We start from the raw sequence: 144,179 nt of genomic DNA, 5'->3' as shown, positions 1-144,179 counted from the left end.
TTGTGCTCATTTAGTGAACACTTTCTTCAGAGTTGGTGAGGTGATTAGCAGACACGTGTACGGAAGGAATGGAAACAATGACACAGCTGTCTCCCTTCAATGACTTAAAATGAGCCTCACAGGCAAAATATAGGTTTCGTCACCAAATGTGTATGGGCAAGCAATTTTATTAGATACTTCAGCACTTAACACTTCAACACTAAGTCAAGCACAGTAGCACAATGTTTAAACTACTGGATCAGTATCCAGAGGCCAAGGCTGTTGATTCAGAGGCTTTTCAATTCCTACCAAGACTGGGGAATTAAATTCAAGCAATCAAATAAATTGGGAGTAAAAGGCTAACATCAAGAAAGTGACCATTCACAAATATGAAACAAAATCTGCCATCCTCACTTAAACTGACCAAAAAATGTGGCTCCAGCCCACTTATTTGGTTGCCTTTTACCTGCCTGCTTCCGTGTCACATCTGGTAGATCCACTGCCTCACAGTTTCAGAGACATTGGTTCGATCCCAACCTACAGTGCTGTCTGTGTGAAGTTTGCATGTGCTCCCTGTGACCACGTGGATTTCCCAATACAATTAAATAAACTTCTTCTAAAAAGATATTCCATCCAGCACATTCAAGATTATAGTTCCCTCAGCCAGCTAATACGAACTTGATTGAGTGCTTTATTTGTGTGATGCAAAAGAGGTTCAAAGACATTGCTGGCCATGCATCCAGTTCTACTAATTTCTGACGAGAAAAATGTTGTTATTCCTCAGGATTTGTTAACCCAATGTCTCCTCAGATTAAGTATTGATCCCCTGGATGATGGTGCAAGCAACAAGGGAAGAAAAAAAAATCAAAGGGACAATTGGAGAAAATGCTTGTGATTTTCTTTTTCTTTTCACTGGACTTGTATGGTTAGGAAAGGATTAGAGACAGAATGGTTTGCTAACAGACAAAGTGTCCTCCAATCAGATAACTAAATGCCTATTTCCTTTCCAACTGGTTTATGACGGTGGGGTGGTGTGTGGATAGACAAGTCAGGTGACCAATAATGAGAAAGCAGGAAGGTTGGTCAAGGCTGGAGGTTGGAGTGTTGGAGGTCAGATGATGATACCTCAGAGGTGGAAAGCTTACACCAGACACAGGAAATCAAGTACAATCAGAAGTGGGAACTTTGATAGAATCTCTGGCAGCAGGCAAGGCTTCTTTTGGTGGAGATGACCCTCAGCCAACTTGAAGCCTGAGCACTGGAGCTCAGTCCATGCATGGACTGGCTCGGTGGTTGTTGCTGGGGGAAGGTGGCTAGGAAGGACACTGGTTACTGTGCCTCATTAAAGGAGGAAAAAGGAAGTTGATAAGCAACATTCTTGGCAACTTGATGACATTTATATGAAATGTGGGCTGGGTAATCAATCTCAAAGATCCAACCCGTTGGCTCCTGTTGGTTAATGTACAGCGAATACAACAATTTGTCTGCTTTCTTGCTTTTCCCCCTTCTTTTCCTTCTGGAACCCCTTTAGTCCCATCCTCTACCACCTGCATTCATTAAGGATTCATGCCTGTTACCTTTTGGGCAATGGGAAGGTTGACATCTATTCCTCAGTACCCCTGAGAAGGTGCTGATGACAACTGTGTGGCTTGTCTGGGTGAATTTAAGAGTTAACCACATTATGTGCATCTATAGGCCCTGGTAAAGAAAAAGAAGGAGAGGCATATCAGGTATAGGCAGTTAGGATCAAATGAGGATTAAGTGGGATCAAATAGGATCAAATTGCTCTGTAGACAAGGTGAAAGAGAATCCAAAGGGTTTCTACAGCTATATTAAGAGCAAAAGGATAGCAAGGGACAAAATTGGTCCTCTTGAAGATCAGTGTGGTCATCTATGCATGGAGCCAAAAGAGATGGGGAAGATTATAAATGGATTTTTTGCATCTGTGCTTACTTGGGAGATAGACACAGAGTCTATAGATCTGAGGAAAAAGAGTAGTGAGGTCATGGACTGTATCTGGATTATGGAAGAGGAGGTGCTGGCTGTCTTGAGGTGAATTAGGGTGGATAAATCCCCAGGGCCTGACGAGGTGTCCCCTCTGTCCTTGTTGGAGGCTAGTGCAGAAATTGCAGGGACCCTGGCAGAGATATTTAAAATGCCCTTAGCCACGGGTGATGTGCTGGATGATTGGAGGATAGCTAATGTTGTTCCGTTGTTCAAGAAAGGCTCGAAGAATAAGCCAGGTTCCACACACACACCACCCTCTGAGTGAAGTACTTCCCCCTCAGATTCCCCTTAAATATTTCACCTTTCACCCTAAACCTAGAACAGCCACATATAGGCTGGTGAGCCTGATGTCAGTTGTGGGTAAATTATTGGAAGGTATTCTAAGGGACAGGATATACAAGTATTTGGATAGGCAAGGCCTGATTAAGGATAGTCAACATAGCTTTGTGCATGGTAGGTCACGTCTGACCAATCTTATAGAGTTTTCCAAGGAGATTACCAAGAAGTTGATGAAGGGAAGGCAATGGACGTTGTCTGCATGGACTTTAGCGAGACCTTTGACAAAGTCCTGCATGGGAGGGGGAGGCTGTTCCAGAAGGTTAAGTCGCTTGGCATTTAGGATGAAGTAGCCAATTGGATTCAACTTTGGCTTAATGGGAGAAGCCAGAGAGTGGTAGTAGATGGTTGTCTCTCTGATTGGAGGCCTATGAATAGTGGTGTGCCGCTGGGCTCAGGGCTGGGTCCGTTGTTGTTTATCATCTATATTAACAATTTAGATGATAATGTGGTAAACTGGATCAGCAAATTTGCAGATGACATCAAGATTGGGGGTGTAGTGGACAGCGAGGAAGGCTATCAAAGCTTGCAGAGTGATCCAGACCAGCTGGGAAAATGGGCTGAAAAATGGCAGATGCAATTTAATGCAGACAAGTGTGGGGTGTTGCACTTTGGGAGGACAAACCAGGGTAGGACTTACACAGTGCATGGTAGGGCTCTGAGGTGTGAAGTAGAACAAAGAGACCTGAGAATACAGGTCCATAATTCCTTGAAAGTGGCATCACAGGCAGTTAGTGTCGTAAAGAGAGCTCTTGGCACTTTGGCCTTCATAAATCAGGACGTTGAGTACAGGAGTTGGGATGTCATGTTGAAGTTGTACAAGATATTGGTGAGGCCAAATTTGGAGTATTGTGAGCAGTTCAGGTCACCTACCTACAGGAAAGATATCAATAAGCTTGAAAGAGTGCAGAGAAAATTTACAAGGATGTTGCTGAGACTTGACGACCTGAGTTACAGGGATAGGTTGAATAGATTAGGACTTCATTCCCTGGAGCGCAGGAGAATGAGGGGAGATCTTATAGAGGTATACAAAATTATGAGGAGTATAGATCGGGTGAATGCATGCAGGCTTTTTCCCCTCAGGTTGGGTGAGACGACACTAGAGGTCATAGATTTAGGGTGAAAGGCGAAATATTTAAGGGGAATCTGAGGGGGAAGTACTTCACTCAGAGGGTGGTGCATGTGTGGAATGACCTGCCAGCAGAAGTGGTGGATGTGGGTTCAATTGTAACATTTAAGAGAAGTTTGGAATAGGTACATGGATGAAGGAGGTATGGAGGGCTATGGTCTGGGTGCAGGTAGATGGGACTAGGCAGCAAACCAGGTCAGCATGGACTAGATGGGCCGAAGGGCTTATTTCTGAGCTGTATTGCTCTATGACTCTATCGACCAGATCTGGTAAGGAGGAAAACTTGTTCCCACCAAAGGGACTTCAATGAACCAAATGGTATTGTAATGGTTTCGTGGTCACTTTTACTCATTTTTGTTTCATTTGTTTAGACTGAATGCAACATTTCAATCTGCCAGGATGGAATCTGACGAGTTCCAACAAGACAGACACTGTGCTTCTATATCACTTTACTGAGCCAGCCCTGTTGGAGCATGCATTCCTGACTGTGTCTGTCTCTGTCCTCAGGCTTTGGAAAAGAGAGGGAGAAAACACTGGGTCATGGAAGATGTTTAGATGTGTAATCGATAAGGAATCAGCCTTGTGATATTGCCCACATGTTCAGGCCCGGAAGCTGCATCCCACAGTGACCAGGTCAGTACATGCAGAGGTTATGAAGTACTTCAGTAAACTGTGCTAAGATCTTTGAGTACAGGACAGATCAGTAGCTGTCCAGGTGACCCATTGTCAAGTTATTTTATACTACTGGGGCCTTCAGCATGACCCAGTGGGTAGAATTCAATGCGCAGTCATGGGCTTGGGTCCCAAACCAGACACAAAGTTCAAGGCGTTCAGAAAATCACAGAGAAGAAATTAATTTGCTTCTCTGAGCATTGGTGGAGGCACTACTTTGGAAGGAGATGTTGAAGAGAGACCATTAGAAGATGATCACTCGGTGTCCTCCAACTGACATCACTAAAAGCAAATTATCCGGCCACTGTCTGTTCCTCTCTGGTTAAATCTTGCTGTGTACAAATGGGTGTTGTGTATCCTACCTTACACTGGTGATGCACTTTGAAAATGATCTCATTGAGTGCAAAGCGCATTGGACCTGCCCTCAAATTTTACTGTATTTTATTTTCCCAGGTAATCACAGTAAGTAATTGACAGACAGTCTGACTTGTAGTTGAAGCTACACTGTGCAGGCAACCACTTCACTTTGGCCGAGCATGAAAATGTGCTCAGGCTGAGCTGGGATTACGTTATGGATGATTCTTGGGAGGAGGTTTACAATATGAGGACAAGGCTGTTGCAGGAAGCTTAGAGATCTGATGGCACTTAATGGTAGGACACCATGAGGGAATAAAACCTGACAATCAACATGAATTTGGATGGGTGCAAAGCTGTGGCCGGTATACGCTCAGAGGACTGTTTAGTATTTTTGATATCTTTATTAGTCACATGTACATCGAAACACACGGTGAAATGCATCTTTTGCATAGAATGTTCTGGAGGCAGCCCACAAGCGTCGCCACTCTTCCGGCGCCAACATAGCATACCCACAACTTCCTAACCCGTACATCTTCGGAATGTAGGAGGAAACCAGAGAACCCAGAGGAAACCCACGCAGTCATGGGGAGAACGTACAAACTCCTTACAGACGGTGGCCGGAATTGAACCTGGGTCGCTGGCGCTGTAATAGCGTAACGCTAACCACTACACTACCGTGCCTACCCCTTCAGCCTTGGCTCCTGTGACCTCTTCCAGGACTAGACTGAAATAAATACTTGCAGGGTCTTGATGGAGCTTGGTGGTCTTGTTATGGGGAGATGCCATAGGACATTTTGAGGGAAAGGGACAATGTCCAACAGAGCATAGCACCAAGCAGGAATTAGAAGTGAATCTCCAGAACCAATCAGAAGCAGCCTGTGATAGACAGTAGTTTAAGGCCAGTGTTTAATCCCAGCCTGGCCCCCACAAATGATTGTTCTGCACAAACCCAGGGGCAAAAATCCAAGCTTATGGCACAACATAAATGGAAATCTGCCTACTGTTCACCCAACGATGTTTTGTGAAGGTCTGTGATCAGTAGGAAAGGACGAAAGGAAGAGGCACTTTCGGAAGGGAGATTAAAGTAGAATAATTAAAGGGCTGCAGATATATACACACACACAGCAGGAGAGGGAAAACTTCAAGATACCTTTGTAAACAGATGTGAAATTATGGCCACTGAACTCAGGAATGTACTGTTGAAAGGGGACTAGGTAAATGATCCTCTCTGAATGTGAGGACAGTAGATAGTCACAGGTGTCAGCTACAGATGACTTTGTAGATCAACTACTTTTGATTCTAAAGGCTGTAGGTTCAAAGCCAACTCAATAAACCCAATACTTCACAACAGTACTGAAGGAGTGCTGCGCTGTCAGATGTATCATCTCTCAGATGAGACTTTAAGTCAGGGCCCATCTGCCATCTCAGACACACATAAAGAAATCCAATGATATTACGTTGAAGAGCAGCAGGAGAGATATTCCTTGTATTCAGGCCAATATTTAAGAAAATAACAAGAGAACATCAAGACATTATCATATCAATGATTGTGAGATCTTGCTGTGTGTGGCAGCTGTATTGTAGGCCACCAGGAGCTTTTAAGTTTGTTGAGGTGATTCATGCCAAACAGGCAGACAGCTGTACTAAACTGAGCACTCATTCTGAGGGTCCACGTATACAGGACAATACGGCAGAGGAAAAGTAATGGACACCAGATGCTAAGTTTCTCTCTCTCTCTCTCTCTCTCTCTCTCTCTCTCTCTCTCTCTCTCTCTCTCCTCTCTCTGTCTCACGTCTCACTCTCTCTCTTTCTCTCTCTCTCTCTCTTTCTCTCACACACTCTCTCTCTTGTTCTCTCACTCTCCCTTCCCAACTCTAACTCTCTCTTTTCTCACTCCCTAACTCTAACTCTCACGTTCTCTCCTTCCTTCTCCCTCTCTCTGTCCTGCTCCCCCTTCTTCCTTGCTCTCCCTCTCCCCTGCTTTCTCTTTAACTTTCTCTCCTTCCTTCTTCTTCCTCCCTCTGCTATCCACTCTCCTTGCTCTCCCTCACTCTCTCTGTTTCTCTCTCTCCCTTCCTCTCCTTCCCCTGCTCCTTCTCCTTCCTCTCCCTCCCTCTGTTCCCTCCTCCCCCTGCTCTAACTCCCTCTCTCTTCCCATCTTCTCCCACTCCTGCCTCACTCTTCTGTTCTTTACCCCCCAATCTCTCCCCTCTTTTCCTCCTTTCTCTCTCTCTTTCTCTTTTCTCCTCCCTCTCTCTCTCTTTTTCTGTTCTCAATCTCATTCTTGTATGTACCACATCTGGTTTACGTCAAAGACAGGAGGGGCAGTGAGATGAAGGTTTCATGAGGGAGGTGATAATGATTGGTTTGTTTCTGGAGGTCCTTGCTGGTTAAAATAGCAGGTTCATTAATCCTACACAAAGTGTTGGAATGTTATGTGTAGGCAAAGGTTTGTCTTTTATTTAGCCCTGAGAGGTGCTTTGATAGACCAGAACTGTTGCCAGTGAGAAACACAATTCAATTGTGTCACAGATGGCCAATCCCACTTCCCCCTGCTAGCTCTTCTCCCTCCACTCCTGCCATGGTCTCTACAACATCCCAATCTGTGTGCAGAGCTCACAACTTCATTGTGCTCTCACCAAACACATCTGTGAGTATAAACGCAAAATGCCACAGTGACAGGAAACACTCAGCAGGTCAGGCAGCATCTGTGGAGAGAGAAATGGAGAGAACGTTTCAGGTCCTTTCATCAGAATAAGCCCATTGAAAGGCTGTTGAAACATTAATTATAATTCTGACTGAGATTGCTTGATAATTATAGTAATTCAGGGGCCTAATTTTAAAACAAAAAGGACATTAAAACTTTGCATTTATATAGTGCCTATGCACTTTTCACAATGTTGACAGATCCCATGGTGTTTTACAGCCTTTTGGAAGTGTACATACAATTGTATTGTAAGAGAGTCAACACATATAAACAAATGTCCATAAAGGGTAATGCATTAATGATCAGGCAATCTTCTTTTGGGTGTTTGTTGGAGATAACTATAGATCAGGATCCTCCTGTGCTACTTTGTGTAGTGCCATGGGTTGGTTTACATTCAGTTTAGACAGGTTCAATGTCTCTGTGGGATCTATCAGGGCTGTACTCCTGCTATGTATGCAATCTGGATGATGCACTTCAGAGACAAGAGTGCGAGTGGGAGAATAGTCAAAAAGAACTTCAGATGCTGGACATGTGATAGAAAAAACAGAAAATGATAGAAACTCTCAGCAAGTCAGGCAGCATCTGTGGAGAGAGAAGCAGAGTTAATGTTTCAGATCTAAGACCATTTGTCAAAAACCCGAAAGAGATAAAATGGGGATTTTAAGTTGCAGAGAAGGTGGTAGGAGGAATGGATAGGATGAAGGGAATATCTGTGATAGGGTGAACCCTGTTTAAATGGGTTAATGGGGCATTTAGAAGCACATTATGCTTCTGTGTCTGTGTTATGTGTTGGTAAGAGCAGGGCTGTGGGACGTGTCCCACAGGTCAGGCTGTACTAATAGAGAGAGGAAAATGGAGCCGATATCTAGAAGATACGGTAGGCACGGTAGTGTAGCGGTTAGTGTAATGCTATTACAGCACCAACGACCCGGGTTCAATTCCCGCTGCTGTCTGTAAGGAGTTTGTACGTTCTCCCCGTGTCTGTGTGGGTTTCCTGTGGGTGCTCCGGATTCCTCCCACATTCCAAAAAATGTATGGGTTAGGAAGTTGTGGGCATGCTAGGTTGGCACCGGAAGCATGGCGACACTTGCAGGCTGCCCCCAGAGCACTCTACGCAGAAGATTTATTTCACTGTGTCTTTCAATGTTCATGTGACTAATAAGGATATCTTATCTTATCAATATGGAGCCTGTCTAGCTTGGAGCATAAGAGACTGAGGGGTGATCTCATAGAGGTATGTAAAATCATGAGGGGCATAGATATGGAGTGCGGTCTTTTTTTCAGAGTTGGGGGAATCGAAAACCAGAGGACATAGTTTTAAGGTTAGAGGTGAAAGGTTTAATAATAACCTGACAGACAACATTTTACAGCAGGTGGGAGATATATGGAACCATCTGCCAGAGGAAGTGGTTGAGGCAGGTACATTAGATGCATTTAAGAAGTATGTGGACAGGTGTATGGATGACAAGAGTTTAGAGAGATATGGGCCAAGTGCTGGGAAAGGGATTAGCTTGAATATACATTTTGGTTGGCATCAGGAAGGATGGGCCGAAGGGCCATACTTGCCGATGCCAGCCAAGATGTATACAACTCTATGACTCTATACTACAGACCGATGACACAGCAAAAGCAGTCATGCTGATACAGATGGAGAAAATAAATTACCTAAATTTGGAGAATTTGATATTGAGAGCAGAAAGCTGCAACTCACCCAAACAAAAGATGAGGTGTTGTTCCCCAAGCATGCATTGTTCCTCATTGTAACAGTGCAGGAGACCGGAGTGGGAGTGGGAGTGGGAGTGGGAGTGGGAGTGGGCGTGGGAGTGGGAGTGGGAGTGGGAGTGGGCGTGGGAGTGGGAGTGGGAGTGGGAGTGGGAGTGGGAGTGGGAGTGGGCGTGGGAGTGGGAGTGGGAGTGGGCGTGGGAGTGGGAGTGGGAGTGGGAGTGGGCGTGGGAGTGGGAGTGGGAGTGGGAGTGGGAGTGGGAGTGGGAGTGGGCGTGGGAGTGGGAGTGGGAGTGGGAGTGGGAGTGGGCGTGGGAGTGGGAGTGGGAGTGGGAGTGGGAGTGGGCGTGGGAGTGGGAGTGGGAGTGGGAGTGGGAGTGGGAGTGGGAGTGGGAGTGGGAGTGGGAGTGGGAGTGGGAGTGGGCGTGGGAGTGGGAGTGGGAGTGGGCGTGGGAGTGGGGAGTGGGCGTGGGAGTGGGAGTGGGAGTGGGAGTGGGAGTGGGCGTGGGAGTGGGCGTGGGAGTGGGAGTGGGAGTGGGAGTGGGAGTGGGCGTGGGAGTGGGAGTGGGAGTGGGAGTGGGAGTGGGCGTGGGAGTGGGCGTGGGAGTGGGAGTGGGAGTGGGAGTGGGAGTGGGAGTGGGAGTGGGCGTGGGAGTGGGAGTGGGAGTGGGAGTGGGAGTGGGCGTGGGAGTGGGAGTGGGAGTGGGAGTGGGCGTGGGAGTGGGCGTGGGAGTGGGAGTGGGAGTGGGAGTGGGAGTGGGCGTGGGAGTGGGAGTGGGCGTGGGAGTGGGAGTGGGAGTGGGAGTGGGAGTGGGAGTGGGAGTGGGAGTGGGAGTGGGCGTGGGAGTGGGAGTGGGAGTGGGAGTGGGAGTGGGCGTGGGAGTGGGAGTGGGAGTGGGAGTGGGCGTGGGAGTGGGCGTGGGAGTGGGAGTGGGAGTGGGAGTGGGAGTGGGCGTGGGAGTGGGAGTGGGCGTGGGAGTGGGAGTGGGAGTGGGAGTGGGCGTGGGAGTGGGAGTGGGAGTGGGAGTGGGCGTGGGAGTGGGCGTGGGAGTGGGAGTGGGAGTGGGATGGAGAATTAAAGTGACAGGCAACAGGAAGCTCAGCATACAGGTGTTAACATAGAACATAGAACAGTACAGCACAGGAACAGGCCTTTTGGCCCACAAGATCTATTCCGAGCGTGATACCAAATTAAACTAATCTCATTTGCCTGCACGTGATCCATATCCCTCCATTCCCTCCATATTCATGTGCCTATCTAAAAGCCTCTTAATCACCACTATCGTATCTGCCTCCACCACCACTCCTGGCAGCCCATTCCAGGCACCTACCACACTCTGTGCAAAAAACTTACTCTGCACATCTCCTTTAAGCTTTCCCCCTCTCATCTTAAAGCTATGTCCTCTAGTATTCGACATTTCTACCCTGGGAAAAAGATTCTGGCTGTCTACCCTAACTATGCCTCTCACAACTTTGTAAACTTCTGCAAAATCTGCAAAGTTGTTCCACAAAATGGTCACCCAACCTGCATTTGGTTTCTCCGGTGCAGAGGAGACCACATTGTGAGCACTGAGTGCAGTACACTAGACTGGAAAAGGTGCAAGTGAATCACTGCTTTATGTGCAGATAAATTTTATTCCTTACCACTGATGGGCAATCACTGATGGTGTTATCTGTGTAACATGAATAAATATTGTTTTTAAAAAAGATGACAGTGATAAGCTTGGTACATATGCCTTTTTTTCTGTCATTTTGTGTTCTTCATGACTGTCCATGTAAATGAGTGACCACAGGGTTTATTTACTGATGCCAGAACAAAATAGCAATTCCCACTGAGATAGATTTTTTTTAATTAACCAACAATTTGCATTTCCATATTGCTTTTGGCAGGGTAAAATGTTCCAGTGCACTTTGCAGGAGCGTTATCAGGGAAAATTTGACTCTGGGCTACATATAGTCATGTTTGTCTCACTTTCCAAAAGATTGGTCAAAGCATCAGATTCTAAAGAGTGTCTTGAAGGTGTAGAGAGAGGGGTGGAGTGTTTGACCAAGCATGAAACATGGACAACCATTGATGTGATGCCAACAAAATCAGGAGTCAGGGCCAGAGTTGGAGAAGGCCAAGGTTTTGGATTGTGACAGAGGTGTGGAGGATGGCAGGTGTGGAGGGACTGGAAATGGCATCAGGCAATTGTGAGCTGTGTGATTGAACTTCAGTAGATAAATTCAATCACAAAGAGAAATTGTGAGCTTACTGTGAGCTTTCCAAAGTTAGCGATCTTCATTGCACATCAATTGTGTATCCAAAGCACTAATGCAAAGAGGCACACGGACAAAACGAGTGGTATCCGATGGCAACACGGTTGGAAAGTCCTCCTGTGATTTTGCCATGTGGAAGGCTTGAAGCAGTCCTTCACAAGGCTTCTGAGCTGCCTTAGTGTTACTTAGTTAATAGGCACCATTTATGTGTGGACACTTTTTATTGTAAAATGCTTACCTGTCATGGAGATTCTCCCTTGGGCTAACTACCATCCTGATCAATTTCCCCACCAGATTTTCCTCGACAATCTCTCCCCTGACACGACCACTGCCACCAATCTGTCCCTTTCTGCCAGATCTCCCATCCAAACCTGCATCCCAATGATCCTTAGCAGTTGATGATAACCCTCCTTCCATCACTCCCATTAATGGTCTTCCTCCGTGTTCGATGGACTGGTCTTCCTCCATCCCAGGCTTCTCTAACCCTGCCCCACCCCAGTGAACAGGACCTTGGAGAGTATGAGGCCCATTTGGAGTCATTAGAGTACTTGAGACTTGTGCCTTGTGGCAGCAGCCTACAATGAAGTTCATACTCTTTCCCATTGACCTACCGTGCTTGACAAACCTTTTAGAGTTTTTTGAAGAGGTAACCAAAAAGGGTAGATGAGGGTAGGGCAGTGGATGCTGTCTATTTGGACTTTAGCAAGGCCTTCAACAAGGTCCCACATGGTAGGCTGGTCTGCAAGGTTAGGTCCCATGGAATCCAGGGAGAGCTAGTTAGGTGGATTCAAAATTGGCTCAAAGGTAGGAAGGAGAGGGTAGTGGATGAAGGCTGTTTCTCTGAACGGAGGCTAGTGACTAATGGTGAGCTGCAGGAGTCATTGTTGGGATCCTTGTTATTTGTTATTTATATAAATGATTGGATGCGAACGCACAAGGTTTTATCAGGGAGTTTGACACAAAATTAGGAGGTGTTGTTGATAGCAAAGAAGGTTATCATAGATTACAGGGGGATCTTGGTCAGTTAGGGAAGTGGGTCGAGGAGTGGTAATGGATTTCAATGCAGATAAATGTGAGGTGATGCATTTTGGGAAGTCAAACCAGCATAGGACTTGTACTATGAATGGTAGGGCACTAGGGAGTGTAATGGAACACAGGGACCAAGGAGAACAAGTGCCCAGTTCATTGAAAGCGGCGTCACAGGTAGACACGGTGGTGAAAAAGGCGTTTAGCATGCTGGCCTTCATCTGTCAGGGCATTGAGCATAGGAGTTGGGACACAATGTTGCAGTTGTGTAAGTCATTGGTGAGGCCGCACTTGGAGTACTGTGTACAGTTTTGGTCACCCTGTTATAGGACAGACATGGTTAAACTGGAAAGAGTGCAGAAAAGATTTACGAGGATGTTGCCAGGACTAGAGGGCCTGAGTTATAGTGAGAGGTTGGCCAGGCCAGGTCTTTATTCCTTGGAACATAGGAGAATGAGAGGTGACCTTACAGAAATGTTTAAAATTATGGGAGACATGGATAAGGTGGACAGTAACAGTCTTTTCCCCAGGGTAGGGGAGTCCAAAACTAGGGGGCATTGATTTAGGGTGAGAGGGGAAAGATTTAAAAGGGACGAGGGGCAACTTTTTCAGGCAGAGGGTGGTGAGTATATGGAACAAGCTGCCAGAGGAAGTGGTTGAGGCAGGCACAAGAGCATCATTTAAGAAGCGCTTGGATAAGTACATGGAGGGGCGGGGCTTAGAGGGATATGGGCCGAACGCTGGAAATTGGGACTAGCTGGGTGGGCACCGTGGTTGGCATGGACTCGTTGGGCTGAAGGGCCTGTATCCGTGTTGTATTGTTCTATGACTCTGTGACTCTACCAAGATAAGCAGTATGCCGTATAGAATCATAGAATCATACCAGTCCTTGAGCCCACCATGTCCCTGTCAACTGTCAAGTTCTATCTATACTAATCCCATTTATCAGCACTTCATAGAGTTAGCATAGAGTCATACAGCAGGGAAACAGGCCCTTTGGCCCAACTGGTCCATGCCATCCAAGGTGCCCATCTAAGCTAGTCCCATTTGCCTGTATTTGGCCCATATCCCTCTAAACCTTTCCTATCCATGTACCTGTCCAAGTACCTTTTAAATGTTGTTAATGTACCTGTCTCAATCACTTCCTCTGGCAGTTCGTTCCATGTACTGACCACTTTCTGGGTGAAAAAGTTGCCTCTCAGGCTCCTATTAAATCTCTCCCCTCTCACCTTAAAACTATGCCCTCTAGTTCTTGATTCCCCAATCCTGAGAAAAAGACTACACATTCACCCTATGTATGCCCTCTATACACTTCTATAATATCACCCCTCATTCTCCTACACTCCAATGAAAAAAGTCCCAACCTGCTCAACCTCTCTCCATAACTCAGTCCTTCGAGTCCCGGCAACATCCTTATAGATCTCCTCTGCATTCTTTCCAGTTTAATGGCATCTTTCCTATAGCAGGATGACCAAACCGGAACACAATTTTCCAAATGCAGCTTTTCACATCTCAACTTAATTTATAAGCAAAACCATCTGTGATGGTCTTGATTCTTCTTCACCTGATGACAGTGACAGAAGCAATAAAGTTAACAAGGGCATCAGCACATCACAAGTAAAAATGATGTAAGTACAAGTCACAAACTCCCACTCATGATCCACAATCTTGGTGACTCATCTAAATATTTCTTAAATGTTCTGAGAGTACCTGCCTCTGTCATCCACTCATACAGTGTGTTCCAGATTACTACATCCCTCTGGGTGAGAATGTTTTTCAGATCCCCTCTAAACTTACTCCTCACCCTAAATCGTCTGGTTTTAGACACCTCTGCCATGGGGAAACAATTCTTATTATCTATCCTATATATGCCTCTCAGAACTTTGTCTGTTTCACTTAGGTCTCCCCTCAGCCTTTTCTGCTCCAGGGAAAACAAACCCAGCCTATCCAGTCCCTCTCCATGACACTCCGGTGCCTCCAGTACCTTCTGAGAAGGTCAAGGCATTGGATCCAAGGTGCGTTGGTGAACTGGATCCAAGGTAGGCTGTGTGATAGGAGGTAGAGGGTAGTGGTGGATGAGTGTTTTTCTGACTGGAAATCTGTAACAAGTGGTGTAGCACAGGAATTGATGCTGAGACCTTTGTGGTTTGTAATATAAATGAATGACCTGAATGAGAATGCATGGGGTATGATTAGTAAACTTGCAGACAACACAAAAATTAGTGGGGTCATAGATAGTGGAGAAGGTTGTTTAAAGACACAGTGAGACATAGGTTAGCTGAAAAGTTGGGTGGAGCGGTGACAGATAGAATTTAGATCAGACAAGTGTAAGGTAATACACTTTTGGAGGTCAAATGCTGTTCGCACATATAGAGTAAATGGCAGGGACCTCAGGAACGTGAACATACAGAGAGGCCTTGGGATTAGAGTTGAAGTTCAAGTCTATAGCTCCATATAAGTGGTGACACAGGTGGATGAGGTAGTGAAAAAGGCATTTGGTACTTAATGGAACATAGGCTGAGGCATTAAGTATAAGAGTTGGGATGTCATGTTGCAGTTGTACAAAAGTTTGGTAAGACCGCACTTAGAGTATTGTGTACAGTTCTGATCACCACGCTGCAGGAAGGATGTGGTAGCAATATAGAGATTCACCAAGATGTTGCCTGGAATGGAGGGATGCAGATATAAGGAAAGATTGGACAGGCTGGGTTTACTCTCACTGGAATGTAGGAGGCTGAGGGGTGCCCTTATAGAGGTTTACAAGATCATTTGAGGGGCAGAGATAACACAGGTAGAATCATTTTCCCAGAGCAGGGGAGTCTAAAGTTGGATGGCACAGGATTAAAGTGAAAGGGGAGAAGTTTAAAGGGGATCTGACAGGTAATTTTTTCACACAGAGGATGGAGAGTATGTGGAATGAGCTGCAAGAGGTGGTGGAGGCAGGTACAATTACAACGTTTAAAAGGCATTGGACGGGTACTTGGATAGGAAAGGGAGAGAGGGATACATTTGTCTATGCAGGTAAATAGGATTAGTGGAGATAGGCATAATGGTTAGCACGGATGAGGTGGGCTGTAAGGGCCCATTTCTATGGTTCTATGTTTCTATGAACTGAAACTTTCCATCCCAGACTAGATCCTGGTGAATTTCCTCTGCATTGTCTCCGGTGCAATCACCTCGTTTCTATTGTATGGTGACCAGAACTGCACTCAGTGCTCCAAATGTGGCCTGACCACTGTTTTATAAAGTTGTCCCAAGACCTCCCTGATCTTATACTCTGTACCCCATCTAATGAAGGCAATCATCTCATATGCCTTCCTTACAACGCTATCTACCTGTGCTGCCACCTTCAAGGATTTTTGGACTTGTCCATCAAGGCCCCTCTGTTCCTCAATACTCCTTAGAGCTCTACCATTCATGATGTATGTCCTGGCCTTATTAGACAACCCAAAATGCATCATCTCACACTTATCCATCTCCCATTGCCCTGCCCAGCATATGATTATGTAGCCTAACCTACCCTCCTCACTATCATCAACAGGACTTGAACTCTGAGCAGAAATTTAGTGTGGGCCAGGCTGGAACTAGACCACCGAGCACAGGGGGTGATGGGATCAGGGCGCTGGGGTCTAGCAGAGGGTGGGAGATGGCCAGCAGCCCAGGTTTGTTCCCTACGTTGGGCACAAACAGAAGGAGATTGGGCCTTGCGCATTGTGTTGCTAGGCAACACAGATAAGACCCCCCCCCAACAACACCCAGGCCAGAGTAGCAGGAGAGGGTCCTCAACCTTGGTTTCCACGGAGATCTGTTGGCTCCAGCTTGCTTCCCGCTGATGCTCCTCTGGAAGATGGATCTCTGATCCTCCGGTGGGGAGGTCACCAGGTTTAGGGGCTAGGCTCTCTCTGCTTGGGTTGGCCTGTGGCCTTTTGGTGCGGACCAGGCAGCCTCGGGAAAGTATCTCAGCAACGGGTGGAGTGAATAAACTATCAGCCACTGGAATTTCCCTCCACCGCCTGGGCAATAGCCACAACTGTTGTGAAACTACACACAGCATGCAGGGAACTGAACAATTTTGGAAAGTCCGAGGTACGCCAGCCAATGTAACCAGCTTGCCAATCTACACACATCAGTCACCTCTAGGAAGGCCAAGCAGAAAACTTTAAGTGGAATTGTTCCCTTAAGTACAAGCTCAATTTTGAAATGATTTTGTCTAATTATTCTGTCACTATCACAAAGGTTTAGAAGTGAATATGTTAGCAAGCATATTCTATTTCCCCTCAGCACTAACCTTGACCTTGGCCAATGCTCATCCCCTGTTGAGCTGTGGGTGTAAACTCAGCATTCATTCCCCAAATACTCTTCAGCTGCACACCCAGCACTCACTCCCTGACAATTGCAACATGGCCATACAGGAGCCAAACATGTGTTGCCATGTTGTAGTAAGGGAAAAGGGTCAACAAGTTAAAGGGAAAGGTACAAGTGGTCAAAAGTGGACTTGCTAAACTGACATGACTGGTTTTGCTCTGCTCTCTCTTGGAACTATCACTGAGGAATCAACTTCCCTCAAATTCTACCATTCACCCATACCAGGGATAATTTACAGTGGCCAGTTACCCTACCAAACTGTGGTAGGAAAACCACGCAGTCACAGGGAGAATGTGCAAACTCCACACAGACAGCACCCAATATCAGGATTGAACCAGGGAAGGTGGCCCCATGAGGCAGCAGCTCTACTAGCTGCGCCCATGAAGGATCTACGTGGGATTAGCTCTAGAAAGCTTCTCATTCTTCCTCGTCCTTTGGTGCCCTCAACTCAGTGAGAGTTGTGACTTTTTGTGGGGTTGGCTTTACTCCTTCTTGGTGTGAACAACTACCATTCCTTCTTACTGAGGACCAATCTGTCAGCCTTTCTACCTCCTTCCATGGAGATGACAGTCAGGGGCTCCATAAAACTAGACGTCATCTGCCGTACTTCCTGTGCTGTGCCTCCTCTAAGTCTTGACACAAGAGACTGCAGATGCTGGAATCTGGAGCAACACACTGGAGGAACACAGCAGGTCAGACAGCTTCTATGGAGGGAAATGAATAGTCGACATTTCGGGTCAAAACCCTTCATCTGGATTCAAACTTCATCAGACTTCGTCTGGTTCAGATGAAAGGCCTCGATCTGACACATCGACTGTCCATTTTTCTCCACAGATGCTGCCTGACCAACTGAGTTCTTCCAGCATTTTGTGTGTTGCTCCTCTGAATGTTGCCCAGTTTCTGCTTCAGAGAGATTGGGTCAATTAGGCTTATGTTCACCAGAATTTAATATAATGAGAGGGAATCTTAAAGAAACCAACAAAATTCTAACAGGACTGGGTGATTCAGATACAGGAAGGATGTTCTCAATGACCAGGGAGTTCAGGATCAGGGGTCAGGGGTAAGCCATTTGAGACTGAGGTGCAGAGAAATTTCTTCTCCCTGTGAATGGTGAATCAGTGCAATTTTCTACCACAGAAAAGAAGTTGACCCCAAATCATTAAAAGTATTCAGAAAGGAATTAAACATTGTTTTTATGGCTAGAAGGATCAAAAGATGTTGAGGAGAAAGCTGGAACAGGGAATGAATTTGAATGATCAGCCACGATAATATTGAATGTTGGAACACGCTTGAAGAGCCGAATGGCTGACTAATGTTTTGCAATGAAATGCATCCTGGTTTACTCAAAGGACAAATGGTAGTTGTTGGGACTTGTACGATCCAAATGGTGGGTTAAATGTTAACAACACAAGATTCCTCAACAAGCTTCCCATTGCAAGTACCCATTTCTACTGTTAAGTTTGCTGAAAATATTGACCTTTGATCATGCTAACGTGATTTCATCAAGAGCTGGGGTTGACTCTTTTGCCTGGTTCTTGGATCTGGGCATGTCCCCAGCTGTCTACTTGGCTTCTCTCTCACACAGCTGGTAGGTTTACTGACAATGTTCTTACTCCTTCCTGCTTCATCTCCTGGTGTTCCAGTTCAAGCCTTCAATTCAATGAATAAGTTACCTGGAAATGGATTACTGGTTTTACTCAGGGGTCATTGGTGATGTGACATTCAAAATCATCAAAGCATCCAATCATTTCATTAAAATGTTCTGGGACAATTGGATTAAGTTTGTTTTGTTTCTTGAGAAACAAAGGACTGCAGATGCTGGAATCTAGATGAAAAATACAATGGTACTGGAGGAACTCAGCAGGCCAGGAAACATCCATGGAGAAAAGAAGGCGGTCAACGTTTCGGGTCAGGACCCTTCTTAAGGTTTTGTTTCTTGTTGGAGGTTGCTGCACAGTCAGCTTGTTGTCCTCAATTTTTCCTGTTGTCTCCCCCATCTCCTAGCTTACTGAAATCCACTGTAGTTCCTCAGAACTCCTCAGACCCAAGATGACAGATCTTCCTCTGTCTATGATGAGAAAACATGCAGATAACTTCTTTCCCTTTGTAACTCCTTCTGGTTTGGACCTTTCCAAGCAGTGTTATCTTACATTGCGTTGCTTCAGGGCATTTTCCTTCAGATCCCCATCTTCCTCAGGGTTGGCGACTTGGTATAGCAACTGCTCTGCCCAAGACCGCAAGAAACTATGGAGAGTTGTGGACACAGCTCAGCACATTACAGAAGCCAGATTCCCCTCCACGGACTGTCTACATTTCTCACTGCCTCAGAAAATCAGCCAACATAACCAGAGACCCCTCCCACCCCGGACATTCTTTCTTCTCCCCCTTCCCATCAGGCAGAAGATACCAAATCCTGAAAGCACATACCACCAGGCTCAAGGATAGTTTCTATCCCGTTGTTATAAGACTATTGAACGGTCCCCTAGTACGATAAAATGGACTCTTGACCTCACAATCTACCTCGTTATGGCTTTGCACATTATTGTCTGCCTGCACTGCACGTTCTCTGTAACTGTATCACTATATTCTGCATTCTGTTATTGCTTTCCCTTGTATTACCTCAATGTACTGATGTGATGAAATGATCTGTATGGATGGCACACAAAGCAAAATTTTTCACTGTACCTCAGTACATGTGACAATAATAAACCAATTTACCAATTTTATCAACAAACTGTGTGAGGTTAATTTGTACATTAGCATTCAGTTTGATCTTGAGGTTGAGTGTTACGGATGATCTGGACAGTAGTGTAGATTTCACTCCAATGCAGATGCATGGTTCCAATATCCTCAAACTCTGTACCATCTTCGATGCTTTCATTTTATTTCCTTGGAACCATTCTGTTTTGGTATTTCCTCTATATGTTTTCACTTATGACATCGTATCTGCTCCCGGCGATTGAGCCTTATGCAAGTGCTTTCATCTTTTTGTGATTTCATGCGGTCATCCGGAGCCCCCACATAGTTTTCTTCCAGTCTGGTTTTCATTCTCTTGTTCTTGAACTGTATCAACCCTTTCCCAGCATCTGGAAGTTGGCTGTTTCAACAGTCAGCATCTTCATTTGTCTATTTGTGGTTTCCTATGCCTGTGCTATAGTGAGCTCCTCCTTCCCCATCACGACTGGGTGTGCTGATTTCCAAGTGAATTGGTCCATTAATCTTCAAATTCCTTGCATTTGCATTGACAGTCATGTACGGAGTTTTTCAACAGTTTCTCTGTCCCCTGGCTCCTATCTGTGGATCCGGTGATTCAATTTCAGCATATGCTGAATTTTCTGAAGCTCTTGTCAGGACTTTTACTCTCTGACTCACCTACTTCTCAGCCGTTAAGAAGAGCCACCCCTTTCTCCGCCGTCCATAAGAGGATAGACTGACCTTCCTTTCATCACTCATGCATTTCAGACAACCGTTGACAGTGATTCTACGTTTTTGCATTAATTTTCTCAACAAAATTATTGGCTTGCGAATTTACTGTGTAAATATCGCAACCTTTTTTCACACCCTTTTTTTTCACCCAAAAGTTAGTGCTGATTCTTCTGTTGAAGCCTTCTTCTTTCTAGCCACACACTTATCATCCATTGTTACACCCTCCTTCCCATCTCCTGGCCAACTTTATAATGTAATCGCCATCATATAAATGCAATTCTTTATTTGAAAGGCCAAACCTGAGAAAATATGATTTTTTTCCCTGTTGATGAGTTGGTCAACAATTAAACCAGTAGTTTGTAAATGATCCGGGCATTATCTCTTCGTGGGATCTTACTGTGTGCAAATTGGCTGCTCTGTTTGCTTACAGAGCAGTGGGGACTCTATTTGAAGTGCAGTTAATTGACTACAAAGCTGCATGGCACTTCCTGAGGTCGTAAAAGATGCAACATGAACTCAAATCTTTTCGTTAAAATTCATTTCCTGACATAAAGCCAATAGTAAAGGATTGGAGGAATAAAATAGCAAAGGGGAGACAAATGATTCCTTTGAAATCAGCTCTAAAGTAGAAAAGCAGCGTAAAGGAGTGCTAGTCATTGTCTGCATCTGAAACCACATGAATTCACCATGATGGACATTGGTGAGGTATATTCTACCACCTCATGAGACTGAAACCTTGCTTTAGGAGTCTGCCCTGCCCTTTCAATCTGCTAGTCGCTAACCCTCTATTAGCAGGAATACAGCTGCTAGTTCTGACCAGATTACATCACCATTAAAGGACGTGGGCTGGAATCTCTCCAGGAAACGCTGGCAGAAGGCCTGGAAAAAATATTAAATCCTGTTTTTTATCGTCTAGGAAGAAAGAAAGCTGGACACCATGAGTTTGGATTCATTTAAGCGAGCACACTCCCCATTGGATCAAGGGGGCATTTGTGCTTCCAAACTCCTATAAATAGAACCAATGCTGATTTGGCTCATTTGGCAGTTCTAGCCTATGAGTCAAGGAATTGTGGGCTCAAACTTAACAGCCTAAAACCGACACTGACATTTGGGTGTGGTGCTGAGGAAGTGCAGCATTAACAGAGTTATCGTCTTTGCAGATGAAATGGTAAAGCAAATCCCGCCTGCCTGCATCAAAGGTCCCCTGTCATGGTTGGTGTTGGTGTAGCTCACTTGCCACTGAGTCAGAAAGTGGTGTCAATGAGTTTTTCTCTGGAGCAAGCCTTGATGACAATAAGTCTCAGTTTTCATGAATTTACAAATGTCCTCATCCTTGTTTCCAAATGCCACTGTGGCCTCACTTTTTCCTGTAGCCTCCTCCAGCCCTAAGAACCTCTGAGGCCTCTTGACACTCCTGATTTAATAGCTGCATCACTGCCTACAGCTACTCAAACTACAGAACTACATCCCAAAACCTCTCCAACTCTTGTCTTGCCTCTTGTTTTAAAAGATTCATAAAATGTATTTTTTTGCTTTCCGTCTCCTGTCTTAATAGCTCCATCTGTAGCATGGTGCCAAAAAGTTTTTACTCATAAAAATCTTGCGAAGTGTCTTGCAATGTTCAACAGCATTGTCGGTGCTATGTACCTGCGGCTTGTCAACAGTGGTTGCTGACTTCTACCAGGACTTGAATGAATCTAAAGTCATGGAGAGATACAGCCCGGAAACAGACCCTTCAGCCCACTGTCCGTGCCGACCATCAACCACCTATTTACACTAATCCTACATTAATCCCTTTTTAACCTCCCCACATCCTCATCAACTCCCCCCAGATTCTCCCACTCACCTACACACTAGGGGCAATTTGCAAGGTCCAATTAAATCCCTGTAACCAAAGACAGGAAGGGGAGCAAGGACATGCCGCTGCAGTCCAGTGAACCTGACTTCAGATGTAGGGAAGTTACTGGAGGGAATTCTGAGGGACAAGATCTACCATCACTTGGATAGTCAAGGCCTGATCAGGAATAGTCAGCATGGTTTTGTGCGTGGGAGGTCACGTGTGATGAATCGTTTGGAGCTTTTTGAAGAGGTAACTGGGGGATAGATGAAGGTAGGGCAGTGGAGCTTGTCTATATGGACTTTAGTAAGGCCTTTGACATGGTCCCACATGGCAGGCTGATCTGGAAGGTTAGGTGGCATGGGATTCAGGGGGAGCTAGCGAGGTGGATTCAGTATTGGCTCAATGATAGGAGGGTGATGGTTAAAGGTCGATTCTTCTACTGGAGGCCTGTGACTATTGGGCTGCCCCAGGGGTCAGCGTTGGGACCTCTGTTATTCATTATTTATGTAAATGATTGGGATATGAATATACATGGCACGATTAGCAAGTTTGCTGATGATACTAAATTAGGGGGTCTTGTTGATAGTGAAGCAGGTTACAGTGAACTGCAAAGAGATCTTGATCAGTCGGGGAGATGGGCTGAGGAATGGCAAATGGATTTCAACTTAGATAAGTGTGAAGTGATGCATTTTGGACATTCAAACCAGGATAGGACTTGTACAGTGAATGGCAGGGCACTGACGAGTGTTGTGCAACAGAGGGACCTGGGAGTACAAGCGCACAGTTTGCTGAAAGTGGCCACACAAGTAGACAGGGTGGTGAAGAAGGCATTTAGCATGCTAGCCTTCATCATTCAGGGCATTGAGTTTAGGAGTAGGGATTTTATGTTACAGTTATGTAAGTCATTCGTGGGGCTGCACTTGGAGTACTGCGTACAGTTTTAGTCACCCAGTTATGGGAAAGACTGGAGAGGGTACAGAAGAGGTTTATGAGGACGCTGCCTGGACTAGGGGGCCTGAGTTATAGGGAGAGGTTGGCCACGCTGGATCTTCATTCCTTGGAGCATAGGAGAATGAGGGGTGACCTCATAGAAGTTGATAAAATCATGAGGGGTGTGGATAGGGTGGATGGTCATCATCTTTTCCCCAGGGTTGGGGAGTCCATAACTAGAGGATACAGATACAAGACAGAAGGGCGGAGATTTAAGAGAGACCTGAAAGGTAACTTCTTTACACAGAGGGTAGTGAGTACCTGGAGTGAGCTGCTAGAGGAAGTGGTTGAGGTGGGTACAAGTGCAACATTAAAGAGGCATTTGGATAGGTACATGGAGGGGAGGGGCTTGGAGGATTATGGGCCGAATGCGGGCAACTGGGGAGGATGCTGAGGTCGCAAAGGACCGGTTGGGCCGAAGGGCCTGTTTTCGTGCTGTATTACTCCATGACTCCATGACATTAAAGCTGCCAGTCCTGCCCTTCTTTAAGCCTATATCTAAAACTTCTATAATTACCAACAACACTGTGGAACATTGGATTGGATTGGAATCAGTTCAGAGACAGGTAATTAGACTAAAACTAGAATTAGTAAGTTGTTTTATGAGGAAGGATTGGACAGGCTGGGTTTGTATGCTCTGGAGTTTACAAGGATGATAGGGGATTTGATTGAAGTGGATGAAATCCAGAGGGATCTTGATAGGTGGGATGTGGAGTAGGTGTTTCCTCATGAGGGAGATTCTAAAAGTAAGGGTCACAATTCAAAAAATGTGTTCATCCATTTCAGTGAGAGATGAAGTGAAATTCTTTTCTCTCAGGTCATAAGTCTGTGGAACACACTTCTCAAAGAGTGGGAGAAGCAGAGTCTTTAAATATAAGGCAAAGAGAGATAGAATCTTGATAAGTTGTGAAAGGTGGGGTGAAGCTACAGGTAGATCAACCATGACTTTATGAAATGACGGAACAAGCTTGGGGAACTCTCATGCTAAAAGTTCACTGAACTCCTCTAACTCTACCTTCTTGCAGAACCCTGATATCCATCGCTGCACCATTGCCTGTGCCTGCACTCGTCCGTGCCCTAAGCTCTACAATTTCCTCATGACACCCCTCTTGCTCAGACTTTTCCTTTAGCTTGGTCTTTTAAATGTATTACTTTGCTCAAGCTTTTGTCAGCTGTGCTTACTGCTGCACAGTGCCAAATCTTAACCCTTCTAGGAACTGCCCTGGGGCATTTTGATCCAGTTATCCTTGCTGTATCAAGTTGCTGTTGTAAAGAATAGGGAGCAAAAACATATATACAGTACATACAACTCACAAAAAGTGCTGGAGGAACTCAGCAGGTCAGGCAGCATCCATGGAGGGAACTAAACAGTCGACATTTTGGACCGAGACGTCTCAGCCAAAAACGTCGACTGTTTATTTCCCTCCATGAATGCTGCCTGACCTGCTGAGTTCCTCCAGCACTTTTTGTGTATTGATCCAAATTCCATCATCTGCAGAATTTTTTGTGTTCCGTCATTTCATAAAGTCATGGTTGATCTACCTGTAGCTTCACCCCACCTTTCACAGCTTATCAAGATTCTATCTCTCTTTGCCTTATATTTAAAGACTCTGCTTCTCCCATGCTTTGAGGAGTGTGTTCCACAGACTAGCTGGATGGTTAAAGAAAGGCACCCCAGTCAATCAATCTTTGGTTCATCTTCGCTTTCTGCATGGGCAAAGAACGTAGGACTCAGCTGTGCATTATAAGGAGGTAGAGGTTGTTCCACAACAGTATAAAGCTCTGGTTAAAACCCAACTGAAATGCAGGGCCCATTATGGGCAGTGCATCTTAAGAAGGATGCAATAACCCTGGAAGCAATCTTGAATAGATTCAACATTGTGGGCAAGGGTAATAATGGCTGTGGAACAAAGGCAAGTAGATGGAGTGAAGATTCTGATTTGACATGGGTGACGCAATGGCTAGCACAATTGAGCCTCTGTCTCACAGCTCTAGAAACCCAGGTTCAATCCTGACCTTGGATGCTGTCTGTGTGGAGTTTACACGTTCTCCCTTTGACCATGTGGGTTTCCCCTGAATGATCCAGTTTCCTCCCACACCCCAAAGATGTGGTGGTCGGTAGGTTAATTGCTCACTGTAAATTGCCCCTAGTGTGTGGGTGAGTGGTAGAATCTGGGTGGGGGGGGGTGTGGAGTTGATGGGAATGTGGGGAGAATAGGATACAGGGAAAATTAGTGGGGGAAATCGAATTGGTCTGTGAGCTGGCATAGTCTCAGATGGCCAAAATGGTTTCCTTCATGTCACATGGAAATTTGGCTCAGGAGGCTGGATGGGTTGAGGGGCCTCCTCTTCTTCCTACAACACCAATAGAATCAATGATTCCTTTGTTCCCAACAGCCAATATCAATGGGTGGAAAGTTTATTTTGTAGTGCATTAGTCAAGCAAAAAGGATTTAAAACAGCAATCATTCAGGCACTACATGGACTAGTGACACTGCTTGATGACCTCATTATGGAATTGTCTATGTGGCATTTTCACTCCTGAAGCTCTTTGCAACTCATGAAACACAGTTGAAGGGTAGTCACTGTTGTAATGTAAAATAACACAGCAGCCAACTTATACATAGCCAACAGCGAGATTCAGGACTAGACAACCTTTAGCAATGTTTATTGAGGTTCCAAATAAAGCCACTGAAGAACTGTCCAGGGTGTCTTTGAAGGTGACCCGTGGAACGTTATATGCACTGTTGAGAGGACAGCTGAGCTGACCTGTGCCCTTGGTGGGCTGACTATGAAGATGAGAGAGAAGAGTTTGAAATATTGGATATAATAAACAGAAAGAGAGAGGGATCTAACATCTTTAAAAGTTGATAACTCGCACGGCCCAAGTAATGTATCCAAGAGAAGCAAGTGGCAGAGTGTCTGACCACCATTTTCTCATCCTTCCTTGCATTAACTGGAAGATACATTTTGTAAGAGGGAATAGACTAAGCACTTACAGGTTAGTCAGCTGCACACCAGTGAAGTGATAGGAGCTAGGATCAAGAATCTTGTAGATGATACAAAAATTGGAAGTGTATAGCTGATATTGAGGAAGAAAATGTCAGAATGCTAAGAATAGACTGCTGGTAAATGGAGTTCAACCAAGAATGTATTTAGAGAGGGAAGACAAGGCAAAAGAATCCATGATTAATGGAAGGATGTTAAAAATGTAGAGGGGCAGAGGGTCCTCAGATCTGTGAAGATAGCAGGATGGGTAGATAAAGAAGGCAAATGTCTGTCTCAGACTCACAATAGGACTGGACAAACACTGGTTAATTCCCAGCAATGTTCATCTGCACAGTTCTGCTGACCATGTAACAGGAAGGATGTCACGACAGGAGAGAAGGTACTGAGAATTACCAGGTTGCTATAAGGTTTGGAGAGGTTTAGTGACGAGGAGAGATTGGTTGTTTTCTTTGTAACAGGGGTGGATGAGGGAAGATTTAATCATGTTACTTAAAATCATTAGATGCCCAGACAGGGTGAACAGGAAGGATCCAGTTTGTGTAGCAGAGAGATCAATAAAGAGGAGACTTAGTACTATTACCAGTTAAGTGTAGGAAGATTGGAAAGGAATTGAGGGACTATTTTCCACCCAGAGAGTGGTGGGGGAACTGAAACACTCTGCCTGAAACCACTGGAGACAGTAATCCTTGTCACATTAACAAACTAGATGGACACTTGTAAAGTGAACTTGTAGAAAGAGCTGGGGTTAACCCAAGGAACATCCATATGTCCAGCAAGATGCAATGGACAAGTTTTCTCCTTCTGTGCTATAAATTTCTACCTTTCCATGGAGTTGATAAATAGGAGATTCCCACATTTGTTTTGCATTTGTCCTTCCTTCTGTTTATTTGAGGACAATCTTTGCTTGGGGACATTGCCAGTTGATTTCAGATTTCTTTTGTTGTTTTAAGTTTTATTATTTGAATTCTTCAGAGGGTTGTGGTTGAAATTCACTTCCCGTCTTGAGTGGATAATGGACTGAGTAGATTATTCATTTCTTGTCATATGGTCCCTAGCTCTGCGATTCCTTGCAGGCATTATTTCCAAGGATCCTTCAAGGAGGGAGCCCGTCCTAGTTGACTTGTTTGTGATGACTCTTGGTTGAGCATCAATCGTCTCACCGATTTTGAGTGAGAACATCCAATGGCTGTGTCTTTTACGTCAATCTGCTTCTGCCTCCTGTCCATTAATTAAGACGATTGGTTATATCTGTGTGAAGTCTTTTCGCTCTCAGACTGATGTAATTGGAAGCCATGTGGGAGGAAGCCTTTGTGCATACATACAGCAAGATCCCATTAAATGAATAAGCTTGGTATCTATCTTTAATGGCACTAAGAAATGGAATACTTGCGCCCAATAAATTGGTTGATATTCTCTTCCCTTGTAGTTTATTTGTGGGATGTGGACATTGCTGGTAAGGCCAGCATTTACTGGCCCTCCTTAATTGCCCCTAAGAATGTGGTGGTGGGCTGCCTTCTAAACCACTGCAGTGTTGATACTCTCACTGTGCCCAAGTAAGGAAGTTGAAGGATTTTGAATTGGAGCAGTGGTTAATTTCCAGGTCAGGATGGCGCATGACTTGGAGGGGAACCTGCAGGTAGTGCCATCTCCATGTGCCTGCTGCCAAGACCCTCCAAAAAGATATAGGCCCTGGGTTTGGGCATCCAAGAAGCCTCGGTGATCCGCTGCAGTACCATTTGTTAGTGGTACCTACTTCTTCTTCCCCATCTTCGTAGGCAGCCTCTTGGGATCCAAGGTGACACTCAAAAGCACTGCAAAGGAGTACGTGTACTCTGAACTGTTTCCTGAAGGAGATCTGTGCTCACCTACTTCTGAATGTCCAGCAGTTAGCCCAGGGTTGATGTAGGTTTCAGTATGTCCCACTGCAAACATATGGTAGCAAAACAAGTCCTCATCGGAGGGATTGACGTCAGGTTAAGGCTTTTGCAACAGTCATTTAACCTGTTGTCTCTTTACACTCTATGAATCAAAATCTCTGTGGACTCCTGGTCTCATTTTCTAATCTCTGGATGAAAATGCAATGATATTTTGCAAATCTCTCCAGTTGGATTATCCTTAGACTGAACAACAGCTTCTATCCCGCTGTTATAAGAATATTGAACGGTCCCCGAGTACAATAGGATGGAATCTTGACCTGACAATCTACCTCATCATGACCTTGCACCTTATTGTCTGCCTGCACTGCACTTTCTCTGTAACTGTAACACGTTATTATGCATTCTGTTATTGTTTTTCCCTTGTACTACCTCAATGCACTGATGTGATGAAACCATCTGTATGGATGGCATGCAAAACAATGTTTTTCACTGTATCTCCGTACATGTGACAATAATGAACCAATTACCTATCACCAATTAATAACTAAATAGGAAGCAAAATCAACCCTTCAACTCAATATCACATTGCATCAAATTTACAACACAGATGGAGGCCATTCAGCCCATTGAGTCCACATCAACTCAACTTTGACTTTGGCCTGGAAGCTGCAGCGATTTTTGGGGTTAGCTATCTGTGCAACTCATCCAGTACTGCAGTCCGCTCATGATCCTTGCTTGCTTCTCTTAATCAACCAGCTCCTGAGGCAGCAGAAAGAAAGTACTTTCACCCATAAATGTGCTGCCCTGCACATTGAGTGAAGTGCTTTTGCAGGGTATTTAAGGTTGGAATGAATCTCCATTATCATTTGCCATACCCTGCACAGCTCATGCCAAGTTGTGGCCATCATTGGCAGTGAGCACTCCATCCTTGCTTGAGTTGGATGGGAGGAGAAGGAAACTCAGTTGGTGGCACTCTTTCCTAACGGCCAGAGGCTGTGGGTTCAAATCCCACTCCTGGGACTCAAGCACAAATGTAGGCTGATTTGTGGGAGGTCAGAGGTCCCATCTTTCAGTCCAGGATGTTAAATTGAGGCCTTGCCTGTCCTCTCGGGTGAATGAATGGTTGTGTGGCACTGTTTTGAGGAGGAACATAGGTCTTCCTCTTCAGATCAATCTTGGTGAGCTAGCCAACCAGTCCCATGCCAGATGTTGCCAAGCTGTCTCGTGCTCAGCCAGATGTTAAATGTAGGCTGGAAGACTTCCTGTGTCACTCATTCGGTATTGGTGAACACTCATAATCCTTGCTTGCTTCTCTCAATCAGTAACAACAGCTGGAATTTATGTATTGACTTTACATGACGCTGGTTCAGACAAGGCATTTCCAGGACAGGACCAAAGCAGAAGACTTTGAGCCAGGTACTAAGCACAGAGAGAGGCAGGACGGCTGAGGAAATGGCCACCAATGACCAGTGACAAAAACGGTTGCTCAAAAAATTGGGCTTGGTGGGTTCAGAGACCTCGGAGTCTGATGAGGCTACAAAACCAATGAGGTGAGGCCAGGGGAGGATGAGAACTTGCTCTATGTGTGCCGAACCAGTTCTAATGTAGGTGAGTGAGCACAGGGTGAGGGTTGATGGTGTGAGTTAACATTATCCACACGCACATGGTGGGAACACACACCCTGTCCCTGTCTGTCTCCCACAGTTAAGACTGAGGCACTGTTGGACAGGGACTAACATATGTCTGTAAGCACCACAGTAATGGATGAATGGGACTCAGTATGAGTTAGCATGCGCCCAGGAACTATTTGATAAAGTGAAGTAGATCATGGACGATCTACTTGTGGGTGGCTTAGTGGTGCAAGTAGTAGAGCCAGAGACTGGGGTTCAATCCTAACCCCTGGTGCTGTCTGTGTGAAGTTTTCACGTTCTCCCTGTTACGGCGTGGGTTTCCCCCAGGTGCTCCAGCTTCCTCCCACATCCCAAAGACGTGCGGGTTGGTAGGTTAATTGGCTACTATAAATTGCCCCTGGTGTGTAAGTGAGTGGGAGAATCTAGGGGAGTTGATGGGAATGTGAGGAAAATAAAAAGTGAGATTAATGTTGGAGTAGTGTAAATGGGTGGTTGATGGTTAGCACGGACTCGGTGGGCCGAAGGACCTGTTTCCGTGCTGCATGACGCTGTGAATTATCTTCATTTTTGTTAGAAATTAAGTCATACTTTCAACCCAAACCAAGATTCCAAATCTTGACATAATCTTAAACAGCATGAGAGGTAACATTTCACAAAGGAGAAGGAACTGGGATTATGTCACCCACTGCTCTCCAATGGGTGGTTTTTCCATGTATAGTCTTCTAGTGTAACCACCTGTGGGACCTCCTGAAACAAGGAGCTCCACAGAACAGAAGGCTAAAACTGGCCCCTTAGCAACATGTTGTTTGTTGGAAGGAAGCACTGTTGCTGGCAGCTTCACACCTCCCACTACTGCTTGGCTCTCATACATTTAACGTTGTCTGGCTCCTATGCATTTTACATGATTCCTGGCAGCCTAGTCTGGGAGGTAGACTGTAGGTGTTTTTTTTTGCCAACATCCCATTCTGGACTTTTCAACAGTAGCAAGTCAACTTAAAATGATTTAGTGCCATGAAAAATATTAGTGTCTTTATCTTCCAAGCCAAGCTGAGAGCTGTGTTAGAGTGCACGGATCCTTGAAGGACATGACTAAGAATGGCCTGATCTAATCCAGTACACCACACCCACCCTTCATTACAGCACTGGTATTACAATTCTCTGCATCCCATCCACATTCTGCTTCCTGAGTTGCCAGGCCTCCTTTCCCAATCTTCATCCCATCCCATATTCTCTCCCTCTTTCCCTGCTCTCAGTCTTCCCAGTCCAGAGTTCCTAGATCCCGGAACAGTGACAACATTCATGCCCCATTCCAGGTTCCTCCAATCGACAGCAGCTCCAGCTGATGCTGAGGTGGCACCCCCACCCATCACTCCTTCAAACTCCCTCTCAACCTTCTTTGCTCCAAGGACACCGTGGAGGTCTATTCACTCCCATCCTTTAGAATATGTTGAGTTGGTATGAAGCAAGTGCCAAGTTGTGTGGATTTAAGGACAACTCCTGCTCTTCTGGGGCTCACTGAGAAGCTGGTTGTTGCCTGCTACACTGAATGCGCCCTTTGTGGGAAGAAGCCATACCTGATTTTGGTTTCTGAATGACGTAGGGAGTTGATGTCTCCTTGTCCTCCTTGGGGCCAGTCGCTTCTCAGCAATTACCCTCTCCAATCTTTACACATCACTCCACAATCTTTCTTCCCCAAAGAAATAGTGGAAGATCAGTTTATCAATGACATGTGGATAATGAGTTGAATAGGACATTACCCGCAAGGTTAATCAAGACAACACTGAGGCTGTCTTCCCTCACACCGCTGTTGTTGGACAAATCACAGGTGGCAATGAGTCAGCATACAGGAGCCAGATAGGACACCTGGTTGAGTGGTGCTGCAACAACAACCTCTCACTCATCATCAGTAAAACTAAAGAGCTGATTGTTGACTTCAGGAAGGGGAAGGTGGGCGAACATGCGCCAGTCTACATTGGGGGAATCAGTGGTGAAGAGAGTCAGCAGCTTTAAATTCCTGGGCATTAACATATCAGATGACCTGTCCTGGGCCCAGCACATAGATGCAATCATAAGGAAAGCGTGCCAGCGTCTTTACTTTCTTAGAAGGTTAAGGAGGTTCAGCATGTCATCGAACATTCTAACAAACTTCTACAGATGCACCATTGAAACATCCTGACTGGTTGCATCATGGTCTGGTACGGCAATTCAAATGTGCAGGAATGTAAGAAGCTACAGAGAGTTGTGAACTCAGCCCAATACATCACTGGCACATCCCTCCCCACCATTAGTAGTATCTACAGGAGGCGCTGCCTCAAGAAGGCAACATCCATCATCAAGGATCCCCACCATCTGGGCCATGCCATCTTCTCACAGCTACCATCAGGCAGGAAGTACAGAAGCCTGAAGTCCCACACCACCAGGTTCAAGAACAGCGACTTCCCTTCAACCATTTGGTTCTTGAACCAACGGCACAACCCTAATCAGTACCTCAGTATAGCAACACTGTGACCACTATGACCACTTTGCACCGCAATGGACTTTTTTTTGTTCTAATTGTTTTCTTTCTTGTAAAAATTGTGTATCATTTATGCTTTTTTCTTGAGAATACTGCTTATCTGATGCTATGTGCCTGTGATGCTGCTGCAGGTAAGTTTTTGATTGCACCTGTGCATACATGTACTTGTGCACATGACAATAAACTCGACTTTGACTTTGACACCCAAGAACTACTGGTACCTCCCCTTCACTCAACCCCATTCTCTTCAACTCTTGATTGACCTCTGACCCCCAACCCACAGTACTCTTCTGTCCTGTAGTCTCCCACCCCACCCCCACCTCCCTGTCTCTCCTGGGCTTCTACACCTCCGTTCCCAAATCTCCATCCCATCCCACTTTCTCTCCCCCTTTCCCTGCTCTCTCTCTTCCCACTCCAGAATTCCTCGATCCCAGAGTGATGACAACACTCATGCCCTTTTTCACGTTCCTCCATCTCATCCAGAGGTGCCACCCCTCCCCCACCACATCGCACTCTCAGCGCACCCCAGCAACACCTGGCTCTGAGGCCCAGATGTGCGGTGGCAGCGGTGGGGGGAGCGGGGCGTGATTGTCTTCAGCACTGATGTACAATGTTTCTCTCTCTTGCCAACAGCAATCCATGGGAGACAATTCACCAAATTCAGCAAAGACTAGCCTAAACTGGGAAGGTTGGGACCCTACCAGATCAAAAGTAAACACCATTTCTGAATTGCTGACTAAATGGGACATTTGTCTTCTTACTAGCTAGATTTGATTCGGGTCATAGGTAAAAACAGGCCCTTCAGCCCATTGAGTTTGTACTGGCCATCAAGTACCCATTTACACTCATCCTACACTACTTCCCACTTTTATTCTCCCTACATTCCCACAAACTCCCCCCAAATTCCAATACTCATTACACAACGTGGGCAATTTACAGTGGCTAATTAACCCATCAACCCGCAAGTCTTTAGGATATGGGAGGAAACCAGAGCACCAGGGGAAACTCATGTGGTCACAGGAAGAATGTGCAAACTCAACACAGACGGTGCAGAAGGTCAGGATTGAACCTGGGTCGCTGGAGCTATGAGGCAGCAACTCTGCCAGCTGTGCCACTGTACACAGTTGAAAGCTCCACTGCATTAACTTTAGAGCTTTGGACACTGCTGAATCCTTCAAGCAATACTAAGGATATAAAGTGCTACAATACAAATTGATGACTAGTCTTGATCACTTCCTTACAAAATATATAATTTTAAAAATTTTGTTGATGCTGGAAAATGAGAAGTTGGACCATTGGAATGATGAATTTACGTAACTGTTTCCATTGTAAAGATGGACTTTGGAACTTTTAACAGAAATTTGGCATAAAGGTGTCTAGTGTCACAGACAGGAAGTGTGCATAGATATAACATATTTAATGAATTGTCGACCAATATGCTTTAATAAAGAACATGCCTTGAAATTAGGTGTCACCCATTTTTGGTGCACACTATGGATGGAGATTTTAGCTAATTGGGGGATCCACTAAAAGTTGATGAATCAGTGAAATTTACCTTTAAAAATCCATCAAGGTGTTTTCCCCACTTTGGCCGAGACATAATCCATGTGATTTCCAATGGTGGCTGCATGTGCTGCTGTGTCATTTCCATGGGGATCATGGGAAGCATGTCAGACCTTTAACATACACAGTTCCTGTGGCAGCCATGTTGATTGTACAAAAGCTTGCAGAGAGAAGGGAAATCACAGCTGTGGTGCACCTTTAAGAAAACTCTGTGATAGTGACACTGCCTCCTTTAACAGTGGTCTGTTTTAATGAAGCCATCCCTAAAACTGGAGTTTGTGATAGCGACATTGTCCCCTTAGTAGGAGCTGTGGCTGTGACACTGCCCCTTTAAAAGTGGTCTATGACAGTAACAGTGTCCCTTTAATAAGTGTCTGTAACAGCAACACTGTCCTTTTAACAAGTGGTCAGTGACAGCGACACTGCTCCTTTAACAGGGGTTGTGACAGTGATGATGTGAATCTAACAGGTATCTGTGATGTTGACATTGCCCCTTTAACAGGGGCTTGTTATAGTGACATTACCCCTTTAAATGGGGTTTGTTATGGTGATATTTCCCCTTTAACAGGGGTTTGTAACAGTGACACTACCCCTTTAACAAGGGTTTGTTAAGGTGACATTGCCTCTTTAACAGGGATTTGTTATGGTGACATTGCCCCTTTAACAGGGGTTTGTTGTAGTGACAATACCTGTTTAACAGGGGTTTATTATAGTTACAGTACCCCTTTAACAGAGGTTTGTGACAGTAATCCTGACCCTCTAACAGAGGTCTGTGACAGTTACAGTGTCTCCCTCCTCCCAACCTCCCACAATCCCACCGACACTCCATTCCCATGCTCCAAGTGACCTCAAACCACTGTGAGATGGGACTAGGCAGAGACCAAAGCAGAGATCCCTGCAGTGACAAGCTGCCGCCAGAACTCTGTTACACAGCACAGATCTCCAATCCAACTGCACCAAGGTCTGTCAGACAGCAAATAAATTGTGGTGCCTGTGGGGACACTCAAAGTGAAGTTTGCTCCTTGTTTTATTGTGAGTCACAAACACAGGTGGAAGGTTGCACATTCCTGCACTGATTTCAAACATTGAAGAAGGAGCTGTACATTGCCCACATCGATGAAATCTGTGTATGGATGGTGTGATGATGAGAGCCCTGTGTCTGGGTAACTTGTACCTGGCTGTTTCTGCTGCTATTTCCAGATGGGTGGGAGGTGGGCACAATCTCCCCAAAACAAATGCAATATGAATGACACATAAAAGGGGCAAAATGGAACTAATTTATAGGCTTCCTGCCAAGTTGATTACTCATTTCCCTACACTGTCCTCATGCCATAATTTTGACCACTCTCTTCTTGTCTATATGGCTTTGTCATCTCTGTGTTCCCCTTACAACTCACTTCCCTACCTATCACTGTAATAAACTTGGATACATTACACTTGACCCCTTCACCTTAATATCAGTTGTAAACAACTAAAGCGGAGGCATCCTACTAGTTACACCTGTAAATGACCCAGTGATACCTATACAGTTATTTGTCACCACTGTCACAGCCCCCATCCTAATCTATTGACTTGAAGATTAATCTTCCCTCATAGCTCATCCCATCCGCATTTGAGATCACTCCTCTCCTTGAGTTAGATGCCATTCACCACTCATACCCATGTCAAATCTCTCGGACATGAAAACTTTCACATCTCCCGGCTGCTCACCACGAACAATGCCTCCTGAATATGGCTCTTCACTTAATCCAATGCTATCTGAGTCCATCATCCTCTCCTGCTGTTAGTTCATATTGCTGGTGCTTAGTCTGAGTAGTTTATTTATGGTCGGCACTCTCAGTGGTTAGAGTGTTTTAACAGTCAGATCAAGAATTTTACTCAATTAGCCTTATCTAAACAGTGAGAGCAAAGATAAACATAGCATTGCAGCTGGGGTCACTAACCCCACATAAGTACCATATGGGAACTCCAGAGGACTTTACTTGCCTTAGAAAAAGGCAGCGTTAAACTTCTGAGCTTCAGCAGGGGCTGGCGTCACTGCCATTGGACGCTGAGAGCCTTGTGGACAGCACACTCAGATGGTTACCCACAGGAGGAGGGAGCCAGTGACCACCTGACAGATTTGGAGGAAGAGTTAAACAATGCAGGAATGCCCTGGGACTCTGTATATAAGAAGCTGAGAATTAGGAACAGCAGTAGTCTGTACAGCCATCTAAACCTGCCCCACATTCACCCAGATCATGGCTGATCTGCCCTTTAGCCTCACATTCACTTTTGTGCCTAATAGCCACAACCTGTGATTTATCTATTTCCACAAATGAATTTACTCCTCATCTCAGTCTCAGTGGCTGATCCCTCATTCTGAGACTATTCCCCCCTCTCCCTTTGTTCTTGATTCCCCTACCACAGGAAGTGTCTTTGTAACATCTACCCAGTCAAGCCCTTTCACAATCCTTCAACCTCTTCTCCTAAACTCCAGATAGCCAAGTGCTGGTAAATGGGAATAGGATAGAAGAATAATTTGATGGTCTGCATGAACATGGTGAGTCGAAGGTCCTGCTTCTGTGTTGAGTGACTCCATGACTGAGACAGTTGTTGGAGTGGGACAGTGTTAGAGTGGGGAGCTGAGGCTTTGGCTCAAGAGGCTTTGGTGTGAAGAGGCGGAGTAAGTGGCCCAAGTTTGGAGCATGAGAGCAGCACTCAAGGGAAAAGGGCTTCAGAGGGAAGGCATAGGTAAGAACAGATAAGGTTTTTATTTTACTTTGTTGTTATCATTAACTCGGCTTTGGTTCAGGAGGCTACAGTGAGTGGAGGTTAAGGTGAGGTTCAGGTAAGGTCTTTGTTTTTCTCTTATTCCACAGTAGAGCAGTGAAATGGCAGCAAGGGCAATGGTATGCTCCTCTTGTAGGATGTGGGAAACCAGGGAGACCTCCAGTATCCCTGATGACTACACCTGCGAGAAGTGCATCCAGCTGTAGCTCCTTAAAAACCATATTGGGGAACTGGAGCTGGATGAACTCCAGATCATTCAGGAAACTGAAGAGGTGCTAGACAGGAGTTACAAGGAGGCAGTCACACCTAGGTTGCAGGATGCAGGAGAGGGAAAGAGAATAGGCAGTCAGTGCAGAGTACCGCTGTGGCCATCCCCTTCAACAACAAGTATATCATCTTAGATACTGTTGGGGGGGGGACGACCTACCAGAGGAAAGCCACAGCGGCCAGGTCTCTGGCACTGAGTCTGGCTGAGAAGAGAAACTGGGAAAAGAGGATTGCAGTAGTGATAGGGGATTCATTGGTTAGGGGAACAGACAGGAGATTTTGTGGATGAGAACATGACTCCCGGATGTTTATGTTGCCTCCCAGGTGTCAGGATCAGAGAAGTCTTGGATCGAGTCCACAACATTCTTAGGGGGAAGGGTGAGCAGTCAGAAGTCGTGGTCCACATCAATACCAATGACAGGGGCAGAAGGGTGACAAGGTCCTCCAAAGTGAATTCAGGGAATTGGGTGGTAAGTTAAAAGACAGGACCTCCAGGGTGGTGATCTCAGGATTGCTACCTGTGCTACATGCTAGTGAGGTAAGAAATAAGAGGATAGTCCAGTTTAACATGTGGCTAAGGAGATGGTGCAGGAGGGAGGGCTTCAGATTTTTGGATCATGGGGCTCTGTTCCAGGGTAGATGGAACCTCTACAAAAGGGATGGCTTCCACCTGAACTGGAGGGGGACCTATATCCTTTTGGGAAGATTTGTTAGTGCTGCTCCTGGGGGGTGGGGGGGGAGTTGGGGGGGGGGAGGTTTAAGCTAGAGTTACAGGGGGTGGGAACCAGAGTGGCAGAGCATCAATTGGAGTGGCTGTGGGGAAAGTAGATCTTAATCCTTCAGAAGAGACAGAAATCGAGCAGTTGATGAGCATGGTGGGACTAATGTTCTGCGATGCGTCTGTTTCAATGGGAGGAGTATTGTAGGTAAGGCAGATGAACTTAGGGTGTGGATCAACACATGGAATTATGATGTTGTAGCCATTAGTGAGACGCGATTGCAGGAGGGGCAGGACTGGCAGCTCAGTGTTCCAGGGTTCTGATCTTTTAGACATGATAGAGGGGAGGTATTAAAGGGGGAGGGATGGCATTATTTGTCAGGAAAATGTCATGCAGTGGTCAGAGAGGACATACTGGAGGGCTTGCCTACTGAGGCAATATGGGTGGAACTGAGGAATAAGAAAGGGATGACCATGTTAATGGGCCTATACTATAGGCTTCCCATTAGTCAGGGGGATTTAGAGGAACAATTTGTAGAGAGATAGCAGACAATTGCAAGAAAAAATAAGGTTGTGAAAGTAGATGATTGTAACTTTCCACAATTGACTGGACTCCCATACTGTAAAGGGATTGGATGGGATGAAGTTCATCAAACATATTTAGGAAAGTTTCCTCAACCAACATGTAGAGGTCCCAACTAGAGAGAGCACGATACTGGATCTCCTCAGGGAACGAGACAGAGCACGTGATAGAAGTGTGTGTAGGGGAACACCTTGGATCTAGTGATCATAAATTCCATTAGTTTCAAGATAACTATGGAGAAGGCATGGTAGCATAGCAGTTAGCGCGACGCTATTACAGCGCCAGCGATTGGGGTTCGATTCCCATCGCTGTCTATAAGGAGTTTGTACGTTCTCCCGTGTCTGCATGGGTTTCCTCCGGGTGCTCCGGTTTCCTCCCACATTGCAAAGATGTACGGGTAGGTTAATTTGAGTTTAAAATGGGTGGCACGGACTCGTTGGGCCGGAAGGGCCTGTAACAACGCCGTAAATAAAATTTTAAAAATTTTAAATTTTAAGGATAGGACTGGTGCTCGGGTTGAGATTCTAAATTGGAGTAAGGCCAATTTTGACGGCATCAGAAGGGATCTGGCAGGCGTGGATTGGGATAGGCTGTTTTCCGGCAAAGAGATGCTTATTAAGTGGGAGGCCTTCAAAAGTGAAATATTGAGAGTATGGAATCTGTATGTTCATGTTAGAATAAAAGGCAAAGCTAAAAGGTTTAGGGAACTTTGGTTATTGAGGGATATTGAGGCCCTAGTAAACAAAAAGAAGGAGGCACTTATCAGGTATAGATCAAATAAAGCACTTGAGGAGTATAAGAAATGCAAGAGAGAAATCAGGAGGGCAAAAAGAGGACATGAGGTTGCTCTGGCAGACAGGGTGAAAGAGAATCCCAAGAATTTCTATAGCTATATTAAGAGCAAAAGGACAGCAAGGGACAAAGTTGGTCCTCTTGAAGATCAGCATGGTCATCTCTGCATGGAGCCAAAAGAGATGGGGGAGATCTTAAATAAAATTTTTGCATCCATATTTACTCTGGAGACAGAGATAGAGAGACTATAGAACTGAGGCAAATGAGTAGTGAGGTCATGGACTGTAGCCAGATTACGGAAGAGGAAATGCTGGATGTTTTGAGGCAAGTGAAGGTGGATAAATCCTCAGGTCCAGACAAGGTGTCCCCTTGGACATTGTGGGAGCCTAGTGCAGAATTTGCAGGGACCCTGGCAGAGATATTTAAAACGTCCTTTACCACGAATGAGGTGCCGGAGGACTGGAGGATAGCTAATGTTGTTCTGTTGTTCAAGAAAGGCTCTAAGAATAAGCTGGAAAATTATAGGCTGGTGAGCCTGATGTCAACTGTGGGTAAATTATTGGAAGGTATTCTAAGGGACAGGATATATAAGTATTTGGATAGACAGGGCCTGATAGGGATAGTTAACATGGCTTTGTGTGTGGCAGGCCATGTCTAACCAATCTTATAGAGTTCTTCCAGGAGGTTACCAAGAAGGTTAATGAAGGGAAGGTGGTGGACGTTGTCTATGTGGACTTTAGCAAGACCTTTGACAAAGTTCCACATGGTAGGCTGCTCCAGAAGGTTAATTCACTTGGCATTCAGGATGAAGTAGCCAATTGGATTCAACATTGGCTTGGCGGGAGAAGCCAGAGAGTGGTAGTAGATGGTTGTCTCTCTGATTGGTGGCCTGTGAATAGTGGTGTGCCGCAGGGATCGGTGCTGAGTTCATTGTGTTTATTATCTATATTAATGATTTAGATGATAATGTAGCAAACTGAATCAGAAAATTTACAGATGACACCAAGATTGGGGGTGTAGTGGACAGCGAGGAAGGCTATTAAAGCTTGCAGCATGATCTTGACCAGCTGGGAAAATGGGCTGAAAAATGGCAGATGCAATTTAATGCAGACAAGTGTGAGGTGTTGCACTTTGGGAGGACAAACCAGGGTAAGACTTACACAGTGAATGGTAGGGCACTGAGGTGTGTGGTAGAACAGAGGGACCTGGGAATACAGATCCATAGTTCCTTGAAAGTGGTGTCACAAATAGATAGGGTCATAAATAGAGCTTTTGGCACTTTGGCCTTCATAAATCAGGGCGTTGAGTACGGAGTTGGGATGTTTCTGTTGAAGTTGTACAAGTCATTGGTGAGGCTGAATTTAGAGTATTGTGTGCAGTTCTGGTCACCTACCTACAGGAAAGATATCAATAAGCTTGAAAGAGTGCAGAGAAAATTTACACCGATGTAGGTGGGACTTGAGGACCTGAGTTATAGGGAAAAGTTGAATAGGTTAGGACTTTATTCCCTGGAAGCACAGGAGAATTAGGGGAGATCCTATAGAGGTATACAAAATAATGAGGGGTATAGATAGGGTGAATGCATGCAGGCTTTTTCCCCTAAGGTTGGGTGAGACCTGAACTGGAGGACATAGGTTTAGGGTGAAAGGTGAAATATGTAAGGGGAATCTGAGGGGGAACTTCTTCACTCAGAGAATGGTGCGAGTGTGGAACAAGTTGCCAGCGGAAGTGGTAGACGCAGGTTCAATTGTAGCATTTAAGAGAGGTTTGGATAGGTGCATGAATGGGAGGGGTTTGGAGGGATATGATCCGCGTGCACGTAAATGGGACTAGGTAGAAGCTCAGGTCGGCATGGACTAGATGGGCCGAAGGTCCTGTTTCTGTGCTGTAGTGCTCTGTGACTCTAGTTTTTGCCTGGTCTGATCAATTTTTTCCTGAAATAGCAATGCCTTAATTCCAGGGATCAGCCGAGTGAATTTTCTCTATTTTTGCCTCCAGACAAGCCTATCTTCCTTTTTAACTCTGTACACACTACTCCAAGAGTAGTCTCTCCAAAAGCCCATATAGTGCATCAAAGGTACAGTGTATATTTCCCATGCCCCTTGCAATGAAGGCCAACATTTCAGTTCATTCTTAATTTGCTAACTTTCTACATTTCTTGTACAAGGACACACACATTTCTCTGAGCGTCAACCAAAGTGGACAATGCCTGCCACCCTGGCCATTCCCTTTCCTCTCTTCTACCTTCTGGGAGAAGATGCAAGAGCTTGAAATGGACAACCAGACTGATGAACAGCATCTTCCCCACTGCTATCAGACTCCTGAACCATCCACCTCTTTCACATCCCCTTCCCGGTGGTGCCGCCACGTTTTTGAACCCTTAACTCTACCTCTCTTGGTTATTCCGTTATTGTTGCTTTAGCATTTCTTTTGACACTACTTGAGTTTGCGTGACAATCTTTGCACCATCCCGTTGTTTAGCGCTCATTGCTGTAGTTATTGTTGTATTTATTATTACCATGTATACTGTTTACTCTGTGAGCTTCACATGAGCAGGGGAATCCGTTGCACCCTGGTGTATGTGACAATAAACTAATCTGATCTAATGACATATCCCCCACATTTTCTCCTTCTGGCATTACTCAGAGCAATCATTTTGTGTCTCAGTCCCTTTGTTGTCTCCTTGCCCTCTTCACTTTCTTTCCTGCCTACCTTTTGACATCTTGTAACTTGTTTATGTTATACTCAACTCCTTTATCTAATATTGAATGCAAATAGCAAAACCACAGCACTAATCCCTCAGGCATCCCACTAGCTACATCTGAAAGTGACCTGTTAATCGTTATGCTACTTTCTGTCAGTTAACCAATCTTCCAATCCATGCTAATATGTTACCCTCAACCTCATGAGTCCATATCTCATGCTGTGACCTTTTGTGACACTTTTATCAAATGCTGTTTGGGAACCTCAGCGTGACACAAGAAACTGCAGATGCTGGAATCTGAAGCAAAATCAAACTTTTGGGAAGGACAGCAGTTGAGACCCAAAACTTTGACCGTCCCTCTGCCCCACTGATGCTGCGTCACCTGCTGGGTTCTTCCAGCAGTTTGTTTTTGCTTATGACATACACCAGCTCCTCCTTACCCAGACTGTTAATTCCATTCTCAAAGAACTTTTAATAAATTGAGTAAACACCATTTCCCCTTCCATAAAGCCTTGTTGACCCTCCCTAATCCCGGCAGGCTTTTCTAAGTACTCTTATGAATAATAGTTTCCAGGAATCTTCCGGTAGCCGATGCGTGGCCTTTAATTCCTGTTTTCCCTCAATCTTCCCACCTACTTTTGAGTTATAATCTGTCAGGAACTTCCCAGGATCCAGGGACATTTGGAAGATCAGTGTGGTCCACTATCCCTGCAGCTACCTCTTACAGAGCCCAAGAATGCAGGTTACCAGGCTGAAGAGATTGTTCGCCCTGAGTCCCAGTGCTTGCTGAATACTTTTCCTCTATTAAATGTTCTGAGTTCTTTGCTCTCTGTTTGGCCTTGGCTATTTATTATTGTTTTCCACAGTGAAGGAAGATACCAGTACTTAATGTTGAACACAAGCCAGGGTGATAGCACATCTGGACTGTGGAGTCAGAAGCAAATCCACTGCAATGTGGGGACTTGGCATGGGAAGGTCTATAATGGAGTTGTTGTTGGAAATGTGATGCATGCACAGGCAGTTACTTTTTGCACTGGGATCCCAAGTGTTGTGGTGGCTCCCGGTGTCAAGGTAAAGGACTTCACTGTTCAGGACACCCTGTGAGAGGAAAACCAACAACCAACATGTGTGAGCCATTTTGAAACCAACAGCAAGGAAAGACGGGAAGACCTCCAAGCAGAGTTTCAGAAGCTCAGAGAAAGATTAAAGACCAGGGTCTGGAAATTCTATCGCACCACATTCGATTATCAAGTTCTAATTCACTGGGCTAAACCAACTGGCACCCGGACCACGTGTGTATTGTGCATTCTAAACAAACACACGAAGCAGCAGCAGAAAGAGGCCACTCAGCCCCTTGAGTCTGCTCTGCTGTTCAATAAGGTCACGGCTAATCTGACTGTAGCATTAACTCCTGTCTACCCCAAGTAATTGTTCACCTTCCCTTTTATTAACTTCTGTATGTGTGATGTTTGAAAACCGGCCTCCCGTCCATGGACCCTGTCTACATTTTTTGCTGCCTAGGTAAAGCAGGCAACATAATCAAAGACCCCTCCCACCCCAGACATTCTCTCTTCTCCCCCTTCCCAATGGGCAGAAGATACAAAAGCATAACAGAATGCACAATATAATGTTACAGTTACAGAGAAAGTGCAGTGCAGGCAGACAATACGTACCACTCAGTTCAAGGACAGCTTCTATCCCGTTGTTATAAGACTATTGAATGGTCCCCTGGTATGATAAAATGGACTCTTGACCTCACAATCTACCTCGTTGTGGCCTTGCACTTTATTGTCTGCCTGCACTGCATTTTCTCTGTAACTGTAACACTATATTGTGCATTCTGTTATTGCTTTTCCCTTGTACTACCTCGATGTACTGATATGACGAAACAATCTGGATGGATGGCATGCAAAACAAAGTTTTTCACTGTACCTCGGTACATGTGACAGTGATAAATCAATTTACCAATTTGTACTTACAGAGCATACAGACTGTGCGCAGGTAAAGTCATTCCCCACACTAGGATGAGCTGTGCTCCTCTATAACACTGCTTCACAGAAGTGTGACTGATACTCTGTGTGGACCGTGCATTGGAAGTCAGGTGTTAACAGCAAGACCTTGCCTGTACCTCCGATATTTAGAGGGGTAACCTTGCAGTTTTGTTGGGATTGTTTTGGAGCTGACCTCATTGGGGTTAGCCTCCAAGAGTTACAGGGTTGCAGGTGGGTGGTCCCATACACCCGAAGCAAGATCATGAGCAAAAGGAGAGAACCTAAAGGCAGAGAGGTGCGTGTAGGAGGAGAGGAAGAAGGGCTCTTGTCATAATGTCCATGGTGTTCCACCTCCGTCTCTGAAGAGCAATGGATCCAGGTTTTGAAGGCTGTGTCATTGCGTCGAGGATTAGCCATGGTGCCCCCTATGTAGGCTGCTCTTGCTGTGGAGAATATGTTCACTCTCACCTTGAGCTTCCCACTGTCTGGATCATTCCGGTCAGCACACGTTATCCGTGGTGTATTCCCAGACTCAATCTCATCTCCTCCCTTTTAACTGCAACAGAAGGCATTGTGGGCTGGCGGGATAATCCACCAAAGGTTCCCAAGGTTCAGGCAGTGGAAAAATGGCACCATGGACTTCCAATGTGAACCTCCTGTTGTCATCACCTGGACCTTCAGGTTGCATGGGACCAGAGACAGAAATTCTTCATGGTGGATGCCATGTGTCTGAGAAGCTTGTATGATTCTTCTGACACCCACATGCCCCGCCTCCTCGCCCCACTCTGGGCTCCTGCTGTGCTTCCATTACAAGCCCAGCTACTGGACCACCAGGGGCCAAGTGTAAAGTGCTGGTTGGTTCTCTAGACAAAATCCCGGTGCATTGCTGGCTTAAAGGGTTGCCCTGTCCAACCTCTCATGTTTCACAGCTGCACAATCTCACCTCCCAGAGGGCATTCCAGATGTGCGGAGGGCGGGTGGGGGGGCTGGAGGAAGAGGAGCAGGACTGTGCCGGCCGACTGTAACAAAGGTATTCCTCTCTAGTCATGCCTCAACCCTGGATCCAGGTGAGGACCTGTGGATTCCTTTGTTCATTGCCACCCTGTGACTCAGTGGTGATCCAGGAGAAGGAGGTGAATTCCCCTCTGCTCAAGTCATGTCACAATTAGAGCGGTGTGCTTCAAACTGGGAAATATGCCCTGGATACCCTCTCCTGGGTGGAATGATCCCAACAGTGGGAAGCTCTGGGTGAGAGCGAACCTCATCCCTGTGGTAAGCAGAGGTCCATTGACAGTCAACGCTGCTATCACTGTTGTTTGTCCACAAGTCCAGGGTCTTTAAGGTGACTGCTGATCAGACCGATTGATGGATTCTCCGGCAGCCAGGTGCTCCGTTTCCTCCCACGTCCCAAGGACATGCAGGTGAAGGTTAATTGGCCACTGTAAAATTGACCCTAGTGTGTAGGTAAATGGTGGAATCTAGGGGGAGTTGAAGAGAATGTTGGGAGAATAAAGAACAGGATTAATGTAGGATTGGTGTACATGGGTGGTCAGCATGGACCTGGGTGGGCCAAAGGGCCTGTTTACATGCTGTTACATGCATGATTTCTGTGAGAACTGGTATATAACCTCCTGCCCACTCTACCCTTTCCCCTGTCTTGTCTGTAGTCTGTGAGCCGACAGTCTCACAGTGTGCAGGTCCCGGCTCTAAACCACCCTCCCCATTCCCCAAAGTTGATGGGAGTGACGTGTGAACTGGCAGTGTGTCTTCTTTGGCCAGGTGTGATTTCCTGTGAACATGAGGTGAGAAGGACATGGTCAGGTTGATGGGAATGTTCAACGTGGATGTTCACCGGTGTAAGACCTTGAGGGCCAGGGAGAGGAAGGCCAAATGAGGGCCGACTGGATAATCCTCACCCTCCTCCTGATCCTTCGTTGGTCATTAGATGGATGGTAACAGGAGCCCATGATGATGGCAACTCCCTTCTCCACATGAAAGAGCCTTTGCCAATGCAATGTCCGCATCGAACTTGCTGCTGTTGTAAGCAGCCTCCTCCTGCAAGAGAAGGAAGGGTAGTAATAAGGAAAGAATTGCACGAGAGATCAATAGACCCCACTCCCTCTGTTCCCTCCACCAACTTCCCCTCTCTGCAACATAAAGTGTGCTTGTTTTTCTCAATTTTCCAATTCTGATCTTGTGAAACGTTGACCCTGTTTCTTTCTCCGGAGATGCTGACTGACCCATTGTGTATCCAAGCCGTCCTCAGTTTTTGTTTCAGGTTTCCAGCATCTGCAATATTTTTTTTCTCTTCAACAACTTCTTTTGCCAATATAGCTGTGGAGTTAGGAGCAGGAAGTGAAGAATTCCTGCAAAGTGGATAGAAGAACATTCTGAAACAGGATGTTTTCAGCCCTACAGATGCTGGATCATGTTCTGAGAAGTGAAATGGACCAGCTGCAAGATGTTACAGTGGGAGGACATCTGGGTACTAATGATCAATGTTTCATTAAGTTTCAAAAAGGAAACAGGAAAAATCAAAGGTGATGCTGCTCTACAGGAAGAAAGTCAATTTCAGCAATTTGAGAAAGTGGCCAATCAAAGGGGCACAGAAACAAAGACTGGCCAATGAAACAGTCATTGTCTGATGCCAAACCTTCAAGGCAGCACTCTTTTGGCTACAAACCAAGCCTATTCCTTCAATCAGGAAAAACAGAACTGCCAAAGCTCTATGGATGATTAATGAAATAGAGGCCAAAATAAAACAGAAGCTTATGAAAAAAACACCATCTTCAGCACACTTATTAAAACTTATAAGAAGAACAGGAAGAGAACAAAAAAGATTAGAGCAATGTAAAATGGAACATGAGCTTCCTATGAGAAAAACATTTAAAAATAAAGGGATAGTTGAAGGAATATTGGAGTCAATTAGGGACAATAAGGGGATCTCATGCAGCCAGAGGGTATAACTGAGTAAATGCTCTATATCATTCTTCACAAAGTGAAGAGGACAGATTCAGTGAGTGAGTAGGGGGAAGCAGAGCAGAGCACAGCAAAGATAAAAATAGGCAGGAAATGCTAAATAGGTTATTATACTGAAAGTTAACTTAATTAACTTATGTTAACTCAAGTTTATGTTAACTAATGTTTGTCAGGTTTGTGATGTACTGTGCTGCTGCTGCAAAAAGCTCGTTTTCATGGCCTTTATACCCTGGGTATGTAGGCCTATGACAATAAACTTGAACTAGACAATAAACTTGAACTTGAACTTATTGCCTGGTCCTGGCAGGTTTTAATTCAAGTTACTGGAGTTTCAAAAAATAATACATTCACAAGGGAAATAAGTATTGCCAGGAATTAATGACCGACCCTAATTGCCTTTAAGAGTGTGAGCTGTCTTCTTGAGCTATTGTGGCCATTGTAGTAAAAGGTACAGAATATTGTTCAGCAAGGAGTTTCATAACTTTAACCCAGTGCAGGAATGGCAACAAATGTACACAGGTTGGCATGTGACTTGGTGAGGGAAATTGATGATATGCTTTCTACATCTGCCCTTTGAGATGGTAGAGCTCATGGTTTGGGAGGTGCTGTGGAAGAAACCTTGGAAGAAATCCTGTTCTCATCTGGTAAGTGCTGTGGACTGCAGCCACAGGGTGTGAGTGCTTGGTGCCAGTCAAATGGGCTGCTTACTTTTGAATGGTGTTGAGTTCTGTAAGTGTTGTTGGAGAGTGTATTCCATCACCCTTAGGTCTGGTACTCTGTCAATGGTGGAAAATCCTTGGGATGTCAGAAGGTGAGATCCTCACTGCAGAATGCAGTCTCTGACCTGGTCCTTTTGCCGCAGTCTTTATGTGCTTGGTGCAGTTAAGTTTCTGGTCAATGGTGTTCACTAGGCATTTCTTGACACTTGTATGGTGCAAACTGTACTTGTCACTATCAGCCTATGAGTATTGTCCAGGTCTTGCTTCAGTAAGGACAGAGTGCTGCATCAACTGGGTTGCAAATAGAATTGATCACCATGTAATCATCAGCAAATAGCCGACTTCTCACCTATGATGGAAGGAAGGTGATTGATGGTCAGGCTTAGGACAATGCCCTGGAGAATATTGGTTGATATCACTTTAAGAATTCTATCACCTGAACAAATGCTCCGTGTTACTGTATTGTTTAGTGTGGGAGCTTCCAGGGGTCCATCTGCCTCTGTGGAGTAAGGATACTTTAGAAATGGTGTTTTGGCTTGTCTGTAAGTTATTTTATGAATGAAATACTTTGTTGGTTTAATTTATTGACTGTCCTCCTGTGTCTTTAAGGAGGAATCAAGGAAGATATTGAGACATGGTGTCAGAGTATTGGTTAATGAAATTATGAAATTTAGCAGCTATGCCTAATTCTGAATATTGAATGCAAGGTATGCCCCCTCCCAGTCGGGAGAAGTTGTGAGCATGTGCTGAGAGTCAGCAAGGTGGGTTATGTAAATGGAAGAGGAAGGATGGAGCAAGTGAAGCAAAAGATGAGCTGCTGGAGGAACGCAGCGTGTCAGGCAGCATCTGTGGGGGGAAATGGACAGTCGACGTTTCAGGTCAAGGCTCTTCATCCGGTCCAGATGAAGGATCTCAGCCCAAAACGTCAACAGTCCATTTCCACCTACAGATACTGTTTGACCCGCTGAGTTCCTCCAGCATTTTGCTTTTTAAAACTAACTTGTTTTCTCTCTTTGCTGATAAAAGGTCCGGGACCTGAAATGTTAACTATTTCTCTTTCCATTGATGCAGCCTGACCTGCTGAGTGTTTCCAGCATTTTCTGCTTTTATTTCAGATTTCCAGTATCTGCAGGTTTTTTATTGATTTTCATGAGATATATCCTGGGCTGTTTAAAGAGCTAAGGGAGCAAACTGGGGAGGCTCTAATTACAATTTTTTATTCCCCCTGGGTACAAGAGTAGTGCCAGAGAATTGGAGGACAGCTAATGTTGTATAGTTGTTTCAAGCAGGAGGAAGAGAATAGACCAAGTAAAATAGGCAAGCTGGTGAAGGGAAACTTATTGGAATCTATTGAAAACCATTTGGAAAGGCCCAGATTTACCAGTGACAGTCAGCTCGGAATTACCAACAGAAAGTTATGTCTGATCAAATTGACTGAACTTTTCGAGGAAGTAATACGGAGGTTCAATGAGGACAGCGCATTTGACGCAGTCTATGTGGATTTTAGCAAGGGTATTGACAAAGATCACCATGGCAGCCTGATCAAACAAATAAAAGCCCATTTGATTCAAGTGAGAGTGGCAAAAATAGATGGAAAATTGATTCCATGATAGGAGGCAAAGAACAAAGGTGTTTTTGCAACTGTAAGGCTGTTACCAGTGGATTTCCACGGGGATTAGTCTTGCTTGTTGTAGGATATATAAATGACTTGGACATGGAGCATGATAAAGAGGTTTGCAGATGATGCAAAATGAGCCATGTACAGGTTCACGAATGCCCAACAATTGGACACTGTCTACATATGAATGACCTCCCACAATATTATTAAATTCAAAAGTCCGACGTTCATACATGCGTTCCTACGAACGACAGAACTAGTTTCCTCTCTCTCCACTTTTAGTAATTGTTCTTTCTTATCTGTCTTATGTATTTCCGATGCCATTCATTTCAATACTATAGAGGTACGGTTACCCTATTGAGATGTTTTTGTGTATTTTCTGACTTATGGTCAAAATCGACCTCAGGACATCTGCTAGGGATGGATCCTGTTTGTTACCTGGGGATGGCCTGTGTTTGACAGAGGGAAAGCTTAAGTATGCATGAAGGTATCGCAGGCCTGCCGGTTAGACCAAAAAGTAGCAGGTAGAATTTAATTCTTTCAAGTGTGGGGTAATGTATCAAGGCAAGGGAAGGCATAATAAAAGGAGTAAAGGAATCTGGAGTGAACAGCTACAGATCCTCAAAGGAGGACAGGTAAATAAATTGGTTAAGAAGGCAATACAGATGCTTTCATTTATTGGCTGAGACACATTATGATAGCAGTGAGATTATGCTGGAACTGTTTATTAGTTAGACCACAGCCTGACTGTGCATGTAGTTCTGGTCACCACATTACAGGGTGGATGTGATTACACAGGAGAGGGTGCAGAGAAAATGCACAAGGACTTTGGCCTGAAAAATGTAGCTCTGAGGAAAGCATTGGGCTTCTTCTTGAAACGGGCTTATGAAACAGGTTTAAATGAGGTGGATAAAATTATGAAGGGCCCAGATTGAGTAAATAGGAAGGACCTCTTGCTCCTAACCAAGCAGGCAAAAAGTATAGGGCATAGATTTAGAGTAATTGGTAGGAGCATTAGATTGAAGAGGAAAATGTGTTCACTCAGAACAAGGAACAGATTTGGAACTCACTGCTCGAAAGGATGTTGGAGGAGAAGCACCTATTATATGAAAAGTATGAAGAGCCGTGACCTGCAGAGTTATGGTGGGATCAGACTGCCCAAAGATTTTTGACCAGCACAGACACAATGGGCCAAATGTCCCCCTCTGTGTTGTAAAGTTTCAATGATTCTATCTCCCCATGTCTGCCCCCTTGTTTCTCTCACCACCTCCAGCCCCAGAGGGTTCTGCACCCTCCAGTTCTGACCTCCTGCTTATCTCTAACGTCCCTTGTTCCTCCCTTTGTGGTCATGCCTTCAGCAGCTTAGCTCCTGAGCTCAGGTAATGCGTGTGCATCTAATTCTGCCCTCACCTTCCTTCCTCTGCTGTCTCCTTTCAGCCACTCACTGTATCCCAGCAACAGTTTAAATTGCAGAGCTTACTCCCAAACGCTGCCCGGTGAAGCACCTCGATTGGATCAGATCAGATTAGTTTATTGTCAGATACACCAGGGTGCAATGAAGTTCCTTGTTGCCATGAAGCTCATAGAGTAAACAGTATATATGCTAATACCAAAACCAATAATAAAACAATTGCAAAACAACAGGATGGTGCAAAGGTTGTAGTGCAAACTGAAGTAGTACAAATCAAAATGCTAAAGTGACAACAATGGAGGTGGAATTAAAAGTCTGAGAACGTGGCAGCACCACCGGGAAGTGGATGTGAAAGAGGTGACTGGTTAAGAAGTCTGAAAGCAGTGAGTAAGAAGCTGTTCTTGAGTCTGGATGTCCGGGTTTTCAATCTGCTGTATCTTCTCCCAGAAGGTGGAAGAGAAAAAAGGGAATGGCTAAGGTGGCAGGGATCCCTGATGATACTGTTAGCCTTCCTACTTTAAGCTGTTTTCTTAAATGGTGACATCACTGAAATGAAATAATCTGTAGAATAATTTCATCCAGAAGAGTGTTAGGCTGGTAGTAGTCTGCTAGATTAAGGCAGATGCTCAAACTCTCCCTGAACCCTGGTGTCTAGAGGCCTGAAAAATGGATCAATTGATATGCTGACAATTAAAATCGAATTCCACTGTGATAGATGGGGAATTTAAATCCACTACAATAGATTAGGAAAATAAATCTAGTAATAACCAGGAATCCACTGACACTGAAAGCCATCTAGTCCACTAACATCCTTCGGGAAAATCTGATTTTCTTATTTGCCCTAGTCTATGTCCATTTCCATTCTCACGAACATGGTAAGCTATGCACTGCCCTGTGAAATAAGCTGGCAGGGGGGCTATTTAAGATGGGCAGTGAACGCCATTTAATAATGTGGACAAGTGTTAGAGTTGCTCCATTAAAATGGCAGCAACAGATTTTAGCATGGACATCTCAAATATAACACACAGAGTACTCCAAAGGAAATTAAAGTACCGGAAGTGAACATGAAAATCTTTATTTAACACTGATGACCCAATCCATATATGATCTCCAACTGTGTTATTACAAATGCGACTGCAAACATGATACAGGTTCCATAAAAAATCTATATTTTACAAATACAAAATGATTTCTGCAAAATATGAGATAGATTGAAAGCAGGTTTTACCTCACATGTGGTCCAAAACTTGAAGTGTTGCAAATTCTTTTCTCAATAGCCCTCTATGTTCATAGCACCAATATAAGATTACTTTAAAGTAACATTTATTTACATTCAAAATGGTTACTTGCTGATCATAACACAGTTTGCTTATTAAAATAAAATATTGAACGATTAGGTCTCAGTATGCTTAGAGATTCCAAAGCATTCCCCTAGAATCATTCCCTGTGGTATTACACACCCACCAGGGTCCATTACTCATCATACCTTAACATTATATCTTCATTGTAATTGAGCCATTCTCTTTCACTCATGATGCCATGATCTTCCATCACAAGCAGTTAGAGTGAGGAGAAGTTCGTGGCTCATGTACTATACTCTGTGAATGATATCTAGCCAACAGCCATCAGCTTTATACTGAAGTAATGATGACACATTAGTCAGACTTTGGTTTGTAACCCATCAAGCCTTCCTTCCATAAATCATCCACAGCTAACCTCCTTCTCACTACATCCCCCAATCCTTTCTCCCTTCAGGAGAACCAACTACCTCATGATGCCCATTCATGCACATCCAGTTTTCCTTTGTCTACAACTACCTCTTCTGATGGCCTTCCCTCACTCCACACTGGTTGGTCTTTGGTTGAAAAAATGAGAGTTTCGACTTCTGAAGCAACAAGGTGCTGTAATGGGGCCTCAGCTGACTTTGCCACCCAGTGTTTGAAAAGACTACTAATGTACAAATTGGTGTATAAGTTGTAACAGTGTATAAGGCCCCTTCAAAAAATTGCTAGAAAATCAACCCACACTATACTTTATGGTAAATCTGCATTTTTATATAACTGCCAGGTACTGACATTTAAAATATTTAGATCTATCAGTGGGCTAGAAACAACTGTTTAATTGCAACCACCCTCTGCCATTCCCATCATCCTCAGTCAATGCACTACTCTCAGCATCTGACTTTGGGGTAATGTGACCTGAATCGAGAGATCAGGTGACACATGGTGGACAGTCAGTGGACAATCTGACCACTAATCCAGTCCCAAATCTTAAATTCATTCTGGGAACAGTTTCAACCAGTGCTTTGTCCCCAGGTTGCTGCATAGCATGGATCGCTGGTGATCTAGTGGAGCTGGTGATCGTGCAGCTGGTATCATTGTTGGTGACCTACTGGCAATCTGCAGGAGCTAGTGATCTACTGGTGATCGAGTGGAGCAGCTGTTGATGTGCATCTTTCACATTACAGATGCAATTTAAGTGTCCTCTGTCCTTTTTGTCAACTATCAATCTTTAGCTACCTTGCCTTTAAATGAACTGAGCCTAATTGTACAGTAAAGTAGCAAAGAACAACAAAGTTAATGGGCCCTATGGAGGCTTCTGAAGGAATAAAACCTTTAGTAGAGGGAGCAAGAGAGGGCTTGGGCCCCCTGCCAAGGGCGTGGTGCACAGACTTCCACCCGGCGCCATTCATGATGTGCCCGTGTGTCCCTCCAGAAGCTGTCAGGTTTAAAGTCCTGGCCATGGCTCTGATCTGCAAGTGGTCAGCAGCAAACTGACCTTCGTAAGTCGAAAGTGCATCAAATGTGGCAGCAGGGGTCTAAACTGTTTCACCTCCACTGGACTGAGGAGAGCAACCTTTGGTGAGGGAATCCTGGACATAAAGGGCACAGGGTGAGCACTGCCTGAAATGGGCCCATGTTGGGCCCGGGTTGTGATTTAGCCCCAGGCTGTAGTTGGGTCCAGGCTGTGATAAGAGTCCAGGCCAATGCTGAGTCCAGACCAAGGTGGGGCCCAGGTTGTAACTGAGCCAGGCCACAACAGGGCTCAGGCCTTAGTCACATAATCTGTGTTTTCACACTTACCCAGGAGACAGTGGTGTGGGGCAGAGGGCACCTCCAGTTGTGACCAGAGAGAAGGTCTGACAGTGCATGTGCTTGGTGTTTACGGGGCCACATCAGGTGCTCACTCCATCAGGGTAGCCCAATGTCCCTGAGGGATCCTAAAACAGCCTTTCAGCCCCTCACTGGCAGACATAAGGAGATGCCTGTGACAGCTGAAAATAAGCCCATGCCAGTGTTAATTTTCAGGCATCCATGGTGTGTTAAGAAATCGTTCATTTTCTACCAGCCCATTTGACATCCACAAAACTAGTGCAACAATAGCCAATTCCTACCTTGTTGTTCTTTCTCACTAACCAAAAGACAGCTCTCTGAGGCTGGGATCTCAAAGGAAACCATCTTGGCTCGTTTTAACCTCGAGAGATTGTGCCTTTTGCTGCCTGAAGCCGGGGCACCGAAAAGAAGGCAAAGTGTTCCCAGCCACGCAGCCAGTAGGGGATAGACAGAGGTGCAGGACCCAGAAGCAGAAGAGGGTAGAGTGATGGACTTGAGAGCAAAGTCACAGGGTGACGGGACGGTACAGGGGAGGAGCATTCCTGAATGAAAATATTCTTCGAAAAGACAATGCAAATCCCAAGAAAGTAAATTCCCAAAGAAAGTAACCACTTTATAAAAATGCGTAAAATAGGAGAGCTTAGAGGGCTTAGAAATTTCTTCATAGTTAATAAAGTGACAATTGTTTGCTAACAGTTTGGTAAAATACACCTTTCAAGAGGGAGGGGTAGTCCTTTACCCGGTAGAGATAACGTGAGCCAAGATCTACATCATAGTCAGTTGCTCTGCCGGCTACTAAAGCCCGGAGATTGTCCTCATGGACCTGGTCGCCCACGGCAATGACGTGCATAGTGATTCGGTTCGCTTTTGCCGCTTGTGCCTGCTGCTCTATAGTGTACACCAGGTCTCCTTGGGATCGGCCATCCGTGAACAAGAGGACCTTCTTATCAACGTTGCCTCTACTTCTCTGGTAGTTGTTAATCACACGTTCCAGGGCAGACCCCACATCAGTTGCGTCATTCATGAACTTCATCTGGTCTATGCTTCCTGACACTATTGTGTAGTTGTTGGAGAACTGGGTTTCAATCTCTTGGTTTTTACTATACTGAACCACAGAAACCCGCACTGTGACACCGGGTTTAACCTTGGCGGTTTTAAGGAAGCGCTCTGCCAATCGCTTGGTAAAGGTCTTGGTGGTTTCAAAGTTCTTGCTCCCGACGCTGGTGGAACTGTCAATCAGGAGTGTGATGTCAGCTGAGGTGTTGAATTCAACTGCAGAGAAAACACCAATCTTTAAGAAGAAGTTTTTGAAATGGACTAAAAGAATTTTGTGAGCTTTAAATGGGTCAGTCTGAAATGCCCGAGTTGCCACCTGGGTAAAATGGTTGTCAAATCAGTTTTGTTCTGGTTGGGTCCCAACTCTTGTTTACCCATTACCCTTTGCGTACTGTAGGCCTATCATTTAAAATTCATCTTGTGGGCTTATCCATTCCTTCTGTCACCTCCGCCAGATGATCATCTCTGCCTCCTACGGTCTGGTCTCCTGTGCATCCTTGCACTTCAATTACTTGGAACCTGCCCTTGTATGTATTATGTGGCTCTTTGTAAATGCAAACCAGTGTTGTAGAGATGGAGAACAAGGTGGTAAGCAATGGTATCAAACTGTTCTCTGGACAATAATATGTGGCTGGGATTTTGTAAGAAGATGTTGAGAAAGGCTTCAATGCAGTGGTACAAATTTGCAATCACAAACCTATAATTTTAGCAGAGTTTTGGGTGATTTTCAGTCTATGGAGGGTATAAGGAAAAGCTGTGTGGCATCATATTGATGAAAGGCTAAGTGGATGGTGCTGTATCTGGGAAGAAACACTCAGCCAATCAGATTAACACTCCAGACACATCCCATTGCCTCTGAGAACACCCACTTCCAGACCTGCAAACCTAAGTACTGTTGATGCTGTGTGAAGACCAGTGGGTCAGAATACAGCTTGACTGAGGACACTAAACCTAAATCCCTGCTAACTGGGCAGTGGCACCGGTGAACAGTCCTTGGGAAGGTTTCATGCAGTGGTACTTTATACCACCACCCAATAAATGGCCTCTGATTATGGTAGATTATGTGGTGTGTTCCAAAGAGATCATTGATGCTAATTCATGTGGTGTGGCCATTGAGAATGAAAATGATCCCATCACACCTTTTCCACACACACAGCTAATCATTTCATGAGACTCTAAGGCAACTTTGGGTCAGAAATTCTACTCGACTGTCCTAGTGTAGAAAAACACATAATGCGGAGTCCAGGGTCTCTGCATTGACCCCAGACTTCTCTCCCTGTGTTACATGTAACCCCATTGACCATGCTGATCAGACTGTAATGGAAGAACCCTCAGGCACAATTGGTGGGTGGGGCTTGTTTAAATTCCAAAACCAGGATTAAATGAGCTTTTAGCGTAGAGTTGGATTAAAAGGACGTCGACTGCCTTCGGCCGTAAACATCAGCAGCTCAACCTTGGTGGAAGGATCCCAGTGACCGTAGTGATTTGGTAAAATGACAGGGGGGAGCTCCTTGTAGGCCAGAGGTTGCTGGGGAGCCAAGCTAACCCCTGTCCTGCCCTGTAAGAGGCTCGGGTTTCTCTTGCTCTGGCAGCTTCCCTGATCCTGGAGTTGCAAGAACACCCAGCAATCTCTCCATCGCCTTTCAACACCTGCACCTCCCCCACCTCTTCCACCCACTGCTGGCCGAGAAACTTTCCCACGGCTTCCCAGCTCACACCCCTGATCCTGCCGGAACCCAACTCAACCTGCAGCTATTTTAAGGTCATTCAGTGCCACGCATCCTTTGAGTATCGGTGTCTTTATCTTTAGCATAAGGTGGCACATTAAAAATATACTTACTGGGGCAGGAATAATCTGGGCACTTCTTGTCTGTAAAAGTAAGCACAGTACGTCAATATGCAAAGTAACTCACACTTGATTAAAAACCCAACAAAATAATTGAGAGATGAGGACCTGTCCCCTCAGTATAGGCCCTGGATATTGAGAAACCACAGAATGGTTGTGCTCCAGACAGGATTGTGGCATACCTTTGCAGACTAACGCAGTCGTGTTTTCAAGTAAATCCAAGTTGGTCAGCAGCTCCTCGTAGCTTTCGATCCTCAGGCTCATCTCAGTGTCCTGGCAGGAAATCTGGTTTAGGGTCTCAGAGGCTGCCTCATTGAGGAAAACGTCGCCCACGCCAACCGTGATCACCTGGGACATAAGGAGAAGCCGGTGAGAGACCAAAGCAGGGGTGCAAAGCAGCATCAGGAAACAAGTGTCAGAGGGCAGTGATGTGACAATCCAGGGGGCAGAAGTCCAGATGGGTTTTGGGTTGTGGAAGTACAGTAAACAGGGAGTTGCACATTAAGCACAACAAAATCCATCTGTACTCAACGATAGGAATCTTGGTGCATTAACAAGAAAGTCTGACACCGCCCAAGGAGATGTTCCTAAAAACTGGGTTAAAACAATAAGAGCCGAGGAACATTGCTGCGGTACCAAGAAGCTTGGGAAGGAATTCGAGAGCTAAGGCGCAGCAGAAAACCACCAGGTGTGGGATACACAAGAGATTTTGGAGTCATAGGCTCTGAGTTTACAGCACCGGAGGTTCAGAGATTTTGCAAACTGGAGGAGGTGGTACGAAGGTGTGGAGCTATGGGGTGATTTTAAAACAAGATTGGGAGTTTTAAATATCAAGTCATTTTCAGACCAAGTACAAGAATGAGTGCAATGGTGAGAGTCGGGGTCTGTATGGTAGTATTTAGGCTGAGCTCAAGTTTAGTGGTTGGAAAGCGGGAACCTAGTCAAGAGTGTCTTGGGGTAACTGAGCCTTGAGCCGACATAGTGAGGGATGTGGGTTTCAGCAATTGGATGAGGAGAGGCACAGAAGATGGTGAAACAGGAGACACAGATGAAGGCAGGAAACCGAATCTTATACAGATATAGGGCTGTAGGTTTCTGTCTATTGCACCCGTGCCAGTTCTTTGAAAGAGCTCTCCAATTATTCTCTCCCTTTTCAAACAGCTATCAGTTCTCTTTTGAATATTACTATCGAATCTTTGGGCTGTTGCATTCCATATTGGAATAACATGTAAAAGAAACTCCAGTTCTTTTGTGAATGATCTTAAATCCATGCCTATCACCGAATGAGCTTTCTGTCAGTGGAAACAATTTCCACTCTCCTCTCTACCAAAACCCCTCATGATTTTCAACGCCTCTGTGAAGTCACTCCCTGGTCTTGTTTGATCAAAGAAGTCCCAGCCTCTGTAAACTCCCAGTGTGATGGAAACGAAAGATAACATCATCAGAAAAGCAGAGAGTGAATGGAAGGAAACATACAGGGATCGTGTCGCAGAGTGATGTCAATGATTTGGGATCTCTCAGAATGTCTGTACGCCCGTCAGTTAGCACCAGGGCCACTTGCGCTTGGTTAACTGATCCCCCGAAGGCTCTCTTTGACCAGTCCAGTGCTGTACCAGTGAATGTTCCTCCGGCAATCCATCTGAGGTTCTTAATTGCGCTAGGGATTAGAAGAACAAAATCCTGCTGTTACTGTATACTTTCACCAATCAGATTTCCACATTTTCCCACAGGTTTTGCTCTGCTGCAAGTTGGATCCCTGTTCCATCAACACTAGTCACCCACCATTGCCATCTGCCACTGTTCCTTTCCTATTTAACAACCTTGGGTTTACTCCGCACTTGCACCAACTCAATAGGATCCCTAGGACAGCCATCTGGTGATGGGCTGATCTTCCTTCGCTGACACAGGGTCTCATCATGGCTGCAGTTCTGGTTGAGGCCAGCCAACCCAGTGTGGAGAGGACATTCCTGGACTAACACAAGCCTCAGGGCTTTCCTTAATGTTCTGGGTACCACAAGCACCACCATGTTGATCAGACCTGTACTGATGTTGCCAAGAAAATAGGAGCAGGAGTAAGACACCCGGCCCCTGAAGCATGTCCTGCTATCCAATATGATCATGGCTGATCTGCCTCAGGCCTCAACTCCTCTTCTGTAACTCTATCCCCTAATGTTTCAAAAACTGATCTATTTCCTCTTTAAATACCACCTCCCCACTATAATCCCACCTCCACAACCCTCTCTGAGAAGAAATTCCTTTGTACCTTAGTCTTAAATGACCGCCCCTTTATCCTGTAACTACATCCCCTCTTCTGAGGTTCTCCCACTAGTGGAAAACATCTCAATATCTGCCCTGTCCTTCCCCCACACCATCTTATACCATCCCTAATTCTTCTAAACACCAAAGAATCTAGATCTAATTTCTTTAGCAGCTTGTGAAAAGAAATTAGATCTAGATTCTTCGGAGTTTAGAAGAATTAGGGATGATTCCAGGAATTGAGAACATAGGAACAGGAGTCTTCAACCCCTCAAACCTATCCTGGGATTGATCTGCATTCAGAGCTTGGTTTAGCAGAAATATATCCACCTTAGGTCTCAAATTTTCAGTTGATCCTCCAGCCTGATTAGATGTTTTGGAAGGAAATTCCAAATCTCCACTCCATGTGAGGAATTGCTTCCTGCCAGCACCCTGGCCCTAACTTTGCTTTGTGCTTCTGGGCTCCGGACAGTCCCAGTCACATAGGAGACTCACAGATGAATGATTGGGTGGAGAGGGAGTCAGTGCCGCAGGAGACAGAATTATGGAAAAAAAACATTGCAGCCTAGTGCTGCAGCACAGGGTGCAAAAGTTGCTACCAGTTTCCTGACTGCCACTGGTGAATGCAGGGCTGTAGCCATTGGCAGGGTTTCATGGAGTTTGAGGTGAATTTCATGGAGTTTGAGGTGAATTTCGCTGGGATCCCAAGGTAGCACTATAGGGAAAATGTGGTGTCACTGCACTGAGCTAGGTTCAGCAGATTAAGTGCAGACCTGGCAGCTCAAAAACCAGGCACTCATTGGACACTGTGGTCGATCAGTAACAGAAGAATTGTACTCCTATGTGTAACCTCATCTGCTACCAAATCAAACCAGGAACTGACCTGGTGATGGCACAGTATATGCCAAACCGGGAAACTGTGCTACAGATGGACCCCTACTGTGTGGAGAGACATAATCCAACACACTGACATGTTCTCTGAAGAGACACAGTCCATCATCTTAATTGTCTTGTTTGGACGGACTATGTCCACCACTATCATTGTTCTGCTGCCCAGCATATTAAAGAATAAAACCATGTTCCCCAGAATACAAATCTGCACTGTCGTGAATCAGGTTCCCTGCCCTCAATCTCCCTTCATGTCTTTGAGAATTATGTATTGTAATTGCTTTATTTTTCTTCTCTGAAGTTATTGCATTGTACCAATATATTTTGGAAGCTATGTGATAGGTGTCATGGATTTTTACAAACAAAATAAAGAATTAACCATTAGTCAGAAAACAGCAGACTTACGCTTTCAACTCAGCTAGAGTGTTGATGTTGTTATCGGACATTGAGACCATCTCCTCTGTTCCAGCATGACTGTACTGCACAACTGCAACATTGGACTCTCTGCCATCAAACTAGAAAAAAACAAAAAGAAGAATTAGTACATCCTGTCACCCTGTCCTAGAGCAAATTTAATAGGAACAAGGTACACTGAATGTGGGCAAATGCATATTGGACCAGAGACCCCCGATATCCTTCAAGATGGCGAGTGACCAGAAATAATGAGAGCAGGAAACCCAAGTTCAAAAATATTAGAGCTGGCAGATAAAAAGCAATGAAAAAGCTCATTGGAAATTGGTCTGTACAAAAAGGAGATTGAATTACCAAAGGAAAGGTTCAGGTAGACAGAGCCACAGTCCAGATCTCATCTGGAACACCAAGTTCAGCTTTGGGTACTGCACCAGAGGAAGGATATATGGCATTGGAGGGGAAGTATCTTAATGATACCAGGCTTAAAATGGTTAAGTTTTCAGGACTGATTGAATAAAGGTGGCTGGGAGAAATCTAACTGAGATATGAAAAATGTGATCAATAGGATAAGTGGAGAAACATATTTCCACTGGTAGAGAATTCAGGAATGAGTGAAATTGGGAAACACTTCTTCACACTTGATGTGGTGTGAAAATCTGGAAATTTCCATAAAGCCATGGATCCTGATATAACTAGAAGTGTAACAATATATTTTAAAGTGTATTATGAGCTAAGTGTACTAAGATGGATCCCTGGAGTTAAGATGGAGATTAACCTTGGTCTAATTGAATGGCAGAAAAGGCTCGAAAGATTGCTTCTATGTTCCAATGCTATTCTTAAACAAAAAGGGTCTGAAACAAATTAGTTTGGTGTACAAATTTTGGATTAGCATTAATGTGAATTTCTAACAAACAGGAAATATTGTTTGTTTCTGGATGAAATTGCCAACATCCTGTTGATCCTGAGGATAAGAGCAGCATTTGCTTTCAGTAGCCTAATCTCAATCACTGTGGCATTTGTTGGGCTGTGTTTTCTTCAGAGACGTATTAATGAGCTACATTAAGGCTAGAACTAGCAGAGGGTGGGAATTGTACTCTATGCTGCTCAGCTTTTAACTTGCTTTGAATTTGGGCAAAGGGTTGAGAATTCCTGAGGTTTTAATGCCTACAGAATACTCTCAGAGTCACTACTTCCACTCTTCACTTGGGATAGATCCAGCAGCAGCGTTTTGGTTGAACTTTACACTGTAGCTAAAATATGCCTTGCCATGAAAACATAAAGTTCCATAAAGGCTTTTAAAATTCGGACCCAAACCTTGACTGAGATCATCATTTTTTGATCTTAGCATTCTGTCCACCAAAGCAGAATTCCAACTTAAGGTCATGATTCACATGTATGAATATCTCTAGTCTGATCTGAATACAACACAGATGCAAAACATCGTTGTTTCCTTAAAGTTGTCATTTGTAGTGTTTGTGGAGGACATCTGGTGATTGGGCAGATTTGTTACAATTTAAAATGCAGTGATGCCTCCTGAATGAAAATAGTTTTTCTCATCAACCAGTAGGCTGCCATATAGTCTCACAAGTACAGTGCAATTGATGTGTTGCTTTCTTTACCCTACAGGTTGCAGTCTCATGCATAAATCTAGGCAGCCTTTCCGTTAGTTGATCGTCACACTCAGTGTTCTGATCTCACCTTGACCTTTTCATCTTTGGCCAGTGTTTCAATCACGCTGATTACAAACTGCTTGGATCGGTGGAAGTTTTGGTCTCCAATACTTTCTGAGCTGTCCAGCACAAACAGGAGATCAACGGGCCCACACTTACACTCTGCAAGGAAAAGTACAGGTCAGGTTGTCTTGAACATGATACTCCCAGGCTTCTTCATTCCAGGAGAATCCATATTTCTCTCAAGAATGTACAGAGTTGAGATTTCCCTCCACCTTATCCAGTGTTGTTCAATAGCAGACTTTAATTAAAAGAAAAGAGCCTTCTCTGCTACCATAGATGCTGGAAAATGGGACCGTTGAGGAAATTAAGTTGCAGACTGGCTGTGTTGGAATTGAATGATGGGAGTGGCTCAGGGGGCTGTTTGGAGAATGAAGATGAATTCAGGTTTCCCCGACACTAGTTCATCAATCCAGAAAGATTCTTACTCTCCACATCACAGCATCCATAAATCTGCCGGCTAATGCTTCCCTCATGTTGTGACATTCGGGAAACCATCCCTTTCACATCACCGTACCTTCCTCCATTGATTGACTCTTTCAGGGGATTTTCTTTAATACTTTAGAATTGTTGTTTGCTTTAAAGTGGACATTGATGCCTTGAGGTCATTGACCTTAACAGAAGGAGAACTCTCAACTGTGAAGCTTTAGAGTCATTGAGTTGTCCAGCACAGAAACAGGCCCTTCAGCCCACTGTATCTATGTTGACCACCATGCCTATATATACTAATCCCACTTGCCTGAATTAATTCCATATCCCTCTGTGCCCACTCATTCAAGTGTCTGTCCAGATGCCTCTTAAATGTTTTTAATGTTCCTGCCTCCACCACCTCCTGTTGCAGCTCACTCCAGATACCAAGATACCAATCACTCTGTGTGAAAAATTTACCCTTCAGATTTCCTTTAAACCTCTTTCCTCTCACCTTAAATCAATGCTTCTAGTTTTAGGCACCCCCACCATGGAAAACAAACTCTGGCTATCGACCCTGTCATAATTTTATATACCTCTATCATGTCACCTTTCAGCCTCCATTGCTCCAGGAGAAACAGACCCAGCCTAACCAATCTCTCCTGATAACCCAAGCCTTCCAATCCAGTAAACATCCCTATGAATCTTTTCTGCACCCTTTGGTTTGAATGTGATGAAGATCATCTAATGCGCAGCATAACTGTTAAAGTCAGAAACGTTTCGATGGCAGTTCCTTGCCCCTGTTAACTCCATTTCCAGGCTGTTGTCTGAACCAATATGCTTCACACTGATTGATTGATTAATACCCTGCCAGAGACTGATTGCAAAAGGGAATGTCTCTAAATTTCAGTCAAACTATGAAGCACTGGTACAAACCAAAGTCTGCGAATGTCTTATTAATACATATGCTGTATAAATGCAAAATTGAATAAACTTGAAAAAATGATAGAGATGGTCAGTGATAAACAGCAACCAAAAACATCCCTTCCAGCATCAAATAATTAAATCTACTCACCACAGCAAGCTGTAAAAACAAAGAGAAAGAACCATTAGTAAACCGTGTAAAAAGAAAGTGTACATGATACATGTCAGGATTGGCTGAGGCAGTGAACACAAGAGCAGGAGGTGGTGGTAGAAGTGTATAACACAGCAGGTAGGTCACAGTGAGAGTGTTGTGTACAGTCCTGGTTCCCACTCTACAATTAGGATGTGCAGTACTGGAATCAGTGCAGGGGGATTCAGAAGGAAGTCACCAAGTCTGGAGAGTTAAAGTTATGAGGAGGACGGTCTAGGCTGGGGTTGTTTTCTCTGCATCGAAAGAGACTCAGGGGAGATGTAAAAAACTATAAAAGGACTTAGAAAGAATAAACAGGAAGGAGCTGTTTCCCTTGGCAGAGTGCTTGTTGACTGTTGGTGTAGGTTTAAGTTAATTGGTTGAAGGACTGGAGGAAAAAATTAATTTCACTCGGAAGTAGGTATCTGGAACTTGCTGTCTGAAAGTGTAGAGGAAGCAGACACCCCCAACTCATTTACAAAGTCTAAGGGTGAACACGTGAAAAGCTGTAACCTGCTGTGCTATGGACCAGGAACTGGAAAGTGAGATGGACCTAAAGTCCATTTAGCGTGTGTGTATGTGAAGGGGTGAACGGCCTATAAGTGCTATGAAGTGGGACCTTTAAGGCTCAGTCAGCTCTTTGCTGCATTATAGGGTAAACTGCTGAGTCTCGGGGTATGTTAACACCTCAGCACTTCCCAGACACACAGGTTTTTGTGAGAAAAATCCAAATGATTGTCCACTTACAGCACATACGCTTAATGATATCCAATATTTCACATTCCTGTAAACAAAAAGAAGAAAGTAAAGAATGCATCTTTCAGTGATTTGAAGGTTCAGTAATTTATATTATTAACATATTAAAAGAGTTCATCATGCACTTACAGAAGGTCCTGGGGGCCCTGGAGGTCCTGGAGGTCCCTGAAAATACAACAGAATGAATAAGATAGCGATCACTCATAACATTTGATTGATTTTGCTTTTGTATATCTGCAGATGTTCTCATTATTTATTTATTTGTTTGTTCTTCAGGAATTGCACATAATTGGGAAGGCCAGCATTTTGCTCATTGCCCTTCTGAAGATGGTGGTGAGCTGCCAGCTTGAGCCGCTGTGGTCCATCTGGTGAAGGCGTCCCTGCAGTGGTGTTGGGGAGGGAGTTTCCGAATTGACACTCAGTGATGATAAAGGACTGGTGATATATATTTCCAAGTCGCGACGGTGCGAGACTTGTTGGGGAACCTGCACGTGGTGATGATCCCATCCACCTGCTGCCCAGGTCCTTCATGGAGTGAGAGGTCACAAATTAGGTGTGAAACTGGAACGTGGTTTGTAGATGGTACACACTGCAGCCACAGTGAGAAGGTGGTGGAGGAAATGAATATTTAGAGTGGTGGATGAGCTTCTTTGCCATGGATGGCATTGTGGAGCAGGAGTCAATACCGGAAGGGGGAGTAAAAACATCAGCTTGAAATAAAATATCAAACTGCACTCCTGTATGTGTTTAATGTTTTTGTGCATAGAGGAATGCAAAGTACACCCTGACCTATGACTGCCAAATCACCTTTGTGACTCTTTCCAAGGCTTTCTTTCAGGCAAGTCAACTCAACAAAAGGTCAGCGGGATATGAAAATCCTTACCGGATCACCCTCAGGTCCTCTGTAACCTTTAGCTCCTTTGCGACCTTTTTGTCCTGGAACATTATTCTGAGAAACACAGAGAAAAAGTTTGCTTGGTCAGCACTAATGAGTTTCGCTCAAGTTACTGGGCTAAACATTGGATCAGTTAATTCTATCTGAAGAAGAATTTCAGACATATGTGATATCAATGAGAAATTAAAATATTCATCCCTCCTCTCTTCCCCATCTTCTTAGAGTGTATCAGTGATCAATGCCATGCATGGAAATTATTTACTAAATGAAAATCAAAAATTGATGCAAACACTGGAAATCTGAAATAAAAATAGAAAACACTCAGCAGGTCAGGCTGCATCTATGGAGAGAGAAACAAAGTTAATGTTTCAGGCCAAAGATCCTTTGTCAGCACAGAACGAAGAGTCCCAGACCTGAAAATTCATTGGGATGGGAAGTTAACTCTGCTTCTCTCTCCACAGATGCTGCCTGACCTGCTGAGCATTTCCAGCAATTCTTCAGGTTTGATTCTTGATGGAAGAGATGCTCCTGTATTGTGTGCTCACCTCTCTGTGAGGTAATTGTGGGTTCAAATTCTACTGCAGAAGCTTTAGTGTGGAGGGGAGATTGTCAGTCCAGTGCAGTGCTTGGGGGCTCCTCTATCAGATGTCAGGAATCTTGGATGAGACAATATCACTGGAAACCTGTCTGCCTGACAGATGCTCTTGGTGCTCTGAGCAGTATTTATCACTAAAACAGATTATGGTCATTATCATATTTCTTTGTAAGAGTTGGCTGATGAATCTCCTGCATCATAGAGTCATAGAATCATAAAGAGATACAGGATGGAAACAGGCCCTTCGGCCCACTGAGTCCATGCTATCAACTACCCCTTTTCTTAAATTCTATCCTAACCCATTTTATTCTCCCCACATTCCTTTAAACTCTCCCCCCTCCATCTCCCACCCCACCCATGCTACCCAGTTTCTACCACTCACCTATTTGCATGGGACAATTTACACTGGTTATTGAAGCTACCAACCCACACGTTTTTAGGACGTGGGAGGAAACCGGAGCATCCGAAAGAAACCCATGCAGTCACAGGCAGAAGGTGCAAACTCCACACAGACAGCACCTTAGGTCAGGATTGAACCTGGGTCTCTGGAACTGTGAGGCAGCAGCTCAACCAGCTGTGCCCCTGAATTGCTACCTGCATTACAATGGTGACTACACTTCAGAAAGAAAGCATCATTAGCTGGGCATCCATGAAGTTGTGAAAGGTGAAAAGTCTTGTCTCTGCCAATTTAAAGACAAAACCTTGCACAGATTCCTGTCACTTTGCATGAGATCTTGAACAAGGAATGATCCTTGCATTAGTTGGCATTAACTTGATGCTGAATTTCTCATCCCAATCAATTTTCAATGCTGTCATACACTGGTTTGTCTAAACAGGACTTACAATATCATTTGGTACTCATTATAAGGCAGTGTGTTTATAAGTGCAGGCAAAATGGTTTACAAAATTGTCATCGGTGGTATATGCTGATTTGAACATTGCGTTTACAGAATGCATAGATTTCTTGGAATCACCTGGAGGTTGTTTATCCTAAGGAATGGAACAAGCCCTTAGTTTTCATTACTGCCATTAGTACCTCAAGCTCTGAATTATCATTCCGAATTATCCCTGCTGCATTATCACTAACTTTGACATGATCTGGGGAGGAAGGTGGAGACAAGTGGAGAGCACAAAGCCTCTTTGCAGCCAAACTGCAGAACCAATGCTACAAATAGGGCAGCAACCATGTTTGAGGAGGCAGCCCAATAATGAAGGCTGCTGATCTGGGATTTTCACCGCATCTCTCAGAAGTAAAGATTAATTTTCAGAACAAGGCTGCAACCAACCTCAGTGACCAATAAAACTGTGGCTATTTTATATTTAAATTTGCTTTGAACATTTGTATTTGTTACTTGTTAAGGCATTTCTGACGAATTGCTTGACCAACAAGCCAGTTGGGTCACTGGCTGGGAAATGGCACAGTGGCACTGTGGTTAGAACTGTCGGCTCACAGCTCCAGTGAGCCGGGTTCAATCCTGACCTTGGAGCTGTCTGTGTGGAATTTATATGTTATTCCTGTGACCGCATGTGTGATTTCTTCCCACGTCCCAAAGACGTGCTAGTTAATTGGTTCATGTAAATTACCCCTTGGTGTAGCCAAGTGGCAAAGGAAACAAGGGGGAGTTGATGATCATCACCATTAGCCTGCCCTGGTCCAACCACGTAGACACCACGGCCAAGAAAGCTCACCAGCACCTCTACTTCTCAGGAGGCTAAAGACATTCAGCGTGTCCCCTGTGACCTTCACCAATTTTTATAGATGCACCATAGAAAGCATCCTATCCAGATACATCACGGCTTGGTATGGCAACTGCTCTGCCCAAGACTGCAAGAAACCGCAGAGAATTGTAGACACAGCTCAGCACATCATGGAAACCAGCTTTCCTTCCATGGACTCTGTCTACACTTCTCGCTGCCTCGGTAAAGCAGCCAGCATAATCAAAGACCCCACCCACCCCGCACATTCTCTCTTCTCCACCCTCCCATCGGGCAGAAGATACAAAAGCCTTAAAGCACGTACCACCAGGCTTAAGAACAGCTTCTATCCCGCTGTTATAAGACTATTGAACGGTTCCCTAGTACGATAAGATGTACTTGACCTTGTTATGGCCTTGTAGCTTATTGTCAGCCTGCACTGCACTTCCTCTGTAACTGTAACACTATAATCTGCATTCTGTTATTGTTTTCCCTTGTAATACCTTAATGCACTGATGTAATGAAATAATCTGTATGGATGGCAGGCAAACCAAAGTTTTTTCACTGTACCTCGATACATGTGACAATAATAAACCAATAATAATAATGAATATATGTGGGAGAGCATAGGTTGCAGGGGGACAGGAGGGAAATAAGGGGAGGGAGAATGGGACTTATGGGATTGCTGTACTGGGAACCAGCATGGACCCCCAAGTGGCCTCCTTGTGTATCATAATAAGTGAGTAAATAACATGGAGTGCCACTTAGATGGAGGTGTTGTGTGACCAGTGCCAGGTCTGTGCAGAGGTGCAGGCAGGGGAACATGTGATGAGGCCTCCAGGAATGTGTATAGCAGATTTGGCAACCTCAGTAACCATTGAGAGTCATCGTTAATGGTTCCTCTCCTCTGTCACCTTCAAAATCAGCACTTCAAAAAGCCTGCCTCTGCTAACTATAGTAACAGCTCCAATCCTCTCTATGCACAGAGGAGAAGTTCTTGTGCAACTCAGTTTTAAATGATTGTCCCCTTATCATGTAACCATGTCCCTTATTCGAGATTCTCCAACTGGTGGAAACATCTCGACATCTACTCTGTCTGGCCCCCTCAGGATTTTATATGACTTATGCTTGCAAATACTGATGAAATTTCTAAAATGATGCCAGACAATCCAAGAGAAATCAGCTTCCAATTGCATAATGCCAGCATAAAAAACAACATTATGCCTGTTGAATTTCTCGGCAAGTTTGTTAAAGCAGGATGTAAATCCAAGTTGCTGTTGAAGGGTGAAACCACATACTTCTTGGAAAAGGTGGCACATGTTGCATCCATGAGAGGATCACTTTCTCACACAAGGGAATCATTTCCCAACCAATGCACAGCCCTTCCTCTACGCTGCGGGCTGAAGCAAAGAATGTGAATCTGATCCTGAATACTTTGAGCCAGATTACAGAGCAGGCAAGAAGAGTAATCCATGAAGGAGAATGGGCAATATTTTACACATCTGTTGCAACCCCACACCCAACAACAAAATAAGAAAATCAAAGTAAAATCAAACAGGTATGACAAAAAGGAAACATTGATTAATTATGATTGCGCCAGAACCAAGCATCTGGGATTTATGATGATAAGTCATTGCTCTGAGCAGAAGCAGCCATGCAAATGGCCTGCTCTTTGTGGAGAACCGTGCATGTTGGATGCATTATGTTGACGTGCAGTAGAGTGGCACCTTACCCAGACTCAGCAAGATTAAGGTTGCTAATCCTGCCAGATTGTCTTGAAGCCTCCAAGAATAAAAGCTGAATTTCCAGGGAACCTCTGCAAGCCTGGCAGAGACTTTCAATCTCCCTGAGCCACAGGTGAGGTACCGAAGACTGGAGGGTGGCTAATGTTGTGCCTTTAGTTAAGAAGGGCTGCAAGGACAAGTCAGGGAAAAACAGGCTAGTGAGCCTAACATCAGTGGTGGGAAAGTTACTGGAGGGGATTTGGAAAGGCAAGGAGTGATTAGGGATAGTCAGCATGGCTTTGTGCATAGAAAATCATGTCTCACAAATTTTGGTTGAGTTTTTTTCTGAAGAGGTGACCAAGAGGATTGACAAGGGCAGGGAGGTAGATGATGCTTATGTGGAATTTAGCAAGGCTTTTGACAAGGTCCTGGTCAGGAGGTGAGATCACATGGGATCCAGGGTGAGCTAGCCAACTGGACACAAAATTGGCTTGATGGAAGGAGTCAGAGGGTGGAAGTGGAGGGTTGTTTCTCAGATCGGAGGCTGGTGACCAGTGGTGTGCCTCAGAGATCGGTGTTGGTTCCTTTATTGTTCATCATATATATTAATGATTTGGATGAGAATGTAGGTGGCATCATTAGTAAGTTTGTGGATGACACCAAAAATGGTGGTGTGGTGGACAGTGACAAAGGTTGTCTGAGGTTACAACAGGATCTAGATCAGCTGGGAAAGTGGGCCAAGGAATGGTAGATGGAATTTAACTCAGAAAAGTGCAGAATGATGCATTTTAGGAAGTTAAACCAAGGCAAGACTGACACAGTAAATGACGGGGTCCTGGGGAGTGGTGGAGAACAGAGACCTAGGGGTACATGTTCATAGTTCCCTGAAAGTGGCAACAAAGCTAAACAAGGTGGTGAAGAAGGCGTATGGTGTGCTTACCTTCATCAGATGGGGCATTGCGTACAAGAGTTTGGGACATCATGTTACAGCTGTACAAGACGTTGGTGAGATCGCATGTCCAATATTGTGTATAGTTCTGGCTGCCATACTATGGGAAGGATGTGATCAAGCTAGAGAGGGTGACTGGTGGGCCTGAGTTATAAGGAGAGGCTGGATAGGCTGGGACTGTTTCCCCTGGAGCCAAGGAGGCTGAGGGGTGACCTTATAGAGGTTTATAAAATCTTGAGGGGCATGGATAAGGTGGATGATCACAGTCTTTATCCCAGGGTAGGGGAGTCTAAAACTAGAAGGCATAGATTTAAAGTGAGAGGGGAACCATTTAAGGAAGACCTGAGGTGCACGTTTTTCACACAGAGAGTGGCGGGAGAATGGAACGAGCTGCCAGAGGAAGTGGTGGAGCAGGGTACAATTACAATGTTTAAAAGATATTTAGACAGGTACATGGATAAGAAATGTTCAGAGGGATATGGGTCAAATGCAGGCAAATAGAAAATGAAAAACTAGTTCAGGAAGACACCTTGGTCAACACTAGTGAGTTGGGCCAAAGGGCCTGTTTCCACGCTGTAAAAGTCTATGTCTCCAAGCCCCCAGGGATGATAAAGAACCCCTCAATACTATTGAAGAAGAGTCAGGGATTTTACTCTGACGTTATGTCCAACATTTATTCCTTCATTGAACGTCACTTAGTGTTGGCCCATTTTCACTATTGGTGAATGCTGCAAGTTCCTGCATTATTATAGTCACTATACTCTCCCAACACCCTGAAGCCATGAGAAGCTCCATATAAACGCATTTTTTTTATTTCCTTCCTCTCCCAAAGCCACGGAATGTTAGCACTGACCAGGACGGCAGGTGTAGCCAATGCTCCATGTGTTCATTTACCCTACACATATATGGGCAGCAGGTTAGTCTATTCATCAGGAGCAGGATGGTGTGGGTAAAGGGACCTCTGCTAAATCTGATCTCCATTCCTCTATTCCATCTCCACATAGCCTCTGGGAGATGGGTCTGTGGCTGTCTGGTCATCCCTGCAGTGAAGCCATCTCAAACTGGAGTGATGCCACTGTCCATTACGAAGTTACTATTTCCGCATCAAGTTGAGCCCTTCTGGACAGTATTCCTATTAACTGGCCACTGAACTCACCATGGGTAGAGGCATGGTTGACTCACAGGAACACAAGAATATAGAAGCAAGAGTAAAGTAGAAAAGAAAGCATATGGCATGTTTGCCTTCATTGGTCATGGCATTGAGTATAAGAATGAGGAAGATCTGTTGCAGTTATATAAAACTTTGGTTAGGGTGCACTTGTGTGTAATTCTGGGTGCCCTATTATAGGAAGGATGTGGGGGCTTTGGAAAGGACGCTTCCTGGATTAGAGGGGATCAGATATAAGGAGAGGTTGGACAAACTTTGGTTGTTTTCTCTGGACCATTGGGGCTGAGGGGAGATCCGATAAAAGTTTATAAAATGATGAGAGGCATAGATAGGTTTGACAGTCAGGATTCTTTTCCCCAAGGTAGAAATATCAAGTACTAGCGGACATGCATTTAAAGTGAGAGGGGGAAAGCTTAACAGAGATGTACGGGGTAAGTTTTTTTGCACAGAGAATGAGAAGTGACTGGAATGGGCTGCCAGAGATAGTGGTGGAAGCAGATACAATAGAGGCATCAAAGAGGCTTTTAGACAGGCACATGAAATATACGGGAAATGGAGGGACATGGATCATGTGCAGGAAGAACAGGTTTAGTTTAATTTGGCACTGTGTTCGGTGCAGACATCGTGGGCTGAAGGGCCTGTTCCTGTGCTGTACTGTTCTATGTTCTATGAGTAGGTCACTACACTCCTCAAGCCGGCATCACCTTTCAATACGATCAAGACTGACCTATGCTGGACTCAGCTCCTCTTCTGTACCAGTTCCCCATCGCCCGCAATTACTTGATCTTCCAAAAATTTAATCTACCTCAACTTCAAGCACTTCTAATGATCCAGCCTCCACAGCCCCCTGGGCTAGAGAATTCCAGAGATCCACCACCCTCTGTAAAAAGCAATTTCTATATAGCTCCGTTTTAAACTGACTGGCCCCTAATCTTGAGACTCGAGTGAAAGCATCTCGATGTCGACTCATTCTTACCATCCAACTATTGTGAAAGAATGGGTTAATGCTAAGTATACTGAAACCATCATTCCTGATCAAACCTGAGGCCTGCTACAGCTGATGGAATCAGCAGACAATCAGGAAAAAAAGACGCCAGCTGTAAGAAGTAAAGAGGACAGGGAAGGTGGCAATGAGCCAGAGAAGCCAACTCAGCTGTTTCACAATCTTGGGACAATGTGGAACCATTAAATCACCAGGAAATAGTTTCTGCGTTCATTTGACATTCTACTCTCACAGCTGTTCCTCCAATGGATAGAGGCACCTGCGAGCCAGAGGAAGCTGATCTCGGCTAGGAACAATCTGCATTTGTGTGGCACCTGCACTGAAGCATTCCTCAGTGTGCTTCAAAGGAGCGAGATCTGACAGTCCCAAAGCAAGTCAGATATCAGGCCAGGTGACCAAAAGCTTGGTAAAGCACAATCTTGAAGGACAAAAGGGAGTGAGAAGTTTTAGTGTGGGACATGCTGGGCTTTGGATATAGCCATCTGAATGCATGCTGACTGCTGGTGAAATGGAGGAGGTCACTGTTAGAAGGGAGTGGGCTCCAGCCTTATAACCCTGCAAGATCTCTCCCTCCTCCAGTTCTGAACATCTCTGCAACTCTTATTGGTGGCCACAATTTCAGTCATGCTCTTGTGATGAACTCCCTCCTCATATAAGATGTACGATAAGTAACCCTAGGTGATTCCAAGAAATCCCTGTGTGCAAAATATTCAAAACAGCAGATACCGCCATTAACATTTTGTAAACACTTCTGCCTTATTGGTTCTTACTTTGACTGAGCTTTGGGTCACATGTATTAATATTTCTTTGCTGATGTTTTGTTTGATCATACTCCCACGTAAACTGCACTAAAGGTGCTATATAAATGCAAATTGCTGTTGATGTAGAAGACATTTTTGAAACTGTCCATAAACCTCTTGAGTGGGAGAGATAGAAGATCTACACAACCTTCCTCCTCTACCTCGGCACCCATATTCCAGGCATTTCTTGTGAAACATTCCAGAGTGTGAGGCTTTCACATCAATGGCATCAAATTAATAGCGGGTCTTTGAGGAATCGGACACTGTCCAGCACATAGGAGAAAGAAGGCTGATAAGAGGGTAGAGTTAGCAGCCTCAATGTGTTCACCAGATTCACACAACCTTTGTAGCAATTGAATTACTGGGCATGCATCCCTAAAGATCTCCTCATTGCAGCTAAGGAAATACTGAAGGATTTGATTAGAGTCCGAAATGAGGTGCACTCTTTGCGGCACCACCCCCCCCCTTCACCCCTCCCCCTACAACTTCCTTCTCTTATTGGAGACATAAAAGACTGCAGATGCTGGAATCTGGAGCAAACAATGAACTGCAGGAGGAACTCAGCAGGCCAGACAGCGTCTGTGGAGGGAAGTGGACTGTTGAAGTTTCAGGTCGAGACCATTCATCTAGACTGATGAAGGGTCCAGATGAAGGGTCTTGACCTGAAACAGCAACTGTCCATTTCCCTCCGCAGATGCTGCCTGACCCACTGAGTTCCTCCAGCAGTTTTTTTAATTCTCATTGGAATTTGATTCCGTTAGAGGAACAGGCCACAAGAACTGGAGAGCACCACCTTCTCCGGGAGCCTCTCTCCATTTGTGTGCACAGTGAGAGTTGGCAGACTGTTCCACTGGAGTGGGATCAGAGCTAAGCTTAATGCTAGGCCGCCTGGCATTTCCTTGCACTTAGACCAGCTGAAGGAGTTGAGTTTAATTTACCCAATGGAGACCACAACACACAGTGGGGCTGCCTCACTGCTCTCGTGACTTGGGCTCGATCCTGACTTCTGCTGCTGTCTGTGTGCAGTTTGCACGTTCTCCATGTGGTTTCCTCTGGGTGCTCCGATTTCATTCCACAGAAGTGTGGGTTGGGACGTTAACTGACTGTTGTAAATTACCCCTAGCTTGTAGGAGAGTGGTAGAATCTGAGGGGAATTGATGGGAATATTGGGAGAATAAAATGGGATTAATGTAAATTGGTGCTTAATGGTTGGCCTGAACACAGTGGGCCAAAGGGCCAGTTTTTGCACTGTACGATTCTGGATGACTCCAAGTAAAGCTAGGTAAATAGAGCTGATATACACATCAGGTAAGTGGACATGATGTGAATGAAGGCTGCAATGAGCTGGAGGAGCCAAATGGCCTCTTCTGGTTCCATGCCTGATATCAAACCAATGTCCTTCTGATCCTTACTGACATTGGCAGAATGAGCAGTGACCCTGGTCACTTGTGAGGCTTCATGACATGTTTTATATGTGGGTGATACTCGCCTTTAAACAAGGCTGAGCAAAACATGCATCAATAAAAAGGTCGTCATCGACGTTTATTGAATGTTTTCTCTGAGGGAGGAGGAGAATGGATTCAAAACACACCACGCTTTATATAAATTGCTCATATTTTTTCAGGATGCAGAAGGAGGCCCTTCAGCCCTTTGAGTACATGCCGGCTCTCACTTCCCCACTTACCTCCCTGCAAACTATTCTCTCTCATGTGGCCATCAACTGTCCCTCCCACTGAGGAGCCTCACCAAATCTAGGCAAAGGTGGAATGTTATTAATTACCCCCATTAAAGGCTTCCTATTCATAAATGAACATATAGAAGGAGGTTTCATTGTGTCACCTTCTGTCACCAACCACTTACCATTTTAGAATTAATAAATTTGACTGTAAAAATACTGGAAAATATTCACTCTATATTTTAAACTAAGCCAATGATTTTTTTTGGTTTCTAGAAGCCCGTAAATTATTTGCTTGGTGATAATTTTCAGCACTATGCAGCTTATTAACATCCCAGGAGATGTGAGGGTAGTTGTTCCCAAATTTCTAGGCCACAGATGTGCTCAGGGTGACGAGGTCTTATGGCGGAAAGCAGCACAGGCTAAATGGTTTTCTGATCAGAGTCCCATTCAAAAGCTTTCCCTCCAAAAAAACAAAAGTTGTCAAACAGCACTTTGAAGCCACTACTTACATCAGGCCCGGGGTCTCCAGCTTCACCATCATCGCCTTTGGGACCGGGGAAACCTTGTGTTCCCTGAGAGAGAAAGAAACATGAGTCAAGAGAGGAGTTGTTTCAATCTTTGCTCTACGATTTCCTGTCAGAATCTCTCTCTGTATTTTTAAGGAGAGATAATGAACAACTCATGTGCTGTAAGGAACTAAGAGGCTGATTTATCTTCTGGATTTCATTTTTTTTGACTCAGACATTCTGCGTTTGGGTTTCTGGTAAAGTTTCTCAGACAGATTGTAATCACTGTCATCCATTCTTTGGGGGAGGGGAAGGGGTGTCAGGTTCCAATTATAGCTTGCAAATTGTCCGCTCTCTGACAAACTCTAGCTGCAGTGGATAAACCAAGCTCTCTTGGCAGGGTGTAAATGATCTCATAACATTACTTTAAAGAAAGGCAACATAGATCTCCTTTGTTCCCAGTCAACTAACGTCACTGAAACAAATTACCTGGTCATGATCAGGAGCTTGCTCTCACACTTCCTACATTACACGTGACTACATTTCAACATTTCTAAAGAAGTGATGAAAATGCAAATCTCTCTCTTCTCCCTTCTTCTCTCCCTCCCTTCCCCTCTACCTCCCTCTCTCCCTTCCTCCCTCCTTTCCTCTCTCCCTCTTTCTCTCCTCCCTTCCCCTTTTCCTCTCTTTCTTCTCCCTCCCTCCCTCCCTCGCTTCCTCCATCCAGTTGTGAAACAGTTAGCTTTTGTTGCTGGCAGCTCCTTCCACAAGATCTGTGCTCCTGGTTAGTGTGCAGCTACCAGGCTCCTTGCAGTCAAGCAGAGGGGAATACTCGTTCCGAACACCCCATACCCTGGTATAACATGCATCTCATTTACATCTGCGTCACTCATTTTATCCTGGCTCCCTCTGCCAGGAATTGCTTCTCACTTCTTACTTTGTCAGCATTTACACAATGTATTCCTACTTGATATTAGGATGGAGAACTCATCTTCAACGGAAGGGCATCAGATTATCTGCCCACATACCACCTCCTGCCCCTTCAATGGAAAGATCACTCAGGAATGGTGTGAGGGTTCTGTTGTGTCTGGCCTCTGTTGAAAGTTCTTGGGTTGAAAGACCTTGAACCAGAGGTCAGTATTAATTTTGTTTGCTCACCTCTTTTCCAACATATGGTGATGATGTTCCAACCAATCCCTAGGAAAATGCTTTCTCAAGGCATCTCTTTTCATCTGCAATCACTTTTTGAACTTTTTCACACGTTCTTTTATCATTATCCCAGGGAAAATTCTGGTTTTCTCTATTTCCCTAATTATATCCAGCCCAATAGTATGTGGGATCAGACCACATTTCTCTTCATGTACTAGTTTCTGACGCCTCAGTGAATTCCACTGTGGAATACAGTGAATAAATTACAAAGCAGTGCAGTCATAAGACACTAGCTTTTTGCAATTAACTTGTAGATTCACTATATAATTGGAATGCCATCAGTTCCTGATCAGAGTCTAGATTTTTGACCAAGTCTGTAACTATTGAATAGTAGAAACACAGAAACCTTCAGCTCACTAAAGTTTACACACGGTAGCGTAGCGGTTAGCGCGACACTATTACAGCGCCAGCGATCGGGGTTCGATTCCCTTGGCTGTCTATAAGGAGTTTGTATGTTCTCCCGTGTCTGCGTGGGTTTCCTCCGGGTGCTCCGGTTTCCTCCCACGTTGCAAAGATGTACGGGTGGGTTAATTTGGGTTTAAAATGGGCGGCGCGGACTCATTGGGCCAGAAGAGCCTGTTACCACGCCATAAATAAAATTTATATTTTAAATTTAAAAACAAACTATTTGGTCTAATTCCATGTTTTGGCTCACCCTCTGTACAGGCAGTACAGAGTTACGATAGTATTCCATTCCTCTGGACTGTTTGTAACCTGAATTTTTCATAAGTCAGAAATGAACGACAGCAGTGTGTGGGGGAGGATCACAGAAACAGCTGTGATGGGAGAGCGAGCAGGCACAGGAAGAGCGGCCGCCAGCTGGTCTCACTGACTCGGTGAGTGAGCGAGTGAGTCTGCTCAGCACTCCCAGCTCTGCTTGGCTCAACCCAGCCCCTGACTGTTGCAACTCTGAGAGAAGGGAGCGTTGAGTGGCGGAGAGAAGGCACGCAGAGATGCACCGTTCCCACCCAGCAAAAGATGGCTGCAGCCCCACAGCAGCCAGCAAATCCATCCCCATCCATCCCACTGGTCTTCCAAATGCTTGTTCAAGTACGGGGTGCCCATAAGTCAGGCGTTTATAATTTGGAGTGGACCTGTATACTTAAATATTCTAGATTCCAGAGCAGTGTCCAGTAATTGGACTGAATGCTGTTGGTTCTTTACAGGTATTTGCTGGTGATGTGGGGTAACTTTGCTTTGCCATTAGCTATCCTAATCCAGAAACCAATGCACCTTCAACAATGTAATGATGGTACTGAAAAATACACAAAAACTCTTCAACGGATAGCTAACAAAATGTATAACAAAATTTATGGTAGTGTTGGGATAGGAGCAGCAACCTACATTAGGTCCATGAAATCCTAGTACCCCTGGAATACCCTGTGGGAAGAGGAACAGAATGTTTATCAGATCTATCAATTTATATAAAAATATATCAATGCAAAAGAGACAATGCAACCCAAGCTATTTTGGCTGGCGGTCAGCCAAAGATTTAAAATGTTCCATTTAAACCCTATTATCATAAAAGTCTAACTGATCTTCCACAAACTTCTGTGTTTCATATCCCATGGATCCATGACAGGGTGACTGGATGAGATCCTCTCCTTTTTTTGGGGGGTGGTGGGTTGGGCCAGGGTGGGTGTAGTTGCTATGAAGCCAGCTGTGCCTGGATCAACTAACTCAGCATGAACTGGAGCCATCAGTGTACTCCGGCCTGTCATGATCCATGAGTGGATCAGAGCCTTATGCCCTTTTTTGGGGTAGATAGCCACACCAGTGGAAATGACTTAATTGGTAAAACTCTTCCCTCTGGGTCAGAAGGCTATGGGTCCGCCCATCTCCAGAAGCTTGAGAACACTCCAGTGCAGTGCTGACAGAGTACTGTGCTGTCAGAGGCATCATCTTTTGGATGAAGTGAAAACAAGGGCCCACCCAGCACCATGTAAGAAAACCTCATGCACAGCAATATCATTGAAGGAGAGTCGGGGTGTTCTACCCAAGCTCCTGGACAATAGTGAACAACATCACTGAAGCAAATTGTCTCAATATCGCACTGCGGTTGTCTGGGATCTTGCTGTGCAGAATTTCATCACTGCTTTTGTTCACTTATAGCATACTGCACAGGCTGTTAGTGTTTTGGGATGTTGTGGGTTAGATGTGAAATGAGCTGTGTAAACGCTAGCTTATCTTTCTATGAAAGCCTCTTTCTGTATTTTTGATAAGAACAAAATGAAGGAGGCTGAAAGTTGGGGGTAATAATAAGGCAATGGATCAAGAGGAGGGCTCAATACTTGCCGGTAATCCCGGTGGGCCCCTGGATCCGTTCCCTGGGTTTCCAGGTTCTCCCTGAAGGAAAAAAGGGAAAAAAGATAAAGTAAGTTATCCAAATAAAAAAAGGTAAAAGTTCTCAAATAATAAGAAAAGAAAATAGGATGATGAGGCTATTCAGCTCACAGTTTGACATGGCAGATCATCCATTTCAGTACCCTCTTCCCACCTTTTCCCATTCCCTTAATCTCTTTGGCACTAATACTGTGGCAGAGAGATATAGCACAGAAACAGGCCCTTCTGCCCACCGTCCATAATAGATTACCACCCATAGATTAAGAAATAATTTATCACCTCTTTGAATATATTTGATGGTTTGGCCTCCACTGACCCCTGTGGTAGGAAGCGATTTCTCCTCATCTTAGTCCCAAAAGACATACACTCCATATCCTGAGGCTGTGATCTCTGTTTGTGCACTCCCTAACTATTGGGTACATCCTCTCTGTGCCTAGTCCTGTTAGAATTTGATAGATTTCTAGAAGATCTCGCCTCATGCTTCCAAAGTCCAGTGAATACAGGCCCAGCTGCCTCAATCTCTCCTCAAACATCAGCCCTACTGTCCCAGGGATCAGTTGGGTAAACCCGTTGCTCCATTTCCTCCATGGTAAGACCATCTTTCCTTAGGTAAGGAGACCGAAACTGCATACAGTACTCCAGATGGAGACCTCACTAAGGCCTTGTACAACAGCAACAAGACATCTGGTCAGAGATTAGATTTTTGATCTGGCCTGTGGAAGTTAAGTGGTTGAAACACAGAAACACTCAGCTCATTAAAAGTCTTCCTTGACATTTTTTCCACATGAACCATTTGGTCTCATTTTGTATTTCCACTCACACTCTAAATACTTAAATATTTATGTTCTCAGAAATGTTGTTGTCCAGAAATTGGACTGCACTTATTTTTGGTGCGCTAAAACATTGTTGTATTTAGCACTAACAACAAATCAAGCTCCCAGTAAAAAAAAATCTCAAAACTGGCCCAAATCCCAGTGAGAAAAGGCAGTAGGGGATTTCACAGCTGATGTGGTAACGCTGGAGAGGGGGCAGAGGAGATTCACCAGGATGTTGCCTGGGATGGAGCAGTTCAGCTATGAGGAGGGACTAGAGAAACTGGGTCTGTTCCCCCTGGAGCAGAGGAGGTTAAGAGGGGGCATGACTAATGTTATATAAAATTATGGATGGTATGGATAGACTGCAGGAAACTCTTCCCCATATCAGAGGTAGATAAAACTAGAGGACCTAGATTTAGGATAAAACAGAAGAGGATATGAGGGGGACCTTGTTCACCAGAGAGTGCTAAGTACCTGGAATACATTGCCTGAGAGAGTGTTTGAAGCTGCGTCACTGACAATATTTACAAAGTGTCTAGATGAGCACTTGAATCCCCTCAGCATAAAAGACTTTGGACCAAGAGCTAGGAAATGGGATTAATACAGAGAAGTGTCCACTGGTTGGTGTGGATGAGTCAAGCCAAGTGGCCTCTTTCCATGCTGTATGATTCTATGACTCTAAACCAGCTCTGCAGATGGAGCCCATTGTGTTTCCCGATGTGTCGGGTTGGGCAGGTTCTCTTCCTGGCAGCACCTTCGTCAACAAGGATACAGGCCTAATGCAGACAAAAGGATCTCTAATGCAGATCGGCACAAGGTGGGCTGAAAGGGCCCATTCCTGTGCTGCACTTCCCTTATGTTTCTATGATTTTATCAGTAATCCAACAGTTTCCCTGGTTAACTTCTGACCTGAACTCACAAATCACCAGATTTATTACATTCAGCTTCAGAACGAGCTGCTTTGAAATATGAACTCATGGCATCTTGATTGTCAGTCCATTTACTGTGACCACAGTCTTCCGTCCAACCGTTCTTCTAGTTACAGCACCATGTGGTCCAGGTTTCCATTAACTGTGGAGAAGTCCAGGGTTTGTTCAATGACCTCCTCAGTCCAGACAGTGTGTGCAGAGGATCCTGTGACTCAGTTGCCTGATTGTGAAATTCCCAGGGGTAGGGGTGCTGGGAGAATCTGTGACTGATCTGCCTGGAAAGAAAGCTGTTCAAGAGAGCTTGCAGCCAAGCCGTTCCTGAGCCGAGGAATTCAATCTTCAGCTGAAACTCCTCTGTTGGAGCAGTTCCAGAGGACGGAATCACTTCCTGCTCAATCCCACTCCACACAATTCCCCATCCTGCCATAACACTATTCATGGCTGACCAATGACATCAATTTGTTTTTTTGGAACTGTTCCTATGGATTATTAATGAGCTGAATTCCTGCTATTTTTGTTGAGCTGATGGCCAATTATAAAAAATCCGTACTGATCGTGACTCCCCGCTGAATAATACGCTCCTTCACAGGCATTGCTTTAATCTCAGGGAAAATTAACAGACCTGTGACACCTCTTCTGGGAATAAATGATAGACTGTACTGATTTTTTATTTGCTCCTTCCAGCTGCTCCTCCCAACTATGTCTCCGGTCCCCTCTCCTTCCTTTAAACCTAAAGTTCCCTGCGGCACAGTGGCACAGGTGGTAGAGCCGCTGCCTCACACCTCCAGAGACATGGGTTCAATCCTGACCTCCAGTGCTGTCTGTGTGGAGTTCGCATGTTCTCTCATGGGTACTCCGGTTTCCTCCCACATCCCAAAGATGTGCGGGTTGGTTAATTAACTGCTGTAGATTGCCCCGAGTGTGTAGGTAAGGGGTAAAATTTGGGATGTCGGGGGAATTACAAAAATGGGAATAGTGTAACTGGGTGCTTGATGGTCGGCACTGTACTGGTGGGCGGAAGGGCCTGTTTCCATGCAGTATGACTCCATGATTCTGTGACAACATTGGTGCCAACTCTTCCGTCTCAACTCTCCCACATGATTTCAAATCTGTGTGGACTCCTGCTGTGTCCCCTTTACCTAGACAGAGCAGCTTTGATGGAATGGAATAAAAAGTAGTGGCCTCATGGCTGCGTTGTAGAGCAGAAAGGAAGGTGCTGGAATTAATGGGAATTTTCATCTATGTCAAAAGAACAGTTGCAATAGCATCTCTACGTCACCCAGGACAAAGCTGCCCACTGATTGCCACGTCATCCCCACCTTAAACAATCACTATCAGTACATGAGGCTGCAGTGTATGCCGTCTCCTAATGTACTATAACAACTTCCCAAAGCTTCTTCAGTACTGCTCCTCAAGCCTCCACCTAGAAGGAGATGGTGAGTCGGTGCAACACCTGCAAGTTCTGCTGTAAGTTGCAAAACGTTCGTACTAGGGATGTATCACTACTCATTCATTATCATTGGGGCTAATCCTGTAAGTCATTGTCGAACAACATTGGGGCAGCTCGATCCTGGCATGGACAGCCGTGGTTCAGGAGGAAAAACTCCATCAGGATGAGCAATACATGTCAACGTGTTACCATATCCCAGGAACGAACAAGAAGAAAAACATCCCTGGCAGTACCCCCAGTGCAGTAGAAGGTGTCCAGAGGAAGTATTAATTCAGCTTCAGTTAAAAGACTAATTTGGCTTCTCTCAGTGCTAATGTGTATGAATGCAATTTGCCACTTCTGCTTCTGATTCTTACCATTTCACCCATTGGGCCTGGGTCACCGGGATATCCCTTTGATCCTCTTGGTCCCCTGAGTCCCTGCAGGGTGGACAAAACATTAGTTAGTCCCTTATTTCCACATTCAGTCCTTTAGTTACACCTTCAGAACAGAGCAACCAATGTGGTTGGTGTAGGTGTAGGTGAGGTTCCATTAATTGAATTATCGAGGAATCAGTCACTGCAGTTGCTGACTGGCTTGTGCACAATATACTGATTAGTTTTCAGCATGCCGGTTGGATGATATTTCCCTCAGAAGGGACATGTCTTGGCAAATAGGGAAGACTGACATTGGCCTGTTGCTCCTCTTGACAAGTATTCCTCATGTCAGTATTAATACTGAGACCAGGCATGACTTCAATTTATCTTACACAAGTCTATTCCTGGAATGTACTGAAGTTCAGGATATCTCGTGAGGTTAATTCGCATGCTCAGTGGAGAGACAGTCTGGTGCCACTGAAGCAAAGAGAAGACTGGTTCATTCAGGAGTTCAGCTAGGATTAAGTAAGCCAGCTGTTGCCTGTAATGTGTATTCATTAGGGGAGCTTGATGATTCCCTCAGTACGAGATAAAGTTCAGCCGATTGGGAGGGTGCTGTAGGTCCAATTTCCAGGGGCAAAGAATGTTACCAACTCCAGTTGGTCTTCAAGTGCTTAACAGAGAAATTGCTCCTCTCCACCCTACTAAAATTGAGTGACTTTGGGAGACTCGTCGACGAGGGCATAGGCCAATGTTGGTCACAAAGTGTTGCACATTCCTGAGCAGTCAATAAAAGGTAATGGCAGTGCTGTGGATGAGATGTGGTCTGGATTTACAGATTAAACTGGCCTAGCACTGGACTCAGGGCTTGGGTGGGGGTGGGGTGTGCCCCCACTTTCAGGATGTTTATGGAAGAGTCTGTGAAGCTACGGAGACAGCTTAGTGATTGGTGAAGTATTCCTGTGTGGGTCGGGAGATGGGTACTGGTTGTAGCATGGACTGGGTATAGATGATGTTGCACTCATCTGCAGTTCAGCTGAGAAGGAGGCTGTGGTGACCAAGTCTGGGCCCAGATATCAAGGGCCATCAGCTAAACATCGGACTCTCTGCATCAACCAGATCCACGTTGGCATTAACTGACTACAGTACATACCTCTTTTCCTGGAGGTCCCATGTCTCCTTTAAATCCCCTGGGCCCAGGACGACCAGGCTCCCCCTGAGGCAAAAGAAAGCAAAGTGTTTGTGGGCGACTACAGAGTACAGCAAGCAAGGCATGTGGGAACAGCTAATCCCACCACCCTTGTACTGAACACAACACACACCAAACCAACGGAATACCCCACAGTTAACTGAATGACTGCAACATTCAAGAAGCTTGACTTCATCTGAACGAAACCTGTTTACTCCATTGTCATCCCCATCCATCACTCCCTCTACCATCAGTACTGCTCTGGTGCACTGTATCCCATCTACAGCACCTGTTACAGCAAGTTGGTAATTCCTCTTTGACAGCATCACCGGTGACCAGGTAGATAGTACATGGGAACACCATCACTGTCTAAGTCTCGTGCCATCCCAACTCAAATGTATGTTATTGTTTCTTGGGTCAAAACCTTGGAACTCTATCACATAGAATGCAGCCATTCAGGAACCCAATCTGCTCAAGAACAATTAGAGAGGGGCAATAAATTGCCACCAGTTCTAATGTCATGTCGATGATGAACACAAAGTCCCAGAATGGCAGCGCTAGTGTTTTCTGGAGCTTGATAAACATAGTTGACCAAGAGGAGAAACCATGGCTAAGTAAGCCTAGATATTAAGGCCAATTAAGATATCTCGGATTACTTCGCCCGGATGTCTCCAGGCAGACCAGAGATTGCCTGGATTCCAGCACAGGCAATGTCTCTTAAACATTGGAGATTTGACTGTCAAAAGGTCGAAGACCACAGGAAACTCTTATGGTGAAATTGAGAGTAGTTAGGTTTGCCTGAATCGATGCCCTGAATTTCATTGGTGCTAAGGTAAATAGAGTGAGACACGTTCTTTATTGCGGATGAAGAAAAGCTCGGGGTCTAACTCAGAACCAGGTTAGGGGAATGCAGAGCGGAAGCACTCCCAGTTTTGTTAAACATGCACATCCCAGAATCTCTGTCAGCCTGATTTTAACCTGAGTGAAAATCTTATACGCATGGAGTTTGCATTCTAATTGCACCAGGAAGTCGGAAATTCTTCATCCTGTGGTATAAAAGAGCTTTCAATCCCCATTAATGAACCAAGGGGGGAGATGGCAATGCTATGTCTTACTCCTCATTATCACTTGGAGTTAAGCAGTGGACCTTATGCATCTCTACTAAATGCACTGCTTTAGCACTTGGCAAACACCAGTTAAATTTATGCACATCTGCTCCTGCCTCAGTCAGTGCATCTGGTATGTGTTATGCTGTTGAACATTCCAGATTGGCTGGGTTACCATGGTTTCTGATCTTTAATACTTCACTGTACTGCAAGTCTGTTTAAAATGTAGAGCATTCTATCATTATTAAGCCCCATATGGTGCACTAAACACTCAGAGCAGAAACTGATTATGGTAATGAAATACATGTGGAAGGTGTGGCAATGTAACTCGACTAGCCCTGCCCCAGACAAGAGGCCTGAGCCTTTTCTAAAACTGGGCCTCACCTGGTAGAGCTGCAATGCCTATTGGTCCTCTGGAGGACCACACCCTCTGTTAACATTCGAATCTGGCTATCTGTCTCACCATGGAGACCTTTAGTTAACATCAGTGGAGGTGTTGGAGGCATGCTGACCATGGGCTAGCAGTGGTCCTCAGGAGCTAGTTCCATGCAAAGCTTCGGTGAACAAATTTACTTCTGTTTTTGGTAGCAGTTGTTTGCAAGGGGTCATCCAGATTAATGAGGACAGCCCAGCCCATTCTCTGGTTAAGACCTCCTTTCCTTGGACAATGTCAGACCCACCACAAACAAAGGGTCTGACACTGTTTTTGGCTTCTGTGAGGGATGCCGGACAAATTGTCCAGATTCAGTTTGGGGTTGGGTCTTTGTCAGACAGTATCCAGGAGGTACCATCGTTAAATTTGTCCTTCATTCATGTGTCCAAGAATTAATTTCTTCCTTCCTTCTCCTGCTTAACACACTGCGGCACTGCAGTCTTTTCTGTTATGCTTCTTGTTGCAGTCACCTCTGTGAGATTCTGCACCCACTCACAGCCCCCAGGTTTCCAAGGGTTTACAACCTTCCCTTATCAATGATATCCCCAGATATTCTAACTTCCTGCAGTGGTAGGAAGTGGTTCAGTAGAGGACGAGCTACTTGCTTCCAGGGAAACGATTGGATTGAGCCGACTTTTAGACTTTGTGACCACCAAGTGTGTGCATTGACCTGTTCCACCCCATGCTGATCTCTAAGGGCAGAGGGCATTAAACACGTGTTGGGGTCCAGGAGGTGGTCTTCTCCATGGGGTTGTGACCCACTACTGGAAACTATGGACTCACCGTGTGAGGTGTGGACCCCCTGTAGGAGGCGTGAAGCATATGGCAGTCTACCTGCTCATTGAGTTGCAGGAAGCCAGCAGATTTATGACTCAGCCCTTAAAAGCAGTGGTGTGGTGGATACAGTGATTTCTTTGGCAATGAAGGCAGGGTGACAATGCTCTGTGAATAGCTCAGGTCTGGATGCAACTGAAGGGTGCTCACTGTCACCCTGCCTATGTCAAGCACCACTACTTCAATTGACTATTGGATTCGGACACATGGGGTCAGCAAGCTGAAAAAGTTAAATTAAGCAGGCAGGATGTATAAACTTGGCAGGCATTCCCTTGAGTGCAGAAGGTTGACCTGACTGGGGTGGAGAATGATGAAGAGACCAGGCATAAAAGCAGGCGGTGATTTTGGAAGAGGGCAATATGATTTTACGATCTGAGCCAGGAGGAAACGCGGGAAGTGAAAAGAGCAGAGGGAAACAAGGCCTTTCTTCCCCAGAAAGATGTGGATGTTCAGAGGCCAATGGACTTCTCACGACAGACTGGTAGTTCCTTTGGTCGGGAGAATGAAGGACCCACGGGATGAAAGGCCTCTGCCTGTTCCCATGCTCTCTCTAGCAGCTTCGTTAAATTACTTACTTATTACGGAGAGAACACTGGTATTTAGGTATATCCTGTTCAGAAAAAGCAGGACTAATCCAATCTTGCTAACTACCACCTAATGTACTCTCAAAGATCAGCAATGTGATGGAAGTATCACTGACAGTGCTCTCAAGCAGCACTTACTCACCACTGAGCTGCTCACTGATGCCCAGTTTGAGTTTTGTCAGGACCACTCAGCTCCAGACCACATCACTGCCTTGGTCCAAAGAGCTGAGTCCTGGTGGCAAGATGAGACTGACTGACCTTGACATCAAGGCAGCATTTGACCAAGTGTGGAATTAAAGGGAAAACATTCCAATGGTTGGAATCATACCTCACATTGTTGTATGTGGTTGTTGGAGGTTAATTATCCTGTCCCAGGACATCACTGCTGGAGTTTCGTTGGGCATGTTCTAGCTCCAACAATCCTCAGTTGCTTTATCAATAACCTTCCTTCCATCAGGGAACCTCAGTCTCGCAGTTAGTAGAAACTCTGCCTCACAGCCCAGTGACCCGGGTTCAATCCTAATCTCAGGTGCTGTCTACGTGGAGTTTACATGTTGCCCCTGTGACCGAGTGGGTTTCCCACTGATGCTTTGGTTTCCTCCCACATCCCAAAGACGTGTAGTTGGGTAGGTTGATCGGCCACTGTAAATTACTCCTAGTGTGCAAGGATGTGTTAGAATCTAGGGGGAGGTTGATGGGAATGTGGGAAGAATAGGCTGCGGGAAAAGTTAGTGGGGAATGGGATTGTTCATGAATCGGCAGAGACTAGATGGGCCAAAGTGGTCTCCTTCTGTTATAGGGAAATAAGTCGGGAATGGGAACGTTCACTGATTGTTGCACGATCAATTAAAGTCATAACTCTGCAGATAATAAATGAGTCCATGGCTGTATGCAGCAAGACCTAGACAACATTCAGGCATGGGCTGATAAGTGGCAAGTAACGCTCACACCACCAAAGTGCCAAGCAATGACCATTTACAAAAGAGAGCCTATCATCAACTCTTGAAATTCAATGGCATTACTTTCATTGAGTAGCTCACCATTCAACATCCCAAGGTCACCACTGACTTGTAAGTCAACTGGACCAGTGACATAAATATTGCAGCTGCAGGAACAGGTCAGAGGATCTGCATCCTGACACACTAAAGCCTTTCCACCATTACAAGGCACAAGACAAGAGTGTGATGAAATGTACTGTACTCTGACCAGGATAAAAGCAGTGCCAAAAACTCGCAAGGATCTCGAAACCACCAAGGACAAAGCAGCATGTTCGAGTGGCACTCCACCCACCACCCTAAATGTTCATTCTCTCTGCCACTGGCGCACGGAGGCTGCACTGCGTTCCATCTACAAAATGCACTGCAGTTACTCGCTCAGGCTACTCTGACAGCACCTCTCATACACATGACAAGGGCAACAGGTTCATATAAAGATCTGCAAGGCAGCTGCACTAACTGCTGTACCACTGTGCTATTTTTAGAAACATAGAAGCATAGAAAAACTACAGCACAATTCAGGCCCTTCAGCCCACAAAGCTGTGCCAAACATATCCCTACCCTAGAAATTACTAGGCTTACCCATAGCTCTCTATTTTTCTCAGCTCCATGTACCTATCCAGCAGTCTCTTAAAAGACCCTATCGTATACGCCTCCACCACAGTTGCCGGCAGCCCATTCCATGCAATAGAAACACAGATTCAGAGATATCTCCACATGCTGCATGCATGTGTTGCCCTTGGAGAAAAGGAGGATGTGCCTGTCAAATGATGGCAGTGTATGGGAGATGTGAGTGAGGACCATCTGCTGAATGGTTGTCCTATATGTTATCTGATACAACCGAGACTTCAAATGTACTGTCTTCAATGAAACCTAGCAAAGTATGAAACATCATTCTCTTCCAACTGTTTTGAAACTGAGGAGTATCTTCAACAGTTTCATAGCAAAACAAATTCAATATGTGAATCTGATGCTATACCCTATGCCCTAAACCTTTGCTCCATTTTGTGCCAAGTACTGTATGAATGGGAGGGAGTCATCAATGGACAGGAGTAGGTGAGCTTGTGAGGGAAATTAAAGAAGTATTACCTTGCACACTTCATTTCCCTTATCATATGGATAATATGTGGAAGAATAATAGTTATTGTGAGCATCAGTGTATTAGCTGAGATCCAATGAGTGGCTGCAAAAGTGCTAACCAAAGGTACTAACTATTAGTTATGGATGTACTTACCGGTTCTCCAGTAAGTCCAGGAGGACCCTCGTGTCCTGGTTGACCCTCAGGCCCGCCTTCTCCCTATGGAGGTAAATAAGAAGAACCATGTGTGATGTTGCTGCAATTTATACCAAGGCCGATCCCAAACCACTTGCTCCTTCCTCTGTTATTCTCTGCCCCTGTGTTGTTTGCCATAAAGCACAACATGAAGCAGGATGGAAAAATGCTCACATTATCAATGGAAACCCTACTTCCAAACATTGGGTGGGACAAAGCATTAGAAAGCAAAGAAGGCTAGGGAAGCTAACTTTGAGATGATTAAAGGATTTGTTATAGAGGATAATGGGTGAGGTCCTGAAATTCAATTGCATACCACATACCTTTGAAGTGTAAGATCGATTGGCACTCTCACATGCAAAACCTTTCCACGGTTCTCTGCACACAGTATGCAGGACCACAGGCATGCAGAAGCAACCTCAGTGGATCACACATATTCACGTTGCTGCTGAAACATTGAAGCTGGCCAGTCCTCTGCACGGTGTCACTTTAGCACTTGCTTTCAAGCACACGCACAGTACCTGGCCTTGTGTGTTTCCTCAGCTGAATGATCCAGAACGGTGAAAGACAACCATCAGATTAGAGCTGGACTGTTTCATGGGCAACATTACAACAGCAGAAATCTGAAACTCTCTCCACAAAATTCTGCTGAGGCTGGGAGTGACCAGAAAGTTCCAGATCTGAGTTTGACAGACAATTGTCAGATGACGTTAAGGAAGTTGGAACCAAGATGGGGAAGTGGGATTGAGTATGGATCAGCCATTGTCTCAGTGAATAGCAGAACAATCTCTGGGGGAAGAGTGACTTTCCTCTGATTCTCACGTTTCCAATTTTTACCAGTGAGTTATACTCTTAGTTACCTTCGATCCCCTGATGCCTCTTGGACCTGGAGGTCCAGGTAGTCCTGGCTCACCAAGAGGGCCCTAGAAGAAATTCACAAGATTATTCAGGCAAATATCTGGTGGTCATTTTGCATTAAAATGTTAGCAAAGGTGATATGTCAAAACAAGGACATTAGTACATACTCCATCCACTCTCCCACACCCCATCGAACCTCAGTGCTAAATGGGTGCAGGTACATTAATCTCCAAGATTACTCGTGGTAGATGGTTTCTCTGGCCAAGGGATACTCTGGCAAAGGCCCAACCATTTGGAAGGACCAAGTGCTGGCAGTTAGTATTTGTTACATGGGCAGCTGGACAGCCTCCATTGGACTTTAACATCCCAGGACATTGAAACATTATGGATGTCCTCATCTGCATTCTTCATTCTGTCCCCAGGGAGCCTCTCAGGAACAGATCACCTTCCCCATTGAGCATTTGCAAGATCCAGGGCAGGATCCAGTCAATGATTACAAAGGAGCCCATTGATTAAATCTCTGGGAAACCTGGGAAGCAACTCAAACAGATCCCTTTAGTGTAACAGGACCAGATAGGAGAATTACTCCCAATGGAATTTAACTACAAATGGGATAGTCCCCCAGAACAATGTCACACTCTGGCCTTTGCTCCAACACAGGTCATTGTGTTGATGTTTAAGCAGACAGATCATTAGATGGTAGGTTTTAGGGTCAAGTACTATTGGAGAGGATTTTTTTTATTATTGTACCTTATGTATGTGATCCCCATACACACACATACTTACATGTATATGATTCCTATACAAACACCAAACATTTATGTACAAGACATCTCTGTAATAAGCACCACATATGTGTATGTATAAGTGATTCCTATATAAGTGGACTCATATTAAATTGTTCCGATTGATTTTTTAACAATGATGTTGAGCTGTTGGAAATGTATTATCAGCATTTGGAAGGATTCAGTTGTTATCCGTCAGATATACAAACCATATGGCACCGGAGGAAACAAAACTCCTTAGACTGTATGTATCAAACAGTTTTTCTTCCAATTTTCAGTCTTTTTCTCAGAGAAAGAAAGTTCAGTAATTTTTAATGGACAAAGGTCAATTAAAGAGTTTCTGAGCGGTCGCTGTAGAGAAGTACAAGCATCTTACAGCCAGCACAAGGTAACAGAGGGACATAACTTGCAAGTAAAAATTAATCACATGCAAAAATGCTGAAATATATACAGCAGAGATGTGTGTTTCAATATAATGCATAAATATACAAGAAACAAACTGAGTTGATTCTCTTGGTCAAATATAGATGGCAAAATGGGTTCAATCCTGACCTATGGTGCTGTCTGTGTGGAGTTTTCACCTTCTCCCTGTGGCCACCTGGATTCCCCCAGGGTGCTCCAGTTTCCTCCCACATCTCAAAGATGATTTTGCAGATAAAATGCCCCTGTTAATTGCCACTGGAGAAGGCAGATGGTAGGAGAATCGGGTGAGGTGAGGAAGAACGAATTAGTTGCAGGGAAATAAGTGGGGCAGGGGATGTTGGGATTTCTCTGAGAGCCAGCATAGACTCGATGGGCCAAATGGCAATCTTCTATGTTGCAAGTAAATAAACATAAGAAACAACAACTTTCCATGCACAAGAAACCATTCTACCTACCGGTTCGCCTCTGCTTCCATCATTTCCTGGAGGTCCCTGTGCACAAAACCAAACAGTTTTCAAAAGCAAATCGTGCACACTTAGAACTGAAAAACAAAACTACCCCCGCTGTGAGTGAATGCTTGGCAGCTCATTGTTCTACATGCTCCAGTGAAAATGCGTCTTGTTTTTCTATTTTAACACTCCTCGCTAGTGGTGCCTGGTGCACGATTCACAAAAGGCAGGTACAAGTAATTAAGAAGGTTTACAGAATGTTGTTGTTCATTGCTAGGGGAATTGAACATAAGAACTGGGAGGTTATGCTTCAGTTTTATAAGTCATTGATGAGACCACATCTGGAACACTGTCTACAGTATTGGTCTCATTAATATTATGGTTAGATAGACTAGGCTTGGATCTGTTGGAGTTTAGAAGTGACAGAGGACTTAACTGAGACATAGAAGATCCTGATACCGTGGAATTGGAGAGGATGTTGTCCTTTGAGGGAAAATCTAGAACTAAGAGGCCACTATTGAAAAATGAGAGGTCACATATTTAAGACAAAGATTCTTTTCTTTCAGAGGATTGTGAGTCTTTGAAACTCTCTTCTTCAAAAGGCAGAGGTAGAGGATTCTTTATAAGCAAGAAGGTGAAAAGTTTCTGTGGTAGATGGGAATGTGGAAGTGAGATCACAATCAGATCAGCTATGAAGTGATTAAATGGTAGGGCAGGCTCAAGGGGCCGAGTGGCCTCGTCTTGCTCCTAATTTGTATCTTCCTAGGTATTAGTGCAAAGTCATAAAAGCAATCACTGCTGATTAACAGCCCAACCTGAATCCACCTTCCATGGCCTTAAAAAGCTTTATGGCAGCTGGTTGATGGATTAGCCCACAAGAGGTAGGACAAGGCCAGGGCTGGAGGCAATTATCCCTGCCGCTCCCAACCCAGAGGTTTGAACCTTACTTAACACAGTGGTGGGAATAAAACCAAACTCATTCCCACCGACAACGTCGCCCATGTATTATTTACATCTCTGGCCCTAATTTTCTGCCGTGCTTGTCATATTGTGGCTCGAAACACTTCCAGCAAACCACCAGCACTCATAGGTTGCCATGGGGATGTACTTATTTCCAATTTCCCCCAGTACTGAAGGTGTGGGCTCATGCTTCCATGACCACCTAACGTGGGTGTCTGCACTGAACCAACGATCACAGGCACGGTTGTATATCATAAAGCAAACATGCAGTTCCATCTTGTAATACTGTGCAGTAACATGATGCCGTAACATGAGGACACCCCTGTGCATTGACCATTGGTGAGATGAGAGAGTCCAGTTTAAAGAGCCATCACCTTAGTAGAGGTGACCATACTGGACAGAGTGGAGAAGAAATTTTGGTTGTGAAATTTGGAACTCTCTGGATGATCAGTCATTGAATTTATTCAAGGTTGGAGCCAATAGATCCGGGAAATTATGGGATATGGGGACTGAGTTTAGAAAGTTGAACCATGAACTCAAATGAATGGCAGAGCAGGTTCCATGAACTGGATGACCTATTCCTTATCTCCAGTGTTTAAGTGGGAACAGGACTTACGTCATCGCCTCTCTCTCCGACATCTCCGTCACTTCCTCTGTCTCCAGGATTGCCCTGTTGAAGATGCAAAAGCCATGTATCACTGTTGGTGACAGCTCAGTGGAAGAATTGCTCTCTTGGCCATCTTCCTGATGAAGAATTCCCATTGCCCAAGAGAAAAAGTGAAATAAATCATCCCAGGAACGGAGGCCATTTTCCCTCCTTGTTATTCAGCCATGCTTTTTATTCACTTCAGGACAAGCTCTCGGTCAAGCTCTGGTGGAATTACCTGCCTTTTACATCAAAATGCTTGATGGCTAGAGCCTTGGCATTAAAGTATCCAGATCCCTTCTGCTCTCACAGCTCTGGAACCCCTCTAATCTCCTTCAGCTGTATAACCAGTGCAGCTGTCTCCATTCCTCCATTTCCAGAGCCTACTTGAGATTCCCTGAATTTAATTGCTGCCCTATTGGTGGTTGTGCCTTCAGCTGCCAAGACCCTGAGTGTTCCTGCCCAACACTTCCCTGCTGCTCCACCCCTCTCTTTTCTTTTATGGTGGGATTTAAAACTCACCTCTTGGACCAAACTGTTGGTCTTCTATACTGAGGTTTCAATCAGCACCAATGTTTTTTGTTAGACAATGTTCCCAGAGTTCATCTGGCTGCATGGAGAATATCATACAAATGAAAGTTGATGCTTCAGATTCTAATCAATGTTGGAAACTGAACCCAATGTCATGTAATAATTGACCTCGTATTCCTAATGCCAAGTATTGATTGTAGATGGGGAACTGGTCGATTCGAGTGAACGGGGTAAATCAACTGCTTTCCCTTTACAGGCATGGCTGCCAGCATTGAGCACCATTCGACAGAAACAGTCCCATCTCCTGCCTCACAGGAGAAACTCTTCTCTGTGAGAACCAGCAGCTCCCACAGCAACCGTCTTCTATTCTTTCCAAATGAGGTTAATGGGTTAATATCAATGACTTGACAAAGTAGGGGCACCTCTCTGCCATGGGCCCATAGTCAAACTGACCAAACAGAGCTCTGGACTGACAATGCATGAACTCATATTAATAGTATAGACAGACCTTATCTCCTGATTTCCCCACATCTCCACTTCGTCCTGGTTCTCCATCCAAACCGGGTTCACCCTGCGTATGAAATGAAAAAGACAGTTATTCCAAAAAATCAAACTTCTGGCATAGAGTTGGTATGAGGCGTTCAGTGCTCTCCCAAGCTACTTCTATCAGGTTGTGAGTGGAAATTGCCGAGACTTTTTTTCCCTTTAACTGGCCCTGGGTTTTGATCTGCTTGAGTTTCCCGGGAGACCATGTGGGCTCAGGTATATTGTGGCACACAAGGTATCCCAGCCTTCGAGTCCCTTCCTGCCCATTCTCGCCCCTGTATTTGCAGGCAATGGAGAAGGAGTCACATCAGATATGAAGGGCCAAGCCGAAGCCAAAGTGAAGATAAGGTTACCTTGTCCAGGTGTGACAGGCTGGGCATTTCTACTGCCCTTTCCAACTCCACACCATGATCTCACTGCATATATTTACCCTTCAAGTAACGTGTGATCCATTCAGCCTCCACCTCAGCTAGATGGAAGAGCTGGTGATACACTGGCGGACAACATGATTGCAAGGTACAAGGCGGGGCCAGTAGGGCTGAGGAGGTGGAGGAAACATTTGAGATTAATCAGGACCGTATCTGGAACATTTGTGCACAGTTTGTGCTCTTATTGTGTGAAATCACCCATGGATCTAAAAGCAAAATACTGCCGATGTCAGAAATCTGAAGTAAGACGGAAAATGCTCAGCAGGTTGGGCAGCAAAAGAAACAGAGTTAATGATTTAAGTCAATACATTGACCTAAAACATTAACTCAGTTTCTGTCTCCACAGATGTTACCTGCCCTGCCAAGCTTTTTCTAATATTAATTGTTGTAGTTATTCCCTGTTCAGGTTCAAGTGAGGCCAGGTCATGTTGCAAATCCACGGATCTGTGATTGGAAAAGAAGGTTATCTTTGTTGTTTCTTTTGGGGGTGGAGGAGGTGTTGGCAGTTGGTGAGTGGGGTGGAGGAATCGATCCTAAAAATTTGTGCATTATATAGGTGAGAGAACGACCACTATCTTGCTGTAATGTTGAAGTAAATCTCTCACTCGGGCCATGTATTTTTGGGACTTCCCATCCTGTCTTGTCACTTGATTCAGGTTGTGTGGCAAATGGTCAGCCATTTAGTAATGAAACTAAATCTCTGCAATTTATACATTCCTCGGAGTGGTAAGTGGTTGATGGACTCACAACAGAAATGTGCAGGGCCCCTCAGCTGGTTCCTACCCCCCACAAGAAGCAGATAGCGTTTCCTTTGCTGCATTTAATGAGACCTGCTTCAGTCCTGTGTAATCACAGCCCTTGGCTGTTGGCTCATGTCCGACTAAACTTCAATAAACTTCCATCTTGCTTGATGTTTTTCAAGACCCAGAGGTCTTTTTAAGATTTGGAAAAACAAAGTAGGCCTTTTTAGGTCCCACTGGAGGCATCCAGGCCTGGCCTCACAAACTAGGAAACCTCCTCTTAATGACCACTCTCCGCATATACTTTGTGCGTTATTATGTGTAACATTGTCCGACATTTCATACAAAATCAGCCTCAGATCACGTCGCCTTTAAATTTCACTTAGTATCATTTTCTAAAAATTCCACATTCTCCAAATCAGGTTGAGTTAGTGAGGCCCTCAGAGGTAGCACAAGGGAGAATGTAGTCATTTTCTCTCTCTCTGGTTTTTGGAAAGCTGTCAAGACTTGTTTGGAATTAGGAAGAATTTACCATGCCTTACCAGGTGCATTCATTAAACAACCAGATGTGCACTGGAGTTAACCAGCATCAACAGCTGCTTTCATGTGCAGAGACTGAAGGTTCAAGGGTAACTGTGAAGGAGTATTTGAGGCTGCTTAGACTTAAAAATAACTTCAGTCCGGCACTTCTCCCAGCCCACAGATTTCATTGTACCAGTTGACCTTTCTGTGGGTCGCAAGAGCCGTCTCCTGTGTCACTAAATCAACAGGGCTATTGTTCACCCCACAGCACCACTGCAGAATGTCCCCTCCTCTGCTCAGCTCTCTATCTAAATCCTGTCCATGCTCAATAACTATGCCAAGGAAATTTCCCATAAGGAGCAGGAATACCTAACTAACTTTGACCTCTCAGCTCAACGGCAACTGCTAAGACATCACGAAGTTTAAACTGTGTTGACGATATCAACTGAAGAATGGACTGTGAGGAAGACCAGTGGGAATGACCATAAATCACCGTTCTCTGCCCCACAATGGAGCCTTACCACAACCGTCAGATGCTCTTCTCTTCCCTTCCATAACAATGAGGAGCAGAAGTAGCCCATTCTGCCCTTTGAGCCTTCCCCATCATTCATCAAGATCACAGCGGATCAGCCACCCCAACGCCATTTTCCTTCACTATCGCCATATCCAGTGATTTCCTTCATATCCAGAAATCTATTGATCTCTTGTGTTCCCCCTTTGCCGACATCACACTTCATTATGTTGGACGCACAACAGAAATGTGCGGGGCCCCTCGGCTGGTTCCTACCCCGCACGAGGAGTAGATAGTGGTCATTTAATCAGCTCTACATTAAAGCTGGAAAGTGGATATTTGCCTAGAACTTCACCCCCAGCACTCTCCGTAGTAGCATCAGCGCATTGAGAAGCAAGGTACAATACACTGTGTCTTCCATAAAGCAAAATTGATGGCTGCTTCTGTGAAACAGGGTGACCAGTTACCAGAGGGATGACAAATTAGCCTGCAGGCAATTGTCTAAATTAGGAGAGTAGAGTTAGCTCAAAGATGACTGGCTAGCTAAGGGACTCTGGCTCAGCTCAAGGGCAGCTCATACTAGAAGGATGATTACTTAGTTTGGAGTGACCAGTAGGCTCAGTTATCACCAGTTAGCTCAATGTGCCTGGTTAGCTCAGGGATGACCAGATGGTTGATGGGTGACTTGATGCTAATAATGGCAAGACTGGCCTGGGCTTTCAGTCCCTGTGCTGGACACATACCCTCTCCTGTGGTACTTGTCAAAGAGAGAGAACAGATAGTGAGATTTTTGGGTGGACATTGTCCCCACACACCCATTGCTGGTACATTTTTTACCCTATTGGTTGTTGAGAAGCATTTTCCAGAGGCTCTGTGGTCAGGTAGTAAACCTGGCCCAGGATAGGCCAGGGTCAAGGACAAAGGGTTTGAATGAACACCCAGAGAAGGATGCAATTCAACCCAACAGGCCTAGCACTGAACGTCATCACACTCCAGAAACACATTGAGTCGTGGGTCTGGGTTCATGCAGCCAACTGCCTCTCAACACACAGCCAAGTCCATGCAAGATTGATAATGGACTTGTGGCCAGAAGCCATTCGTGCTCACACAGTTTTTCCATTTCTTTTCTACAGTAGGGCACCAAATGACAGAATGTTAAATAGGCCCGCCATTGGGTGTGATTGGGAGTTATGCAGCTACAGCTTTAGTTGAAGACTAATTGACAAGAGCTCCCACTTTACGACAATAACCTGGTACCCTCTGGATAAAGTCCTACCTTTTCTCCTTTTTTTCCATATGGACCTGGATCTCCTTTGAGGCCTGGAAGTCCATATGGACCCTACAAAAGGGACAAAACACATGGTTTGTATTCAATCTTTTACTTGGTATTAAATGACAGAAAATGAAGGAGCACATTGCCCATGTCTTTAAGATGGCCAGAGGCAGGCATTTTGAGACAATGGATGTGATACAGGACATAGGGAGCAATATAACTATGCCTCTGAAGTTAACTACCACATATTAATTGCCAACTCTGGTCAGATATATACTTGGAAGTTTCATTATGCCAGCTTCTGCCTCCAGATGTCCCACCCTTACAGTCTTACCATTGGTCAATGGACATGTCCATCCAAGCCAACGAGAAGATGAATAGATCAGTTTTTACCCTCATGGGTGATTCTTGTCATTTGGTCAAGTACTTCCTCCACATTTCTCATAGTTTTATAATTAATAAATGAAAGCAAATTAAAATAAACACATGAATGCTTCATGCCCCCATGACATTTCTCTTTGGGTTATTCACAATGATGTGCTGAAGATTCTTCCTTTCATTCTAGGGCAACCTTGGAAAGTTGGCAACACCAACATCAAATGGTAGTGGGTGCTTGCCCTGTCCACTGAATACCCAAGGATTCCTATATGTTCCAAGATGATAATAAGGGTAGTCTCTGAGCTCTAAGTAATGCATTGGCAGCCCTTCACATGGAGGGGGAAGTGCCCTCTCAGCTGACAGCTGGTGTCATTCAGGAACCTCTGGTGAATATTCTGCATTTGCTACTTGCAGCAATCTACAGATGCAGGACTCCATCTGAGAGGGTCTGCAGGGTATGGAGGCCTGTGGTAAAAGACAATGCCAAGCCTTATCATTTTTGCACCAAATGTTGGCATCCCCATGGAGAGGTGCAGAATGATTGAGTGGTCACCTCTCTTCTGTCATGGCAATGAGTAGCAGCACTAGAATTAGACTGATATAGGACAGTGTCTCTATCGGTAAAGGGCGGGCTGAAGCCTGAAGGAGGTTTTATTATTGAACATACTCATGGGGAAAAGAGAGAATTTGGTCGATGTATTTCACTAAATTGTTGTACAACTATTATCATGTCTTGGGGATAACTTAAACAGAAGTTGAAGATTGTTTATAATGCTGAAAAGATTGTACCAACTCTCCAGCCAATAAATGAGCTTTGACCTTGAGCCCTTCACTAGCAGGCTCACCAGCATTAGCCAGATTAGGTCCTATCCAATCTGCCAACACCCCTCCACTGTGTACGGATGCAGTATTGTTTAAATTCCTGCTCAAAGTGGGGGTATTGCTGGCAAGGCTGGTCACCCTGAGAAGGGGGGATTGGCATTGGTATTATTGTTGGAGTGGCTTGGTACAACAGCGTGCCTGACTATTTTGGGCAGCACAGTGATGCAGGCAGTAGAGCTGCTGCCACACAACGTCAGAGACCCGGGTTTGATCCAGGCCTCTGGAGCTGTCTGTGTGGAGTTTGCATGTTCTCCCTGTGACTGTCTGGATTTCCTCTGGGAGCTCCGGTTTTCTCCCACGTCCCAAGGACATGCGGGTTGGTGGGTTAATTGGCCACTGTAAGTAGCCCCTAATGTGTAGGTGAGTGGTGGAAACTGAGGGAGGGAGGAGGAGTTGATGGGAATGTGGGGAGAATAAAAAAGGATTAGTATAGGATTGGTGTAAATGGGTGGTTGATGGTTGGCACAGACTCAGTGGGCTGAAGAGTCTGTTTCCGTGCTGTTCAGGATTGCTCAAACAACCACTTTTTTCACCTCATTTAGAACCAAGTTCAAATTCTCAGTTTGTTGCGGGCAAGTTTGAGCTTTATCAGAGTCCTTCCACAAACTCTGCAGTGAAAAAGCTTTGTGGTCTCATTGTCACAGCAGAAGAGGTTTTGCTTTCAAATTAATCAGCTGATAATTTGATCAGAAGGAAAAGTGTGTTGCACCATAAGATTGTACATCTATTTGAAATGATTTCATAAGGGACATCACAGTGTCATACAACATACTTACAGAAGATCCAGGAGAACCAACACAGCCTGGAAGGCCGGCATACCCAGCATCACCCTAAGGAAAGAGAAAGCAGAGTCAGAATGGCATAAATCTTGGTGTAAAATATTATAACTTCTTTAGTTAATAGGTTGCAGTCCTTGCTGGAAGATGTAGGGTAATTCTTGTATCGCCCATTCCTCATTGCCCTGTTGGTGGGAGTGGGTGGCTTGCTTCAGGGGAGAGTTAAGGATAGCAGACTTCCATCTCATATTTCAGCTGTTTATTGGGTGCTGTTGGGTAGGGAGTTCCAGGGTTTAGATTCAGCACCGATAAAAGAATGACAATACATTTCCAAGTCAGGGAGGAAGGGAAACTGAGGCAGTGATGTTCAGATGCACCTCCCAGCTTTGCACATCTTGAGGAGAGGTTATGCGTCTGTGGTGCTTTCAGAGTAGCCTAGATGAGTAACTATAGTGCACTTTGTAAATGGGGTGCCAAGCACGGAGGCTGTTTATTTCTGGATGATGTCAAGCTCCGTAAGAGCTGGAGCCACACTCATCCAGGCAAGTTGGCAGTATTCCACCACACCACAACTTGTGACTTGCAGATGACGGAAAAGCCTTGGGCTGTCAAGGAATAAGTCACTCACTGCAGTATATCTGGTTTAATCTTAACAACAATGAGCTAGTTTCATGGTCTTAACTAATGTCAACTTGTTATTTTCAAGCAGGTAAAATACTGGACTAATACAAAGTATTAGTTGACTAATACTTGACTAATACAAAGTAATGACCAGTAAAATACTTTCTAACTTCAAATTCTCAACCTGCAATGGTGGGATTGGAAGTTTAGTTCTGTGAATTGTCAATGATAGCCTCTTGATCTCTACAAAAGCAAACTAGAGCTCATGTTAGAATTCTAGAGATAGAACTGAGAATGCTGGAAACCTTCAGCAGATCAGGCAGCATCTGTGGAGAGAGAAAACAGAGCAACATCATCAGCCTGACATGTTAACTCTGTGTCGATCTCCACAAGAACTGCTTAACCTGCTGAGTAGTTCCTGCATTTTCAGTTTTCCATGTCTGGATTTCCACTCGATTAATATAACCAATACTACAAAACATTACGAGCTAAACTGTCCTAATAAAGGCCCAAAACATCCAGTTAGTCCATTAAGAACTCTGGGAGAGTCTTTTGTGAAGAGCCATAGGAAATTCCTAAGTTTCACTCGACCTCAATTTAGAATCTCTTGCCTAGCACAGAGCATCCGACTAGTCAGCTGAAGTCAGCTCTGGTCCTGGAGCCGGGCTCAGAATTCACCTTCTAACTCAGAGGGAGGAGTGCACCAATTTACCCAGCTCACTGTTTCATCCATGCATAGAGAATTTTGCAGAGAGACATAAATTGACAGGGTCGGAGGGTTTAATCAACGATGGCAACTTTAACCCAACCCATTCAATGGAAAACAGTGATCGCAATGGTCACTAATATTGGTTTGAATATAAAACCAGTTTTCCAATTGACCCCGTGTTTATTCCTCCCAGTGTTAGACTTGCTTCACTCTATGCCATACAATTGTCTTGGACCTAATCTCTCTGATGCAATTGGATAGAGTATGTCAGTTAACAGTGCAGCTGCACCAATCCGGCTGGATATGACTATCCCTGAACATTCCTGCCTCAAAAGTAAATGGCGTAACAGATTGCTATAAAACCAGCAATGGGAGGTGTCAGCTGCAGTGAAGGAAACTTTGCCTAATCCCAAGAGGCAAAGGGATGGTCGACGTTTCAGGTTGAGACCCTGCATCAGTCCTAATGGAGGGTCTTCACACAAAATGTCGACCATCCCTTTGCTTCCACAAGTGCTGCTCGACCTTTTGAGTTCTTCCAGCAGTTTACTCTCAGCTCCAGATTTCAGCATCTGCAGCCCCTTGTGTCTCCTTGCCTAATCCTGTTTGGATAAGGACTATTAACTGCTGTTCAAGATAGTGTCAAACATCAGGCATAGCTCTCTGTTAAAATGCCTAATGTGTCAGGAAAATAAAAGCATTAATTATCTCATAAAAGTGCTGCAGGAAATGTCAAATATGTAATATATATTCCCATAAAAAGGATAAATATTATACAACATTATAACATGTTTATATTAATGTCTTCTCTATTAATGACGTGTGACATAAGCTCCTTCAGAATGGATTTTAATTCACAGTGTCTACCTTAACTATTCAATCCCATTCAACACCATCTCTCTTACCTTCTCACCATCTATCCCATCTTTTCCAGGCAACCCCTTTGCTCCCTAAAACCATCAGACAGAAAGAACAGGACAGGGTTAGATCAAAGGAAAGCATACATGTGATTTTCTGTTTTGCCTTAGGGCAATCTTTGCACAAAAAGATTCAAAATTGTTCCTACCTTGGACCCTTTGTATCCTCTGTCACCCTGGAGAATAAAAGACACAGATTTAGCAAATGCACACTTGTGTGCTACTTTAACATCTTAACTCATCCCCTGAATTAGATTTCAACTGAACATGTGGAGCAGGAAGGTCTTCTCACCCACTGAGCTGAGGTAACACTGGATCTCACTCTCTTGTGTTACAGGATTTTCCCAATATAGTGGTAGAAGATTCTCTCCTGACGATACTGGATCTCTTCCTTTGCAATAGTTGGATCCTCCTGATGTGGTGATGGTGTTCTGCTGGTTATAACTGGATTCCCCTCCCTTGGTGTTACTGGATCCTATTGTGGTGTTAGTAGATTCCTGTCTCCTGGTGATATTGGATCCCTCGTCACTAATGATGGGAAACCTTGGCCCCTCTGCCAATATCACATCACCCACTCCCCTTATCCACTCCGGCACCTCTTTCTCACTTTAATGCATTTGCAAACCAATAAAACAGGCCCAAAAAAAATGATGTGAGGGGTGGGACATTGCCCAAAGGTCTATCCCTTCTTGCCTCTTCCTCTCTGCCACACTCCAACCCTCCCCAACTGTTCATGCCCTTCTGTCCTCTAATGATGGCTTTTCAGACACATCCATTGCTGATGGGAGTCTATAAAAGGGGAAGAGGAAGATTATGTATTAATTTCAGCTGAGGAGCCATTTATAATGTGTGCTTCACATTAGGCAAGAACCAGGCCTCTTTTACCCACCCACCTGCCTAATGCCTGGGGTCTAAGCCTCAGAATGCCATCAACAGGCAGTCATGGAGCTTATATCTAACCCCTCTATTCCAGTTTGGTCCAGTTTGGTCACCCACTACAGCTGAGCTAGCTTTGCTTACAATAGAGCAAAATGAGGGGACAAGCAAGCCTGAAGACCCCCAGGGACCTGTATTTGTGCAGGTGACCCTCAGCGCTAGGTAGGAACACTGGCTCACTGAGCACAGTAAGGGCCAAAGCCTTGGACACTGCTTGGCAAAGAGTTCTGTAGAATATAGAATCACATGACACCAAAAACCGCTCAATGTATCTCCACTGACGTGTTGAAGGAGCTGGCTTGCTCTATTTCATTTGGAAGTTTCTATTGCATTCATTCCTTTCACTCTTTCAGGTAGTGGAATCCAGGTAACTATAGCTCATTGCTTAAAAAAAATCTACTCATCATCTAGTTGATTCACTGGTTAACTGTCTTGAATCTGTGGTCCTTTGGGTTTTGATCTTCCTGTCAATAGGAACATCTTTTTCCGATTTACTGTGTGAAACTTCTTGATCATTTTAAGTGTCTTTGTTAAATTTCCCCTTAACCATCTTCACTCCAAAGAAAACAATATTGTATAATATATTGTGTACTCACTGTGTTTGTGTGTGTGTGTGTGTGTGTGTGTGTGTGCGCGCGCGTGCACACGCGCACATGTGTGTGTTTATATATATGTGCATGCACATATGTGTGTACACACGTGCATTCATGTTGATTCATGCTGATACAACCTAGATTAACTAATTTGTAGAAAAAATGTCTCACAATAACAACATTAAGAAAACCTAATCACTGGAACAACAATGAATGATAGAATTCAATGTAAATTTGGTGCTAAAATTCACTGGCAACCTTACCTTAATGCCACGCTCTCCTTTATCACCCTGTTGTGAAAAAAGAAAAGATTGTTAGTTCAGGGAGGATTCAGACATTGTGCTTTGAAGGTGAGATTAAATGGTGCTCATGGCTAAGTGCAGATAGATACCTTCATACCCGGGTGCCCAGCTGGTCCAATGTCACCACGATTGCCCTGAAATAAAGAAGAAAAGGTTGTCAGAGGTGGGATAATAAATTCAAACAGCACTGACCGGGGGGGGGGGGGGGGGGGGGGGGGGGGGGGGGGGGGTGGGGAGGGTTATGGCTATTGCACTGACTGGGTGCATTTCATGCTAGTTGGGATAGTTGATATCTCCTGGATGGGATGCTAAATATCAGTACTGACCTAGACTTGATAGGTAGACAGCAGAACATGCATCGTGGAGAAGTATCAGGACTCTACAGGATATGGTTAAGTATGAGTGTTGTACAGCTTATGTTGAAATCAGTCGGTACAGTATTGGTACATACTGAACTGGAAGATTAACTGCCAATTCTCCACAGGATATGTAAATTTCACCATTAAGGTTAGAAGTCAGGATGCCATGTAGTAGTTTTGTAAGGGTAATTGGATGTTAGTACTGTGCGGTTGAATAGTTATCTGGGAATGGCTAACAGCAATCTGTATGGGATGCTTAGAGATCTGCAGAGTTTAGCATGGATATATGTCAATGCTGCAAAAGAAAATGCTTAGACATAAGTAACAATGCGGTATGGTGGTTACAAATTAACACTGTAAAGGACAAATAGATGTTCGTTTGCGCAGGATGGTTGTATGTCAGTGATCTGTGGGGTGATTAGATATTACTGCAGAGACGATGTTAACAGTGCACATGGTGGTTACACATCAGTACTGTAGAGGATGGGTAGATCACAAAACCATTAGTTATCAGTGGTATGGAATAAAGATATCAGTACTGTATAGGATAGATATTATGGCACAGGATGGATAGATAACAGTATTGTATGGGGTGAGTAGATTTTCTCTATAGGGTGTCTATATATCAGAGGGTACAGCATAAGTAGATTCCAGTGTTTTGCATGGGTAGATATCAAACTGTATAGGTTGGGTAAATATCAGGCTATAAGATTGGTGGATCTTTTAATATCCAGGAGAATGGTTTGATATCATACTGTCCTAGGAAGTTCAATATGGCTGCTGTACAGAATGATTAGATATCAATAAGGAATAGTTTGTCAGCAGTATTATACAGAAATAAAAAGAGAAAATGCTGGTAATACTCAGCAGGTCAAGCAGCATCTGTGGAGAGAAAAAAACAGAGCTAATGTTTCAGGTCGAAGACTTTTCAGCAGAACTGGTCATTAACCTGAAATGTTAATTCTGTTTCTCTCTCCACAGATGCTGCCTCACCTAGTAAGTTTTTCCAAAATTATCTGTTTGAGTTCAGATTTCCAGCCACTGCAGAGTTTTTGCTTTTACTTGAGTGCTGTGCAGGCTGGTGGGGCATCATAAATGTAGAGGGTGGGGAGATATTGGCAATGCCCAGGAGGCTGGTAAGATTTGTTCAAGGTTGGAATAGAAAACCCTGAAGCTTCAGAGTAAGTAGCTGCAGCTGGCTGGAGTCAGGATGCTTCAGAGTAATGAAGCAACAGACAGTCTGCTGGAGGAACTCAGCAGGTCAAGCAGCATCTGTAGGAGGAAAGGCATTGTCGATGTTTTGGGTTAAGACCCTGCATCAGGACTGAGAGTAGAGAGGGGAGATAAAGAGGTGTAAAGACGTGAGTGGGAGTGGTGAGACAGAGGCTGGTAGGTGATTGGTGGACTGAGGATGAGTGAAGGATGATGGGCAGGTGGAGCCAGGTAGGTGATGGGGAGGGGTAGAGTTGGGAGACAAGAGGCAGGTGGATGGTGGATGGAGGCAGACAAAAAAGGAGAGAGGCAGATGGAGCCAGGTGGGGGAGGGAAGGGTGACAGCTAGGAATTAATGAATGGTTTAAGGGCCTAATAGATAATATAACTGCCTCATGTGAAGGGCAGCATTGAGAGAAGGCCATTCCATCCAGAAACTGCTGATGTAGCATTTACAGACATAGTTCAGGGGAAGCAAGAGGAATCAGTTTCTCTACTTACTGGAGGGCCAGGTGGTCCTACGGAGCCATGGGAACCCCGACGTCCCTCGGAACCCTTTTGGGAAACAAGAAAGAACTTTTAGCTTTTAGATGCAATGAGTGCGTTCTGTAATACCTATTGTACATTTTGAGCAGTTCAAGTACATTTACTGATCTCAATAATTGAGTTGCCACATAAATTTCTGTATAAGTTCATGGAAGGTAGGAAGGCCTTCGTTGCAGAAAGATTTGGTTGGAATTGGCTCTGATTTACAAAAACAATGGGATTTGAGAAATGTTCATGCCACTGAGGGTCTTTAGTTGCAGTCACTATTCTTTGTAGTGTTCTATTCAGCCTGAACCCAGATATGAAGTTAGAGTTACAAATGGCAGTCTGCAGTGAGCAGTTTTGTGAAGGATAACCACAAAACATGACCAACAACAAATGCTGATGATACGCTGCCATAATTATTACCATGCACTGAGTAAGTACAGTTAACAATAACTAGAGTCTCTTCAAGAGATAATTTTAAAATAAGTATGTGTAATCCATCCAGACTTGTGGTTATATTCTTTTTCCATATACTCAGTCCCTTTAATATTTCTACTTCTTACTTCAAATGAGATAATACACTTTCTAATTTCACTTGTCTCATCTGTTCTAGTGCAATCCCCATTACCAGACCCAGTGGCGAGTCCTTTCTCTTAGTATCTTTCATACCAGGTTTAAGGGGTCATGCATTTCTTGGAAGAAGCTCGGTTTCTCTTTCTATTTACCTCCCTTTTCCCCCTGCTCTGCCTCCATAGCTTTGGAGTGATGTATCCAACTCCCTATGGAAAGTTACTATTAATCCTGCTTCTCGTTACTACCGTTGGGAAGGAGGTACAGGAGCCTGAAGACCCACGATCAGTGATTCAGAAACAGCTTCTTCCCCACCACCATCAGACTTCTGAATGGTCCATGATCCCATGAACACTACCTCGTTATTCCCTTTTCTGTACTCTTTATTTATTTTGTAATTCATAGTAATTTTATGTCTTTGCACTGTACTGTGCTACAAAACAACAAATTTCAAGACATCTAAGTCAGTGATAATAGATCTGATCCTGATTCTGAACCTGAGGTGTTGGGTCCCCTCAGTGGGAAGGAGGGGTGGGAGCAGTAAAATTTATAGTGGATTCATGATGTTTTTTTAAAATTTTGAGGTAATTTAGTTAGAAAATTCATAAAAAAACGTAAGTAAAAATATTCTCGGCATACCTGTTGGCTGTCTCTCAGAATCCTGTGACATCATCAGGTTTATGATGGGAAGGGCCAAGTATAAACAATGGGGCTTTATTCAGAAAAACTAGAAACCAATGGAGCAGATATTGCAGTCCGTGATTCCTGCAGTCTGCCCAGTGTTTTCTGGGAAACATCTCCAAAAGCCTGGGAAACCTGGCACGATTCTCTTATCCATGCAAAAAGAATGGCCAGCCATCATATTACCAATAGTGTGACAATAATGTCACAAACAGCCACACATCCCTCTGCCCCACATGCAGATCACAAAATCTGCGACACTAACCGGATCTCCTGGATCACCAGGTTGTCCTTGTGGTCCCGTCAGTGCCTGTAAGACAGAAATAACATGTTTCCTCATGAATAGGTTCCTTTAAGGAAACAAGTTAGGAAATCAATTGTTGATATGCACAGAAGCACCTCTTGAAGGGAACCTACCTGACACTCAAAGGAGCAACACTGCAATTCAAAAGGGAAAAAAAAATGAAGAATAAGAAGCAGTCACACAGGTGCAAGCTAATAAATCCACTCAAATAAGTTCAAACCAAAGATTTTGTTATGCAACATACCACTGGTTCCACTTCATCATGCTGTAAGGGAGAAAGAGAAGAGATTAGAACTGTTTGCAAAATAAACTAAATATCTATTACAATGTGGTGGGGAAAACAGCCACAAATTGAACTTAAGAAAACCAGAAATTCAGCCTGATTAAATATGTATTGAATGTATTCTGCCCCCTGGAATCTAACACTTGATTGTCTTCCACTTGTGGCAGTAAAATCATGAAAACAGTGATCTCATCAGATCATTTTTTTCCTTTCTTTTTGAAGGATAAAGGACAAACATAGGAATGGTCAAACATAGATAGAGTAAACATTGAGTTTTCATGGCATTATGAATCAGAATGTGTGGGGAACGATGAAAATAAGGGAGAGTGGAGGTAGGAGACAGCATTCGAAACAGTGAAGGTAGGAGATACTCAACAATGGAGTGTTTAATGTTGGATATGGGAAAGACTGAATGGATGGTATCCTGCTACATTCACAATATATTCACAGAGGCTAGAAATGACTACTTGTAATAATAATGTGTGGATGCTCAACACTTTTGTAAAGCATTCCATTCTAATGCAGGTGGATACTGTGAACAGGCTAACACCTCTCACAATTATGGTCAGGCAAATGTGTTTAGAAAGCATTACCAATTCATCTGGTGCACCTTTCACCCTAAAGAAACAAGAGGATGTGTCCTGTGATTTTATCTTGATTACATATTTTCTACTTGACTCAAATTCTAATTCCTTTGTAATTCTTATCTGGAAGCAGATTGAAGCATTGAGAAAAACTGCCATCCAAATATTTCTCATAAAAACAGCACAATCTTCACATTCAATCATCTGATAATATCTGATGAAAAATATATTTGCCGTGGATACTCACAATGATTTTAAGAATATCATCAATTGTCTGTTCCACTACAGCATCTCTACTGGTTGCTGTGTAGTTACGGCGAAATCTGGCATCAGTAGCAATCAGGTTCAACCTTGGTTCCTGAAACAATATTAAATTTACAAAACTCAGACCGAAGTCCAGAGGGAAACATTAAAAGCGTACAACATTTTAACACCTTTAAGTCATTGGTTCCCATTTGTTCAAGTTTCATTACTCCTCAATGTAACATTGAATCCTTTTACTGTTTTGTCTATTTTTCACAGCAGGAATAACTTGAATACATGGCCCCAAGATCAGTCAAACGGCACTCGCTACCTCTGTTCATTGTAGGTTATCTGTCTGTGATGTTCACTCAGTTTTTCTCTTTCCACTGGCACAAACTGATCTGAGCATTTCCTACAGCTCTGACCTGTGTTTCACAGCTTTCGCCCTTGGATTCCTCTTTCTCTAGCTGCCCTCATTAATCAGTAAAGAAGAAGGCTTCAACTGCTAATCCCCACAGCAAACTCTGGCTTCACCCTATCAGAGATATTCCCTTTGTTCTATCCTTCTCGTCCCCCTCCCCCCCCCCATCCTACAAACTAAAACTACTTTGTTATCTCTCTTTCCCAGTTTTGACAAAAGAGCTTCTACCTTAGATGTTATCTGTTGCTCTTTCCATACTTGCTGCCTGACCTGTTAAGTGTTTCCAGGATTTTCTGCCTTTATTTCAAACACCAACCCTGGACTTGAATCTGACTGGTAGACAGATAAGACTGTCTCTTTGTCATCATCTGACTGCATACACCATGGTGTCATATAAACAGGCCTTCTCTGGCTTTGTTGGTTCAAAGACTTAAAGCATAATCTATTACAATAACTCATTCCTTTTATTATCTCCAAACTGTGAAACTCTTCACCCTCTCAATGCCTTTAACAACCTCCTACCTTCTGAACACTGAAAATCAATGTTGTCTAGTCAGAATGTCCCCATTGCCTCATTTTCTCTTTCACTTTTTTGAGCTTTTTGTTAAAATCTTACATTGTATATAGATTTGTGCAAGTCTATGGACTCAATAGAACAGCAGAGAATACAGTGATTAAAGACGTACCACGTGATGTGGAGTGATGGCAACAGAAAACAACTTTATGCCCTGATTCTTTGCATCGGACACGGCACTGTCCAATCCTCCACATGGCTCTCTGTAGCCTTCGATTGGATGTCCGTCCGTTACTACAATCATGTATTTGTTATCTCGGTGGTGAGAGCGACTGAAATGAGAGAGATGTTACAGTGTTTACATTATCTATTCACTTCCATCCTGGAGGAAAAATGCAACAGAGCCTGACTCATCAGAACTCATACTGGTCTGCAATCCTTTTATCTGTCAGTAGTTAATAAACAAAAGAAGATGCCTTCAACTTGATATAAAGCAGAGACATTAGCAGTATCTACTGGAAAGAAATTGGATTAGCTAATGATAGTCTATTGGATGAGGGGGGATGGGGGTGCAAGGGAGATGTTCCCACTATTATGGGGGATAACAAAGGATCAGGGTCACCTTCTACATGCATCCAGTTCTTCATGGTTGTCAGATAACTGGATTAATGCTTTGACAAAATGTTCCAGGATGCCCAGGTGCCATGCACACATGTTAATCAACTGGGAAAATGTAGGTTTCCCCTTTATTTGGTAATTGATCATTGGTAATTGGTTTATTATTGTCACATGTAATGAGATACAGTGAAAAGCTTTTTTTGCAGACATATTTTTCCAGACATAGGTACATTAAGATAGTATAAAGGGAAAACAATAACAGAATGTAGAATATAGTGCAACAGTTACAGAGAAAGTGCAGTGTAGGCAGACAATAAGTTGCAAGGACCATGATGAGATAGACTGGGAGATTAAGAGTTCATCTTTATCGCATAATAGGTCCATACAAAAGTCTTGAATGGACCTCTTATACAATAAAGATGAACTTTTATAATAAAGATAGAGAAAAAGAAGCTGTCCTTGAGCTTGGTGGTACACGTTGACAATCTTTTGCATCTTCTGCCCGATGGAAGGGGGGAGAGTAATAGGGGAGTAAAATGCTAGAAGTCATTGTTTTACAAACAGGAAAAAGTATATCTGTGGGCATGCTGATGTGACATTATTGGTCAGTAGCATCAGGAACTTAGAGGTAGCAAATGAAGAGCAAAGATAGAGCTGGCATCCATCTTTGTTATTCTTCACAGTTCAAAGGAATATACAATGGGCAAGGACTTACAATAATGTTTGTATTTTAGGGGATCAGCAGGAACCAATGACTTCAAGGATCCAATGTTGGGAGGCATGCCAAGGGAATTTGACAAAGTTACTATATGCTATTCCATCAAATCATAACATTTTGGTAACAACACATTTATTATTATCATAAGTTTGGGAGGTTTAGCTGCAAAGGAGCAATGCCAATTGAGAAAATTGATGGCAAAATTGGATCTGAGATTCAAAGTGTAAAAGTACTAGATTATAGTGAGTAAACTAAACCTGTTTTCATTTAAAGAAAATAAAATCAAGATTGCAGTATGATTCAGCTCTTTAAGAATCTAGAATATTTAAATGTAATTATATTAATGAACTTGAGGGCTGGGTGACAATCAGTCATATTTATCAATTTCTTTAATAGACTTTCAAGTAACTTCATGTTTGCTGTGCCAGTAAACTAATTAGAAGCTCTGTGGTAGAACATAGATTGGGAATTTTAAGGGTATAGATAGGTACATACTATGGATAGCCAAACATATGGAACAGATCAGGGCTGCACTGATACACTGAACAGCTTGCCTGATAGCCATCTGACTGATCAGCCCTTATCCATTGTAATTAAATATGCTGCAGGGAAGGTCCTATGTGTATATTAACATGCCTATCAGCACAACTGAGCAAAAGAAGGCGTGCATATATAAACCTCTGACACTGATTGGGTGATGAGAACCAGTGTGAATGGGATCCCAACACAAGTCATTATTCCGCAATGGCAATGACACAACTCTCTGGTACTACAGCATGAATGCAACACATCTCAAACTGAACAGTTCTGATTTAACCTCCCTGCTGGAATCTTTCACATGAAACCATTGTGCTGTAGTTGACTCCATGTAGAGCTTACACAGATGCTGTCACATGATACTTCCCATCTTACTTTATTGATAGTTCAATTCATAATGTTCTCTCACCCCAACAGAAGTTCTTCAGTTCCATTCCGTATGGCGCAGTCTGTGTGTGTGCCTTTGCCAATGTAGTGTACATTGTTGATGTTCCGGATCATGGCCGACTTTCCTTCCTGATTCATAAAACTAAGATGGTGGATCTTCTTTACCATGTCACTGTAATGAAGTGCGCCAGCATTCCATTCCAGTGTCTGGTCACAGCGGTAGTACCTGAAACAGACAAACTCCTTGGGTTATTCACATTACTTTTGACTGACACATTTCTCTTGACCCACTTATCTTCTCTTCCTATTTCAAGAAGCCTTGGGATTCACTTTGAGTTTGAGCAAAACCAGGAGGAGAAGGAAAAGCTTCATCCTGCTGCTGACTCATCAGCATCAATTTTGCTCTCTTGGACAAAGTCAGCCTTGCGTTCTCTGAGCAGCTGGGGTAATTGTGACTCAAAATGATGAAGTTTGAACTGCCTTAATGCAATGGTTTGCGTAGGAAAAGAGATGACGCTGTTATGAGATGTTACTAACAATATTCAGACAATCTCCAGTTCTGTTTAATTTCCTCAAGTAAACACAGAATTGAAGTGGCCTAACATTTATCTTAAGATGAGTGCCACGAAGGAAGTTTCATGCAAATGTTTTTAATTAGTGCAGCTTCCATAGAAGTAAGGCCATTGGTAAGTTAACATCGTCCACTGTGTTGATGAATCAGTGCAAATAATTCCAATGTGGTGTTGGTACTGGGAAGATGGTTAAGGACCTTTGTACATGTGTTTTCCAGAAAACATCACTGTGAGAAAATCCTACTCATAAAAAAACTCAGCTGTGCTAGAGCAAGGCACAGTTGGTTCCACCGCCCTGCTTGTTCTCTCCTCTCAACCTCCCCTACAAGGTTTCTGCCTCCACCTGTACCTCGGGAAGATTGTACCACAGCCTATCGTGTTTAATAAAAAAAAAGTCTAATACGTCTCACTTTCTTTTGTGTTTTATGTTAAGCTGATAAACTCATCGCTATTGCCCCAACCACAATACCTTTCAATCTACCTAAACCTTTCTCACTTTATTCGTCGTTATGCTCTCAGCCCTTTGCCTTCTTGGCTTCTATGGAAAAGTTTAAGGAAACATCAGGGGCATTCTGCCACTTAAACCCAATTTGTCACTTACTTTGATAACAGCCAATCTGGATCCTAATTCCTATCACCTGTCTTGGTTCAATACCTCTTCATTTCTCACGTTTGCTATCGGCCCACACCTTGTACAGCTTTTTGGGGAAAAATTTGGATTTCCACCTTTGCTTCCTGATCACTCCTGAAGGGCCTGGCTCTAATCTTGAGTTAAGCTGCCTCATTATGGACTGTAATCATCCTCACAGCTGATATCACGGTGGTGAATGTATATTGCTGATCTAATGATCTTTCATAAATGCACCTTCCATGGAGACCACTTCAATAGAAGCAGCATTTCAAGTGTGGAACACGATGGGGTAAAGCCTTCCCCACTGACTTCCCCACACATTTATTCATATGGCCAAAAGAACCACCCTCGGGTTTCCTGTATCAGTTCCAAAAGTCCTATCCCACATCCCACTTACATTCAGACTTACATCAGAATGTAAGTCACATTCCAGTCACAAGAGACAAGTCCATTCAAGCAATTCACCAGTTGGTGGATGAGTTATGATGAAAGACGAAGACCTTCACCATCTCTGTTCCTAATATCAGCAAATTGGATCAGTTAAATTGGCCTGTTACACTTCATCTAAGACTGTCACCATGCTGTTCTCAGATCTGTGCTGACTTCATAATGGGCAGCACAGTGGCACAGCTACTTAAGCCACTGCCTCACAGCCCCAGAGACATGAGTTCAATCCTGACCTCATATGCTGCCTGTGTGCAGTTTGCACATTCTCCTGGAGAGTGCATGGGTTTCCCCCAGGTGCTCCAGTTTCCTCCCACATTCCAAACTCATGCAGGCTGGTAGGCTAATAGGACGCTGTATATTGTCTCTGGTGTGCGTGTGAGTGGTAGAATCTAGGGAGAGCCTGATGGGAATGTGGGGAGAATAGGTCCCAGGGAAAATTGGTAGGGGAATGGGATTACCCTGTGAGCTGGCATGGAATGGCCTCTTTCTACGTTTTAGGAAATATGGAGGAACACCACAAGACCATTGCAGAGTCTATAAAACGTTGGTACATAGAAAGGAGAAAGCTCCATGTTCATATAACACTGTGGGTCCTCAACAAATTGGATAGCCCACCAGACCTTCCTGTGCACATTCCATGAGAAGAATAAACCAGAAGAAACAAAATTTCCTTTCTTATCACGAGATGATTCATGGTAAAACTGGTTCTCAGCCAAGCTTAAAACACTGTACAGCAAAAGTGTGGAATAGTACTTTAACAAATTACCAAAAGGACTTGATTTCAGAAGGTTTACTGCAGTTGAGGGAGAACCATTGGATCTGGTGTATTGGATTTTTGGAAGGCTTTCAATAACAGGAGGCTGATGAACAAGGCTGAAGTACACGGAATTGCGGGTAATATACTAGTTGTGAATTGGTTAATAGGTGGAAAACAAGGAGCAGGATTAAATGGGTTCTCCTCAGGTCGTCAGGCTCTGACCTGTGGAGGGATCGATGTTTGGGCCAAATACTCATGATCCATATCAACAATTTGTCTGAGTGGACCAAATGTAACATTTTTAAGTTTGCTGTTGGCACAAAGCTAAGTGGGAATATGAGAAATAATAAGAATCCAGAAAGGTTTCAAAGGAACATGGACAAGCTGAGTGAGTAGGCAATTACATGCCAGATGGAGTACAAGAGTAAAGACACCTTACTATAATTATATAGGGCAATGGTGAGGCCACACCTGAACTATTGTGTAAAATGTTGGACTTCTTACCAGAAGGAAGACATACTTGCTATAGAGGATTCACCAATCTGTTTCCTGCCATGACTGGTTTGTCATGAGAAGAGACTGAGTAGGATAGGCCTCCGTTCTCCAGCAGTAAGAAGTATGAGAGGTGACCTCATTAAGGTGTATCAAATACTCAGAGGGCTCGATAGGATGGATGCAGGATGTCTCTGCTGGCAGAGGAGTCTCAAGCCAGGACTCATGGTCCGGGTATTTAGGACTAACATGGTGAATCTTTGGAATTGCCCTCATGGTCCGGGTATTTAGGACTAACATGGTGAATCTTTGGAATTGCCCTCCGTGGAGAACTGAGAAGACACAGTCATTGACTGCTTCCAAAGCAGAGAACGATGGATTTCTGGATTTTCAAAGAATCAGGGAATATGGGAACATGACGGGAAAATGGGCTTGAGGTGGATATGATATCATTAGAGAGAATGCAGAAGAGATTCACCAGAGTGTTGCCTGGAATGGAGGGCTGTAGTTAGAAAGAGATTGGATGGGCTGGGTTTATTCTCATGGGAACATAGGAGGCTGAGAGGTGACCTTACAGAGGTTTATAGATGTATGAGGGACATAGAGAGGACTGATAATCAGAATCTTTTTCCCAGGTCAGGGAAGTCCAGCACCAGAGGGCACAGCTTTAAGGAGAGAGGGAAAATTTAAAGGAGATCTGAGGGGTGAGTTTTTTACATAGAGGGTAGTGACTACCTGGAATGAGTTGCCAGAGAAGGTGGTAAAATATATCTCGCAATGTTTCTAGGTATGGACTGTGGCTCATTCTAGTCTTTGAAAGAGTAGGCTGGGGGTTGAAGTCCTACCTCCGATTTAGGCATGAAATCTCAGCCACTACTCATACATGGTGTGGAGAGACTGATGCACAGGCAGAGGTTGCTGTGAACTTGAAGTCCTTCATGTGAAGGACTCCATGACACTATTTGGAGAGGCAAGGATAATGTCCCCAACTTTCTGAACAACATTTATTTCATCAGCAACATCCCTAAATTAGATAAAGTGGGGATTTGAACTTGTTTTTGTGGGATCCTTGGAGTGCAGAGATTGCTTTGCTCTCTATTACAATATATCTACACTACATAAGTGGCGGATTGGCTGTAAAGCAATTTTGCACATCCTTTATTCGTAAAAGGTGCATTTCTCAAATCATTGTACGTTGTGTTGTAGCTGCTTCTGTGGGGTATTTAACATGGATTCATGCACTTTTGACCAAATCAGGAGGAGTACAGCAAGGCATGAAGGCCTGAACATATATACACTGGGCAAGTTCAGGCCTGGGATGAGTTCATACCCAGAAGTTGTCATAGTAACTTTGGGCACGCAACTGGCGTGATGGTTGGCAGCAGGAAGCAGCCGCTATGCCTACTGAGAGACAAATGCGTTGCCACTTCACTTTCTAGAGATTTCAAGAGCATGTGGCAGAGTGGTTAGTGCTGCTGCCTGACAGCGCTAGAGACCTTGGTTCAATCCTGACTTCAGGTGTTGTCTGTGTGAAGTTCGCATGTTCTCTCTGTGACTGCGTGGGTTTCTTCCCACAACCCAAAGACGTGCAGGTTGATAGGTTAACTGGCCGCTGTAAATTGCTCCTAGCATAGGGAAGGGGCAAGAGAACTGGGTGAGGGGAATTGGAGGAGAAATGGGATTAATGCTGATGGATGCTTGGCAGGGACGTGATAGGCTGAAGGGCCTGTGTCTAGGATTCTATGACTCTCCCTCATCTGTATTGTGAGCTTGGTCTGCCATTTTAAGCAGGCCCAATCCCTTCAACTACTAGAGGTTTTCCTACCCTTCTTATTGTTGGGTCAATTTCCTACATTAGGGCTGGGGATTTTTAGTCTGTAAGGAGGCTAGAGAATCTTGAATTGATCTCAAAGCAGAAAGATTAAGGCGAGATTTAATAGAGATGCTGTAAATGAAGGGCATTAATGGAGTGAATGAGGAGAAATTTTCCACTGACCCCAGTGTTAGCAACCAGTAGGCACGGATTTAATTACAGACATAAGATGAGGGTTTGTTTCATCTTAGCAAGTTGCTAACTGGACTGCACTGCATGAAAAGTTGCTGAAAACCGATCTGACTAACCTTCAGAAAGGAATTGGACAAATAACAGAACAGGAAATACTTGTACAATGGGAAAAGAGAAGGGGACTGGAACTAATTGGAAAGCACTGGGACAGGCCCAAAAGGCTGAGGTGCCTCTCTCTGTGCAGTGTAATTCCACAGTCACTAGGGTGACTTTTTTTTCAAACATGCTTCATTAGCTGCACACCGCAGAGGGAGTCCTGAGGATGTGAAAGATGCTATGTAAGTCAACTTCTTTAGTGCTATTAAAGGACCTGTTCTTTTGACGACCAATAAAAATCCCACCAGTTTACCATGCCAACAACTTTCTGTCGAAATGGAAAGAGCTATGGAAGAACTAGCAAGGAATGTCACCCAATTGATCATCACTGAAGTTCAACATTCCATCATCACTGGCATTATCCTCTGCCTCTGCCTTCCTACACACCTCTGCTTCTCTTTCTTCCTTTAAGATCCCAGTAAAACCTATTCTTTGGTCAAACCTTTGGCGAGTATTTCCGACTATTTTGTAACATATTTTAATGCTTCTATATACAGTTCACATTTTGCCTGACAACATTCCCGAGAAGCACTCTTACGATGCCAAAGGCACTACATAAACACAAATTCCGCATGCACCGCGGACAAACTGATGTTTTCAGTGCCTTGATGATGTGATGTGGGACCCAGGCCGCATCCAGTCCTGCAGGTGCTAGCTGCAGAGATCTATGCAGCTTGAGGTATCAAATCATAAACCTTGCGAGCAGAGGTCCTCACTGAAATGGCCACTCTTCAGCCAAAAATACATCCACCAAATGAGAATGAAGCTGTTACTGCTGACACTTTCAACATTAGGAAGAAATGCAAAGGAGAGAGATCACAGACACATTTTTACAGATACTTTTGACAAAATGGAATATTTAGGGAAGAAGCTGGTTCCAGGCAGGGGAGCCACCCTCACCAGAACGTCAGCACCATCTTCAGGCACAAGAGAAACTACAAGTGAGCAAAACCTTCCAAGTGTTTCAGCTACTGATAGATAGAAGCAGAAAATGTAATAGAAAAGAATGTAGCGGTTACCAGTTCTGCAACTTGCTGATGAACTTTGTAGTGAACTCCTTCAAACGGTCTACAAGGTGTCCATAGGGCTGGACTCTTAAAGCAACACTCTCAGATGTGTCCAACACAAAGTATAGATCGACAGGGCAATCTGTGGAGACAACAGGATGATTAGAATCCCTGAAATTTCAACCATGTCAGCAATAGGTTTAAACCCATCAACTACTCAAAGTCACAGTGAAATTGCTTTGTCAGAAATTGCAAATGAAGTACTCATCTCTTGAGATACAAGGAACTATTGCCTCCTTTCTTTCTTACATATCTAATAAATCTGATAGTTTAACACAGGAGGGAAACACAGGAACGAACAAGTAATGCCGAGAGATATGGAAAAATAAAAGGGAATTACCAACCAAGGCACAAGGTTTCAATTACTGTCTTCACTCTTATTTAAGCACTTGGAACCCAGGCTACCTTATAAGTTGCACACTTTAATAGAGGTACAAAATAATATTTGACAAATGTTAACAGATAAGTTGCATTGATCTTAAATGACAAAGCAGTCCATAATTTCACAGAATTCCTCTACAAGAGGTTTGAAATTTCTCATGGACGCAGATTGTAAGCACTTACCTGGATGATATGGAGTGTTCGTTTCTGCCAGCAGAAAGTTCCATGTGCAGCAGAGTTCGAACAGGATGAATAATATCTTTAAAACCATGGCTCTCACTTCTGCAGTGGAGCTTGTGTGCTGAGCACACAGATTCTGAGGGAGAACTTTGACAGAGGAATAGGCAGGGAGAGGGAGGCAGAGGAGCAGTAGTCTTCGTCTCTGCTTCAGACAGAGACCAAGTATGAAGTAGGCTGGCCCTAAGCAGTCAGCCAGGAATCGGAACGGGCTAAAAGAATGTGGTCTCCATACAGCTGTGCTGAGAGCTATCCAGCTGCCAAATGCCTACTCTCAACAAAATAATCATAAATTACACATGACAGGTAACAGGATTATATTTTGCATACATATTTAATATTTGCATATCTGTAACTTCACTAAATGAATGTGAAAATTTTATATTTAAATTTCACCAATTCAATGTTGAAAACCCCCCTATTAGGTCCCCCACACCCGTTTTCATGGACCCACCCATCAAGTGCTGGCAGTGTTAGCCTGCAGCCTACTTCATGTGTATGTATGTGAATCTATACTTAAACGGGTTATTCTTCTGTGTCCCAGAGTTAGACGGGCCTTATCACTGTATTCATCTCCGTGGAGAACCTGATCCAAAGAGAGGGTCAGTAACCACAGGTTATAATAACTGGCCAAATCAAAATAGTGCAAACAGAGGAGAAATGGTTCTGCATGGCATGAAAACAGATTAAAAGAAGCTTTCAAAAGGGTATTTGATAAATACTTGAATAGAGAGGTGTGCAGGGGAATAGAGAAAGGTCAGGGGAATTAGTACCAGGAATCATTCCCAGGTTTGATTGCATTGAATTCCGCAGCTATTAACACTCGGGTATGGCAGATCCTTTCATTTGTCCATGCAAATGGGAAACCTGTAGCCTGGTGTGGCAACTGAGATTTTTCTCTCTATGATGACTAGGAATAGTAATGCCAGCTGAGGTAATGTCTAATAGAAGCTAATACAGTGCCGAAATAGAAGCCATTCGGCCCTCATGCCTGCTGTCCCATTCAAAAAGGTCGTGGCCGATCTAATACCTCAGCACTACTTTCCTGCAATGACCACATATCCTTTGATGCCCTTAATATCTAGTAATTTATCAATCACTGTATTCAACTGTACTCAAACTCCACAGCCTTCTTGGGTATAGAATTCCAAAGATTCACCACTCTTTGAGTGAAGAGATTTCGTCTCATCTCTGTCCTGAATGGCTGACAACTTATTTTGAGACTGCGACCCCTAGTCCTATACACTCCCAGAACATCCATACGTCTGCTCCATCAAGCCCCTGTAAAAATGTTGTGTTTCAATGAGATCACTCTCCTTCCTCTTAACTCCAGAGAGTACGGACCCGACCAATTTAATGTCTCCTCTAGAATAACCCCTCTCCCCAACTCAGGAATCAATCTGGTGAACTTTCGCTGGACTCCCTGAATTGTAAATGCATCCTTCCTTGTGTGGGGAGACCAGAGACTTGTACATAGTATTCCAGATGTTGTGCCACCAGGGCCCTATATAATGGCAGTGAGTCACCTCTACTCTTGTACATAAATTTTCTTGCTAAGAAGGTCAATATATCGTTTTCTTTCCAAATTTCATGCCACAGCTGTGTGCTAATTTATAATTATTCTTGTACAAGGGAGCCCAGGTCCCACTGAACACCAACATCTTTCAATCTCTCCACATTTAAAAAAAATGCTCCCCACTTCTATCTTTTTTGAGGATTGCTGTGTATTCAAAAAACAGACACTTTTCAGGAACATCTATTTGGCAAAACCTGTACGATATTTTCTTTTTCCTTTCTCACTTCCTTAATACAATTTCCTGCAATGTCCACGGTTCCATGGGACAGTTTGACCCATTGAGCCTTTGTTAGTCTTGGGGTCTTCTGATATACAGTGGGGAGGCTGGTTACAGCCCCACTCACAACGACACCCACATACCCTGCCCACAAGGAGCCCCGCCCACGAGCTGCCTCTCATTGATAGAACAGAGTGGTTGCAAATCTGCTCCTCCAGGCCTGACCATAGTAGGTCTCACCTCCATTTCACTGCCCCATGAGCGGGATCGGAAACAGCTAGATCAAGTCCCAATTGCATTGTGCTGGTCCAGTTTAATTTTTTGCAGTGAAATGGGCCCAGACTCCAAAGCAGGTCAAAAATGCCCCAACTGTGGTGAAAATGGCAGCAAGCAGGAAATTGAGCTTGCAATGATTATTTTTTTATGATGATCTTTTCCCCAGTGATTAATTTTCCCCATTCCTCCCGCAGTTCAGATCATCTCCTACATGTGGAATCAGCCCTGTTATTCCAATCCACATAGATGAAGTTAAAGTGCAGAGCACAGGCCGCATGTCCAACAGCTCGGTGCCGAGGTTTGTTATCCACACAAACTTCCCATCCATGCCTTCCTGCTCCCTTGCCCTGAGCATGTAATCTTCACACCTCAGGTGGCATGCTAGACTTCCATGAGACAGCATTACAGCTGCCGCCCTGTGGCTGTTCTGGTGAGGGGTATCCCACGTCACGGTTTCATCCCCACCTCCCATGTTGATCACCCTTGCCAACCATTTTCCCGATGCCCAACTTCAGGCTGCACTGGGCAGCGAGTCTGATGCCATTTGATATGCATGCCCATGCCACCGCCCTCTCCTTTCACCACCCAGGTTTTGCACTTGCCTCCTGCATTGGGAGTCGTCTTCACCAGAAAATTCTTGAGGATCTTGTTTTGGATGGTCTCCAGCTCAGGAATTATTTCAGCAAATTGAGCCATGCAGCGACACTCCAGGACAATGCTGTTGGAGACCTTGAGTCTCACTTCCCACTTGCTCTGACGACCAGATGTTCTTCACCCTGGCAAGGGACAGCTTGGCTGCGCTATCTCCTCTCCGCTAACCTCCCTCTCAGTGCCTCTGCCTGTTGTCATCTTACCTCCTTCATACCTTCTGTGGCTTTCCTCCTGACGGTCATGAATAACGCACTGTCTCCCTGACAGCCAACAAGCACCCATTTACATTAATCCCATTTTTCCTTTTATATCCCCATCAACCCCATTGCCCCCAATTCTCCTGCCACTCCACTACTCTATGGGCAATTTACAGCAGCCAATTAATCTACCAACCCACTTATGGGAGGAAACCAAAGCACCTGGGGGAACCTATACAGTCACAGGGAGGACGTGCAAACTCCACACAGATTGCATCCAAGGTCGGGATTGAACCTGGGTCTCTGGAGCTGCGATGCAGGAGCTCTACATACTGCGCCAGTCTCCAACTAATTTTCATCAACTTGCTTTTGCAGGTGATCACTTTTTGTCTCGGCTTTTGGGCCATATCAGACAGTCTGTGGCCTCTTCTGGTTTGCCTCGCCAGCAGACCAGATATGTTGTCTCAGTATGGTCCGGACAGGAGGTGAGGCCCACCCAACTCCTACTCTGTGTCTGTGAAGACTGCCCAAGGCATCAATGAAAAGGAATAGTGACAGATGTGACCTTGCTGTCTCCACGTGATGTACGGTACCCGTTGTGGATCAGCTTGCATTCTAAGTCTCTGTATTCCCAAACTATAGGAGGTGGAAGGCACCCTACCAGGATGGCTCACTGGCATTCTTGGATGCTCCTGATGAGAGGCAGTGTATCTATTCTTCACTAACAAAGTCTTCAGCTATCGTCCTCTCATCTCCTTGGTCTCCCCCACAAGTAGAGTCCTATCCACTAACTCCTGTCCATTTCTTCCACATCATCTCAGCTGGCAAAGGTGATTCGAAACCATTGGCTGAAAGCCTGATGAAAATCTCGCAATCAGCCAACAAGTATTTCAATATAAAACTTTTATCGCGGCAGTTAATCAGGAGGATATCCTCATGAGATTTAAGACATTCAGCAGAGATCTTGGTGCCTTTACTTTGCCAAGCTGGGTTTCAAATGGTCGTGATGTAGCACCTCCTGTCCGAGTCCAGCTATAACTTAATTGGCTTGCCTCAGAGTCAGAAAGTAGAGGGATCAAAGCACCTGATGAACGATGTGAACCCAGAGTGCGGGGTGACTCTCCAACATCCACTGAAGGAGTGCAGCAGTGTCTATCTGCTCAGAACTGCTGTAACAAAGCAGAGAAATCCTCCTTGTTGCCTTGCCTAATATTTATCCTACAACATCATTGAGAGGCACAATTTGGTCCTGTATCTCTTTGGGAGCTTGCTGTATGTAATTGGCCGCTGGGATTCCCACATTACAACAGGTGACTGCCCTTCAGAAGTACTTTGTTGACCACCATTGGCTTCAGTACCTGCTGAGGTCGAGAAAGGTGCTCTATAATTGCAAGTCGTACTTTTTTTTTACTTCTGCTTCTCAGTAGTACATGAAAAGGGTACACGAAAGCTCTCTCAATAAGCATGGACCACAGAGTAACTTCTTGTTCAGTGCAGAAATGCTGTGGGGGTCCTCAATGAACCACAGCTCTCATGCCTTGTTTAGCTTTACGACAGATGGGATGCTTCTAATGCCAAAGAACTACTGAACAAACAGTAACTGGGATGGGGTCCATGTGCGTAGGTTGCAGGAAAGCAGACAGTTCTTATAGGCTTACTCATTAAATACTTTGGAAAAAAATATTACCATCAAACATCTTGATGCCAAATAAACTTTCAACAGTAATCCGCCTCAAGTAATCTGCCTCATTCTGTCCCATGATTCTCTGCTTTCTGCCAAAGTGTTCCATGTCGTAGCTAGTTAGCTACTAGACTGGCAACTTCCATGCAGTTCTGAGACTGACAGTGAAATGAAGTGGTATTTATTGCCAATAACCTGCTCACTGATGCCCAGTCTTGGAAAGCTCCAGACCTCGTCACAGACATGGACTAAGGAGCTAACTTCCAGAGGTCCAGAGTGACTGCTTGTGGCATTAAGGCAGTAGTTGACTGAGTGTGGCATCAAGGAGCCCTGGTACAACTGAAGGATGTGTCTGGCCCCATTGCCATGCAATGTCCCAGTCAGTTGGACATTGCCGCACTACCTGTCTTTTGTGGAAAAGTTCTTTCAGAGAAACACATTGGACCACAAGTCCAGCAGGCTGGAGAATGTCCTGCAGACACTGCGGGACAAAGACTCAGAATCAGAATCAGAATCAGGTTTATTATCACTGACATACAGTATGTCGTGAGATTTATTGTTTTGCCGCAGCAGTACAGTGCAAGATATAAAGATATAAAAATTACTATGTTACAAAAATAAATAAATAATGCAAAAGGGGAATAACGAGGTAGTGTTCATGGGTCCATGGACCATTCAGAAATGTGATGATGGAGGAGAAGAAGCTGTTCCTGAAACGTTGAGTGTGGGTCTTCAGGCTCCTGTACCTCTTCCCTAATGGTAGGAACATGAACAGGGCATGTCCCAGGTGGTGAGGGTCCTCGATGGATCCTATGGGATGGTTCCCTGAACAGATTGTCCAGGTCATCTGTCAGAATGCCTCATCACCAGAGCTCACCAATCAGTACCAAGACCTTGCCTGGCTGGAGGTGAGAGGGGCCCTCCCTGTCAGATCCTTCCTTTACGGTGGGAATCTCACTCCCAACACATGCTGCTCTTGGGATGGCTGTGATGAGGAAGTGACAGTCGCCCGCCTCTTTACAGATTGTGTATTCAGAAAGAGGGTCTACAGAAGGAGGAAAGGTGTCTTGTCTCGGTTCATCACGAGCAGCTGTGTCACAGAGGACTCTCTGATCTACAGGCTGTTTCCAGGGATGTGTACTGAGACAAGCGTGAAAGGTCATCAGCTCAGTGGAAAACACTTTCTGGTCTGCCCAAGACTTGTTGGTCTTCCAGCACAATGAGGTGTCCGTAAGGGAATGCCAGTGACTAGCATATTCCAGGCTGCAGGAGTACATGCTGAGGGACACTTTGAAGGTCAGCGCAGCTAACTCAAAGGTGGGGAAGGAATGCAGTCTAGGGTCCTTCTGCCACTAGATATTTGAGGAGCTAAATCTAGGATAGAAGCCTCTCAAACACTTGAAGTTTGTATCACCCCAGGCAACCACATGAATGGTAATGACACTATGTACACTACCAATGGATAGAACCGATAACACTGAATGTAAAGACTGATTGACACTACAAATGTAATCAGAGCCATACACTGTTTTTTGTACTTGTATATATCTTTTAATGAATAAAGTTTACTTGTGAAATTTAAAAAAAACTGAAGTCAAGGGGAAAACACTCCAGTGATTGGACTCACACTTCACACAAAGGAGGTGGTTGTGGTTATTGGAGGTCAATCATCCCAGTCCCAGCACATTCCTCATGAGTTTCTCAGGGCAGTGTCCAAGTTTCAACAATCATCAGCTGCTTCATCAATGACCTTCCTTCTGTCATAAGGTCAGAAGTGGGGATGATCGCTGATAATTCCGCAAAGTTTAATTCCATCCACGAGAAGATTAAATTTACATACAACAAAACCTGGACCACATTCAGACATGAGCTGTTTAGTGGCATTTGTGCTACACAAGTCCCAGATAATGATCATCTTCTAAGAGGAAATCTAACTACTTTTTTTTCAAGGTCACTGGCATTAACAATGTTGAATACAAAACCATCAAGAGCCCAGAGTTTACCATTGACCAGATACTGAACAATTGGCCACACTAATAAAGCAGGTCAGAACCAGGTGACTCACTACCTGTGTCCACTACAAGGCCAGTCCAGATGAAGGGTCTCGACCTGAAACACTGACTGTCCATTTCCCTCCATAGATGCTGCCTGACCCGCTGTGAGAGATTGTGTAGACAGTGTAAATTGGCAAACCCGTAGAGGCATCTGAACATGACAAATTTTAAAATTGTCTGTGACTGAGATGCTAGAGCCCTCTTGGGTAGAGAAATCCAAAGATTCACCACCCCCGGGTAAAGAAATTTCTTCTCATCTCTGTCCTGAGTGGGTGACTCCAGGTGCATTTCTGACTGTAGCAACTGAGGGATAGTACTGAGAATATTTGGATTTTTGGGTGTTTCTGACACCACTTTCAGAATGCCCCAGGGGACTGCACAGACAATGTATTACCCTTGAGAGGAACACGGTGGCCAAACTGTAAGCTGCCACAAGCAACAACATGGGAATTACAAGATAGTTCAAGGTCGAAATACTGCAAGAGTAGGGGAGTCCAAAACTAGAGAACATAGGTTTAAAGTGAGATTTAAAAGGAACCTGAGGGACAAATTTTTCACACAGATGGTGGTGAGTATATGGAACGAGCTGCCAGAGGATGTGGTAGAGGCAGATAAATTACAATGTTTAAGAGACATTTGGACAGGTACATAGGTAGGAAAGGTTTAGAGGGATATGGGCCGAGTGCAGGTAAATGGAGCCCATATCCCTCTAAACTTTTCCTATCCATGTATCTGTCTAAATGTCTTTTTAATGTTGTTTAGATGTTGTGCCGTAAAGATCTCGATTCTTAAGAGACTTCCACAAACAACATTAGGGTGACTCACAATTCTATTTTAACACTATTATAAGATAGTAAGACAATTTTTAGGTTGAAGTTTTGGAAATAATTGGTGTATATATATCACAGCTCTGCAAAGCAATTAATAAAGATAACAAAGCATGGGATTTATTTCTAGGGTATTGTAGAATTTGAAAATAACAAAGTTATGCTACACTTGAATGGGATGGTGATGAGACTGCAATTATTGTCCATGTACTATGAAAGGGATCTGTATACTTTGCAGGAAGAACTAAGAAGATTTTTAAAGATGACACCTAGAGCTAATAGAAAAGATCAAATATGACTTTTCTTTAGAAAAGGGATGACTCAAAAGTGAGATTAAAAAAGTATTTAAAATTATCAATCAGTTGTGGAGGTAAATGTGGAGGGAATGTCTATACTTGAATGAGAATCCCACACCAAGAATAATAAATGCAATAGATTCAATGGGGGAAAAGGGAACATTTCTGGGGGTTACTGAAATGTGAAAATTATTACCATAGCATGTGATTAACACAAAAATCTTAAAACTTTTCAAGAGGAAACTATCCGAGTACTTGAGAGGAAGAGATCCTGAAAGATTTAAATGAGTTTGGTGAGGAAAGCTTTGCCTGGTTTGTAACACTATTGCAGAAGAATTACAGTTGAACCAAATGACTGTTTCTGTGCTGTATGCCCTACTGAATTCTATTAAAATTGTATGCAAACATTTCAACTCAGAATCACCCCTGAGATGCTTCATTTAATTTAAATGTTCTGCAAGTACTCCATAAAACATTGAAACCCAGTGGCAATGACAAGTTAAGTCCAGGATTACAAACTTTAAATTACCAAAGCTTTGCTTTACGGCATATGATCTCATTCGTGGATTGAGTGACAGAAGAAATGTTCCATCTTGTATCAAACATTGTCCAGCCTATAATCAGCACACGTTGCATCCAAAAGCACATTTTCTTTTGCATCTTAGACTGCATTGGTAGGAGCATTGCTTATGCCAGCAGTACTGTGAGACACAGCCTTGTAAGTTAAGACAATTTTGCTGCTGCCATTCAAATCCCCCTTGGTGTGGGGTTTTGCTCTGGGACTCCATGTCTGGGTGATGACAATGGGCCTCAAGTGACATTTGTGCTGACTCTCCTGTATTTGGTGGCTTTGTGGGTGGATGGATTGATTGAACAGTAGCTTGGTGGTTTTGGTGGATTAGTTGTGTTAATGGTCAATTGGAGGTTTTGTGGAAGTCCTACTGATGAAAGTACTCCCACATTACTAATGGGAAGGATGTTCCAGGATTTAGATCCAGCAACAAATTTCCAAGTTGGGATGGGGTGCGAATTGGAGGGGAATCTGCAGGTGGTGGTGTTCACTTGCACTTGCTGACATCCTTCTTGGTGATAGAGGTGGCAGGTTTGGGAGATGCTGTCAGAGAAGTCTAGGTGAGCAACTGCAGTGCATCTTGCAGGCGGGACATGCTGCAGCCACTGTGCAGCATTACTTGCTTGAACAATATAATCCTTCCTCACAGTGGCAACAAGTCCTGCAGTTGCTCTATTTTATAGGATCGTCAACTTGTCATTGCGGGTTTATTGGAGAGTTAGTTGGTGGAGAGCTCGCTGGGCTCAGTTATGTAAAACTATGCAGCAATTTTGACATGTCTGGAACATTTTGGAGGTGAACGTAGAACATAGAACAGTACAGCAGAGGAACAGGCCCTTCAGCCCACGATGATGTGCCGAACTAATTAAACTAGCAATTAAATGACTAACTAAACTAATCCCTTCTGTCTACACCTTGTCCATACCCCTCCATTCTCTGGGACTCAACCTGTGAGTCGGATGGACAGCGCAGTGAGTACATGTACAGCAGTGCTACGCAGAGAGTTGTTTAATGCTGTCATCCATGTCCCGTGCTTTCTCGTGAGAAGGATGCAACAGCCACAATCTCTGCAGACAGCTTCCATTGGGGACCTTGCAGGTCACATTTTGACACAATAATCAGGAGAGAAATCACCTAATTTTTAAATTTAAAATTTTTAAATTTTATTTACAGTGTGGTAACAGGCCCTTCTGGCCCAACGAGTCCACGCCGCCCATTTTTTAAACCCAATTTAACCTACCTGTACGTCTTTGCAAGGTGGGAGGAAACCGGAGCACCTGGAGGAAACCCACGCAGACATGGGAGAATATACAAACTCCTTACAGACAACGATGGGAATCGAACCCCGATCGCTGGTGCTGTAATAGCGTCGCGCTAACCGCTATGCTACCGTGCCTTTTACATTTTACCAGTTTTTGCAATTGTTTATGTGGGTTCCCCAACTGGCTGTGACACCAAATAAGGGCCAATAACTCCAAGCTCTGGGTAATTGTGTTTACTGCCTGTTACAGCATCTTACATGTAATGGCATCACAAGTGGAGGTTCAATATTGTTTTCTTATTATTAGTAATAATTTAGGAGAATGTGATTAATAGCTTTCAGCCAGAGGCTTGGTAAAATGTGGACCCCAAAACCATTTTGAAGCAAGGGACTGACAATCAGCTTAGCAGGATCAAGAAAATACCATTATAATGCTTTGTTGATAAAATTAAATTATGCAGATTTTAAGACTAGAGTGTCTAAGGAAAAGAATTCCCTGGATTTTGGTAGCATTCATTACTTCTCCTTTTAAAGGAATTGAAATGAGTTCTAATTTAGTCCTATGACCTAATTGAACAGTTTAAGATGATTAAAGGATTTGAAGGGAGGAACAGTTGCTTCAGGAGGAGGAGATGAGAACAATAGGGAATTCCTGGTCTGATTTTGGTGAGTTAGCTAATCACAGCAGGGACAGTAGAATCTCGGTTATTGTCCCTCAGTGTCCCTGGGCTACAGAAGGGGGCCATGTCAGACATGGCTCCCATACCAAAAACCGTTGGGAAGCTTAGATATTGGATGAGGGCAGGAACCTTGCCCACCTTTGACGTCATCCATTGTTGAATAAATCAGAATCGGGATCAGGTTTATTAACACCGACATATGTCGTGAAATTTGTTGTTTTGTGGCAGCAGTACATTGCAAGACATAAAGACATAAAAATTACCATAAGTTACAAACATAAACAGTGCAAAAGAGGAATAACAAGGTAGTGTTCATGGGTTCATCAACCGTTCAGAAATCCGATGACGGAAGGGAAGAAGCTGTTCCTTAAACGTTGAGTGTGGGTCTTCAGGCTCCTGTACCTCCTCCCCGGTCATAGTAACGTGATGGTGGAAATCCACCGATTCTTGGCCAAGTGTCTCGCATGTGTAACAACAAGGTGCAAGAGAGCATCTGGTACATTAAGGAACATGTGCTTTAATATAAATACTTTTCACAACCTCAGAAGGCCCAATGCATTATAGCCCAAAAAGTATTTTGAAGGATGATCACTGCAGCTGGTAATTTGTAAAGGGAAAACTCACACAAACAGCAATGAACTAGTGACTGGACTATCTTTCTATAATGTCGATTAGGGAATAAATAATGATCCATGGTATCAGGGTGAACTCCCCTTGGGACTTTTCCCATTGACCTGAGAGGGCTGTAGGTCAAAATCTCAGCCAAAAGATGCCACTTCAAATAATATGGCACTCCCTCAGCACAGCATTGGCATGTTGGCCTGGATTTGTACTTGTCTCTGGAGCTTGACTCAAAACTACAGCTTTTTGATTCAGAACCTATGATTTTCTAGCCTTCAACACTACCCAATGGGTGTCATGCACGGACATAGAAAGTATGTGAATCAAGTACTAGATACCTCAATGACTCAATATGTAACAATACATGAAACAAGGTAGTTCTTTGCTTCAAGTGTCTTGTTCACCTGTGTGTAGGACAGGGCCTGGTGACGGATGATGTTCTTCTTCTTTGGCAGTCCCTCTGGATTGAGTATAACTTGTTTCCACTCAGTGTTGTAGGTTCTGAGGTGGCTGATGAGGACAAATTGGAGGGTCCTGGCAATTTATATTACGTAGCAGCTGTTGCCTGCGAGTGATTTCTTTTAATGCAGGGTGGTTACTGCACACCAGCTATCATACAGGCTTCACTGATCAAGGTCTTGATTAAGTGGCAGGGGCCCAGAATGCCTGGAGACCGGGTTCTGTTCACTTGTTCATGCAGGTTTAGTGTCTACTACCTGCAGGCAAGATGTTGTGATATGAATGGGCAGTGCTGTTTTCCAATGGGACCAACAGCTTGGAGAGGGAGGTGTTCAACAGGTGTTGGACGGGTGCAGACCAGATGGGAGAGTGGGGAATACATGGACATCTAAATGATGCAGCGATGCATCAGTCAAAGAGTTGGCCCAATTACTTTCTGTTGTGAGTGGTCCTTGAGATCCCAATGTGGTTCCCATGTCATTCCCTGAGCAACACTTCACTTGGAGCAGTGTGGGAGAACTTGGACAAGCTGTCCTAGAGCAGTCCCAGGACAAGTGCTCTTAATTCCACATCACTAACCTGGGAGACTTGCAAGTAAGTGAAATACTGAACTGTATCCTTGGTCTCCTCCATCGCCTTACTGCACTGACTCTCCCAAGCTGTTGACACTCACCCTCACCGTCGAATTGCTCGTTTCCTTACCAAATGCTCCCACTTGCCCAGCCTATGCGACGTGGCATTTTGTTTCTGCATCCAATCTCCAGCAATGCTCAGTCTCAGATGATGTGCTGCTCAGAGTCGATGCCATCGATGACTGAAGGTAACCTTCATTGCCCCACCGACCCCACCCCTCTCTCCAGCTCCAGGCCTGTGGCTGACCTCCTGATCCTGGCCTCAGGAGAAGAGACCCAGACATTATGAGAATGTGCAAGACCTTAATGATATTGTAAGTTTTGACTCAGTGGGAGTGTGACCAAAAATGGGCGCCCTTCCAACCATTAACTCTATTCCACCACACTCTTTAGGTTTCAATTGAATTTCTAGATTAGTGCATTTGGAAATCCTCTCTGATCAAAGAAAGGAGAATCACAACTGGATCTTGTTATCAGAAATGAATCACATCAGCTGAGAAGCTGGGAGCATTTGGCCAATATTCATCATAATACAGTGTTTAAAGGTATGATTAGGAAAAAAAAGATATGGAAGACCGTGGGCATATGGGTCTTTAGAAGGGAAGGTGCATATAGGTAAAGAGCAAGAAAGAGGTTAGAGATTAGGAAGAAATCAGAGACTGTCAATTGTGATTCTAAAAATGAAAGTAGTGAGGCCTTGTGAGATTGGTTGAGGTGTGGGAGTGTGGGAAGGGGCTGTTCCTTAAACATAGATTGGGGGATTTATATGGGGGGAAAGATTTCGGAGAGCGATAAATGAGGAGAAAAAGCAAGACGTTTGAAATAACCGAGAATGAGAAGATACTCAGTAAGGAATTTAAGGGAGGAAAACATTGGTGAAAATTGTAATGGCAACTGGGAGGGTGCTATAGGGTGAGGGTCTCAAATGAGGCATAAGACGGATGGACCAAGGTAAGGTGGTCAATGGAGGAACATGAGTGAGGAAGAAGGGTCATGTTGAAGTGTGATTTGTGATGAAGTGCACAACACCACCTTTCGTGAATCAAATTGCAGAAGGCTAAGGCAGTCTGGGACACAACATCCCAGAAGGAAGGGTTCCATGGTTTCTGAAGGTTTATCCTTGATGTTGTTATAGTCATCCACAAACCGTTCATAGATGGTAAAGGGAATGTTTACAAGTAAACAAGATTTCAGGAGGGACGTGGAGATGTTGGGCCATGCAGATCCATCAGGCCTGCACTGGAGGAGAAGGAGATTAGCAGGATTATCCATGGGTGAGGAATTTAGTAAGGGAATAGTATGATAAGTCGAGTTAGTTACTTGAGAGGATCACTAAAAGCCTAAAGAGGCAAATTGGAAAGGTAACCAAATACCTTAGAGATTCGAGCCTGGGAAAAGGAAAAGGGAGTGGGTTAGGAAGGTTTAAAGGCTGAGGCAGGAATTCAGGAAAGCAGAATACCCAGGAATAGAAAATTGAAAGGAAACATGAAGCATGTAGAGATGAATTTAGGATAGGTGAAGTAGAGAAAAAAGGGGCAAAAAACCTGGAGATAGAAGCAACAATGTAGCCAAAATGTGCATATTAATGAACACAACAATGAAAAAGCCCCAACTGAATTGCTTTTAGGAAAGCTATTTCATTGAGCGAAACAATTACAAGCAGAAGATCCTGAGATAAAACCTCCCTTTACATCAGAGCTGACATCCATTGGAAATATTTCCGGTGAATAGAACTTGGGAAGCAGTGGTGGAACTTTATCTCTTAGCAGAATTTATGTTTCTCTTTGTAATTATCTGTACCATCCCCTCACTAAGTCATCAATGATGAATGCATCCGCTCTTTTTCTCATCTCTATTTATGTTTCATTTTCTCCTAGAAAGTTCAATTGCCTCTCAGTATTGCTTCATCTGTCACTTCACCTCTCCTGTTCTAAGTACTGAGTTGGAAGGCCAACACCAAAAATAAGAGCATAAAGTCAAGGCTGACCCTCCAATGAGTGAGGGCTTAAACCCAAGGCTCTGTCTGCCCTCTCTAATGGCCGTGGCACCATTTCAAAGTTATGTAGGGAAGTTTGCCCTAGTGTCCTGGCCAATATTTATCTGTATTATTTGTTCATATCATTTGTTCACATTGACATCGCTATTTACTGGACTCTACTGTATGTAAACTGAATACCAGGCTTTCTCACATCAGTGACTATAGTCTGAAACTACTCCATTAAGAAGAATGGTGAACAGAGAAGGGTGTGGGGTGGGATGACAGCAAGGATAACATTTGTAGGCACCTTACAAATTCTTTGTCATACGTACCAACTGCTGCCACCCCACCACACACCCCTCTCTATTTACCATTCTTGTTGCTTATTGTTCAGCACTATCCTAAGCAGTCTTGATGCGGAACTCACACACCTGCCTGGGAACTTCAGCGGGACCTTTTTGGATCCAAACAGTCCATATTGCTCTCCTTTTTGTTAGGAATCTGGATACCGCTGGCAAGGCCGGCACTCGTTGGCGTCCCTATTTGGCCCTGGGAAGATGGTGGTAAACCACTTTCTCGAACTGCTGATGTGATGAACGCACCCTCACACTGGGCCGTAGGGGAGGGAGTTGCAAGATTTAAACCCAGTGACCACGTAGGAATGTGAGATATGTGCATGACTTGTGTGGGAATATGTGGGTGATGGTGTTCCCATGAGCTGCAGCCATTGCTTTAGGTGTGTTCCATTGTGTTATCCATTGTATTGTAAGTCCCTCCCTAAATGTCTTCCCTTCCACAATGTCCTTTTGGTCACCTCTCCGAATAAGTGTCCTTACGTATCTCAGTGACTAGTTTGTGAACCCCTCCTTGAATTACTTTGGGATGATGTTAAAAAGTGGCAGCTGTTGTTCAGTGGAATATAGACCCTGAGGAGTTAATGTTCTAACGGCAGTGTAAGCAACAGATCTTCTTGCATATAGGAAAGTTTTCGATCGTTACAACTTGGCTACATCTTGTCTATAATAGGCAAAAGGACATCTGGATGTTAATTTTTGAATGCCTAAACTGGTGAGATTGAGGGAAAGGTGGAATTTTAATAACATTCCATCTATTTCACTGTGGAGTAGCATTTATAAATATCTCAGGCACTGTACATTTCCAAGAGCAGTTCTGATCTTGCTTGTATTTGACTAGGAAACTTGGAGTAATTCCCAATGTTTTTTTTAACCAAACAAGGAAATTGTAATGACTTTGGTTTTAACTGTATAGGGGGAATGCATGATAATTAATGAAATGGAAGGATTTTCAGCCAAGTTTGTTGAAAAAGATCAAATGGAATCAGGACGAGCATCCAGCAAACCGGGTGTGGAGAAAGACTCATGGTCACAGAAGAACACAGACGTTGCATGTGTATTCACAGAGTCAATTTTACACAATACACAAATGTCATCAAAGCAAAAGAGCTGAACATTGACTTCAGGAAGGGGGCGGTGCACATGCTCCTGTTTACATCAATGGTGTTGAGGTCGAGAGCGTTGATAGCTTCAAGTTCCTAGGAGTGAACATCACCAATTGTCCTAGTCCAACCAGGTAGACACCACGACCAAGAAGCACACCAGCACCTTTACTTCCTCAGGAGGCTGAAGAAATTTGGCACGTCTCCTTCGATCCTCATCAATTTTTATCAATGCGCCTTAGAAAGCATCCTATCGGGATGCATCACAGCTTGGTATGACAACTGCTCTGCCTGAGACTTCAAGAAACTGCAGAGTTGTGAACACAGCTCAGCACATCACGGAAACCAGTATCCCCTCCATGGACTCTGTCTACATTTCTTCTCACTGCCTTGGTAAAGCTGCCAACATAATCAAAGACCCCACCCACCCCAGAAGTTCTCTCTTCTCCCCCACACCATCAGGCAGAAGATACAAAAGTCTGAAAGCACGTACCACCAGGGTCAACGACAGCTTCTATCCTGCTATTATAAGACTATTGAATGGTCCCCGGTACGATAAGATGGACTCTTGACCTCACAATCTACCTCGTTATGGCCTTGCACCTTATTGTCTGCCTGCACTGCACTTTCTCTGTAACTGTAACACTTTATTCTGCATTCTGTTATTGTTTTACCTTGTACTACCTCAAGCACTGTTGCAATGAAATGACCTGTATGGATGGCATGCAAAACAAAGTTTTTCACTCTATCGCGGAACATATGACAATAACAAACAAATTTACCAATAGGACATAATAGAACATACAAGGGCACAATATTTGTAAGTGCAGACACTCAACGCATGCACATAACAATGCTCCTACCATTATAAACAAGACAGCAAGCAGCTGTGTTACAGTACTAATCCTCTCGCCTCTGACTCAGAAGGTTATAGGCTTGAATCCTACACCAGAGTAGAACACAAAGATGCAAGTTGCCCAGTGAAGTACTGAGAGTGCATTCCAACGTTGGAGGAGCTGACTTTCCAATGAGATGATTGCCCTGGGACTCTCTCAGGTGGATATAAAAGATCCTATCCCACTACTTCAAGGAAGGGCAAGGAGATCCTCACCAGTGTCCAGGTCAATTTGCATCCTTCCCATATTTATAGGAGCCACCTTTCAGTGAAGGTAGACATTTGTGATAAAATTCACCATCATCTGCAGCGCCTTTGGTCAACTGAGGGGAAATCAAAACTTTGAGCCTGGCACAAAGTCCGTGGTATATCAGGAACCAGTGACCCTGCTCTCCCAGATGTTGTTGAGACTGGGACAATCCACAGCAGGCATCTCAACCCTAACCCCAACACTGTTAAGATACCACTAATAATGCATCCAAAAAATCCTCCAATTTCATTTGAAGGACAAGTGAACCAACATCAATGTCCTCTCCCAGAACAACAGCGTCTGCATTGAGGACCCAGTTAACTTAGTCAGCTCTGTTGCGCAAGCCATTTCAGTTACACACCTGACACCAGTGTCTGGGAATGGGCACTCTATTCTGAGCTCTATCTTGGGAAGAGATTACCAGGCAGAAAGAGGAAAAAAGACTCAAGGACTCATTCTGTGAAAAGAATGCAACATCTCCGCTGACTCCTGCGAACCCCTGGCCCATGACCACTCAATGTGGAGGAGTGGTAGCACCAACAACCTCATGCCTCAGAAGCCCTGCATAAAACAGCAGAAGGAACACACCACCAGACAAACGACACCACCCACCCACCCACCCTGGCAGCCAGCACTTGCCCCATCCGAACAGAGAGTGCAGATCCCACATTGGCTTCATTAGCCACCTCAAGAATCTGCAAAACTAGGCTTGAAGCAAAATCATCCTTGATCCTGAGGGAGTGCCTGAAAAGAAGTAAGACAATATATCTGCTCACTATCACGATCTGTTGGTGAGAGCTTGCTGTGCACAAATTGGCTGCCCCATTTCCTACATTATGACAGAAAGCATACTTCAAATAAAAACCTCACTTTGATGACTATGATGCATTTGAGGAATGCTGAGGAGATGTGATAGGTTTATGGAAACCTTGCATCTGTTCTCCCGCATTTTTCAAGCATTGGTGTGTGGCCAAATGTATCATTTCCAGTCCTGTGAGAAATCTCTTGCACCCAAGGGATTTACGGGACAATAACAAACTCTGGTTGCGCTCTTGCCAAGGACATCAGCTGTGCTTTCTGCTGCTCCATTTTGCCCAGCCAGAGCCTTGGCTTTGCCTCGGGTGAAATGTGCAGACTGGCTCACCCTCCCAGTTTCCATTGTTAATGGAGGGCGTCACTCATCACTTATCAGCAGGCTAATCAGGGCTCTTGTTCCTGGACAGCACGTCCAGCTAAATCAGCTCACCCTCTGTTATCTTTTAGTGGGAAGGAAAGAGGAAGGGTGTGTTAACCTGTGGGATGTGGGGAGGGGGAGCTGTTTGCCTACCCTTTACTGCAACTGGTGAACGGCAAGCAGTGAATTCGAGCTGCTAACTATCTCGCAGTTTTCTGGCAGGGTGAAATAGTGCACTCCATACTTCACCAATTTTGCAGGGAAACTGGCCTTCCAGGATCATCCAGGAATTAAGGATTAATGTCCACGAGGGGAGAAAAAAGTTAGAAAAACATTGGAAAATAATATTTGTTCTTTCATCATCAGTGAATAAATGCTTTTGCAGCAATAGTTTTAAATATTTTTGGTTATGGGAAGATAAAGGACTGTTTCTGTGTCAGGCATGAACTATTCTACATGGACAACACTGGAGGGCAGGATTGAAGCCAGGTCCCTGGAGCTACAAGGCAGCAGCACTGACAGCTGCATCACCATGTCACCCATTCCTTTCTAGATCCTCCAATCATCTGAAACATCTTCATTAGGTCCAACCTCTGTAGCTTAATGTTCTATAGTGAGGAGAACACAGCCCTAGCCTACTCAGGCCCTGCTATCATACAGATCAACCTCCTACAAGACTACTATATACCCAAATGTTACTAATCTTTCCTGCCTTATCCCTAATGGGGTCCTGTTCAATCTGTCAAAGTCAAAGTTGAGTTTATTGTCATATGTACAAGTACATGTACTCACAGGTGCAATGAAAAGCTTACTTGCAGCAGCATCACAGCCACATAGCATTTGGTACACAATATTCACAAGAAAACACGAATTATACATAAATTATACAAAATTATACAAGAAAGAAGGCAAATAGAATAAAAAAAACAAAGTCCATTGCAGTACAAAGTTGTCACAGTGTTGCTACGTTGAGGTAGTGATTAGGGTTGTGCAGGTTGGTTCAAGAACCAAATAGTCAAAGGAAAGTAACTGTTCTTGAACCTGGTGGTGTGGGACTTCAGGCTTCTGTACCTTCTGCCCGATGGTAGCTGTGAGAAGATGCCATGGCCCGGATGGTGGAGATCTTTGATGATAGATTTTGCCTTCTTAGGGCAGCACCTCATGTGGATACTACTGATGGTGGGGAGGGATGTGCCTGTGATGTATTGGGCTGAGTCTACTACTTCTTACAGTCCACAGCTTCTTATTGCTGTACCAGACCACAATGCAACCAGCCAGGATACTGTCAACAGTATATAATGTATGTACAAGTTTGTTAGGGTTTTCGGTGTCACACCGAACCTCCCTAACCTTCTAAGAAAGAAAGATGCTAGTGCATCTTCCTTGTGATTGCATCTGTGCATCTTGCTGGGCCCAGGACAGATCATCAACATCCAGGAATTTAAAGGTGCTGACCCTCTGCACTGCCGATCCCCCAATGTATGTCCCTCTTTCCCCTTCCCGATGTCAACAATCTCAAGTCTAGCCCCTATCGCCAAATTTGCCATTGTAATTATGGATCATATACAAGCACATAGTTGCTAATTGGATTGATACAATTGAGGCGATAGACAGGCGTGCCAACTTGGTTCCTGTTGGTATGGCATCAGCTGGTCATGCCTTGAGCTCCTCGATCGGGATTTCAACATCACACACTTTCTTAGAATTTTCTTTACCTCAGAAGATTTTTCCCTTTAATTCATTTCCCGAAGCTCCTGTTTCTTGCTGGAAAATGACCTCATGGTCATTATCACCCACCCCTTTCCTCCCAATCCCGAACATGCTTGGGTCGCCAACAATGATGCACAGGCTTTGACAGCAAGAGGGAAAATGACATTTCAGCCAAAGTCCTCCTGACCAAAACAAACATGCAAAGGCAAGAAACTAGAATCCAGTGACCCTGGCCAAGAGAGGGGAATGAGCAGCCAGGATACATGTTGAAATTGCAAGTTTGGATTACTGAAATACATTTATACTTCTCTGTTCCCAGTCTCTGTTTGTCTTCACAGGGAATCTTGGAATTGGGTGTTGCTTCCAGAGAAAGGGAAGAAAAGATTCTTGGCAATCTTTTAGTGATGAGTACAAAACCTTTTGTGGTCTGTTTAGGAGGGCAGGGGAGAGAGTTGCTAATGAACTTGATGGTGACTTGAACCCAAACTCCTGATGTCCAATGCCAGCTTTTGCCCTTAATATCACTGTCACGAGTCTGTGAAAAATCCTATCATTTCACTTTGTAATCCTGTTTCCATATAACCCAGATCAAAAGCTGGAACACATTCTTTCTTTGTAACTCATGCATATGATGGCTGAGAGACAGTCAAGAGCAACCAATGCAACACAGAAGTTGGAAGGTAGCTGAAATCATCCAGCTTCCCTCAGTGGAACATGTGACACAACTGCAAAATAGAAAGATCTACTTCTTTGGGTTATGAGAGGCTGCAAAGCATTAAATCTCAGACCCTGCCCTCTTTGTAAATAATGAGTTTGTGGTGAGATAGAAGTGAAATGGAGCAAACTGCGTTTGAGGAGAGAAATCATATGGAAATAATGAACCCCTTGGTCCGAGGCCAACACGGACTGAACAGTTCCTTTGTGTGGCAAGGATGAAATGCATCTCCAATTTTTATTCTTACTCTGCTGAATAAAATGGACAGATCTCAGCCAGGAGAAACAGCAAGCTTCCTTCCAATTCACAAGCAGGTGCTGGCAACACGGTTTGCTATGCATAGTTTGGGAGGTTAGTGATGGTGGTGGCTTGGGGGAGAGGAGCAGTGATTGGGGCTGCTGGTTTCACCACGGTGCACCTGGATTCTGAGGTGTTCAGGACTTGGATAACAGGCCACATGAGTTCGGATGAGTCTTGTGGCAGCAGAGAATGGCAGCTTCCTGCCCATCCAGATGCCGGACAATCCATGAAGCTAACCGAAGGCTCATTTTCTGGTATTATGTCTGCTTTACTAATACAGAGCTTTGCCTTGGTAGAGGAATAGCATAATACAACACAGAAACAGGCTCTTCAGCCCAACTCATCCATGTCGACTATGTTGCCTACCTGAGCTGGTCCCATTTGTCTGCATTTGACCCATATCTCTCTAAACCTTTCCTATTCATGGACCTGTCCAAACGTTTTTGTCATGTCGTAATTGTACCCGCCTCTACCACTTCCTCTGGCAGCTCGTTCCAGCCACCCACCACCCACTGTGTGAAAAACTTGCCCCTCGGGTCCCTTTTAAATCTTTCCCATCTCACCTTAAACCTTTGCCCCCTAGTTTTAGACACCCCTACCCTGAGGAAAAGACAGTGACCATTCACCCCTTCTACGTCCCTCATGATTTTATATATCTGTATAAGGCCACCCCTCAGCCTCCGACACTCCAAGGATAAAAGCCCAGCCTATCCAGTCTCTCCTTATATCTCAAGCGCTCCAGTCCCAGTCGCATCCTTGTGAATCTTTTCTGCCTCCTTACCAGCTTAATGACATCATTCCTATAGCTAGGCGACCAGAACTGCACAAAATACTCCAAGTGTGGTCTCACTATGTCTTGTACAATGATGTACCAATCCTTGTCCTGACCGAAGAAGGCAAGTGTGCCAAATACCTTCTTCACCACCCTGCCCACCTGAAGGCTTGTGCTTTCACTGAGGCATACGAGAGGATGGGCCTAATGCTCACCGTCCTCAGGTTAAAGGTGCTCTATCTGCTGCACCACACTGCCCTCTATCAATAAAGGTTCTTGGCGAGATCCCAGAAAATGTAGCTCACTTCCCATATCTTGGGGTCTGCCCTTTGGTGAAGGCAGACAGTGATGATGATGTCCACCACCTCCTTCAATAGGCCAGCACAGCCTTTGGTTAACTGGAGAAAAGGGAATTTGAAAATCAAGACCTCACAAAACATAGTCCACTGGGCATTGGTTATCATATATGTCTGAGACCAGGACTACCTTCAGCAGGCATCCCAAAGTACAGGAAAAGTACTAACACTATCTCTGCAAAGTCCTCCAACTTCAATGGAAGGGTAAGCATCCTCTCCTGGACCACTATCTCCAGCATTGAGGTTCTGGTGACACTCAATTGGCTACCTTATACGGGTCACACCATTTGCATGCTCCACACTGAAAACTGACCTCTTTCACAGGAAGAGATTATCAGGCAGCTAAAGCAAAGGATTCAAGGATGTGCTCAAAGTCTCCTTGAGGAAGTGCAACATAAGATAAGAGATATCTTTATTAGTCACATGTACATCGAAACACACAGTGAAATGTATCTTTTGCGTAGAGTGTTCTGGGGGCAGCCCGCAAGTGTTGCCACGCTTCCGGCGCCAACATAACATGCCCACAACTTCCTAACCTGTACTTCTTTGGAATGTGGGAGGAAACTGGAACACCCGGAGGAAACCCACGCAGACAAGGGGAGAACATACAAACTCCTTACAGACAGTGGCCAGAGTTGAACCCGGGTCACTGGCGCAGTAATAGTGTTAATGCTAACCGCTACACTACCATGCCTGCCCGACATTCTGCTGACTCCTGAGAATCCTTGCCCCATGACCACTCAAAGTGGAGAAAGGACATTCAGGATGGTATTGAGAACCTTAAGCCCCTGCATCGGGAACACATGGACGCCCTGCATAAAGGAAGGAGTGCACCACCTCACAATCTACCCACCTGCCCTGATGGCGGCAGTCTGCAAGTCCCACATCAGTCATCCCAGAACCACAGGACTGGAGTACAAGTAACTCATCCTCAATCCCGAGGGACTGCATGAGAAAAAGAGGAAGAGGCAATGCAGGAAGGAGTGAAGGTGGCAGGAGAGGATAGGGAAGTCCAGGCCTGCAGACTGAAGGCTTACATGTTTATAGACAATGTTAATCCTCTTGTTAAATGCCATTGGATAAGACAGTAGTCCAATTGCAGGTTGTCCTGCCCCGGAGAACACAAGCTCCAATGAGGAGCTGACAACGCAAGCTTGCACTTTATAAGGAGCTTTTAATGTCGGGCTTCCTATGTGCATTATGATACACATTTGACTCCCTGCCACTTAAGGAGATATTATGGGAGATCGGCTGAAACTTGGTAAAAGAGGTAGGTTTGAAGTAGCATTGGTAGTTTCGAGGGGGGAAATCCACGTCCCCACAGCAGATGGGCGTGGCCATCAATGATTGAAGCTGATGGTGCAGAATCTCGGAGGAACTGAAAGGGTTGCATGGTGGGGAAGGTTCACAGAGATACAGAGACCTGAGGCATGCAGGCATTTAGAAAGTTAGATGAGAACATTAAGATGGTCCAGGTTTACACTGGGGGACTGGACATGCATTGCTCCTGTTCCCTGGGGACGTGGCATGTGTCCAATCTCAGCATCTTGTGTCTTGTCCCTCATGCTGCAGAATCTTTTCAGAGAACAATGGAGAGCATTCTGACTGGTTGCATCACTGGAGGCTGCAATGCTCAGGATTGTAAGAAGCTGCAGAAGGTTGTAGGCTCAGCCAGCTCCATCACTGGCACAACTCTCCCCAAGGACATCTTCAAGAGGTGATGCCTCAAGAAAGTGGCATCCATCATTAAGGACCCTCACCACCCAGGACATGCCCTCTTCTCGTTACCACCATCAGGGAAGAGGTACAGGAGCCTGACGATCCACACTCGTCATTTCAGGAACAGCTTCTTCCCTTCTGCCATCAGATTTCTGAATGGTCCATGAACCCATGAACACTAGCTCATTATTCCTCTTTTGCACTATTTGTTTATTTCTGTAACTTATAGTAATTTTTATGTCTTGCACTGTACTGCTACTGCAAAACAACAAATTTCACGACATATGTCAACGATAATAAGGAGACACAAGAGACAGCAATTGTTGGAATCTGGAGCAACACGCACAAAGTGCTGGAGGAACTCAGCAGGTCAGGCTGCACCTATGGAGGGAAATAAACAGTCAATGTTTTGGGCCTTTTGGACCCTTCATCAGGACTGCTTGAGAGACCAGGGGCGGGTGGGGAGTAGTGGTGGAAGTAGAGGAACAGTAGGACCCAGTGGCAGTGTGAGAGGTCTCGGCCTGGAGGTGGCCGGGGCCGAGGTCAGAGCTGGAGCCGACAGGTGCCACAGCCTGGAGGTGGTCAAGGTCAGAGCTGGAGGCGGTGGGGACCGTGGCCCGGAGGCGGGCGAGCTTCCGATCCTTCCTGGATGTGAGGAAGGAGAAGAACCGGTGGTAGAAGGTGTGGATCCGGTGAAAGACGAAGTGTTGGAGAGGTCCGTGGATCTGGGATCCTTGTTCGGGCCAAACTGGGAGGCCTGGAAATGGAGCTAGATGCCACGTGGCACAAGATGGCGGCGGAGACAAGTGCCCAGGAAGGACATGTGGCTGTGGAAGCGAGTTTGGGTGAGCATGTAGTCGAAGAGCTAGAGAGCAGCAGAGAGCACAGAGGGGGAGCAGTAAGAGAGGGTCTCACAGAACTCCCATCGAAGAGAGGAGGAAAACTCCTTCAGGGTAAGCATACTTTGAAGAGACTTTGCAATGGAGCAGCAAAACGGAGACGCAAGAGATTCTGCGGATGCTGGAATCTGGAGCCATACACAAAGAGTGCTGGAGGAACTCAGCAGGTCAGGCAGCACCCATGGAGGGAAATAAACAGTCAATGTTTTGGGCTGAGACCCTCATGAAGGATCTCGGCCCAAAACATCAACTGTTTATTTCCCTCCATAGATGCTGCTTGACCTGCTGAGTTCCTCCAGCATTTTGAGTGTGTCAGTGATAATAAATTCTGATTCTGATTCCGAGAAGATAAACATCACCAGTGCAGTGAAAGCCCTACAGCTTTAGAGCACTCCAAGTATCATTGGATGCTGTGCCTTAACTATCATTTAGTTAAGGCACAGCATCCAGCAGAGCACTTGACATCATGCTCCAGAGGGCTGGAGAGCTTGTGGCATTGGACGCACTGTTGCATGGACAGGAAAGGATTGAGGAACAAAAGGAAGACATTCATGCCCTCAACCCTGCTCCCTCATTCAGTTATCATAACCTGAAGAAAACTGTTAATCTCAGTGTGGAAATTTTCAGCTGACCCTCAGCCTCAGCAGCTTTGCAGAGATAGAGTTCCCGATTTCTACTTCCTGTTGTGTGAGAGAAATGGTTCCTTAATGGCATTTTGGATTCCACTGCAAAAAGAAAAGTTTATCCCACACTAAGTTGTTAAATACTTTTAATTATCTTAAACTCTGTAATTAGGTTGATCCTTAATCTTCTATAGTCAGGGGAATACAAGACCAGTCCAAACAATCTCTTGCTATGATTTAATTCTTTTTAGCCCTGCTCGCAAACTGATGGGTTGCATGCTGTCCAAAGCTAGTATGTCCTCTAAATAGAGTCGAAGCAGAGATATCTGTGGCTGTGGTTTTGTTTCTGCCACTTTGTGTCCCAGCTCATTTGAAATCAAGACCAATATTGTTGGCTTTGTTGATTATTCTTGTAAACTACTTTTAAGGGAAAAATAGCTCGGCAGCATCCATAGGTTAACACAAAAGACACAAGCAAGCCAGCTGGGCTGACAGCACTCGAGTGGTCCAGGAACCCTGTGGGAGTTGGAAATTGACTTCCATGAACTGCTGTGTTCAAGCTGTGGAGAAATGAAAATACTGGGAAATTAAAAATTGTTGGCTAGAAATTATTTGATATTGCATAACATCTTGATGAGCTACAGAGAGTAATTAAGACAAAACCTCCTCCATGCTCCTTCTGTGTGGTGCTTGTAGAATAGCACGTTTGTTCTGGTTCCTCTGTGACACCACTGGTCCAGTTAATTTGCGTCTGTTGGCCTGTTGATGGTGTAGACAAATCGTGAAGAAGGAGGTCTATGCAAGAGTTTCTGTCTATCTTAAAGAGTCCATGGCCAACATATCCAGCATGTAATCCCCCTAGAGATAGCCATTTACTGAATGTTCTCCTTATTCCCACTCAGTTCCCCAACCTCACTATATGGTTCTTTCAAGCTCCCACACCATCAGTGCCCGGCCAGGTGGTAAACTTGACCGTCCCCACCCACAGGGCACCACTCACGGAAGGCCTGTGGGTGGTTGCACTGCTCCTCTGGAAGTTCTCCAGTCCTGATGAAGGGTCTTGGCCCAAAACGTCGACTGTTTATTTCCCTCCATAGGTGCTGCCTGACCTGCTGAGTTGCTCCAGCATTTCGTGTGTGTTGCTCCAGATTTCCAGCATCTGCAGAATCTCTTGTGTCTCCTGTTAAAGTTGGCTGCCACTGGCCTTGTGAGGCCTGCTTCCTGTCACATACTAGGGCATGGGTCAGGGAGGGTTGCTTTAAGTAAAAGATCTCCCTTGGAACCCCAAACCCTGCGAAAGGGTGACTCTGCATCCTCCCCTCAGTCATGTCCATCCCTTGCCTTGCATCGCCCAGCTCCACTACGATCCCTCATCCAACCGAGGAGTCCCCTCCCCTACACATGATCTCCAACTGACTGAATTTCTGAGTGCGCCCTTCTAAGTTCATCTCCCAGTAGTCCAACATGGCCCTTGTGCCTTCCTCCCACCCCCACCCCAATGAGATAGCTCAACCATGGAGGTTGTGAGTTACCTCCTTCCATGACCCCTCCTCCCTACCCCTACAATCTGGCCAACTTCCCCATCAGGTTTGCAATGTATTAATGAATGGCCTCTCAGCATAGAAGGTGTGCAAGGCCTGGCCTTTAGCACTTGCAGTCTTGGGCCATCGAACACTGCAGAATATTGTTGTAGCAAGTCCTCTAAGAAAATATTTATGCACCTGCATATTTACCAGGAACCATACAATTTCTAAGCTGGTTTCCACTTGTGA

The 144,179-nt window shown here is 44.5% G+C and overlaps 1 protein-coding gene across 1 annotated transcript; it reads right to left on the bottom strand.

Annotated features, from left to right (window-relative positions):
• Positions 1-51,023: 51,023 nt before the first annotated feature.
• Positions 51,024-117,709, bottom strand: col6a1 (collagen, type VI, alpha 1). The gene is made up of 35 exons (XM_052023205.1): positions 117,508-117,709; positions 116,896-117,025; positions 110,839-111,042; positions 108,729-108,888; positions 107,626-107,736; positions 106,756-106,776; positions 106,625-106,645; positions 106,473-106,517; positions 104,927-104,980; positions 102,944-102,988; positions 102,816-102,842; positions 101,173-101,199; positions 101,012-101,056; positions 98,780-98,833; positions 96,747-96,809; positions 93,232-93,294; positions 92,163-92,216; positions 90,593-90,628; positions 88,932-88,994; positions 88,033-88,095; positions 82,811-82,873; positions 81,658-81,720; positions 78,060-78,110; positions 77,109-77,144; positions 74,559-74,621; positions 64,426-64,491; positions 63,672-63,707; positions 63,534-63,570; positions 62,748-62,756; positions 61,233-61,366; positions 59,529-59,638; positions 57,456-57,636; positions 56,162-56,327; positions 55,974-56,003; positions 51,024-54,349 (listed from the first exon to the last, which is right to left on the bottom strand). Exons 1-35 carry the CDS (start codon positions 117,593-117,595, stop codon positions 53,745-53,747), a joined length of 3,024 nt encoding a protein of 1,007 aa, XP_051879165.1. The 5' UTR covers positions 117,596-117,709; the 3' UTR covers positions 51,024-53,744.
• Positions 117,710-144,179: the final 26,470 nt, after the last annotated feature.

The sequence above is a fragment of the Pristis pectinata genome, chromosome 1 (genome assembly GCF_009764475.1).
Source record: "Pristis pectinata isolate sPriPec2 chromosome 1, sPriPec2.1.pri, whole genome shotgun sequence".
Lineage (NCBI taxonomy): Eukaryota > Metazoa > Chordata > Chondrichthyes > Rhinopristiformes > Pristidae > Pristis > Pristis pectinata.
This window is presented reverse-complemented; position numbering and strand designations above follow the sequence as displayed.

Bases quoted from the DNA above. Each gene is read 5' to 3' on its own strand.
- col6a1 (XM_052023205.1), bottom strand. From the start codon at position 117,595: ATGGTTTTAAAGATATTATTCATCCTGTTCGAACTCTGCTGCACATGG. The intron at 107,737-108,728 runs GTACGTCTTTAA...ATATTGTTTCAG, and splicing joins CCATCACTCCACATCACGTG to GAACCAAGGTTGAACCTGAT. The intron at 64,492-74,558 runs GTAAGTAGTGGC...TGTGTTTCTCAG, and splicing joins CTGGAGACCCCGGGCCTGAT to AATAATGTTCCAGGACAAAA.